Consider the following 144,179-nt stretch of genomic DNA (forward strand, 5'->3'; position numbering starts at 1 on the left):
CATTGCGTTGACTATAAGCACACTGTGGCATCACTCAGAATAATGGGAATTGAGCATACACAAAGAGCGACTGTAGGAATTGACAAAGGTACCTCTCTATTACAAAGAGAAGCATTTTGGACATACACATTAGAAACAGTATATCCAAAAGGTTTAAATGATTATTTGTCACTTAATTCCTTCCTCATAAGCAGATGAATTGGTACATTGCTGTTGTTGTTGCTGACATCTCAAAATTATGGCTGAAAAGGTTAGTACATACACTCTAAGTGCTTTTATCTTGTTTTAATATATAAACATATTTTTACACCATCTCTTTGTGTAACTACCCATATTTGTGGGGTACCTACTACAACACACCTGGGAAGGATTGCCATCCTATCACCACGTGAGGGGGCCACACACACTCATACTACCTCCATAAGACCCAGGGGAGACAGAGACGAATGGAGAGATATCCATAAGAAATATCTTTCAGTGCCTTTTGACCTTACTGGGCCATGTGAGTTGTGGCATTGCCCACTTGCAGAAACTTATACCATCTTACCATTTTGGATAACAGTCAATTTTGCACTATGTACTTTTTTATATATTACTCATATGATTCTTTGCTCCCTGAACAACACCATTGTAAAGGGAGGAATACATGCCAAATGAAGTCCAAGGGACCCTCACATCTTGCAGCTCAAATATCAACCTCCCTTTAAGGAATCGGGGAATACGTCCTTTGCGACGTGTTCCCTCCTTACCTGCCTTATCTCTGACCTCCGCTCTGGCACCAGCACGTGCACGCACCCCCGCTCTGCTTGAGCGCGCGCGCACGTGCATCTCTTCTAGTGTGCTACAGAGCTTAGCTCTGCCCCCTCAGACGCGATGTGCTTCCCTCGCACGCAGCGCACACACGTGCACCGCTCCCCAGCTGCGTGGCAAGTATTCTATTTAGCCCACTTGTCTCCTGCAGCCAATCCTTGCCTCCGTGGAGGCCATGCCTCTGCTCCGCCTCCCTTGCTACTGGTTCCTGTGTGCTACATAAACCTTGCAGTTCCTCCCATACCTTGCTGAGCATAACCTGTTGTAGCCTTGAGCTCCTACATCTGTTGTGTCTTGCTCCTTGTGCTGTATTTACCTTGCAGTTTAATCCTTCATATACCGACCCGGCTTCACCTTGGAACATCTCTGGCTGCTTACACCAGCTTACCCTCGACCTTGCGGATATCTCCAACCCAGACCACGGCTATACGGACCTCCACGATTCTAACCTCTCCAACCACAGACAACGGCTATACGGACTTCCACGATTCTGACCTCTCCAACCCCAGACCACGGCTAACGGACTTGACTATTCTCTCCATTCCAGGACCTTGACAAGTATCCACAAATCCAATCTCTCCAACCCAGACCCGGCTACGTTTGAGAATCCACCTGCCAGGCACGTTTGAGAATCCACCTGCCAGGCACGCTTCCGCTGCTGTGGGTGCGTGGTTTACTACTTCCCCACCTCAGTACAGGGGTCTTTTCTTGCTCGTGGGCAGCGCAAGCGTTATACTCCCATACGCAGTATCACATAGATAGATTTAGAGGTGCAAATACCGTGAAGACTAATGCTGTTACTTGTTGTACACCCTCTCTGAGTGTATCAATGCTCGTCTCAAGAAGGAGCAGACCTGCAGAGCTGAGGTAGGATGGTGAAAGAACTGACCTGAGCTGCGGGACAGAGTCCTGATAGAGTAGTGCGCTGTAGGCCGAAGGTCAGGACTTGCAGCAAAGTTGTGTAGTCGGTGTGGATATATAGGTCGAGGCAGGCTGAAGACAAGGAAAGTTGAGGTACAGTGGCGGCCGCCTTTAGTCTCCTGCGGCCGCCACCGCGGGATTTTTAAAAACGCGGGCAGATGCGGCGTTTTTTTCTCCAGTTTCAGCGCCGCGGGCACTTTCAATGTTAAGCGCCATAAGCGCTGAACGTGAAGTGCGGCTGACGTGTGGCCAAGTCCATTAGAAACGGAAAACATCCCCGAATTTTAAGGGGATGTTGGAGGTTTAAGGGGGCCGTGACAGTACATGCAGTGGTCAGGGTGGATTGAAAATAAGGATTGTTGAGGTACAGTACGTGAGCTGGGTCTGGTAATGTGGAAGACAATAGGTATAAGCGTGTTGCATGAACTGGAACTTTGCTCTGCAACTTCCTGCTATGAGGGCTGTCCTTTTAAAGGAAGTTGCCTGAGACAAAGATGAACAATTCGGCCACAGTGACCGAGCAAGAGCAAAATCCCGAACTGGAACCTGAAAACCTGGAAAGGATTTTGCCAAACCTCATACTAAAGTCTGGCAAATGCAAGATATGAGAGGGGTGGTGGGTCACAGAGGTGGCCTAAAAGACTCCTATTTGCACTCGCTAGACCAGTTGATTTAGGCTAGGAAAAATTCAATCCTTGGAGATAACTCCATAGCCATACATGTACAGTTATAAAATCACATTAATTAAACATATATACAAGAGACCTAATGTCTAAAATGCCACTATGTGGCTCCAGGAAACACAGAGAGAGCACAGGGGTAGGGGAATATTTGCTGTTAGAGTTATTCAATTATTGGGAGACTGCTATTGAGTATACTGTCGTATTGGTTTTGCTAGTACTTTCCTAGGGGGAATTCCCATCATAATCCTCTGTTAGTATCATTGAGGTATATAGCCTGTGTAATAGGCTGGGATCCCAGCGTGGGAAGGTTACTAGGTAGTTATGGCTTATAACCGTGTTAGATGGGGCTATGTAAATGGGGCAGGGTAAAGTCCCTATATGTCATATGATGTAATATCTTGACAGAATAGTTTAGGGACCCCTATATACTGTCCCTCTACCTTCCTTCAGTAAGGTGCACGGAGCGCCTAATGGAAGCGCCCCGCTATGCAAAACCGTTAGCAGTCTGGGCGTCACTACGTGTAGCGTGGCGCCGCTATTAATTATGAAGCAAGACAGTCAGTTATGCCGCTTTAAGTGCTGTCATTGGTGCTGTCTAAAAGCATGCACCAGTATGTATATAGCGCGCTCCCTTCAGCTGTTCATACGACCTGTCAGTCTCACAAAAACTCTCAGCTTCCCGCTTCGTGTTCCTCCGCGACTCCGGATGACGTCACCGAAAGTGCGTCATCACTTACCAACGCACGTTTCACGCTCGTAGGCGCTTCGTCAGGGTAATGGGAGTCCCATTATGCTAATCATACATCATGCCTGGGCATCATCTCCATTGAGATCCATAACTATAAAACATCAGTAGGAGGAGACTTGAAATTTACTCACGGATCGCCCTCAAAGTGTGTCGCGATTGACGTGCTCCTGCTGGTATCCTTTATAGAGGTTGAAGAGGAAAAAATGGTGGTGCACAGTCAGAAGGATATCCTTCAGACTGTGAACCACCATTTTTTCTCTATTCAACCTCTAATGGGAGTGTAGGGAACTTAAAACTCTTTCAAATACCTGGGGCTCTGATCATGTAGTGCTTTGAATGCCAACAAGACAATCTTGAAATAAATTTGCCCTTTTACTGGCAGCCAGTACAGACAATTGAGAACAGGTGTCATGTGGCAAGAACTAGTCTGGTTAGTTCACAACTTTGCTGCACATTCTGCACCACCTCCTGGCGGTGGAGCAATTTTTCTGGAAGACCCAGATAGAGTGCATTGCAGTAGTCCTGGTGTGAGGACACAATGGCATGGGCGAGCATAATAAGATCCTCTTACTGTCCCTATGGCTGCATTTGGGCTGCAATCAGGATGCTGGTATCCGCATTTTTCTCTGCGGCCACAATGACAGTAAGTCTTGCTACTTTTGTAGACCAAATAGCGAAAGAAAGGCTTCCGCTCTGCTAATATATGTATGTTATAATAGACTAACTATGGTTAGGGAAGGCTTAGGGAATGTACACACAAGTGTAAGTCAAAAAGAATAGAATCCCTAGTGTTAGCACAATTGTTTTCTTTTTTCGACTTACATTTGTAGACACCTTAATGCAGATGCTGTATTGTGGTGGTAAATTAACCTCTGTTGCATTATGATGGGATATTCTGGGATATTCTGCATTATCACTGCCATTGTATCATATTAAAACTCTGTATTATTCTGCATTATAGCACACATTGTTATAGCAGGTATAGTTACCCTGGCTGCAAGTGTATTTTGACAAGTGATAATAATAAACTTAGGGGACACTTGAAGGCTTAGAAAAAGAAAAAGGAAAAAAATAAGTACCATTGACCAGCAAATGTTTAATAACCCATCACTAATTGTAATTCCAATATATTTCATGCAGAGTAGCACCTGACCTGTAACAATAAATAACTAGATAAAGTATATTGCAGATATGCATAAGAAATAGCATCAAGAAGACCATATAAATCGTATCGTACAACTTTTTGCTATAGTTCTGTAAAAATGACTGTGCAAAGCAAAAAAAGAACTCTGTTACTTTTATTCATAATATAGTATTACCTTTCTGTTGAACCTAGCCCAATGACTGCTCCACATGCAGCAACTGAGCTGTCACTCCGTTCATTAAGATCCAGAATCTCAATTTGCACATTGCTTATCTCTACTGGCCAGAACACGGTGTTAGTAACTATTTGTAGCAGTTCATAGACATGCTTCCTTTATTTTTGTTGATTTTTGTTCAACGTAAATAGAATTAGAAAGGGCAAGCAGTTTGGATTAGCATTTAAAATGCTGTCAAATTTGAATGAAAGTGTAACCTCCGACCATTAACTTCTCACAAAGTGGAGAAAAGGCTGTAAAATAAATGTCAATATACTTAGCACACTTTCACGGTCATACTCTTTAGTGAACTCTGACAGATCCATTCATCTTCTACTGCCATAAGCACAGGCGAAGCGTGTGCAAAACTGTGAAAAGCTTGGTGCAAACATTCTGCATGTTTTGCCTTATTTTATTAGAAATTCATTTGCATATATCCTTCTGGCAAAATGCTTATTCCTAGTATGCAGTATTTTTTTAAAGTTGAAACCCCTCACAGAACTAGCGAGAGACACCTGTGCTCAAAAAGTAGCACACCTGATGTACATGGGAGATATGCTATTGAAATATTAAACGTATATTTAAATGACTCACATCCCACATTCCCTTAAAGAATTTCCATGAGAACATTATTGACAAATCTATGGCACCTTGTGAGGAATGGGGTATTGGTGTCAAGCCCAAAAGGTAAGGATGTGAAACATTGACCGTAAGTGTGGAGATAATTCAGAAGTTTCAGACAACACAAAGAAGCCTAAGGCACAGGACATAGTGCACTCAGCGTCGCTGAGCCATGCTGAACAGATGCACAAAGCCCCTGCATCTGTTATCAGCGCAGCTATAGTTTCTCCCTCCGCATGCGCGCTGATGCGTGCGGAGGAGGAGAAACTTCCCTGAGAGTGCTCCCATCCAATGGGTCTGCAGCCGGCCCGGCAAGGCAGCACAGAGATGTGTGTGTTGATGTGCAGTGATGTGCCCCCTTCTGCCCGATCCCTGTGGCTGTCAGCCTGCGGGAGATGGAGGGGGCTTGCGCTGCCGGGGGGGGGGGGGGAGCTGGTGATGTGTCCCCCTTCTGCCCCGATCCTTGTGGCTGCCTCCCTGCCCACGCGGAAGATGGAGGGGGGTTGCGCGGCTGCCGGGGGGGGGGAGTGGGTGATGTGTCCCCCTTCTGCCCCAATCACCGTAGCTGCCTCCCTGCCCACGTGGGAGATGGAAGGGAGTTGCGCGACCGCTGGGGGGGGGAGGGGTTGTGTCCCGGAGCAGTGGTGGCAGCAAGGTGGTGTGTGCGTGTGTGATTATATATATATGTGTGTGTGTGTGTGTGTGTGTGTGTGTGTGTGTGTGTGTCTGTATATGTGTGTGTGTGTGTGTGTGTGTGTGTGTGTGTGTGTGTGTGTGTGTGTGTGTGTGTGTGTGTGTGTGTGTGTGTGTGTGTGTGTGTGTGTGTGTGTGTGTGTATGTATGTATGTGTGCATGTGTGTGTGTGTGTACCAGTGTGTGTGTGTGTGTGTGTGTGTGTGTGTGTGTGTGTGTGTGTGTATGTGTCTGTGTGGTGTGTGATGTGTATGTGTGTGTGTGTGTGTGTGTGTGTGTGTGTATCTGTGTGTGTGTATGTATGTGTATGTGAGTGTGTGTGCATGTGTGTGTATGTGTGCATATGTGCATGTGTGTGTGTGTACCAGTGTGTGTGTGTGTGTGTGTGTGTGTGTGTGTGTGTGTGTGTGTGTGTGTGTGTGTGTATGTGTATGTGTCTGTGTGGTGTGTGATGTGTAGGTGTGTGTGTGTACCAGTGTGTGTGTGTGTGCGCGCATGCGTGTGTGTGTGTGCGCGTGTGTGTGTGTGTGTGAATATATTTATCAAAGTTGCACAATGTTAATAATAATTTATTCTCACATGTCTTTTTTAAAAAATTTTAAAATATTATATAATACACACACACACACACACACACACACACACACACACACACACACACACACACACACACACACACACACACACACGTTCCCCAGTGACACACAAACACACAGACCACTTCAAAGTGACACACACACACACACACTGACGGCTACCAAGTGACACACACACAGTGATACCAGCCTCCAAAGTGCGCTTGCTGTCTCCTCTGCCAGGACAGCAAAAAGCTCCTGGTAGAGCGAGCGGCAGCAAGCAAGAGCGAGCAGCAGCACCTAAGCGCTTACTATGTCCCAGGCCTAAGAGATGTATTCTTGGTGTTGTCCAAAGAAAAGGTTAATAGAAATGTTATCACTTTAAGAATGTGATCAATGACATCACAGAACAAAAATATTTGGTGCGAAAATGTTGAATTGCATTGTGCGATATATACATGTATTTAAACACAGATTTTGGCATTTTGTACTTTATACACCTGAGAAAGGGTTAACATTGTGCCACTGGTCTCCTTTGAATGCAAATAAATGATTTGAGAAACATTTGAACACGAAAAGTGTGGTTATTTCTCTTCCTCCTTTCCTTGTATTATCCAAAGAGACAGGAAAAAGAACTAAACCAAGAAAATGTCAGTGATTAAATCACAAAGGTAAAGAAATTAAATAAACATTGGGCGGTAATAACAGCAAAAGAAATTACCATTGTTGGGCATTAACAATACTGATCTGAACTGAATTGCACGGGATATCAAAAGACCAAGATGATCTAAAAAAAAGGGGAAATAAATCAGAAGAAGAGCATATTCAACTTCCTGGAAGCATTCTGTACACATGCAGTTGGCAAAGACTAGGGGCAGGGATGTGGTATATTTTTCCATAATGTAAGGCCAGATAAAGTTATATTTTTAAGGTGGTGCTTACGTGTATGACATTCATGCATTAGAACATGGGATGAGCAGATTATTCAGTAGCATGCTATATGCTGCAGATATTTAGGATTTAAAAAAATGCAAATGGACAGTAGTTTTAGCTCTAGAAATCTGAGCAAATATATTTGGTAGTAATGTCCGATAATATTTGCAAAACATTGTTTATTAATTTATAGAATACATAGATATGTACAGATGTAGCACAATGGTTGTTTGCGCAGTCGGCACGGAATGTGCCATGTGTACGATCTTGGTACATGCTTGCGGAATCCCCACGACTAGATAAATGGCCAATGAGAATTAACAATCCGGGGTTCCCTCCTTCTGAATGGGACTCCCGCTGTGTGAATCCTACCAGGCTGCATCAGTCTCTAAAAGACAAACATTGAGAGTAGATAGAATCAATCCCTCTCTCTGCGCATCTTTAACAGGTGATTGTGCGGCTTTTATTTTTATAACATATTATTGAAACAGGGGGTTTCAGAGCTGAACCACATAAATTTTAGCCTCATGGACCCCCGCTTCTCTAGTTTCAGGGCCCGGTATGGGGTGCCGGAATCTCCTGTGCATTTAATTGTCTTGGTCACGTGATGCAGGAGAATTAAACATCTAGGGAGATACTGGCACCCCATTACAGGGCCTATAACGCAGGAAACAGGTTGTCCCCGGGATTGAAATTAATGTGATGCAGCTCCGGAGACCCCTTGCTACAGTATGTCATTAAAATAAAAGCAGCTTCATTATCTTAGCGACTAGCCTTGGTAGTCTTTGAACTTGACAGGAGATTCAAATATTTCCACCCAATATTAATAATGGGTGAGTTTTTTAGGGGTAGCAGCTAGCTCAAATTAACTAGCCTAAATTGACAAGCAGATTTCTTTGAAAGAGTTTTCATGGTTCTGTACTTTCTTAAAGCTTGTTTTGCTGCACACCATGTAAAACAGAGAAGGCAAGAAAATGTATTAGTTCAAAATAGATAGACAGCAAAGGCACACACTTCAAACCCTATTCATTAAACTGCAATAATGGCATTTCAAATTGCATTTTTGAAATGCAATTAGTGGCGATTTGATACAATATGGCCCAGAAAATCAAAGCCAGATATCTTTCTTTCTTTAAGGTAGTGAGTTTTGGGTTTTACTGGAGATGAGAGAGAGTTATATTTAAATATTCCCAAGGTTATTATTTGTCACACCATGTATAGTATTAGTTACTTTTTAAAGGGTATAGTATATACTTCAGCGGGGGTGCTCAAATGACGCCGCAGGGTTATTTGACGCCGGCTGCCATGGTGACATGGTGACGTGACGTCAAAAGACCCCGGCAAAAGAGGTAGGGGGCGTGAGCATGGGGGGAGCAGGCCAGGGGGGTGCAGCTCAAATAGTTTGGGCACCCCAGTGCTACAGTATGTGTGTATACTTTTTTTTGTATACAGCACTAACAATCTATGCTGTGTATTTCATAATTATAATACAAAGTAAATACATTACAACCAATGGGAATCCCTACACCAAAAATCTTTCAATCGAAGCAAAGAGGCCTAATATGATACAGAATGTACTGTGTCAGGAAGGTATTGTTTGTTTCTTGTGTTTTCAGTAGCAATGTTCATGTATTACATTTTTATGTTACACCACTTACTACTTTAAATGTATTTTGCATTTCAACAATTAGTTTCTTATAGCTGCAAACTATTTAATTGAAAAACATTCAATAATGCAATATAATAAAATAAAAGCCAATGCAAAAAAAGTAATCTTTTTTTGTCATTTTGCTAGACCCATTGCTTAAAACCATAGGCAACCTGATAACATTATTTAATTGGCATTTTTCTGCTTCTTTTATTATGCATTATCATTTGCTTGAAAGGAACGATCAATTGTCCCTCTATTCATAAGATTGTGCCAACAAACATCAAAACAAGATGGGACTGAAAAAGCAATATGAGAATATTAACCTGCACATAAAACTGTTCTAGGAGAGCATCTGTCAGCAATTATCTAATCAAAATGACAGACATCTATCAGAATAATAATGACTAAGATTAGATTTACAATTAGCCATGGAACATAAATAAACACTTTTTGAAAACAGGCATAAAGCGTTGTTAAAAAAAATCACACTTAAAAACCAAAGCAAACAAGTACATATTTACATAAAATTATATAGTTGTGTTATGTATAAGGATGTATTTTTTCTCTGACTTCTATCAAGTATTCGTTTTCAAAATATCTAATATATAATATCAAATTGTGACATAATGATTTAATAATGCTGATTATTTTTTAGTATTATAACACTAATACACCTGGAAGACCCTGGTGCATCCATATTGTTCTTTATTGAACTATTACATTAATATGTTAATAATTCTGATTTTAATTTTCTACACAACAGATGTAGTAAAATGTAGATTCTTTTAAATTGTCTTTATAAAGAAATGTTTTTACAGTACTTACTCCATACACCTGCAAATGTTTTCACTTAGTCCAATAAATAAAATGTTGATTCTTTTAAATTGTTTCATTGTGTCACCTTTTTTTAACAAAATACAGTGTTTTCTAGAACATACTGTACAGTACTGTACAGTAAGTAATGGTTGGTTAATTACTGTAGTAAACACAAGAAATTAGCGTTTCAACAAGGTTCCATGAGGCATACCTGTAGGCATGCACATTGAATCAAAACAGTATTAAAACAATACATACTCTACAGGTAAAGAATACACATAATGCATACTTTAGAAGAAATACATACAGTACTTTTTATTTTTGAGGTTTATTATACAGTATGTAAAAAAGTATTGCACACTTTATGAAAACAACAACATACTGTTTATTTATTTATTTGTTTTATTTATAAAATATTTTACCAGGATGTAATACATTGAGAGTTACCTCTCGTTTTCAAGTATGTCCCGGGCACAGAGTAAAAAAAATAATAAATGGTTACAAATACAGTTACATAAATGAACAGGGAATACATTATATACAAGACATTGCGTGCACAGTTAAAGAAAATATATATTATGGGCGTATGAAACAGTTACAGACCAGATTAAAATGTGAGACAGCCTTAGATTTGAAAGAACTTAAACTGGTGGTGGATGTGAGAGTCTTTGGTAGGTTGTTCCAGTTTTGGGGTGCACGGTAGGAGAAGGAGGAACGGCCGGATACTTTGTTGAGCCTTGGGACCATGAACAGTCTTTTGGAGTCTGATCTCAGGTGATAAGTGCTGCATGTGGTAGGGGTGAGGAGCTTGTTCAGGTAGCTGGATAGCTTGCCCGTGAAGAATTTAAAGGCAAGACAGGAAAGGTGAACTTTACACCTAGACTCGAGTGATGACCAATCTAGTTCTTTGAGCATATCGCAGTGATGTGTGTTGTAGTTGCATTGGAGAACAAAACGACAAATTGAATTGTAGAGGGTGTCAAGTTTGCAAAGGTGGGTTTGAGGTGCCGAGCCGTATACTATGTCTCCATAGTCAATAATTGGCATTAGCATCTGCTGTGCGATACGCTTTCTGACCAGGAGACTTAGGGAGGATTTGTTCCTGTAAAGTGCCCCTAGTTTGGCAAAGGTCTTGGTTGTCAGGATATCAATGTGCATCCCGAATGTTAAGTGGGAGTCAAACCATAAGCCCAGGTATTTAAAACTAGTGACAGGGGTTAGGGTGGTGTTAGCGTTGGTTCTAATCAGGAGCTCAGTCACTGGAAGCTTTAAAAATTTAGTCTTGGTCCCGAATACCATTGTTACAGTCTTGTCAGTGTTTAAAAACAGTTTGTTTTGGGAAATCCAGTTTTCGAGTCTCAAAAAGTCAGACTGAAGTATGTGTTGAAGGTTAGAGAGGCTAAGGCTGTGTGCATATAGGATTGTGTCGTCTGCATACATGTGTATTGAGGCTTCCTTACAAGCTGTGGGAAGATCATTAATGAACACTGAGAAGAGTAGGGGCCCCAGAACAGAGCCTTGCGGGACACCACAGGTGATATCCAGGGGGTTGGAGTTAGAGCCTGAGATGGACACATGTTGGGATCTTCCTGATAGGTAGGACTGAAACCAGTTTAAAGCAAGCTTCCCTATTCCAGAGCTCTGGAGTTTGTTGAGCAGGATAGCATGATCAACTGTGTCAAAAGCCTTTGCAAAATCTAGGAATATTGCACCAGTGAGTTGTCCCCGTTCCATTCCACACTGGATTTCATTGCAAACTTTTAGCAGGGTAGTTACGGTGGAGTGTTTGGGACGAAACCCAGATTGGAATTGGCTAGGGAAATTTGTCTTGGTATAGAAATCGCTTAATTGAGTGGACACATTTTTCCATGACTTTGGATAGAATTGGGAGAAGTGAGATTGGCCTGTAGTTTGAGACAGTGTTTGTGTCCCCACTTTTGAAGATTGGGACAACTCTGGCAGTTTTCCAGGTCTTAGGGATATGGCCTGCAGACAGGATAGAGTTGACTATGGACGCAATTGGTTTGGCAATGGCTGGGGCACCAAGTCGTAGGAAACTAGATTGTAGTAAGTCAGGTCCACATTGGCTGCTTAGTTTTAGTTTGAGGAGCGCTTGTATAAACTCCTCTTCAGATACCGGGCCAAATTGAAAATTGTGGGCAGTGTTGGGAGGGGGTGGGGCTATAGGGTACTCCCAGGATGAGATTCAGGTTTGTGGTTTGGGCTGCGTTTTGCTAATAAGTTAGTGGCGCACCCCACAAAGTAATCATTGAATGCATTTGCAATGTCAGTGGGGTTTGTCAGAGTAATATCCCCCTTAGTGATATTACTTGGTTGTTGATGGTTACGAGGCTGGAATATATTGTTGATAACCTTCCAGAAGTTAGTTGGGTTTGTTGTATTTTGGTGGAGATTGTCAGAGTAATATTGTGCTTTTGCATGCCTTGTTTGCCTTGTGCACATGTTCCGCATGCATCTGTAGTGATTGAGATCCTTGGTAGTGCCAGTTACTTTGTAGCTTTTCCACAAGGTATCCCTGAGCTGGTAGAGTGCAATAAGGTCAGTTGTAACCCATGGAAGGTGGGCCCCCCGTATCCTTATTTAGCGTAGTGGAGCATGGGTATCGCAGAGTTTTAAGAACTCTGATTGGAAATAGTCAAGCGCAGAATCAGGGTCTGGAATTAAATCGATTCTGTGCCATGGGCAGTTGGTAAGGTCATCCAGAAACTGTTGTGGGTTAAAGTTTTTAAATGTTCTAGTGAGGAGAACTTTAGGGCTTGATTGGGGCGTTTTAATTTTCCTTACACAGTACACTATTGCATGGTCACTGAAATTGTCAGGAAGGATGCCAGAGGATTGGATTCTGCTGGGGTTTGAGGAGAGAATCCAGTCTAGCAAGGAATGGTTATGCGATTTCAGGTTTATCCGTGTGGGTTGGGAAATGAGTTGCGATAGGTTAAGTGACTTCAGTTGTATCTGAATTTTGTGGTTTTTAGGGTCAAGCCAATTGAAGTTGGAATCTCCAAGAACTAGCAGCTCACTCTTCTCATTCAGAGAGGAAATGGAGCCAAGAAATTGGGTGATATCAGTCAGGGATTGTAGAGGGGCTTTAGGGAGGCGGTAGATGCCAGCAAGCAAGATTGGCTTAGAAAAGGGGAGGCAGATTTTGCCAACTAGAATTTCAAAAGAGGGTGGGCTTGGTGGGCAATTTAACAGTGTAAATTGTAAGGTGTCTGCAATATAAAATAACACCCCTCCTCCTCTCTTTGACCTATCTCTCCTAAAAATGGAGTATCCCTGAATGGCAATATTTGCATCAGGGGTTTTAGGGGATAGCCATGTTTCTGTAAGAATGATGGCTTTGGGTTTATGCATAAGGCACCATGCTCTTAGTTCGTCCAGTTTGGGAAGCAGGCTCTGGATATTTATATGGGCGACAGATAGCCCTTTTTGGGCTTTAAAGGTGGGATTCTCAGGGGCATGGGACAGAGCTGAAATGGGAGGACCTGGGTTAGGTTCAATATCACCTGCTAAAGAGAGTAACAGTACAAGAAGGAATTTGGGTAGTTGTTTGTAGGTTGTAAATTTGTGGTGTATGCTATTAGAGTGAGCAGTGGTTGGTGTGCTGCTTTTTAGAGTTCTCCACCAACATTCAGTAGATAGTGCAAGGCTTTTGAGTAGTCCAGGGTGTATGGTGATGTTGGGTGTGGGCCAGGATGGAGGAGTTTGTAGTGGATAGAGGGAGTAACATCTCCATGAGGCCAGGAGAAAGAAAAAAGTTAAAAAACATAGCAGGTTCATGATGCCAGAGGTAGGCAGTGCTGCAAGGAGCTGCGTGTGCAGACTAAACAGCATGGGTGTGCCTGTTCCTTGTCAAATGTTTTGGTGCATTGCAATGCTAGAGTCAGTTCAGGGTTTCAGTGTATTGTGCACTCAGTTTTGGGAGAGGCTGCAGTGAAATAAGTTGTAAAGGGGTGGGGGGTTAAAATATGCAGGTTAGCAAGTATGGGATCATAGTGTGATCTGAGTAGCTTACCGTTTGTTGTCGTGAGTAAAAGAGTTTGCAGAAAGATGCAGTCACCAGTCACCTCTAGTCAAACTATAGTCTAACTATTACTTTTCACTTAAAAAGCTCACTTTAAATGGCTCACTATATCATGGCAATGCAGTTCCTGCAAATGCAGGAAGGGTCTTAGTTATATACAGCTAATGCAGTCACATGACCCTCCCCCTCCCCAATAAATCAGCTTGTTCCATTTGGTCAATTAGCAGCAGAGTTAAGAGGGGAAAAAAAAAAACCACCTTTTGCTATTTGACGCCAGGTCAAGGGGTATGGTGGAAGTCACTCTAGGGCTCCGGTAGCCACATCTGGGCATCTATGGGCGGGGTATGAAGCCCCACAAGTACCTCCTCTGTTTCTCACTGCGTCATGACATCACGCGTAATCCCTCAAAAGCGCCAAACCCAGGCGTGTAGTGGGCAGCACTACGGTTCTCGGGTGGCCAAATCTATGCGTTGAATGGGCGGGGCATAAAAAAACAATTAGGTAAATAAGATCAAGGTTTATGGATCCTTAATTTGACCTAAAGCAATGGATCCTCCGTTGATTGAAGATAAATCTCCAGTGAGTACTGTAATTCTTCTTTTCTTTAAAGCTGTCTTATTTCTTGCAAAGTAGAGAGTAATGCAGCGCACCGCGATCCAAAGGAAGAACAGGTCTGGCCAAAAATATCTGATCTTTATTGAAGTGTCATAAAATCAAGGGATGCAACCCTTCTACGCGTTTCGTGCATAGCACTTTATCAAGAAGTTCTTGATAAAGTGCTATGCACGAAACGCGTAGAAGGGTTGCATACCTTGATTTTATGACACTTCAATAAAGATCAGATATTTTTGGCCAGACCTGTTCTTCCTTTGGATCGCGGTGCGCTGCATTACTCTCTACTTTGCTGGACTACACTCTCTACAGCAGCACGCGATGGAGGGGAGACTCTGGTGAAAGCAGTGGTACAGTGAGTACTCAGGGCCAACCCAATGAGGTGGAGGAGGCTGTCTCTGGACTACCTACCCCCACCTTCAGGGTATCTGGTGCCCCAACTTTTGAATACTCAAATGCATGCATTGATAATAATCAATATCCAGATTGTACTCCCCTCTTTCCTGTGTATAGGACACTTTTGAGCACCTTACCTCACCCTAACCCTGTCTTATTTCTTGTCTTCTTTCTTCCCGATTTTCACTCATCGACAACTTCCTGTAAAATGTTGAGGGGGTATTGCAGCCCGGAGACTGATGCCCACATTTCACCCCAGCTCTCCGGATCTTTGTATGGGACCTAAATCATGACAACCCCGTTAGGCTTTTCTCGGCCTCGACAGGTTGAAGAACTCAGCATGTTTCCTCTGCATGCAGAGGAAGGGGCTATACTTTCTCATGCTAAATATAATGCAGTTCCTCGCCCTTGTCACCTGCCCAAATACCATCTGGAAGCAGGTAGCTCTGGAGGGTGAGAGATCTCTTTTCAGAGTTAGTTTCCTGTCCCAACAAGGATCTGAGTTGGAGAGCCCTCCAAGGTGCACTGAACATGGGAGAGTGCTAAATGCAAACTCTCCTACCAATTGCCTCATTGTGATGAGTAGTCTGCGTATTGTATTTATTTTCCATGATCCATTTTGAAGCTCCCCTTATCCTTCTTGAGAGGCCTTCTCCTGCAGTTCTCTCAATAATTTCCCCTCACTTATTCATTTTGGGTGCCCAGTGTCCTGGGTCAATAATGTAGAAAAAATGGGGAATGAACCCCAAAGCCTGATGCTGCAACCAGAGCAAATAGTCCTTTAATCCATAGAGCACAAAGTTAACGAACCACATAGTCATGGACAGGATAGATAAGTATGCTGTAAATCTTCCAAGCACAACCGGACTAACTCAGGGTGGGGGGCTAAAATCAAAAACACTGGTAGAAGTACAGGAAGGCACGTCCAAAGATGTGGCTAAGAGTAAATCACGGCATCCAGTTAATGTTATCCTCACCTACACCTCGAGTCCCACGATGCATAAATCAGCTGGCAAGTACTCACAGAATGCTGATGGTGATGCTGAGAAGAAGACAGCATTGTTCCAAGCTGCAATTGTGTCGGCGTGCTCCTGCCAGTAACTTGGTATAGAAAAGGGATTCTTGGCGGTCACAGCTCTCCGTAATCAAACCAAGCGCAATGGATAAAAAAGAAAAACTTTATTTAATCAAAAATCGACATCAGCAAGGAGTGAAGGAAAAATTCTGATGCGTTTCATCCTGACGGAAGTACTTTATCAAAGAGTACAGTACAAAACCCTCACACACAGCTATCCCTAAAAGGCAGTGACATAATCTGATTGGATGAAAACAGCAAGTATGTATACAACCCACGTGTGAATTAATGAACTAATCACAGAAAAAACTATTGCTGTAAACTGTAACGTCATACAGTACATGCCCACACAAAGACTTGATGTGTGTAACAAAAACATACAATGTTACATGAAAGTATACAGTATAATACAAAAATGATGAACAGTTATAATAAAAAATAAAAATTGAAATGAAAAAACTAGATAATGAAAAAATAAAATTAAAAACATCCTGCATGATGTCTAAATGAAAACATTATTAATTATGAAAATAAATATATTAACCATAAATATGAAACAATGATAATGATGTAAACCATTTACCTAAATATAAATGACTAATATGATAAATAATACATATCATAATTAAATATAAATGGATGAAGTAGTCACAGAAACCGAAATCATATATATAAAAGGTGCAATATACTCTGAATACTCCTCATGGGCAAACTCATGCTGATGGAAAATGCTTGAGCTCCCTATCTGTATTGATGCTTGATGGATGAAGAGTATCAAGAGTATATATCCAGTACATTTCTTGTTTATTTAATGTATTTTCCCTATCACCACCCCTAGGATTACACCTTTTATGATTTCGGTTGCTGAAAATTTTGGTTTAAAAAAAATACAAAGAAAACTTACTGAGAGATGGTATATATATATATATATATATATATATATATATATATATATATATATATATATATATATATATATAGCTAGGTCACCTGATGGCTACTTTTCTGCCCCTGTACTGGCAGTAAGCCCTGGTGCAATCAGGTTGCCAGTAGTTGATATGGGGTTTTCCACCCTCTGAGGAGCTGCACTTGAGTGACAAGGGAGGTGGTGACATCCGGCCTGGGCATGACCAATAATGAGACAGACTTGGTGCCCTCCTCCTGGCTGTACTTAAGGGCAGTGCAGCCCCAAATTCAGGAGTGCCTCTACCTAATTAAGAGGGGTAGGTCACACAGCCAAGAGCCTGATTATTGGGCCTTCTCTGGTCCTCTTCCCCTTGGGGGAGAGTGAGTGTGTACCATACTTCTACCCCAGGGAAGAGCTGGGACTGCTGCGGGTACCCTTGGCCTGTTGTGAAGATCAAGGGACCATCCTTCAGTTAGTAGCTGACAGTTGCTGTATTGGGCAGAACCCTGCCGTGTACTGTGCTACTCAGAGAAAGAGAGAGAGAGACAATAAACCGTTCCTCTTATTATACCTCCAGCCTTGTGTGTGATCATACTAGGGGGGGAGGTAATCGGTTCTACCATGGGAGATCATCTTCAGTTCCATGGAGCCTATGGCAGATGGAGGCGCTACACTGCTAAAGATATGTGGGTAATGTACCCCAGAAACCTGATCCTGTATCCCCACTACCAATGGCGGATGACCCAGCCCTCCTGTTTACAAGCAGGTATCATGCACCACATCAGTATGTAGTAATGGCCAAATCTCCCACCGGGTGGGGGAAACACTGTTGCATATACATACATACATGCATACATGCATACATACATACACATATACATACATACATACTGTACATGCGTACATACATACATACATACATACAGTATATATAGACACACAATACACTCAGGACATATTGTTAAATTTCAAAGCACACAAATATAAAGAAATACTGTGGTGCAACAAATTCATAGTTATTCAACATAATTTGATAGTTTCCTACCATACCACAATTAATACTGTATACCAAAAACTTATTGCCTATGGTGAAAGTCAATGAAACAGTGTGATGCCAGACTGAATGATCATTCCTTATTTTTAGTGTTCTAGGCTATATGTAGATAAATGGTAAATATGGTAATATATTGTATCTTTAAGGTGAATAACTTGTGATGTGTGTGCTATTTGACTGATGATCAATGTACAGTACATTTAAAAAACGCCTTGTGTGGAAATTGTTTACTCACAAACAACCAGCATTAATCAAATGAGGTTAAAACTCCTCCTTTTCTCCAATGCGGCCTCAATGACCTTTCACTTGTCAGTGTACCAGTGATGATGGGGGCTGCCCCAGCCCCCTTCCGGACCCCAGCCCCTCTCTCCAGACCCCAGCACCCCAGCAGACTCCTTGATAAAGTGCACAGACAAGCGAAACGCATAGGAGTTTTATACCCTCCGTTTTATTTATGTTTTTTCAATAAATTCATTTATTTATTCCTCTTACCCTGCTCTCTGTCTGCTGTGCGCTGTACTACCACTTTGGACATTCCTGGACATTACAGCGGCTGCACACCTAAGGAGACATTACGAGGGGAAAAACAGTGAGTAATTTCAAGATTGTCTTGAGGACTATCCAATGAGAAGGGGAAGGAAATAGGTTATATACTTGTAACGGGTATTCCCCCACCCAATCACAGATATAGTGTGGGTGCGGAGAACATACAGTGTTACCAGGTGTGGTGCTTTACCTGTTGGCTCGCAGGAGGGCTGAGCTTCCGCCACGGGAAACCTGGGGCAATTATATTAGGAGAAAGAGTAACCTTGTACTCGGTGCAGCGCCTCCACCTGCGATGGTTCCTAGCAGAGCAGGAATGGTTCCTTGCAGGACACATACAATAACTCACACACCGTAATGTATAATAACTAATACTTTTACTTGGGAACATAAGAAACAGCATACAACACAAATAGAATATCTACGGGTGTCCCTCTCTAGAGGCGACACTGACTACGGTGTCACGCACGACGCTTCCCCAACACAGGATGATCCCACCCCGTGTCCATAGGATCCCCACCCAATGTCCCGCACTCTTGCAGAGAGAGGATATGGGTGACTGCGCAGTCACTTTAAAGCTAATGGCCAGTTGGTGCACTTGTGGCTGTAAAGTACCTGCCCGAGCACTCCAGTGCTCGGATCCGAAACACTTCGCAAAGGATCTGTCGCTCGGCGATTCCGTCTGATCCCAAGCTGGAGATAGTCTCTGTGGGCCCTGACTTGAGCCCAAACCTCTTCAAGGGAAACGCAGCGTCCGCTGTGTCCCTATCTAACTCTAGCGCTACTGTGACAGGATCCCTAACCTAAGACCTGTCCTTGTAGCACCACAAACTGGGGAGTGAGGACCTCTCCGGGACCTAAGGGGTTAATAGCCTGCTCCGCTCCCCTAACTCTTCCCAGTCCTGACTAACTGATAACTAGCAGCGCCTGCAGCAACACACTGCAACTTAACACTAGGCCCTCTTGTCCGCTCTCACAGCACTGACCGCTGTGACCGGACAATAAGGCACCTCACAACACTTCGGGCAGCGTCCCTAACCTAGGGCCGTCCCTGGTCAATTACCCACTAACCTGAGAGTGAGTTGGGGCCTACCTGGGATAGAGGGGACCTTACGCGGTGCAGGAACTTCACTCGCTCCTTGCACCCTTCCTTCCCCTTCTGCTCCCCAGCTCCAACTGATGCAAGTGACAACCTGAGGGCTGTCCCTGGCAACAATCACTCTATTGGGTGAGTCAGGGCTATCTCGGGCCTTGGGGGTGGCTGGCCTAGTACAGAGAGTCACTGACTCCTGTACCCCCACCTCCTTCCCTTGGCTGCTCCTGGCTCTGACTGACTGCGTAGCTGCAAACCCAAACAATATATCTAGTGGATCCTGCAGAGTCATCCTCCAGCCCTATTGGCTCCCTGGGGTCATGTGGCTCTGCCCCTATGCACCCTGGGGGCTGACTACCTTTCACTGCGCATGCGCGAGCTGTTTGGGGGCCTCCCTCGCTAGCTGGTTCCTGCGCATGTACAACAGCATTCACAATGGCGGTGCCCTGCTTCCCAAGCCACAGCAACGCGATCGTGGCCTTAGCAACGGCCCAATCGCGTCCCCGGCAACCGGCCTGCTCGCGAAGATAGCGCGCTAATCCCTGCTCCAGCCCCCACCTTTGGAAGCAGCTGCCGGGTCCGTCGCTGGCTCCGGCGGCACCCGCGACCACACTGCTCCAAGGGAGGGGGGTCTCTAGGAGCTGCTGGAGACCAGGGCTACATACTGTTCACCACCTTCAGTGTACATTTGTTCTGCATCAATAAATCTCAATTGATATATCACTGACTTTATTATACCATGGATTCATATGCCCCACATGTCTATGTTCTCCTATTAATCCTGAAAGAGCATTATCAAGATTGGGACCTAGTACTAGAGCACCAGGACCACTGACACACATACCCAGGACCTCCCTTACCTCCTCCCTCCCCCCCACCTTTCCTATGCAGGGGCTGGGTTTTTGTGCCAGGGAGGGAGTTCTTGTTTGTGAATCTGGCTCTTCTGATTTGCCTGCTACAAGCCCCACCTCCTGTCCTTCCGATTGGCTCGCTACAAGCCCCGCCCCCTCCCAAATGATTGGCCCTTGAGCAGGGCTATGAGGTAAGTCTGTCAGTTGATACTCACTTGGGGAAGACATTTTAGATGCTGTGAGCTCTCTGTGGAACATGGTGGCCTGCACAGTAACCTCACTGCCCTTCACAATCAAAAGGACTGTATTCCTGCTCCCCCAAGTTAAACTGACTCTTTGAAGTTTCAAAGTAAAACTCAGTCATTTATAATTACCTCCACTTTCATTTACAGGGGATTCTGAGGAAGTGACGTTATCACAAAAGGCATAGGGTCAGAGGTCACTGCGCCTTTGGAGAAAGCTGGATCCGTGTTGCGTTTCAGACCACCCCCACAGGAAGTGACGTCATTGCGAGAGAGGTCCCCTTCCACTCGGCTGTGCAGCTCCACATCCCCGCATCCATTCTGGGAATCCCCTGGACATTGGAGGGAGTTTGAAGCACCGTTCCACACACCAGAGTGTTCACGGAGGACTTGCTCTGCACCTGGCATCCGTCCCTGTTTGGTCTCACACGCTCAATGTATCCGGCCCTGTTGTAAGTAGGGTTTTGGGTTTTAACCCCTTGATGATCCACTGCAGCAGGCTCCTTTGTTTTTATAAATAGTTTATATTTTCAGCTTCTGTGTTACAAGTTGTTTTATGTTGTTTGTCTTTTTTGTTTCATGTAGTTCATTATATGTAAGTGCGAAATAAATTGCTAACTTATTGTATATTTTTGCAGCATGATATTTTCTTTTGTATTTGTCCACATGTCACGGACCTACTGATTGGAATTTCCACATTCTTTTGGACCCACTGGACTTTTCCCCCTTTGGACTTATTGGACAATATCATTCACTGTGGGCGCTGGTTTGTATTTGTTTTTAACTTGTGACCTACACAATGTATTTTGATATTTGCTCAGACGCTACCCACTAGTGACTTCAGGCTGGGGCTGTTACTGTGGGTGCCTTGTGATTTAGTAACTTGCTGGGTGCTCTCTGGGAGTTCTGGAATTCTCTAGGATAAGTGGAAGTTCCAGTTGCCCCCAGAGACCACAATGGTAATGGAGGTTGGGTTAGGATCATTATGATCTGGGTGCAGGGATTGTGGAATTATTTTGCGTGTTCTGGTAACCCTGGGGACCCTCTGCATTCATTGAAGTCTGCTTGTCCCCAGAATCCATACAAGTATCAGGGTAAGGTTGTGTAATCTGGATCCCAGGCATAGGAGTGTGGCTCTTAGGGTGGTGCCCCTAGTTTTTCTGGGTGGTAGCTACCCACCTAACAAAGTCAGGCTAGGATTCCCAGGGTGTAGTCTGGGTCAGTGTTCCTAGGATTGGGTGTGGGGTATCTCTGGAATAGGAGCGTGGCTCTTGTAGTGGGCCCTCTAATAGTTCTGTGGGGTGAGGCTACCATCCTGGCAAAATGAGGCTAGGGATGTTAGTGGATGTTTTTTGGCACCTTTTTGCCTTCACCCGAGTGAGATACCTCGCGGTCAGTAGGACCGGGGCAAGTGCCCAGCGGGAAGATTCTGGTTAGACTCAGTATACGAGTGACCCCGTGTTTTGGGTACCAAACGTCTGGCGCTCCGGCGTGATCAGACTTCTCTGTGACGGCCGTCTGTCACAGTCCCACATATGCTTTAAGTAACCAACCATTTCTGCACCTTTGGTGTCAGCAGTAAGAATGTTTCCTGTGTGACTCGTGCCCTATAGAGGATACATACTGTAGTTAATCCACCAAACACGAGAGATGTGCACAACTACAGTATGCAAATGCAGGTTTTTTTGACAACATTTGATTAATTGCAAAACGTTTTGTCGATCCTCGATTGGCTAATAATTGTTGCCAAATTAGTAAGAATACTGCAAAAATGTCACCACACCGTGAGAGGAACAAGGCGTGCACGCCGTATTACACAGTCTCAGAATAAGAGAATCTAGTGACTTTAAGGAATTTTGCAAGCAAATCTCAGAATTTTGAAAACTAACATATTAATCTAAACTGCGAAGCAAACTCTGACAAGGTCGTCATTTTTTTGTTTGTAACTGAAAAGGGTACTTTTTGCCTGGTTTGCAACCTTGGACGAGGGTTATGCACATCTCTACCAAACATTCCATGCCCAGTCATGAAATGATATGCTCAGCAAGGGGCTGTAAATAGCAGAACATCCCTTATCTGTAATCACATTTCTACTCTTTTTACAGTCTTTTCAGAAATCACTATGAATCATACAGTTTCTCAGTGGCAGGGTGCTCCATGTCAGCAGTGACACACCTTCGGCTTTCACAGAGACTGCTTCCTCAAGGTGACATAGTTAGACTTAACACAAACTCCAATAACTTGAAACTTACCTTTGAAATTGGTCCAACTGAGATTTCCTTTTTGGACCTGAAAATATCACTGTCATAACACACCTTGGCAGATATCACTTACCTGCCAATTTGTCGGACTCGCAGCACTGGATATACTGTACACAGTTTATATATATGGATCATGTTTTGAGCTGCTCTAATGGTACATATTGAGCTATTTGCACATCTCTATTGCTTAATATGTTTACGTCACACACTGTATCCACCATTTGAGTATATTCACCTACCCGATTACTAAACTGTGTACACACTTACCTGCCCAGTTGAAGTGTATAGAGAAAGCCTTAAATTCAAGAGGAACATATATCCCTTTTGTTTTCTCCTCACCTCCACCTTTATTTTAATTCGCCATTAACATAGGATTATTCCACATTGAGGACCATTTATTTTATTTGAGGATTTCTCCAATTAAGATTGTTTTTAACCCAACTCCATTTTACAAATTATAAGACTACTGTCTCCATCAGGTTCTATATAGGATAATTCACATCAGTATCACAAGCCACCGAGTGCTCCCAACATAGGGGTTCTTCATCTCTGTGTTTCTGTTCCGTATTTCCCTTGGTCACAGCACCTGTGTCATTGGCAGTAGCGAGTGTCCCCTCCACCCCTTCCCCCATCCCCTTCCCTTACCCTGGTTATATGCTAAGGTTTGGTAAGTAATATTTCTAAGGGCCTGATGTAATATAATACATGTAGAGATGAAATGTCTGAAATTTTCATAACAAATCGTCCATTTATCTATTAACAAAGATTCTTTGTAAATTTCTCTAGCTCATCATTGCTCCCAATGCCCACACATATATCAAAAGAATTGTCCTGTCTCTTCACCTCCACAGCAGAAGGGTATATACTGTATATCGCTTGCATCGGCCAGGCCAGATCCTTATTGTGCTGCACAGTGCAGTTGGACATTTGTGTTACAGGTTAAGGCCTCGGACAGGGTGGCGCTGAGCAGGTGGGCGCGCTCACACTGGCCGCTGTGAAACACATTGAGGCTATGTGTGTGTGGCCAGAGTGAGCAAACGCCTGCTCATGCTCGGCGCTTAGATGCTTGCAGAGCAAGCAAATTAAATTTTTCCACTCGCAAGTGCGTCACGTGAGCGGTTTGCCCAATGAAGGCGAACCAGCTCTGTGACATCATGGCCGCGCCCCCAGATGAGCAAGCACCTAGCCGGCCACGAATCGCCTGACCGAGTAAGGCGCAGAGCACAAGCGCGAGCGCGCTCACTCGCTGACTGGCCGCAGCCTAACTTTATTGTAGCGTGCTGAACTTAACTTGAGCATTCACTTGTTCAGGGTATCAGCACACTGATATGCTGGAACAGGGGGGTCTTTTAGTACCCCATCTCGTTAAAAAAACAAAACCAATTCCATCAAGTATCTCTTTAGATTAACAAATGAATTGCACTTGACACTCCATAAAATCAATAACACTAAAAGTATATACAATGCATACATTTAGCATGAACTGATAATGGAATAAATTAATTGATAAATCAAATTTATTTAAATTTTCTAATTTCTTTCTACCAAAGAATCTCTGGGACATAACACCTGAGTCATACCATCTCCTTAATAGAGACTCCCCAATATGCCTTCACTGCCCCTGTCTACTTAGCCAGCATGGAAGGGGTTAACAGCATGAGGAAAACAGAGGCTTAAAAAACAAGTAAAACTCATCAGTACCTCCCTGTGCCATGAGGTCCAGTACTGCCATTTCATTCTACCAAAGAATCTCTGGGACATAACACAGTTGCCCGAAAAGTTGTCAGCCTTTGGCAGTAGTTGATGGACAGTAAAAGGGTGTCACCGTTTGCTGCCGTACGCTGATTTTTGGTAATGCTACAGCCACTCTATTGCACTTTGAAATATAACACCCCTTTTATTCCCTGTAACCAGGGCCGGTGTAAGGCTATTTGATACTCTAGGCGAACCTTTAGCCCTGCCCTCCTACCCCCAAACTTCTAAATTATTTTATTTATTATTATTGTCCCATTTACCTCCCCTCCTCATCCTCTCATCTCACAACCCTCCCACTCCTCCTCTCTCACCCCACTCCTCCTCTTAAATCACCCCCTCCTTCTTCTCAACACCCCTTCCTCCTCAAATATACCCCATCCTCCTTCTCAATCATCCCAACCGCCTCCTCAATCACTCAACCTCCTCATTTTCACCCTATCCTCCTTCTCAATCACCCCCTCCTCCTCCTCAATTACCCCCATCCTCCACATCCTCCTAAATTGCCCCCTCAACTTCAATCACCTCTACCCCTTCTCCTCTTCCTCTCTCACCCCCTCATTCTTCTATTCTAATTTGAAAAGAATTTAGGAGTGCTTGTAGACAGCAGGCTTACCAATAATGTCCAAAGTCATGCAGAAGATGCAAAGGCAAACAATATACTTTCTTGAATTAAACGGGCAATGGATGAAAGGGAAGTAAACATGAGTATGCCCCTTTTTAAAGCATTAGTAAGATCACACCTTGAATATGGAGTACAATTTTGGGCACCACTCCTTAGAAAAGACATTATGGAACTAGAGAGAGTGCAGAGAAGAGCCACCAATTTAATAAAGGGGATGGCAATCTAACTTATGAGGAGAGGCTAGCTAAATTAGATTTATTTACATTAGAAAATAAGCATCTGAGAGGGGATATAATAACTATATACAAACATATTCATGGACAGTACTAGGAGCTTTTAAAATAACTATGTATCCCCTGGACAGTACAAAAGACTTGGTGTCATCCCATAAGGTTGGAAGAAAGAAGATGTTGTCAGCAACAAAGGAAAGGGTGCTTTACAGTAAGGGCAATTAAAATGTGCAATTCTTTACCAAGGGAGACAGTGATGGCAGATACAATAGATTTGTTCTAAAAAAGGCTGGACATCTTTTTAGAAAGGAAAGGTGTACAGGGATATACCAATAAGTAAACATGGGAAGGATGTTGATCCAGGGAGTAATCCGATTGCCAATTCTTGGAGTCAAACAGGAATTCATTTTCCCCTTATGAGATATCATTGGATGATTTTTCACTGGGGATTTTTGTTTGCCTTCCTCTGGATCAATAAGTAAGTATAGATGTAGGATAAAGTATCTGTTGTCTAAATTTAGCATAGGTTGAACTTGATGGACACATGTTTTTTCAACCTCATCTACTATGTAACTGTGTATGTAACTATGTATTCCTCTCACGCACTCCTTTACCTCTTCCTTTCACCCCCTCCTTCTCTTCTTCCTCTCTTACCGCCCACCTTTACTTTTCTTCTCTCACCTCCTTCCTTCTCCTCTCTCACCCCTCCTGCTCTTCTTCCTCATTCAACCTGTCCTCTTTCACCCCCTCCTCCACCTCTCATCCTTTAGAACACCTACCTTGATTTGGTGGTCTGAGGTGTAGCAAGGCAGAGGAGGAGGAGGATGGTGGATGGCAGAAGGAGAAGAGGACAGAGGAGGTGCACAGTGGGAAAAGAGAATAGTGAACAGCAGGAGAAAAAGATGAAGAACGGTGGGAGAAGAGGACAGAGACCAGCAAGAACTGAGTAGGTCGGCAGAGGAGTAGGACGTTGGGCAGTGGTGGGAGAAGAGGACTGAGGTACACGGGAGCAGAGCAGGATGGCTGGGGAGGGGCTGAGCTGTAGTTGTGGCAGACACCTCGGCCACCCTGCTCCGCTCCAGCGAGCGCTCTTCCGTCCTCCTCTCCCACCACCTCCTGGCTTACTCCTCCTCTGAGCTGCCGCCACCACCCTGTGTTTACCGCCCTCTTCGGCCACCCCCCAAAATGTGCTGCCACAGGCAACCCCCTAAATCACCTAGTGGTTTTATTGGCTCTGCTTTAAACCTATGTTTCAACCTACCCTGCCTTATAGATTGTAAGCTCCTTGTGGCAGGGCTTCTTCTAACAACACATTGCAGACCTATCCAACCTCTCCTAACACAAGTTTAATCCTGTCTATAAATGTTACCTATGCCCATACTCATATCCCTAACTGTACATGAAATGCAACCATGTATTATTATAATTCTGTCTTTTTCCTGTCTGTTTCGTGTAACACAATCATTATATTTAATTGTAGTTGTTCTCAAACTGACTGTAAAGGTTGTGATGCCTCTTAAGTGGAGACCTGAATTTACACTATGATGATGATGTGATGACTTTGAACAAATTACTGTACACTACGCAGCATATTGAGGATCGGAACTGGCTGGTGCAACTGACTATCAGGGAGGCGGGAGACCGGGAGATTCCTTTGGGGATACAGTAAGTTTGGGGCCCTGCTGATTTTTTTAAATTTTTACTGAGATATAAGATGCTATTATTGTAAGTTCATATATAAAGATTTCAAAAACTTACATTTTCTGTCTGACGTGCTTTATTCTTTGAATATTTACATCATCACAGACACAATTATGTAACTATGAAAGTGCAGATTGGTCACTTGCTGACCCCAGGCAATCGTTCAAAAAAATAAATACTACATTCTTGTTGTGTACACATGATCAGCAACTCTGTAAATTCAAGGCTTTTAAAGAATACAGTATGCAGCTAATGTAGATTTTTTTCCCCCAACATATCCGAATTGCAGAAAATAAGTAAGTAATGGCTTCTTATACGAACTGCAATGACTTGCATTATCTTTTAAGAAACAATGATTCTCATTACATTGATGGCACAGAACAATCACTTTCAGTCAAGTACTTAAAAAAATACTATTACGTTTCTATTACTTGAAAATAATTTTGTAATTGTTTTTAAAACCAAATACCAACTCTGGATATGATTTAGCAGATCAATAGTGGTCCTGAAAGTTATCAGAAGGTGCAAGCGCCTTAAATAATGTATACAAATATGTTTTTCTCAAAACAACTCACTCTTAAAAAAAAAATGAAAAAATGAAACAAGACAGTTGTATTGTCTTTTCCTTTTTAAGATTGATACTAAAAGTAGCTCCGTTTGTTTATCATGTCACATTCATCCTGTATGGGCTAGTGCCCTGTTTTATGAACAATCTGTCACAGAGTCCTAAAGCTTTTAACTCAGTTTTCCTTGAGCAACTCTCAATCTACGTTTTGTTAGTTCCACTTTCCTTTTAGGTAGCTCTCAATGTCATTGTAAAGTTACAGCATTTCTCTAAGACCTTTCTCAAGACACAGTTCTGAAATTCTTAATGTCATCTCACAGACACCGTCTCTTAAGACTTTTCCTCAAGGCAACTCTAAATCCTGCAATCAGGCACCTCAACCCAGTATTTTCATGTGCCTTTTTCAAGGTATCTCTCTGTTTCATACTTTGACAGAAGACCAATGGCAAAATGCTTGCTGCAGCTCTTTGCTAAAAATATGAGCCTGTCTCAAAGGAAAGTATATTTTAGTTTGCACACCCCTCATGCAGTTTGATGTGGTGGAAAACATTTTTAATACTATTGCCTGCTTCAAAATTACACTATGAGGTTTTTTGAGATAACTTTTTTCAATCGTATGCATTTTGCAATGTTGCCACTATCTTCTAGCATGAATGCCTATTATCATTATTATTATTATGTTTTTATACATTTATTTTGTTATTTATATGGATGAAATTAGAGATTTGCATAATTTTTTCTAAGATTCTGCAAAAATGGCACGCTTCACAAACTTTTTTTGTGAAGCATTGATTCAATATTTAAGGTCAAGTGACCGCAAAAATGTTAGCCAATGTGAACTTTTGCAAAAATATAGCAGAAATGCAAGACCTCAGAGAAGCCCGCAAAACAAACTGCAAAGTACATACTGCTGCGGCCAGCTTTAATCTAAAGCTTACCCGTCTTGTCCCACGGCTTGGCGCCGAACTTGGCCGAGCGCCAGCCACATCTTGCTGCATATTCCATGCATCCTTCCCCTCCTTCCCGACCTCTGGCTCCGCTCTGCCCCTCTTCTCCAGGTCCCCCCGGGTCCCCCTCTGCTCCCACATCCCCCCTTACCCCGCCACCACCTTCGGGTGAACCCTGGGCACGCGCGCCATGTGCGCACGCTCCCTGGCACGCGTGACCGCGCATCAGTGACGTGCGGCACGCGGCGGGACCCAGCCACGTCTGGACGCGGATTGCGGTGGCGGCCGCTGTAGACTCAGCTCGGCCGCCACTGTACAGCATGAAGACATTCTCCTTTCTCTAGAGGGAAAATATTCTTCAATGAAGCACAATGGGGTTGAGACAAAATGATATAATATAACATAAAAACTATGACCATACCAAGCTTTCATAGGTTAATACTGTATAAGAGGAAAGGATATCTCCCGTTTCTTATAATTAAAAATGAACATATCGGTCAGCTTTAGGAAACAACTTTTAAGAATCAATCATGGTAAATAACACACAAGGAAAACATGAGGGGAAGAGGGAAAAAATCCGTAGATCCGTCTCTCTGTCTCTGTCGTAACCCCTGCTGCTGCTCCTGATGAGTGCAGCTCCCCATCAGCAGCCGCACGTATTACGATAGAGAGACGGATCGAAGGATTTTTGCGGTTTACTCATCCAGATACACGTGCAGTATTGACATCTCCTGTTGATAGTCTTTCGGACTTTGCACTTTATGCTGGTGTATTTTGTGTTCAATATTTAGTATTGCTAGCTGTTTGAGTTTAGGTTTATTTACTATTTGCTAGTGGGTAACAGGACACAGGGAAGTACCTTTGTGTTACGCCGATGCTCGCCACAAACCGGGACCGGACCGCAAGGCTGAGGTGGGGTTATATAATCACCGACCTTAGTCCGCGCAGACTGATCCGGAGTGCGCAGTTCGTAGTCGTACATCGCAGGGTCAGGATTGGAGAAGGCAGCATCATCTTTATTTTAATTCGCCATTAACATAGGATTATTCCACATTGAGGACCATTTATTTTATTTGAGGATTTCTCCAATTAAGATTGTTTTTAACCCAACTCCATTTTACAAATTATAAGACCTACTGTCTCCATCAGGTTCTATATAGGATAATTCACATCAGTATCACAAGCCGCCGAGTGCTCCCAACATAGGGGTTCTTCATCTCTGTATTTCTGTTCCGTATTTCCCCTGGTCGCAGCACCTGTGTCATTGGCAGTAGCGAGTGTCCCCTCCACCCCTTCCCCCATCCCCTTCCCTTACCCTGGTTATATGCTAAGGTTTGGTAAGTAATATTTCTAAGGGCCTGATGTAATATAATACATGTAGAGATGAAATGTCTGAAATTTTCATAACAAATCGTCCATTTATCTATTAACAAAGATTCTTTGTAAATTTCTCTAGCTCATCATTGCTCCCAATGCCCACACATATATCAAAAGAATTGTCCTGTCTCTTCACCTCCACAGCAGAAGGGTATATACTGTACAGTATATCGCTTGCATCGGCCAGGCCAGATCTTTATTGTGCTGCACAGTGCAGTTGGACATTTGTGTTACAGCTTAAGGCCTCGGACAGGGTGGCGCTGAGCAGGTGGGCGCGCTCACACTGGCCGCTGTGAAACACATTGAGGCTATGTGTGTGGCCAGAGTGAGCAAACGCCTGCTCATGCTCGGCGCTTAGATGCTTGCAGAGCAAGCAAATTAAATTTTCCACTCGCAAGTGCGTCACGTGAGCGGTTCGCCCAATGAAGGCGAACCAGCTCTGTGACATCATGGCCGCGCCCCCAGATGAGCAAGCACCCAGCCGGCCACGAATCGCCTGACCGAGTAAGGCGCAGAGCACAAGCGCGAGCGCGCTCACTCGCTGACTGGCCGCAGCCTAACTTTATTGTAGCGTGCTGAACTTAACTTGAGCATTCACTTGTTCAGGGTATCAGCACACTGATATGCTGGAACAGGGGGGTCTTTTAGTACCCCATCTCGTTAAAAAAACAAAACCAATTCCATCAAATATCTGTTTACATTAACAAATTAATTGCACTTGACACACCATAAAATCAATAACACTAAAAGTATATACAATGCATACATTTAGCATGAACTGATAATGGAATAAATTAATTGATAAATCAAATTTATTTCAATTTTCTAATTTCTTTCTACCAAAGAATCTCTGGGACATAACACCTGAGTCATACCATCTCCTTAATAGAGACTCCCCAATATGCCTTCACTGCCCCTGTCTACTTAGCCAGCATGGAAGGGGTTAACAGCATGAGGAAAACAGAGGCTTAAAAAACAAGTAAAACTCATCAGTACCTCCCTGTGCCATGAGGTCCAGTACTGCCATTTCATTCTACCAAAGAATCTCTGGGACATAACACAGTTGCCCGAAAACACACCTTCGGGTGAACCCTGGGCACGCGCGCACGCTCCCTGGCACGCGTGACCACGCATCAGTGACGTGCGGCACGCGGCGGGACCCAGCCACGTCTGGACGCGGATTGCGGTGGCAGCCGCTGTAGACTCAGCTCGGCCGCCACTGTACAGCATGAAGACATTCTCCTTTCTCTAGAGGGAAAATATTCTTCAATGAAGCACAATGGGGTTGAGACAAAATGATATAATATAACATAAAAACTATGACCATACCAAGCTTTCATAGGTTAATACTGTATAAGAGGAAAGGATATCTCCCGTTTCTTATAATTAAAAATGAACATATCGGTCAGCTTTAGGAAACAACTTTTAAGAATCAATCATGGTAAATAACACACAAGGAAAACATGAGGGGAAGAGGGAAAAAATCCGTAGATCCGTCTCTCTGTCTCGGTCGTAACACCTGCTGCTGCTCCTGATGCGTGCAGCTCCCCATCAGCAGCCGCACGTATTACGATAGAGAGACGGATCGAAGGATTTTTGCGATTTACTCATCCAGATACACGTGCAGTATTGACATCTCCTGTTGATAGTCTTTCGGACTTTGCACTTTATGCTGGTGTATTTTGTGTTCAATATTTAGTATTGCTAGCTGTTTGAGTTTAGGTTTATTTACTATTTGCTAGTGGGTAACAGGACACAGGGAAGTACCTTTGTGTTACGCCGATGCTCGCCACAAACCGGGACCGGACCGCAGGGCTGAGGTGGGGTTATATAATCACCGACCTTAGTCCGCGCAGACTGATCCGGAGTGCGCAGTTCGTAGTCGTACATCGCAGGGTCAGGATTGGAGAAGGCAGCATCATCGTTATTGAAGCCAAAGTCGGGGTAGGAGAAGACAGGACAATCGATGGCCGAAGCAGGGTCAGGATAGAAGACATCCGGGTGGTCGTAGTCATAGCAATGAATCGGCAACAGGCAGACAGGAGTTCCCTGCTTCAGCTTAGGAGCGTGAGCGTGGGAGTGGCCTCTGCGCGAGGAGCGGCCTCGCCCCATGATGCAGGTCTCAGCAGGGGGAGACAGCAGGCTGGCTGAAGTACACCGCAGGGCAGCGTCGGGGAAACCAACGCTTCAGCGCAGAAGTCCAAGGCAGGCCACTGCATAGAGAAATCAGCAGGCCGTAGGAAACTAGGGGTAGCCACTGCTAGGAGTGAATGCAGCAGGTACCAGGAAATAGGGGTAACCACTGCTAGGAGCGAATGCAGGAGGTACCAGTGCTGGCAACAACGCTTCAGCACAGGAGGCAGGAACAGGCTTCTGGATACTCAGGTACTTGGAAGGTAAGAACGCTAGGAGAGAGGCCTGGGGTGGTTTGTGGCAGAGGCAGTAGCGTCCCAGGTAGGAGTTATGCTCGGCACTGGTTCAGTGCCAACGCCCAGGATATAAAGGGCGGAGATCCAATCACAGGAGGAGGGTGTGTGAGTATTCCTCCAATGCTGAAGCACAGGGCAGAAGCTGCAATGAGAAGCAGCACATGTGCCATAGATTGCCAGAGGAAGCTTGCAACTGCATAGGTCTGCAAGGCTATAGTCAAAGCCAGTAGTGGATTCCTTACACTTTGATCCTACTGACCTTAGGAATCGGGCCTGAGGAAGGGGTCATCACCCATGAAACCATGCCCTCCTATCTTTTTCCCTAATTTTTCCTGATGTGTTATTCCCTTGTCCTTTCCTCCCTCTGTTTTGTATTTAGAGAGTATAGTTTCATTTTGGTTACCTTTTGCTGCTGTAGTGTTTGACAACTGTTCCATATATTTGTTCTTGTGCTTTCTATATTACATTTATATTTTTTGGCATATTCCTAGATTTTTTTTATTCTTATACGGCCATTGAGTGCTGGGAACACCCCCCCCCCCACTTTTTTTGCTTCATATGTATTACTATTTACAAATAATACAGTGGCCCTATTTTACAAATAGTACATACCTGTACCTTTGAAAAATTTACATTTTGTTAATTTGGCAGTGTTAAGATGCTAGTACTATACATGCTACATTTTTGTTGTGATAAGGGCACAGATGCAAATTGAAAAATTATGAGCATGAGATATAAAAAATAAGATGGATATCTGACCGCGCCGTGCAGGTTTCTGTTGGCCAGATAACAGCAGGCAAAGACCAGACCTAAAGATAAGGGTTGACAGGGTAATCAGAGGCAGACAGCGAACATTCCTGCTGGGTTACCAGAAACATAGCATGGAAATTTATCCTCAACGTTCACCAGGGAAAAATCTATTTGTTACAATGATAACCAAAGGGGAAAATCACGTTTAGTTTATAAAGCACTGCAGTAAAGCATGTATCTGGAAACTTAGCATTAAGTCGCTGCGGCATTCTGTACAGGCAGTCCTTGGTTATCCAACGGAATCCGTTCTGGAAGTAGCGTTGGATAGTGATACCATTGTAAAGTGAGTCCCATGTTAATCAGTAGTGGTGAGCGTCAGATAACGCATTCAGGCATCGGATAACACATTCCGGCATAAAAAAAAGGCCCATAGGGTTGCGTTGGATATGCCATTCATTGTAAAGTGAAACGTTGGATGGCGAGAACTTCCTGTAAACTTTTTATAACATGACATTCCTAATGCAGACGACTTAAAAAAACAATGGAGGCCATTATCTTTTGACACCACATGCAGTACCTAACTTTCCATGATAGGGCACTCTGGATCACGGTTACAAAAGTTAAACGAATGGTAAAGGGAATGGGCCTTTTTAGACAGTTGAGCAGCGATACACTATTTACATACTGTACTTTCTCTTGCCTTCCGTTTCCATACTTCATCTATATTCTGAATAGGTCTTAGAGACATCAAATTGTCCACCTATTCAAGAGTCATTATGACTCACCCAGAACACCTACAGTATTTAGTGTTTATACATAGGATCGTTCTTGCGTTTAATTATCATTTTAAAACCCATTATTTTAATTTGGATACTGATTAATAAAGTTATTTTCAATTACTTTTTAATCATCCAGTAGGTGGTAGAGTACCCTTACTGGGTTGCTTTTTCTTCCCTAGTTTATGCCTATACCCTACCCAGGGAGCACCACCACTAATTACATATACCAGCTGATGCGGGTACCCATCCAGTACATTTTCAGGTTCCATTCCCCAGCCTTTTTAACTACAAGTGAATTACTTGTCCAGGGAAGTGGGCTAGAAGGAAGAAGCAGTAAGTAGAACAGCTATATAACATAGCTGCAGCACATGATATTTAGGAGACTTTCTGCTGCAAAATATTTGGTAAACATCAACAGTTAGGTGAGCTTGTATAGAGGAAAACTAGGGTGGGGGTTGCTAGATGCGGGAGTCTGTTGAAGATCTGACATATCTCCAGGCTGTGCTTGGTAGTTTGCAGTCAGGGAGAGGGTAGGGGGGAGGGGTGTTCTAGTTTCATGCGGAAATCAGGTTGTCTGTAGTTAAGTGGCAGTCATGGCAGGTTCTGGGAGTCACCACCAGGTGTTGCATGGCTGGGATATACTTTTTTTTATAACTATGTTAGGACGGAAGGATGTTACATAACATATTTTGGTAAAAAAGTTGTAACTTAGTTCGAGGAAACAGAATAGGAGGGGAAATCAGAGGCAGCCTAACACACCTTGTATTTAAGCCGGCATTTTGAGTCAAATGGGTTGGGTATGTTTTGCTGTTTTGAAAGAATTTTTTTTCATGAGGATAGAGTCAATCTCTCAGAGATTGTTCTGAATAAATGTAACACATTTGAGGGGTCAAATAGCCTCGGCTTTGGCAAAGTGGACTGGTTAGCTAGATGTTACTGTTAATTATTGGAGAAGGTTTTCTCGGATCTGGCCCACGAGCAGTGGGTCTAAGGACTTCCTCCCTGGTTGCTACGGTTTTGAGATCACTGTACTGTAGCTCACTATGTCAGATTCAGGTAGTGAGAAAGAATAATTTAAGTAATCAGGTGTGACTATAAGCTGCACAGGTTTAGCCTAATCAGTCTATTATATTTTCTGTTTAATAATAGCTGTGCCCACATATACCCATAATATGGCGTTTGGTGTATTCTGGGGTTTTTCAATCAGTTGTTCAGAGTGGGGGTTTTGTGCGAAGAAAGGGGGGACTTGTAGGACTTTGGGGAGATGACTGTAGGTTAGAGTCTCTAACTGTCAGTCACTGATGACTTTGGGAAATTCAAGCCCAATATTTAATTAATTCACTTTGCAACTCCCTGACATTGCACTCTCTAGTGTCAGTGAAGGACTGCATGCAGTGGAATGATTGGCTACTGTTGATTACATTTATTGGGATTTTTCCTAATCAGGCCTGGCCTAAGCTACATGACTAGTAAAGAGTTAAAATATCCAATATGTTTTTCTTGCATATTTTACTCTATTTAACATTTCTTGCTTTAGAGTACCCATTTTAGATATTCTAAAGTAAAAAAAGTACAACTAAATTTTTTTTAGGACTTTAGTAAAAAAAAAAACCAGATCTGGTATCTATTAAACAATCTTGGATATTAGTTTGTTCAAATGAAGACAGACTTACTGTCCCCAAAGCTGCCTGGAAGAAAAGCAAAATGCTGCGGCTTCCAGGAAAATAAAACCGCCACTGCCTACCTGAGGTAATTCTGCCGAATATGACCTCCACAGACATTTTCTCGATAATGGGGAAAGCGTCAGGCTCTGGATCGCGGGTTCCACGGGGAGCAAGAACACAGGCTGGCTACATCTGTAAAACCTTATAATGGTTTGAGCTTTGAACATATTTTTGTGTACTGCAAAAAAGGAAAACCTATATAACTTTACAAAACATTTACTTGCACACTTACGGGGGAATGAATTATAATCTGAAATTACTTCAATTGGGGTTTTTGGATGATCACGGTACAAGTGGCCTCTGCAGACTATTTTAAATGACCCCATTGATCTGCAAAAATTGGTCATTCAGAAAGGTCACAAACTTTCATTTAATTTTTAATTCACATTCAAAGCTTCTGTTGTATTTTATGACATTATTCGAAAATCATAAATTACTATCAGCAGAAACCAATAGATACAAGTGTGAGTGCAGTCTCCTTTTATGTAGCCCCTCACGAATAATGCTCACCTGGCATATATTTATGTAGCAGTTAATTGTTTATATACAGATTATGCCATACAATATTGTTCTTAGGTATTCACTGATAAAATTATATAAAGGTACTGTTTGTTCTGAAGGTGTTTATGGGAATACATTACATTTTAGAATTGTGATATTTGTGGGTCTCCCCAAGTGTGGCCATTTTTGTTCTAGGAAAAAAGTGGAGAAATGTGGATATCCTTGGTCCTAATCATGATACTCTAATGTTGTCAATACAGAATTACCTAAAGACGGCATGCAATTTGTCATGATAAAAAATCTGGTGTTTTTCATCAAATTCATTAGAAATTATATATTTTATTTATTTTATTTATCAAATGTTTTACCAGGATACATTACCAGGATACACCAGTAATACATTAAGAGTTCCTTCTTGTTTTCAAGTATGTCCTGGACATAGAGTTATGATGACAATACATGGTTACAAATACAGTTACATAAGTGAACAGAGTTATACATTAAATACAAGACATTGCATGTACAGTTAAAGATAATATATGTTATAGGCGTATGTAACAGTTACAGACCAGATTAAAATGTTAGACAGCTTTAGTTTTGAAAGAACTTAAACTGGTGGTGTATGTGAGAGTCTCCAGTAAATTGTTCCAGTTTTGGGGTGCACGGTAAGAGAAGGAAGAATGGCTGGATACTTTTTTGAGCCTTGGGACCATGAACAGTCTTTTGGAGTCTGATCTCAGATGATAAATGCTGCATGTAGTAGGGGTGAGGAGCTTGTTCAGATAGATGGGTAGCTTGCCCAGAAAGTATTGGAAGACAAGACAGGAGAGCTAAACTTTGCGTCTAGACTCAAGTGATGACCAATCTAGTTCTTTGAGCATTTCACAGTGATGTGTTTTGTAGTTGTATTGGAGGACAAAGTGGCATATTGTATTGTATAGGGTATCAAGTTTGCTAAGGTGAGTTTAGGGTGCTGTGCCATATCCTATATCGACATAGTCTATAATTGGCATCAGCATCTGCTGTGCAATGCACTTTCTGACCAGCAGACTTAGGGAGGATTTGTTCCTATAAAGTATACCCAGTTTGGCATAGGTTTTGGATGTCCGGGTAACAATATGCAACCAAAATGTTAAATGGGAATCAAACCATACAGTATGCCCAAATATTTGGAACTAGTAACAGAGGCTAGGATGGTAGACGAATTGCTTCTGATCTGGAGCTCATTCATTGGAAGCTTTAGTAATTTAGCCTTGGTCCCAAATACTATTGTTATAGTCTTGTCAGTGTTTAAAAACAGTTTGTTTTGGGAAATTCAATTTTCCAATATCCATAAAAATATCACGGTTTGACATCTCATTTGCCTTGATATCATTTAATCAATGAAACATGGAAAACAACTTTCAGAAACAGGGCTTTTGCAGGATAGGGGATGGGAAAGGAGAGATAATAAGGTTTGGGCACTTCAACTTGTGTTTTAGATTATATTTTGGATCCAAAAATGACTGTATTAGTGTTTTGGTTTTTGATGTAGTTTGGGTTTGTGCTCAAATGGGATGTGTTTGGTTTTTGATTTTTACGAAATTATGGAAAAACTAAAAAAAGCTGTGTACTAATAAATGTTAAATAGCATAATAATGATGACAAAAAGTTTACAACTGCACTGTAGATATTGGCAATTCACTTGGTATTCTGGTTTTAGTTCTAAATAATCCCTGTGTTTTTGTCTTTGTTTCTGGGCTAAACATCTTAAGGGTTTTGGTCTTAATTACTGTATGTATTTCATTATGGAATATAAGGATCTGATTTTACACCAACTGTAGTTTTGCCCATTTCTCACAGAGAAACACAAGGGTCTTTGGGGCAGATGCACCGTATTAACTGCTTTGTAGCTCAAGTCGCAAGCCAGCCTGGTTCTGTGGTTGCAATAACTTTGGCTACACCTGTAGCTCAAACTATACGGAATATACCACTTGCATACCAAAGACAAAGAAGCTATCAAAGCATTAGCCCATTGAGAGCCAGTGATGCTACCTAGACCCTTTCATAGAGAGCCCAGGTAGCATAATTGGCATAAAAAAGGTTAAACAAATAAAAATCACTTAGCCCATCAATGTAGATATGCCCCATCCTCTTCAAGATCTAGGATCCCAATGAGCTAATCCACACAGGGCGGAATGTGGCCAAACCATAAAAAAAACCAATCCAAACAAGAAAAGTTTAATTAATACAAATGTTGACGATTTACTAATCATTGAAATAAAGATAATCAATACAAAAAAAGCATAATTAAAACAAATATGGCCTCGAATCTTTAGCCAGATTGTCTAAATCCAATCTGGTGGTTTCTGTCCTCAAATTCAATCTTCATTGAAGCCGTGACTCTTTCTTTTCTTCCTATGGGACACCCAGTCCTCACTATCCTCCCTCTACTGTTCATTACTGCTTTATGTTATGGTTCAGCGCCACATTATAAACATTTTTTAATGGCCTTTACATTTAAATGTCTTTTTCTTGTTTGGACTATCTTGTGGCCACATTTTGATTAATGTAACAGGTTTTTTTTACTGTTACTTTTTTATCTTCCCTGTGTAGATTAGAGCTATGGCCTCTTTGTTTTTCCTGCTTTCCTCAACAAAATTGTGAACATCTCTCGTTTTGTTTGGAAGATAAAATCACTATACACCCCATGTAACTCTCGGCAATTCTTCGCGTTGTTATTCACACCTTTATTTAACAGGGATATATCAGACGTAATTAGGATTAATTTGTATGTTTTTCTTCGCCTGTCCAGCATATGGCAAAATGAAAAAAAATGTTCCTATAGTGGGGAGGGATGGTTCTGCTCTACAATTTACAATTCGCAGAACAGGTGCCTGTCTGCTGATGCTATAGCATCTTACAAGAACCCATTGATTTTTAGCCTTGCGCTTTCTAAGCGTTATCAAATTTGAGTTGTAGCTTTTTTGTTGCCCTATTCTTGTACAAAATCTAAAAAATGTACACTTTTTTTCACTTTGTTTTTCGTGCACAGAGAGACAGAGAAAGTTTACAGGGGAGAGAGAGAAAGAGGGGGGAGGGGCACTTTTTGCAATATGTCAGGTGCTTCAAAAAGACCAAAAAGAAAGTTTTGCATATCTGATCTTTTTAGCAATTAATGATCGAGCAACTAAGAAAGCCACTGAATTAGAAATACAGTGTGTGGCTATATAATTTGCAATTATAAATAGTACAAAAATTCATTACAAGATTTTAATAGGAATTAAACTATGTATGTGATGAACTTGACATGTATTGATTTGTAAATGGCTCTACTACAGTTTCTACAGTATGTCCATGTATTTAATTGTGAATGTCTGCAAGTACTATACAGTGTGAGCACTGTATTAACATGAATAAATAATAATACATAAAGGCATATACTCAGTAGTTTTTAAGTTTGTATTACAAATGTAAACTACAGTACAGAGCACTTTATAATCTGGTCTTGCAAAATTATGTACATATGTTCATCTTCCAATCAATTCCATTCCTTCTAATGTAAGTTACTCTAACTACAGCAAAGTTGAACTATAAATAATGCATACATCCCTCAAACGTTTTGACCTTAGCATTGCAATATACATTGCTGTATATGTAATCATTTGACCTTGCTGGAAGCACTAGACCTAATGTAAAACAACTTACTGTATGTCTTCTCCCTGTTTATTTTATATTTACATTGGATCCATATACATTTTCTACTGGCAAAGAAATGTTTTATATTAAATGTCTCCTTTGGAAGATTGATCTTTGTTAACTTCTAAGGGCCAATTTTGTTGGTTAGCAGGAAACATAATTCTTTATGATTATATCATAGAAATGAAGCTAAAAATGCAGAGTTTGCCTATTAGAGCAATTGCACGGTTAATCCATGTGACGATAAAACAGCATGCTAACAAATGTGACATGATAAATGCTTTGTAATAAGCGTACATAACTTTACACTCTTCCACAGGCAGATGCTTAAGTTGTCAATGGTTGAGCTTCACTTGGTGACAATAAAACAACATTTCAAAGAGGAACTAACCACTTTTATTATGATGTTTGACAAATGTATTCACCAGGCTGCTTTTAAGTTGATTTGCATTCACCTCTTGGCAAGATACAGAACCAGACAGATTGATAGGAATACAGGTTTCCCAGATGATTGCTTAAGATGTTGCTTTGATTTTTTTTTTGTGCAGAACAGCATGTGGCTGCCAGTGGATAAGTAATGCAACAACTGGGGAATGAAAGGACACTCTCAAGGTTCTTTCAAAGCGCGCTTGTGCATTACATTGTTCAGGGATAAGTAAAAACATGTTTCTGCTCTTTATAAAAAATAATAATAAAAATGTTTGCTTTATACACATTAATTGTAATGCTCAAATTAGTTTTGGTCAATGGCAAATTCATAAAGGTTTGGAGATTGAATGAATTCAACCTGTTGCCTTACCTGAAGTAAACACTTCAAGTTTCTTTAGTTATTCATAACACATCGATAGTACCAATTGCTACACAATCACATGGGGAACTCTGGTTGACTTCAATGGGGATTTCTGTGAGATTGTTTCCCGATTGACAATATCATCGTTTATTTAGCAACCCTTTATATCGATTCACGGGAAATGGTGAGTTATCATCACTTCAAAGTTTGTTCTTATTTTACATCTGTGTGTAATACATATTTAAAATCTTTCTACAACTTTTTTTTTCCTTTGACACATCTCTAGTGAGGTATATAAAATAAATGACTTGTGCTCCACACTATACCTTCTTGTATTGTCCCTCAGACTAAAATTACAATGAAAGTGATCCTTGGGTTCATTAGGAGTAAGGGTATATTTAAGTTGATGGTCTTGACTGGAAAATGTTTCCTCTTTAAATAAATACACAATAAAAATTGTATTTATTTGCTACAGATTTGCTGGTCTATAGCAGTAAATGAACTGAATAAAATGTTATGGATTTTTAACATGCTGAGCATTTCCAATGTCGTCGATCCTGTAGCCTAACATCATTTCAAAGACGGCAATCAGTGAAACTAATAGTGCGAATACATTTTTTTTTTAATGAAAAATGGGAAATCTACATTTGGCTTAGATTATGTCAATGAAACGAATAAAAATCATTGTCAGGAATTATTGGCTGATGGAAGGAAAAGAAGGAAAAGGTACTTTATTTTCAGCATTTGAATTGATGTTTGGAAAAGAGCTGTAATTATGAAATTTGAATGTCATTATCATTAGGCTGATGAATCATTTAGGAAGTAGGTGAACAAGGAAAGGTGTTCTTTGGTGTTTTTATGCATTGCAGTTTTATTCGGAAAGGGAAAGCTTTTGCCAACTTGCAATATTAATCACATTGTTGCAGTCTGTTATTATCTTTCTTTGCAAGGTCAATGTTTTAAACTAACACAGCATACTAGAAAGAGAAATATCTTAAAAAGTATTAATCATCTTGTGAGTACTGATAACAAAAGGTTCCCTGCTAGTTGAAATGGATTACTGAATATCTCTTTTATAGATGTGTAATTACAGCATCTATATCAAACTTCTCTTTTACTGTATTGATAAGAAAAATAATAAAGTATTCATACTGAAAATAGATGAAACAGCTCAAGTTAAAATGTAAATTACAGTAGTCCTACTGATTGGGTACTGTATATCATATGGATCATCAGACATTAATGTAATGTAACAAAAATATTGATCATGCCATCAAATGGTTTACATTCATGCATGACTCTTTATTAAATACTCAATTTTTGAAATTTGCTAGAGTAAATAAAAGATATGTAAAAAAATTATTTCGGCATGCTGTAAAGCTAAGATTGACTATAACACACTGAATATGAATTCAGTTAGGCCTATTCTGCTAGCTGTGAGAAGTGCATATTCCTGCAGAAAGTGTCATTTTCCCTCAGATTTATTTATTTATAAAATATTTTAACAGGGGAAAATAAATACATCGAGAGTTACTGTACCTCTCGCTTTCAAGTATATCATGGGCACAAAGTAAAGTTGACAACATTACAATATACAGTTACAAACTACCAATGGCTTTAAGGAACTCAGAAAGGTTTTGAGATTTGAGGGATTCAGGTAAATTGTTCAAGCAGAAGAATGATCGTTACGAGAAGGAAGAGTGATCAGATTACTTATTAAACCAAGTATAAGCAGGGTAGTTCTGGAGGTGAATACAATTATATAAGTGCAATGTACAGAACAGTAGGTATTGTATGAGAAACCTGCTCAGATACTGAAATTCTGTAACTTTTCCAGAAAGTATTTTTAGGTAAGATGTACTTTGCGTTTGATCTCAAGGGATAGCAAACCTAGTTCAGTTAACATATCATCATTGGCGGATGTTGAAGTTACAGATTATGACAAAATGGTACTGTACATTGAGTTGTACTTTATTGTAGTGTATATCTTTATTTACTGTATATAGTGCCTAAAGTGTACTCAGCTCTTCACAAAGAATACAGTACAGGGAATTTTAATAATACAATAAGTGCAGCAAAATCAGACAATAAGAAAGGAAATCCCTGCCCTGAAGAGCTTGCAATCTAAGAGGTTTGATGGGGAACTTACAGAGACAGCAGGTGAGTGAATAAGTATTGTAGATGGCAGTGTTTGGTCATAGTGGGTGGAAGGAGTGACTGAGTGTGGGACAGTAACCATGAGTGCAGGCTATTGGGATGCTTGATTTGTGGGGTAAGTTTTAAGGTTAGACAGTAATAAAATGAGAGGGTTAACACATGTTGTGAAAAATGTCAAGCTTGCTGAGTTGGATTCGGAGTGCTGTACCATACACTATATCTCCAAAGTTGATATTAAGCATTATAATCTACTGTGCAATGTACTTTCTGATCAATGGGCAGGATATATTTCTATAAAATGCACCCAGTTTGGGAAAGAGTTTGGATGTCAGTTTTTCAAGATGCAAACCAAATGTTAAATTGGAGCCACATACCCAAATATTTAAACCTAGTAACTGAGGCAAAATTAGTGTTAGATCAGGTTGTAATCAGTAACTTTATCATGGAAGCTTACGAAATGTAGCCTTAGTCCCAAACACCATACAGTGTCCCAACACTATATAGTGTGTATAGTGTGTATAGTACAGTAGTCACTACTTTGTCAGTGTTTAAAAACAGTTTGTTTGGTGATTTTCAAGGGATGAGAGGCTGAGACTACATGCATATAGGATAGTATCATCAGTATACATATGTTGAGAAGTGGTCTTAAAAATTGTAGGCAGGTAATTTAAAAGACAGAAAAAGGAAGGGTCCCAGAAGAGAGCCTTGGGGGACCACACAGGTAATTTCCAAGTGGTTAGAGATAAAGCCTGAGATAGACACTTTTTGGGATCTTCCTGATAGATAATAGTTAAACTAGTTTATAACATGAGGTTCAAAAGAAGGTACAGGAGTTTGTTTAACATAATAGTGTGGTCAGCAGTGTTAAAAGCCTTTGCAAAACTAGGAATATTGTACCAGTCAACTATCCATGATTAAGATGGTTACTGTAGAGGGATTTGGTTGGAAGCAAGTTTGGAATTGACCTTAGTCGTGAATTAAGAAATGTTTCCATGACTTTGGATAATAGAGGCAGAATAAATTTATGTCTGCAGTTGGAGACAATTGGGAATATTCTAGTAGCTGCGAGTTTGCAAGAATAAACAGGTGATTTACAAATTAACGAAAAGGAATATGCAAACAGTGCACCAGGGATTAGCATAAATGGAATATTTATTCAGATCTCACAGAATCTAACAGGTTAAAATACCAGCATCAAATATAAAGAATAACAAAAATTATAATTCAGCTATAATTATTCTTATAAAGTGAAACAATACCACCTACATGCAAAATTGAAAATGGAACAATAGCCCTATAAAGTGACTACAGCTTACTGCAAGCGTATAATATGCAGTACAGGCATAAAAAGTGCATAGAAAGTGCAATATAAATGCTATAAATGATCACCTATACTGAAACAAAATCCCCTTACATGCAAAAAGTTGCACAGAGGCTGCAACTCACTATAAGCATATAGAGTGCAATTCTAACATGAAAGTGCATGTACAGTGCATTAGAAGTGCAATATGAGTGGCCCAAAGTAACTTCCAATGAATTTGATATTTATGTAGATTTGAATTTTTTTTAAAGAAAATTGACACTACACAGGCACTTTAGGTGATCAAAAAACATAAACACCCTTACGAACTTATCAACAACTGGTCAGATTGATCCCATTACTAATTCAACGGATCTTGGAGATATACAAAATCTTGAAGATCTACACAGGGAAAGTGAGCCTGAGTTTATTAACAGTAATTATTTACACACTGGTTACAAACCAAAATCCATATTTTCCCCCTATTTTGCAAGGGGGCAATAAATGGGGCAAAATTAGGTCAATACTTGATGGATAAGGATTTAGGTGTGTTTGTAGACTGCAGGTTTTAGCAATAGTGTCCAAAGGTATTTAGTAGCTGCTAAGACAAATAAGATATTATCTGGCATTAACTGGTAATATAAAAGGAAACTTATCAAAATGTGGCGCTCTAGATTATCAGTTGATACACAGTGATACTAGTGCAAAAAATATAACCAAAAATATATAAACAGTGATACTTATACAAATGTTTATGAAGATGCAGCTGTAACCCGGTGGAGATTGCTCGGTCAATCCTCGTGATGTGAAGTATGAAGAAGTGTCCGGGAAGCGCAATATGTGAATAAAGATAAATAAATCGTAATAGTGCAATATTGTTATGATTATGATCAGAATGAGATGTCTTGGCTCAATATTTAATACTCACAAACGTGAGAGGATATAAGGCACGTAAAGGTATCTTTAGGGATGTAGTTTTCACTCAGTAGACAAGGGATGCAGAACTCAGTGTTCACCCAAATATCTGGACTCCCAAGGACCTTAAGAAATACAACTGGACATAGTGCAGACCGTCTATACAATTTATAATTGGTAAGTAGAAAAGGGAGTTACACTCACATGATATCAGTTAAAAACAAGCATTTAGATCTCTCTGGATCTCGCCAGCCAAACGAATGATGTCTCCTAGCCCCTCTCTCGTGGCGTGCGTTCCAGCGGTGCGTTCCACTCAACCGGAAGTGATGTCATCCGCTCCGTCCACTTCCTGGGGTTTCGGCCGGCTCAGAAGAAAAACGTCACTCTACGCGTTTCACCACATAGGTTTCATCAGGAGTGACGTTTCAATGCATAGGGGAGGTGTTTATACCCTAATTTTGGGTCTCATTAGTCAATAATACACCTGATACTACCTGGGCTAATAGTATACATCTGTGGTTATAATGAGCTTACAAATCGCTGTTTCTATATGGCACATATATGAAATTTTATAAATTAGCCCATATATATTGTGCAAGTCATAAATACAGATACTTTATACAATCATCATAAAATGCATTAGGTTAATTAAAATATACTCTTTAATCTGCTGTGCAAAAGTTAACAATAAAATTATATATATGTAAAAAATATATATATAAACTGCAAATGTAAAATACACTGCATAAAGATACTTTAAAATATTAAAAACAGGTATTTACAAAGGAAGATTATCTCTAAGCTGGAGGTATATATATGGAAAGTACATAGTAATGAACATCTGGGCAAGAGGCATATTTCTAAAAAATGAAGAGATAAAATATTAGTACATTATAAAATCACAGAAAAGGTTTAACGTCAAATTCTAAATTCAAACCGGATGGGAATATAGTTTTTAATTCGAACATCCAAAAGGATTCCCTTTTAATCAATGCAATATTCCTGTTTCCTCCTCTCCAATGGGGCATAACTTGTTCGATTGCTTTAAATTTTAACCCCTTAGGGTCCGCATTATGTACCATCAAGAAGTGGTTAGGAACACTGTGTGTGGTCATTTTTCGTTTAATATTTCCTATATGTTCCAAGATGCGTGTTTTTAGGGGTCTTATTGTTTTCCCTATATACTGTAGACCACAATCACATTCGATCAAATATATAACAAAATTGGACCTACAGTTTAGATGTTGTTTTATACTATATACCTTTTCTGTAGTGTTGGATTTAAAGGTATTAGTATTCTTACAACTGTAATGGCAGGCAGTACAGAATTTGCAATCAAAGAACCCTTTCGGTGGTTCTAACCATGTAGGGTTTTTGTTTATAGCGGAACCTCTCAAGGCACTTGGTGCTACAAATTTCTTTACATTTGGTGCTTTTTTGTACACCATCTGAACTTTATTGGGCAGTGCAGTTCCTATAATGGGATCATTTTTTAATATAGACCAATGGGTATTTAATATGTCATTTATTTTGTGTGCATCCCTATTATACTGGGTAATAAAGGGTACCTTTAGCTTGTCATCCTCCCTACAATTTTCTCTGGGGATCAACATAGACTCTCTGGATATTTGTCTTGTTTTATCCAACGCTTTTTGGATGACCTTTGGTTTGTAATTCCGTTCTGCAAACTTCCTGGACAGTGTAATAGATTGTTCTTCGTATACGTTATTATCGGTGCAATTTCGTTTGAGTCTACAGTATTGGCCATATGGGATGTTATTAATCCATTTGTTGAGATGGCAACTGGACTGCAGGATGTAATTATTTGCATCCACATCTTTGAAGAAATTTTTTGTTTTAATAACATTGTTTTCTATATAGATTGTTAAGTCCAGGAAGTTTACAGTGGTTTTACTTACAGTGGAGGTAAATCTCAGATTCAGCTCGTTATTATTGAGATACAGAAGAAATGCATCTAAATCCTCCAATGTACCCTTCCACACAAAGACAATATCATCAATGAACCTTCGCCATGTGACCAGATTTGCCCCCAGACCTATCCAAGACCATATATACTGATCTTCCCACATGGCCATCAATAGATTGGCATAGCTGGGGGCAAATTTGGTCCCCATGGCGGCTCCACATAGCTGCAGGAAAAACTCGTCACAAAACCAAAAGAAATTTTTTGTTAGGACAAATTCTATACATCTAATAAGAAAATCTATTTGTATCTCTGGGATTTTTCCATCTTTCTCTAGAAACATTCTAACAGCTCGGCACCCATCTCCATGTTTTATAGATGTATATAAAGCGGTTACATCGGTGGTTACCAATACATAGTTTTCCTGCCATTCTATGTTCCTAAGGGCCCTGATTATATCGCTAGTGTCTTTCAAATAGGATCTTTGTTGTTTTACAATGTCCTGCAGATAGCTGTCAATAAATTCTGACAAATTCGCAGTTAGTGACCCAATGCCAGAAATTATTGGTCTCCCGGGGGGGTGAGTAAGATTTTTATGTATCTTTGGTAGGAAGTAGAAGACCGGGAACACTGGATCCTCAACATATAGGAACTTGAATTCATGTTCCTCCAGAATCCCCAGTCCTCTCCCTTCCTCCAATAATGACAAAAGTTCCTTTTTATACATAGTTGTAGGATTGGATTTCAGTTTCTTATATGTAACTATGTCACCCAGTATTTTATTGGATTCTAACATATAATACTCGTGATCCATGATGACAACACCACCCCCTTTGTCCGCTGGTTTAATCACAATTGTTTTATCGGCTGAGAGTTCTTCTAAAGCTATTCTTTCTTCCCTTGTTAGGTTATTATTCTGCCTGCCTTTGTTATTACACAAATTTTCCAAATCTTTTGTTACTAGTTGAAAAAATACCTCAAGATGGTTTCCCTTTGCGAATTTGGGGAAAAATTGTGATCGAGGTTTAAATTTAGAATGGGTGAAGTTTGGGACGCCTGGATCGGGGATTATTTGATTTTTATTTTCCCAATTCCTAGTTTCTGCATCCCTACTCATAAAAAATCTTTTCAATGTTAGTGATCGTAGAAATTTTTGTGTATCTACATAAAGACCAAATTTATTCGGTCCAATAGAGGGAGCAAAAGTAAGTCCCTTGCTTATCACTTTATTCTCACAATCTGTTAAAAAAATTTTGCTTAAGTTAAAAATGTTTCTTGAATTTACTGTATTTTTCTTGCCTTTCCGTAGTCTCCCCCCTCGTCTCCCTCTGACATGCGTCTTTTGTTTCTTTGGACGACACCTGGATTTGGTGCTGTCAGGGGGTGAAATGGGTTCCTGGTTTCCCATGAACTCATACACCCCCCTTGTGCCAAAAAAGAGGGAGAGGGTGACTCAACTGCTTGACCCAATTTCAGTTTTTCCTTTCCAGAGGACTCAATAATGTCCCTGATCTCTAGATGTTTAGTTTTTTCTTTGGATTTTCCTCCAGTGGGTGGATGTTTAATCTCAGTTTTCTTAACTATTACCTGTGGTAAAAAACCAGCATGATTTTTAGGATAATATTCTATGAATCTCCCTCTATATGAGGTATCCATAGTGGAAGTTGTGATAGATTTTTTATCTCCAGGGGGGTCAGGACTGGATGGTGTTTTTTTGCCATTTTTTGAACCTTTGTTCCAGGTCCTTTCAATTCCCTTAGCATAATCGTCCTGATCCCTTCTGAATTTTTGTAGTTTAATTTCAATAACTTCCTTCTTATAATTGTCAATATTTTTTTGAATTTTTTGATCTCGCTCATTATAATCCTTAATATTTTCTAGAGATCCTAGTTCTAAACGCAGGTCTTCTATTTCCTTATCCAATTTTTTTAAGTGTTTTTCTTGTTGTGACATAATAATTTTTATTAAGTTAAAAGAACACTCATCTTGTGCACTATTCCATTTTGTTAGGAAATCCTCATCACTTAAGTCCATTGACGGATTTTTTTGGACCCTCAGTCCTCTAGGGATAATTTTGTATTCCACATATTTTTTAAGGAACAGTAAATCTATCCACTTTTTTGTGTCTTTAATCATCGTGCGTTCTAATTTAATGCAGGTAGCATTAATCTGCTCTTGGTCCTCTTTAAATGACAAATTAGCATCCCTAAAATAAGTGTCTAAATTCAGATGTCTATTGGTTCTATTTTGAAAAATATTTGAACTAGCCATCTAATCTACTGATTAGGTGTAGAAAATATTCCTGAATATTCTAGGTGCAGCCTTGATAATAGAGATAGTGCATATAAAAGGAAACTTATCAAAATGTGGCGCTCTAGATTATCAGTTGATACACAGTGATACTAGTGCAAAAAATATAAGCAAAAATATATAAACAGTGATACTTATACAAATGTTTATGAAGATGCAGCTGTAACCCGGTGGAGATTGCTCGGTCAATCCTCGTGATGTGAAGTATGAAGAAGTGTCCGGGAAGCGCAATATGTGAATAAAGATAAATAAATCGTAATAGTGCAATATTGTTATGATTATGATCAGAATGAGATGTCTTGGCTCAATATTTAATACTCACAAACGTGAGAGGATATAAGGCACGTAAAGGTATCTTTAGGGATGTAGTTTTCACTCAGTAGACAAGGGATGCAGAACTCAGTGTTCACCCAAATATCTGGACTCCCAAGGACCTTAAGAAATACAACTGGACATAGTGCAGACCGTCTATACAATTTATAATTGGTAAGTAGAAAAGGGAGTTACACTCACATGATATCAGTTAAAAACAAGCATTTAGATCTCTCTGGATCTCGCCAGCCGAACGAATGATGTCTCCTAGCCCCTCTCTCGTGGCGTGCGTTCCAGCAGTGCGTTCCACTCAACCGGAAGTGATGTCATCCGCTCCGTCCACTTCCTGGGGTTTCGGCCGGCTCAGAAGAAAAACGTCACTCTACGCGTTTCACCACATAGGTTTCATCAGGAGTGACGTTTCAATGCATAGGGGAGGTGTTTATACCCTAATTTTGGGTCTCATTAGTCAATAATACACCTGATACTACCTGGGCTAATAGTATACATCTGTGGTTATAATGAGCTTACAAATCGCTGTTTCTATATGGCACATATATGAAATTTTATAAATTAGCCCATATATATTGTGCAAGTCATAAATACAGATACTTTATACAATCATCATAAAATGCATTAGGTTAATTAAAATATACTCTTTAATCTGCTGTGCAAAAGTTAACAATAAAATTATATATATGTAAAAAATATATATATAAACTGCAAATGTAAAATACACTGCATAAAGATACTTTAAAATATTAAAAACAGGTATTTACAAAGGAAGATTATCTCTAAGCTGGAGGTATATATATGGAAAGTACATAGTAATGAACATCTGGGCAAGAGGCATATTTCTAAAAAATGAAGAGATAAAATATTAGTACATTATAAAATCACAGAAAAGGTTTAACGTCAAATTCTAAATTCAAACCGGATGGGAATATAGTTTTTAATTCGAACATCCAAAAGGATTCCCTTTTAATCAATGCAATATTCCTGTTTCCTCCTCTCCAATGGGGCATAACTTGTTCGATTGCTTTAAATTTTAACCCCTTAGGGTCCGTATTATGTACCATCAAGAAGTGGTTAGGAACACTGTGTGTGGTCATTTTTCGTTTAATATTTCCTATATGTTCCGAGATGCGTGTTTTTAGGGGTCTTATTGTTTTCCCTATATACTGGAGACCACAATCACATTCGATCAAATATATAACAAAATTGGACCTACAGTTTAGATGTTGTTTTATACTATATACCTTTTCTGTAGTGTTGGATTTAAAGGTATTAGTATTCTTACAACTGTAATGGCAGGCAGTACAGAATTTGCAATCAAAGAACCCTTTCGGTGGTTCTAACCATGTAGGGTTTTTGTTTATAGCGGAACCTCTCAAGGCACTTGGTGCTACAAATTTCTTTACATTTGGTGCTTTTTTGTACACCATCTGAACTTTATTGGGCAGTGCAGTTCCTATAATGGGATCATTTTTTAATATAGACCAATGGGTATTTAATATGTCATTTATTTTGTGTGCATCCCTATTATACTGGGTAATAAAGGGTACCTTTAGCTTGTCATCCTCCCTACAATTTTCTCTGGGGATCAACATAGACTCTCTGGATATTTGTCTTGTTTTATCCAACGCTTTTTGGATGACCTTTGGTTTGTAATTCCGTTCTGCAAACTTCCTGGACAGTGTAATAGATTGTTCTTCGTATACGTTATTATCGGTGCAATTTCGTTTGAGTCTACAGTATTGGCCATATGGGATGTTATTAATCCATTTGTTGAGATGGCAACTGGACTGCAGGATGTAATTATTTGCATCCACATCTTTGAAGAAATTTTTTGTTTTAATAACATTGTTTTCTATATAGATTGTTAAGTCCAGGAAGTTTACAGTGGTTTTACTTACAGTGGAGGTAAATCTCAGATTCAGCTCGTTATTATTGAGATACAGAAGAAATGCATCTAAATCCTCCAATGTACCCTTCCACACAAAGACAATATCATCAATGAACCTTCGCCATGTGACCAGATTTGCCCCCAGACCTATCCAAGACCATATATACTGATCTTCCCACATGGCCATCAATAGATTGGCATAGCTGGGGGCAAATTTGGTCCCCATGGCGGTTCCACATAGCTGCAGGAAAAACTCGTCACAAAACCAAAAGAAATTTTTTGTTAGGACAAATTCTATACATCTAATAAGAAAATCTATTTGTATCTCTGGGATTTTTCCATCTTTCTCTAGAAACATTCTAACAGCTCGGCACCCATCTCCATGTTTTATAGATGTATATAAAGCGGTTACATCGGTGGTTACCAATACATAGTTTTCCTGCCATTCTATGTTCCTAAGGGCCCTGATTATATCGCTAGTGTCTTTCAAATAGGATCTTTGTTGTTTTACAATGTCCTGCAGATAGCTGTCAATAAATTCTGACAAATTCGCAGTTAGTGACCCAATGCCAGAAATTATTGGTCTCCCGGGGGGGTGAGTAAGATTTTTATGTATCTTTGGTAGGAAGTAGAAGACCGGGAACACTGGATCCTCAACATATAGGAACTTGAATTCATGTTCCTCCAGAATCCCCAGTCCTCTCCCTTCCTCCAATAATGACAAAAGTTCCTTTTTATACATAGTTGTAGGATTGGATTTCAGTTTCTTATATGTAACTATGTCACCCAGTATTTTATTGGATTCTAACATATAATACTCGTGATCCATGATGACAACACCACCCCCTTTGTCCGCTGGTTTAATCACAATTGTTTTATCGGCTGAGAGTTCTTCTAAAGCTATTCTTTCTTCCCTTGTTAGGTTATTATTCTGCCTGCCTTTGTTATTACACAAATTTTCCAAATCTTTTGTTACTAGTTGAAAAAATACCTCAAGATGGTTTCCCTTTGCGAATTTGGGGAAAAATTGTGATCGAGGTTTAAATTTAGAATGGGTGAAGTTTGGGACGCCTGGATCGGGGATTATTTGATTTTTATTTTCCCAATTCCTAGTTTCTGCATCCCTACTCATAAAAAATCTTTTCAATGTTAGTGATCGTAGAAATTTTTGTGTATCTACATAAAGACCAAATTTATTCGGTCCAATAGAGGGAGCAAAAGTAAGTCCCTTGCTTATCACTTTATTCTCACAATCTGTTAAAAAAATTTTGCTTAAGTTAAAAATGTTTCTTGAATTTACTGTATTTTTCTTGCCTTTCCGTAGTCTCCCCCCTCGTCTCCCTCTGACATGCGTCTTTTGTTTCTTTGGACGACACCTGGATTTGGTGCTGTCAGGGGGTGAAATGGGTTCCTGGTTTCCCATGAACTCATACACCCCCCTTGTGCCAAAAAAGAGGGAGAGGGTGACTCAACTGCTTGACCCAATTTCAATTTTTCCTTTCCAGAGGACTCAATAATGTCCCTGATCTCTAGATGTTTAGTTTTTTCTTTGGATTTTCCTCCAGTGGGTGGATGTTTAATCTCAGTTTTCTTAACTATTACCTGTGGTAAAAAACCAGCATGATTTTTAGGATAATATTCTATGAATCTCCCTCTATATGAGGTATCCATAGTGGAAGTTGTGATAGATTTTTTATCTCCAGGGGGGTCAGGACTGGATGGTGTTTTTTTGCCATTTTTTGAACCTTTGTTCCAGGTCCTTTCAATTCCCTTAGCATTATCGTCCTAATCCCTTCTGAATTTTTGTAGTTTAATTTCAATAACTTCCTTCTTATAATTGTCAATATTTTTTTGAATTTTTTGATCTCGCTCATTATAATCCTTAATATTTTCTAGAGATCCTAGTTCTAAACGCAGGTCTTCTATTTCCTTATCCAATTTTTTTAAGTGTTTTTCTTGTTGTGACATAATAATTTTTATTAAGTTAAAAGAACACTCATCTTGTGCACTATTCCATTTTGTTAGGAAATCCTCATCACTTAAGTCCATTGACGGATTTTTTTTGGACCCTCAGTCCTCTAGGGATAATTTTGTATTCCACATATTTTTTAAGGAACAGTAAATCTATCCACTTTTTTGTGTCTTTAATCATCGTGCGTTCTAATTTAATGCAGGTAGCATTAATATGCTCTTGGTCCTCTTTAAATGACAAATTAGCATCCCTAAAATAAGTGTCTAAATTCAGATGTCTATTGGTTCTATTTTGAAAAATATTTGAACTAGCCATCTAATCTACTGATTAGGTGTAGAAAATATTCCTGAATATTCTAGGTGCAGCCTTGATAATAGAGATAGTGCATATAAAAGGAAACTTATCAAAATGTGGCGCTCTAGATTATCAGTTGATACACAGTGATACTAGTGCAAAAAATATAAGCAAAAATATATAAACAGTGATACTTATACAAATGTTTATGAAGATGCAGCTGTAACCCGGTGGAGATTGCTCGGTCAATCCTCGTGATGTGAAGTATGAAGAAGTGTCCGGGAAGCGCAATATGTGAATAAAGATAAATAAATCGTAATAGTGCAATATTGTTATGATTATGATCAGAATGAGATGTCTTGGCTCAATATTTAATACTCACAAACGTGAGAGGATATAAGGCACGTAAAGGTATCTTTAGGGATGTAGTTTTCACTCAGTAGACAAGGGATGCAGAACTCAGTGTTCACCCAAATATCTGGACTCCCAAGGACCTTAAGAAATACAACTGGACATAGTGCAGACCGTCTATACAATTTATAATTGGTAAGTAGAAAAGGGAGTTACACTCACATGATATCAGTTAAAAACAAGCATTTAGATCTCTCTGGATCTCGCCAGCCAAACGAATGATGTCTCCTAGCCCCTCTCTCGTGGCGTGCGTTCCAGCGGTGCGTTCCACTCAACCGGAAGTGATGTCATCCGCTCCGTCCACTTCCTGGGGTTTCGGCCGGCTCAGAAGAAAAACGTCACTCTACGCGTTTCACCACATAGGTTTCATCAGGAGTGACGTTTCAATGCATAGGGGAGGTGTTTATACCCTAATTTTGGGTCTCATTAGTCAATAATACACCTGATACTACCTGGGCTAATAGTATACATCTGTGGTTATAATGAGCTTACAAATCGCTGTTTCTATATGGCACATATATGAAATTTTATAAATTAGCCCATATATATTGTGCAAGTCATAAATACAGATACTTTATACAATCATCATAAAATGCATTAGGTTAATTAAAATATACTCTTTAATCTGCTGTGCAAAAGTTAACAATAAAATTATATATATGTAAAAAATATATATATAAACTGCAAATGTAAAATACACTGCATAAAGATACTTTAAAATATTAAAAACAGGTATTTACAAAGGAAGATTATCTCTAAGCTGGAGGTATATATATGGAAAGTACATAGTAATGAACATCTGGGCAGGATTTAGGTGTGTTTGTAGACTGCAGGTTTTAGCAATAGTGTCCAAAGGTATTTAGTAGCTGCTAAGACAAATAAGATATTATCTGGCATTAACTGGTAATAGATGGAAGGAAATTAACCATAAGTGTTACCTCTATAAAGCATTAGTACGAACACACCTTGAATATGTTGTATAGTTTGGGGGACCACTCCATAAAAAAATACATTATGTAACTATAAAAAGTGCACAGAAGAGACACCAAACGAATAAATGGGATGGAAACTTGATTTATGAGAGGAGGCTAGATAATTTAGATGTGTTTACATTAGAAAAGAGGTGTGGAAGAGGAGATATTTTAGCTACTGTATATACAAATATATTCAGGGTCAATACAAGGAGCTTTCAAAAGGACTATTTATCCCAAGAGCAGTAGAAATATATGTATGTATGTCTATATTTATATAGCGCCATTTATGTACATAGCACTTCACAGTAGTAATACATGTGACAATCATATAAATACAAATAATTCAAATAACAGGTCACAACATTAAGTGCTTCAGACATAAAAGTAACATTTCAAAAGAGTAGTCCATGCTCTGAGGAGCTTGAAATCTAATTGGTAGGTGACACAAGGTCATCCCATAAGTTTGGAAAAAAGGAGATTTCGCTAGTAACCCATAGAGACTGTAATGAAAGATACAATAAATATCTTTTAAAAAAAAAAGTTGGCCATTTTTTGGGGAAAGGAAAGGTATACAGAGATATACCAAATATGTAAACATGGGAAGGATGTTGATCCAGGGAGAAATATGATTACAATTATTTAGAGAAGGAGTAGGAATTCTATTTTCACTGGCTTTTAACTGATTGGCCAACAAAGCTGGTCAATCAGAGAAACAACATTCTCATGTATTTACTGTATAAATAAGAAAAGAGAGCCAGACAAATAAAGAAGGCAAAGAGACAAGGAAGCTGGACTTGTGCTGTCTGGTGATGTAAGTTGTGGGGTTGACCCCCTTACAGCTGAATGCATGGAGAAACTTTGTTTTAGTTCCTCTTTGGACTTTATGCAGATTGTTGCCATATATTATTGACCCCAGGTGCGCTGTGTGCATCCTTCTTTTTGTTTTTTTTGGTGAGATTGCCCTTGGGAGATCTTACATTGGAGCATTTTGGGTGTTTCTCCATGCGTTCAGCTGCAAGGGGGTCTAACCCCACAACTTACATCAACAGACAGCACAGTACTGTGTTTTTTTTTTTTACAAATCTTTTGAAATGTTGTTATTGTTTAATCATTTTTACCAATAATTACCAGTACTTGTTTCTTTCTACCGTATTTTCAGAGCTGCAGCCCCTCTATCCCCCCCATCTCGCAATGCCATAACGAAGAGAAAGAACACAGCAACTGTTTTTTTTTGTATTACTGTATGCATTAAAAAATAAAAGTATTTTTTGACCAACACCGTATTGCAGACCTGAAATTCTTATGAACACTTCAACAAAGCATCGCACTTCACATACAGTACAGTACGGAAAGAAAGGCGGAAAGAAAGGGCATTTATCTTAACGGTTATTTAAAAAAAATGTCCAAATGAGACGTACAGTACAGTACCAGTAAAAGAAAACAGTATTTACTGTTGCACAAGTAGAAAGCATTCAATAATAATTAATACATACAGTATGGAATAAAAGATATACATTTTTATATTTTTGGTGTTTATAAGAACAGTTGTGCAATGCAACGTACTGTAAAACAGTAGTGGTGATGACAGTACTGTACAATGTAAAAAAAGAATTTAATATTAAAACAGCAGCATACAGTACTGTACAGTATAAGGTTTTCTATAAAGCTCACAATTGTTCTATAGATAGATAAAAATGGCACTGTCACTAAATGTTTGCCCACTTGGCAAACAATGCGAAAGCAACTTTTAAAATAAGCGATATTAGAGGTCTAACCAAACTCCTTCTTTTGTCTTTTTGCGCTGGATGTCAAAGTTTCGTTTCTGGGGAAAAACAAAAAAATATGCTATTATTATTGGTATTGCGCATGCGTCAAGTCGCTTCATTGGGAATTAAAGCAGCCGTTGTGGACGATGAGAACAAACTTCTGATTGGCTCTGACGCTTGAGCCCCACCCTCTCCCTACATTTATAAACTGCAGCAGCGTCACGTACAGTACTTCAGAGCCAATCAAATCATTCTTCAAAGAGCACTCAACAGAGAAACATCCCCTCAACTCGCATACAGTAAAGTACTGTATTGTATTGATGCACATAAGTACAGTAGTACTAGTACAGTAATGTACTGTAAAATACATACAGTACTACTGTCTTGTTTTAAAAATAATTTCGTTTTTGACACACAGCAGTTTGAACTGCAGTTAAAAACTTAAGACTATCATGTACATTATACTGTAGTACAGTGTAATACAGTGTAGTACATTACTGTATACTGTACCTTCTTTATAAGCTTTGCCAAATGGGAGGTGATGACTCTCTGTGACTCCTCAAGTCTGCATTATAGTTGACAGGTGATAGCTGGCCTGCTACACTTGTAGTTGACAGCTGATGATGCTGGAAAACATTTTGGTACTAGTACATGCAAGCTTGCTGGTACCTAGCCACAAAATCATGCTCAGGCTGGAAATTTTCCAGGTATTCTGGCAGAGACAGGTACAAAGGATTGCCGTTCACAAGGTTATTACTGACGGTCGGACCGGACACTGGTGCTGGTGGTGCTGTTGCCGACACATTGCTGGATTGGGATTGACGAATCTTGTCTGGGTTAAAAACCACCTTCCTTCTTTTGAGATTGCCATGATAAAACATACTGTGGAATTCTGTCATGACACCCCTATAGCCGCAAATCTCTCCGGCAGGAGGGGCAATACGAAAAAAACACTAATCGTTACTTATGGTTTTTCTTATCGCACGCTTCCACCCATGAACGTCAGGTGAAACTTGTAAAAAACGTAGTTCGATATTAAATATTCATATATTTCAGATACAGTCGCCATCTTTTCTGCTGCAGCATTAATCGCTGAATATATTAAAAACGCATAACTACAGTCAGGTTTTTTTATACGTCTGTGGTGTAGCATAATGTCCACTCAATTGTGCGGGGAAAGAATGTTAAAAAAAAAGGCACACATTTAGTATTGTAATGCTTTTTATTAAGAACGCCTAATTTGATAACGTCTTCGAAAAAACAAGGTCAATTCACAATTGTATCTGTTTTAAAAACCTGCACCCTTACAAAGTAGCAAAGCAATGTAGCAAATACACATTCCAATTCAATCCAATTCATTAATTGCATACATTTCTGCCACCTGGCGGATATGCAAAGAATAGCACCCAAATTATAATTCATTAACTCTGCCACATGGCGGATACGAGAAGAATTGCATCCAAAGAAACAATAAACCATTACATTAAACAGATCTACCGCGTCCGGTTGCCCGGTGCCGGATTGCGCGAACGCGGCATGAATAGTGATAAAATGAGAAATTGACGAATGGAATACAGCGGTCAACACGAAAACTGATTCGAGGCGCGTTCGAATAATGGCCGCTGCATCAGTATCTGGATGTCTGTAGTTGGTTGTTGTTTATAGTAATGGTGATGTCTAGGAAATGTACTTCGTCCAGGGAATGGGTGCGTTTGAGTTTGATGGTCGAGGGAACGTATTGAAGTTCTCATGGAACTGTATGAGGTCCTGTTCACCAGAGGTCCAAATCAGGAGGATGTCATCGATGTACCAAAGGTATGTAAAGGGTTTCAAGTGACAGGTGGAAAGAAAATCACTATCCAGTTTTGCGCAGAACAGATTGGTATACTGTGGCCCATCCAAGTGCCCATAAAAGTCCCGGTTGTCAGGAGGTATGTGTCATTTCCAAATGTGAAGTAGTTATGGGTCAGAATAAATTCGATGCATTTAGTCACTGTCTGTGAGTGGATCCTGCTGTCCCAGAAAGTATCTGCAGGCTGAAATCCCGTCTTCATTTGGGGATCTTTGGTTGCTAGTAGTATTCCTGTTGGGAGCATACTGCATGTGCAAATTTCTCTTCTCGTCTGTTTGGTTTTAATGGTATTAAGTTTGTTTAGCAGGTTGGTGGTTTCCTGTATATAGCTGTGTGTGTTCCTGACAAGTGGTTTTAGTATGGCTTGCACCAAGCCAGAAATGTTCGCACTCAGTGTGCCAGATCCAGAGATAATAGAGTGCCCAGGGTTACTCTCTTTGTGAATTTTTGGGAGCATGTAGAATGTGCCAGGTTTTGGGTTAGTTGGTATCAGGTCCAAAATTTGTTCTCTTGTGTGAATCTGGAGTGTTTTAATGATCCTATTGAGTTCTCTCATGTATTTTTTTGTTGGATCCTTCTGCAGTTTGGCGTAACTGTAAGTTTAATAACATTTTCAACATTTTCCAACTAACTTCTCTTACTTGCACGTTATATCCAACTATATATATATATATATATATATCGTATGTAAACTTACTGTACATTTACCTTGATTATCCATGGACAGAGGCTAAAAATTGTCTGGCAGCCACCCATTGCAAATGTTGTATGAGTTGATTATGAAAGGTGTGTGCTGCCCTATGTTGTTCGACTCAAATATGTAGTTGTGATGTAGGTTCATCTCGTTTTCAGATTTGGTTCATCCATACAAGGCAGGTACTTGGGTGGGGCAGGTCTGAATGATCAGTTCAAGAAGGTTTTTTCAACATCTTTCTCCTTCCAAAGTTATGATTATAGAACATAACCATCCATGACATGTGTAGTGCCCAGTACCCGCCCCTCTTGCCAGGATGCGCTATTCTAATAAAGCAATCATTAATGCTTAAGTTGTGTTGAATATAATTTTATCATAGATTGGTTACTTCGTAGTAATATACTCATTGATGTCAGATAGAGTTGCAATTTTATCTATATTTTCATGAATGGCAGAATATTTCATATAAGCATAAGTGCAGGCAGCTTTTGTGTCACATATTGTATAGTAAGTGCCATCTTCCGTGCCATGTACAACCAGAATGAGACAAGTTTGCTTACTAAACAAAGAAAGGCAGTGTTTCAAGTGAGACATTTCTACATTGTATCTTGTATTGAAACACGCATGAAGATGTTCCTGTGTGCAAGGACACATCTGCCATATGCAGTAAATAAACAAACTTATCCTAACAGCAGCCAAAAAGTAGGGGAGCCCCTGCTGCTGCCTCATGTAAGTAATAAATGAACGGTGCTTTGGGTATACATACAATGGAGAATGAAGATAGAGATAGAACCCAAATATAGCACTCAAGTTCAAGATCTGGATGTGTAGTGAATGATTTAAAACAAACTTTATTATATCACATGAAATAAAATAATGGGTGTTAAAAAACTGACTGGGTTCTATCTCTATCTTCATTCTTCTTTATCCTAACAGCATCAGGTTTAAAAACAGTACAGAAATAGCAAGACTTACTTCACTCAGTCCCGCAAAACACCAACTGTAAATCCCTGCATTTATTTGCAATGTGCGGTTTCCCGCGGCCACCAAGTATCACAGGTGAAGATATTCAGTGCGCCACCTGACGGCCACACATACTGAACTGCACTAACATAATATAATTATTTCAGCTGGCTGTAGCTGAGCTGTAGACAAGCCTAGGCTCACCTGTGGAAGAAGCAAGGACAACAAAGTTTTCATGTGGAAGTCATCTCCCACCTTCTTGTGGTCATGAGAAGTGTAAGGCCTCGGCCATGCTCCCTGCTGGCGTGCTGAGGCGTGCTGAGGCGCAGGGAAAGCGGGTGCTTTCCCTGGCCTTGCGGTTGCTTACTGCACGCGCAGTCAGCGTGCCGTCAGGGGGTGTGCCGTCAGGGGGCGGGCCGGGGGCGGGCCGGGGGCGGGCCGGGGGCGGGCGCATCACTGGCCGGGGGCGGGCCAGTGATGTCACGGAGCTGGTTCGCCCTCATTGGGCGAACCGCTCACGTGACTGGCCTGTCGCGCCGGCAAGCGGAATCGCAGGTGAGCCCCTACTAAAGCCGCTCTAATTACGGCTGTAGGGGCTCAGTGCTGAGCGGGAGCGCGCATCAGCACGCTTCCACCAGCAAGCGCTAAACATGGCCAAGGCCTAAGCCTTGCTACATCTGTATGTGCCTATGTAAGAATAAAATCTGTCAAATTAATTATTATTATCCTTTTGGGTTGATATATGGGATTGTCCCTAATTGGTTGTGTACAATTTTTGTAACTCCGTCGACTTCTGTCTCTGAGCTCTTGGCTTTCCCCATTTGGATTAAGATATTTTATTTTTTATCTTCTTTTTACTAAGAAAATATGTTCTCCATCCGAGAATACTGTGCTAGAGGCAGAAGTAACGTTCATATTACAATCATGAGGACATATATCAGGAATGAGCACCAGTTATAAACTATTAGTAACCTTTATTAAACTTGAGCAGACAATTTTTTTTTTTTATAATAGACCAGTACTAAAATAAATAATCAGAAAGATCAAATAGTCATTTGAATGTTGAATAAAGAATTCAAGATTTAAGCCCATATTCGATATACTCAAAAGAATACGATTCAGATTTTTTTTTGGGGGGGGAGAGACTTAGAGACTGGGTGGGGGGGGAACGACTGGGTGGGTGGTGGGGGGGGGTGAAACTGGGTTGCCAGTGACTGTGGGTTGCCAGTGACTGTGGGTTGCCAGTGACTGTGGGTGCAACCCCCCCATTCAATAAATGGTCCCTGCGGAGCGCGTGCCCTTCAGCCAGCTCACCCGGTCGGCAGCGGATGTTCCCCCCTCCCCCCGGTCCCGCGGGGTGTGGAGGAGAACAGTGGCGCCGAGGGGGAAGGTAGCGGGGAGGTGAGCTGTGGGTGAGGGGAGGTGAGCTGTGGGTGAGGGGGGGTGATGGTGGGGGGGAGCCAGTGGGGAGGTGAGCTGTGGGTGAGGGTGTTGGAAAGTGGGTTACACTTACCAAGGTCGGTGTGTGAGTCCACAGGGGGGTGACAGTCTCAGGAGGTATGGTGAGTCTGCAGGGGTGAGAGGCTGTGGCAGTATGTGTGTGTGTGTGTGTGTGTGTCACAGTGGAGAAGGTGTGTCTGTGATGTCAGCGTACCTCTTGGCCAATGAGAGTCGTGGGGGAGGTGGGCCATGGGCGGGCGGACCGACGAACCAATGAGAATCCCCACATCTACTAACAATCAAATTACTTTCAATTTTATATATATAGATCTCTAACTGTCCATGGAATATCTGTAAATTAAATGTATAACCTCTGATCATTTAATTTAACCCTGTATTATCATTAAAATTCTGTGCCCAGGACATACTTGAAAATGTGAGGTAACTCTCATTGTACGACTTCCTGGTAAAATATTTTATAAAAAAAATTACAAATCTCTTAGATATCATATGGAAAGCCAAGAAATAAATAAAGAAGTTATCAACCTTAGTGTATAAAGCTCCCTAATAAAAATTAAAATATGTAAAACATATATCTCCCAAGGAAATCTGGTGTACAGTATAAAAATATTCTCTATCACGTACTGTAGGTAGTATATACTGTAGTATACATAACATACTCCATAACTCTTTCCATTAGTTCCCTTAATCAAAACTAAGAAAATTCATAGAACATATACTTAGCTCCACACAAGACAAAATGCTTTTTAATACAGTTACAATTACCAATACTGTACATATTTTATAGAGTAGCCCAATATAAAGGGCGTCTAACCTAAATATATAGGTCTTGGCCTAATTAGGATAATGCATGTGTAACGGGTATTCCCCCCCCAATCGCAGATATAGTGTGGGGTGAAAGGGAACATACTGTACAATGTTACCAGGTATGTGGTGAGTTACCTGTTGGCTCACAGGAGGGCTGAGCTTCCGCCACGGGGAACCTGGGGCACTATATACTAAGAGTAACCACTTACTCAATTCAGCGCCTCCACCTGCGATGGCTCCCACCATAGGGGGTGTGATTCCTCGCAGGACACATACAAATAATCAATACTCACACACAGTGATATATATAATAACTAATAGCATTTACTGAGAACAGCATATAACACATATCACGGCAATAACATCATAACATATCAGAACAGGTGTCCCTCTCTCGAGGAGACACTTACTGCGACGTCCGCAGGACGCTTCCCCAACACCAGGTGATCCCACCCAGTGTCCAAAGAACCCCACCCAATGTCCCGCACTCTTGCAGAGAGAGGCAATGGGTGACTGCGCAGCCACAATTACACTAAGGGCCCGTTGGTGCACTTAGAACTGTATAGTACCTGCCGAGCACTCCGGTACTCGGATCAGCAACAACTTCACAAAGTATCAGTCATAGGATGACGTCATCTGATCCCCAACCGGACTCTTTGCACGCGGAATGCTGAGGGCGATCCCACCCTGGAAACAGTCTCTGAGGACCCCAACTTGGATCTGAACCTCTTAGCAGGAACCGCAGAGTCCGCTGTGTCCCTATCTAATCTACCCTACTGTGACAGGATCCCTAACATAGGACCCGTCCCTACAGCACTAAGTGACACGCGCTATACTATAGGCCGTCCCTACAGCACAGCAACCTGTAATGGCTTTGGGGGAAACTCCTAGGGGTCTACAGGGGTTAATAACCTGCCCTACTCCCCTAACTCTTCCCAGTCCTGACTGTTACTAAACTAATCCCAGCGCCTGCAGCAACAAGCTCTGACCCACTGGATGTGTGCAGCCAACGTGCTACACAACACTGTGCCTGCCTGTCAGCCCTCACAGCACTGACAGCAGTGACTCTGACAAGGCAGCACTACACTAAGGGCAGCATCCCTATCTTGGGCCTCCCTCAGCACATACCCACTAACCTAGTGGGGAGTTGGGGCCTACCTGGGGTGTGGGTACCTATATAGGTGCAGGAGCTGCACTCGCTCCCCGCACCCTTCCTTCCCTCACAGCTCCCTGACTCCAACTGACAAACCTGAGTGACAGGGTCCCTTAACCTAGGGCAGTCCCTGGCAACACTCACTATAATGGGGTACTTAGCTATCTCGGGCCCTGGGGGTGCTGGCCTAGTACAGGGAGTCCCTGACTCCCGTACCCTACCTCCTTCCCTGGGCTGCTCCTGTCTCAGACTGACTAGCGTGGGCTCAGCGCGCGAAATGTATCTCTTTACCTTCTGAGACTTCCTAAGCCCTATTGGCTCCCTGGCATTACGTGGGGCGCGCAGAGGCTCCTAGGATCTGTATTCCCTGCTCAGAGCCTTCCCTGAATGGCTAGGGTTTCGCAGGCTTTTTCCTCCCTCTCCTGCGCCTGCGCAAGCTGCCTGGGGATGCCTCAACCTTTCCTGGGCTGTTCTCCCCCTCGCGCTAATTCTCCCTGGCTCTCGGGCCTTCCTTGCGCATGCGCGACCACTGCGCATGCGCGAGTATCCGGGCAATGGCGGTGCCCTTACCGCCCGGCTCCGGGAGCGCCGGGAGCCCTGTGATGCGCGTGCTGCCTTGGCAACCGGCCGCACGCGTTCCCGGCAACCCCCGAGCCGGGACCTAACCGCCCTCACCCCTGCGATCAGCGCGCGGGGCCGCCCTGGGACTCGGCGGTACCTGCGATCGCGCTCAAGGTGAGGGGGGTGCTGACACCTAAGGGAGACCTGGCTACACATGTATAGTATCATCTTCTTACCTATCATGACTTTCACCATCTAAGGGGGGTATAAATGTGTAGAAAGTACTTAAACTGATGGATAATGCTAATTCCGTAAACTATATTTCTCTGAGAATGATAGTTTATGGAATGATCATACTGTAGCACTTACAGTAGGCTGCAAGATTGATAGTTTTTGGAGTTTGCGTAGCTCTAAACTAACTTCTTAAACTAATATTCTCAATAGAGACTCCGTAAGCAGTCACAGCTATGCAAATGGAATATGGTGACTCAATTCCTGAACGATAGTTATTAAAAAATATATGTAAATTGAGTAACTTTGGCAGGCATTTAAAAAATAAATGCAGTGTGGAGTTATGGCACAATTTATCATGGAGAAAACACAATGAGTTGACCAGAATGAAGAGCCTGGGTTTAAAATAACTTTTATTACACAAAGTTGCTTTAATGACACGTCTGAAATGGCATTATAATAGACCCATATTCCTGTTTTTTTCTGTTACTAAAATCTAAGTTGTCTCAGGGTTCACATCTTTTAGTAAAATAAAGCATACATTCAACCACAGCAGGTGGAAGTTAACTGCAGACCTTAATTTAGTCGTACAGATTAAAGTACAAATCTTTAAAAAAAAATGTTCAATAATAACAAGATAATGACACATTACACAGCATGGAAGAGTCACTAGATATATAAAATGTTAGCTATAATAGGAGCATAACTCCTAGTTACAAAAAGAGAACATTTAATTTAACTCTTGATAGGATTATTCTTAGAAAATCGTGTAACAGCATCTCCTTTTTAAATCTGGAGACTGCAAAGAGGGAGATCTCAGTAATTTCAACCTGATGTGACCAAGAGTAACTTTGGCTACTACAGTATATATCATATTCATATTCAATTTTTTACTGTTTAGTTAAGTCTCAGTGACACACTAGAGTCATTTTTACCTTTTTTGGCAATATCTCTATATTGCTTTTTAATTTTTATTTTTATGTTATGCACATTTCTTTTTGCTTTTATGTTTTCATTTAGATAGTCATTTTTTTGTTATTCATGTCAGAATACATCTAGTATTATTCACACACATTGGGCCTCATGCAGAGAGCAGCGCTAATTATAATTGGAGAGGGGAATAAAATTTACCTTTATTGGAGAGTTTTTTTCTCCATATGCAGAAAGGGCATAAAACTGCATTTACAATCCTTTCTGCATATGTAGAGTTTCAACCAGCGCTATGAGCGCTGTTGAAACTAGTGGGGAAAAAAATCGATTTTTTTTTTTCCCCTCCACCGGCCGCGGAGCGCCAGCTGCTTGGTGGAGGGGAAAAATGTTGAAAATCGCGCCATTTTTTTGGCGCGAACAGCCACTAGATGGCGTTCGCGGCTCTCTGCATACGGCAGAAAAAAACACTGGAGAGATTAGGATCTCTCCAGCCGCGCGGCGAATTTCAAGAAAAAAAAAATGGCGCTTTTTTTAAAACTTGCCTTTTTCTGCTGCTTTCAGCTCGATTTTTGCCGGAAAATGGCGAGATTGCTATTAGCGCTGTTCTCTGCATAGGTCCCATTGTCTTTGGACTTGTCCGCCTGGTGCAATCATTTGCCACATCTGATAGAGCTGCAGCAATTTAGGTGTAGTGTGTGAAGGACGCTGTCTATATTTTCTGTCACATATATATATATATATATAAATATATATATATATAGTAAATACAGTACAGCTCAACCCCCGTTACAGTATAACGGGATCCGTTACAACGCGAATCCACTTATAACACGATCCAAGCGTGGCTCCCAATTTTCATATTTATGAACACTTAACAACACGATTTGTATCTCAAATACTTTATTGTACAATGCATACAATTGTAAATTATTTCTAACGCGATCCGCTTATAATGCAATGTGATTATTTGGACCCGAAGCACAGCGTTATAAGGGGGGTTGAGCTGTACTTATCTTTAATTTTAATCCATTCCGAGGCCACAGAACTTAGTACTGGAAATTCAAAAGCAACACAAATAAATGTAAAATATAAGTATTGATCTCAGGGCAATCCTACAATTCCACAACCTTCAAATTGGTGTTTATTTGAAAGTGCAAATATTCTGGGATACATTTAAAAAAATGGCATTCGCCTGCTTTAGAAAAAAAGGATTTAAATATTTGTGCAAGTGAGTATGCAATTCTATCAGTGATCAATTGTAACACTTTTAATTCGGCCTGACATTCAATTCACCCAGAAAATGAAAGAGGGGTTTTGGAGGAGAGGGAGAGCATATTCTTAGTTAGAGTCCCAAGTGCTATATACCCTCTCAAGCACACCTTCAAACAACACGTTAAGATGCACCTATGCCCCAAAAAAGGGCACCCCTGAGATAACGGGGGGAAAAATCATCATTAGCATATTCTATTAGTATATTTTGAGAGTATATATATATATATATACTATATACATGGTACTTGGGACACTAATTAAAAATAATTTCTCTCTCCCTCTTTCTCCAGTCTTTGTAGCCTCTTATCTTCAATGTCTTCATCTTTCAACGCAAATATTACACACCCTCTCCTTGACCTGATTGATCAAGAGAAGGTCCCATATAGTTATTTTGTCTACACTGTACACACCAATGTATGAGATGTTATTATAGATGTAGACAGATTTGTTGCCTCTGGATACATGGCTGAAAACGCAAAAAGTCACAGCTCCAGAAGTGGTGTGGTGGAGGCGGTCTATGCTTCCAGATCGGACACCCTGAAACGTTTTCAGCCATGTATACAGAGGCAAAAAAGCTTTAATTCTCAGGCACCACGGCAGCTGTGGAATTCTTCCTGTAGCTTTTCCCAGAGCCAGAGACCATTAGTCTGGCCATATCTGTATGGTATTAACCTAGAAAATCTCAAGAAATATGAAGGCATGTGTTAAGAAGATAACAAATAGAGATGGGTGAAATTTTCACAGAAATTTGAATCTATTGCAAATTTTGAGTTCCTTTCATCCGCAGAAAGACAGATTCATTTGCAGCCAATCAGTGTCTGGAGGCAGGTATATAAAAGTGGATGTCACTGGATCAAACCCTGATGAAGTGGCTTTGTGTGTAGCCATGAAATGCATTGGAACTTTTAATTGGTTCTTTGAAATTTTCCTTGTCTCCACCACCATTATAAGAACTTTTGTTCATTCAGCTAACTTTGGAGCGCTCTCAAGATACCCTTCAACTCCTCTCTGACCCGTGGACGGCCATCAATTGCCTGTAGGAAGAACCAGTATGTGTTCAGTGGTCAGACATACCCTGGGAAGCTTACGGTAACCATCACAGACACTAGTAACTATCAGTCTTACATATTTGTGAGTTTGGAGGCTGTTAGGCTGCCCCAGAAAATATTATTTCCCTGAGTCTCTTATAATAAGCTCACATTTTACATACCAATTTTATGCACAATACTTATCATTGTATTTTAAAATAATCTTTCATTAAATACTTCACAATCAGTGCTTGTGAACTCTTCTTTCTATGTTTTTTTTATTTAGATCCATCATTTGGAGAATAGCAGAATCCTTAATGACTGTTTATATCCTAAACAAGCAGGAAGAATATCACTATTTTATTGTTATAGTCATTTGCCTCTTCACTTTGTAAGATGGTGTTGTGTTCAGTCCCTCTTTGAGAACTTTTTCTGATTGTATTACCATTGAATCAATATAGATTTTCTAGTTCTAGTATTATAGCTATTGATCTCTTTTGAGTTTTATTCAATTGTTATTTATTCACACTGTTCCACATGTTTTTATAATTTTTTTGCACTATTTTTTTTTTTTTTTTTTTTTTTTTTACACTCCTGGCTGGTAACCCAGAAAAGTTTTTCTATACACATTTATATACATCTATTTCTTTGATACAAATGTTCTCCTTTTTCACTTGGTGCGTTACATTTTCAAATTTCTGTGAAGTAAGAACAAAAGATCAAGACCTCATTGAGATTAAAAGCATAAACTTTTTATATTACAGAAAATGGAAAAATCAGTGGCGTAGGTTTCATCATTAAAAAGAGATGGAGAAACAGCATAGTAGAGTATGAAAGCTCATCGGAAAAATAAGCCTAAATCGTTAGTCAGTTGACAAAGAGATACAGGCATTAAATAATCCAAGTGCACGCCCGAACATCAAGTCACACAGACAATGAAGTGGAAGACTTCTACCATGAAATCAACCAATTAAACAACAAAGGAAATTGTCACCTCAAATCATTATGAGAGATTTCAAAGCAATGATTGGATCACAATAGAAAGATGAAGCATCAGTTGGCAATTATGAAAATGGCAACTGGAATTTAAGTATATAGAGATTGTTAGAATTTGCAGAATGTAAAAAGGTTATCATTAATATATTCTTCAAAAGGAATTCAAATAGGAAAAGGACACGGTGTGCACCCATTGGAATGTATAATAAAATTGACAATATCCTAGCTAACATGAAACACATGATTGAAGGCTGAAAGGTGAATATTGGTATTTCTCTCCTTGTGGATGGTCCATTCAAGTGAAAGATTCATGCTACAGTGTGCCATTCAAAGCATGGAACCCTGCAGCGTTAATACTTCAGAGATTCTGGTCTTTGCTGTCCTTGTGGCCGGAGCGGGGCTGAAGGATGCACCTTATTTTTCAAGGTCACAAGGATATTAAGTCTGGCTTCAACTGTACTTATGAGTAAAAAACAGATGTAACTAACTATATAGTTTGTCACATTGGGTGGAACATTGAGGTTTTTTTTAAATGTTTGATGAAATATTACTAATAAAGCTGCTAATAATGAAATGTAAAAGTTCATTTAAAATAACAAAATTTTTGTCAGAAATGTACAAACTTAACAGTAATATGAGCTTAATTAATATAACAGTAATTAACATAAATTAAACAGTTATTGACATAAATGTGATAATTTAGTTCGAAGTCTGTTCACTTCTGTCTCCTCAATTCTTTGAGCAACATATCTTTTGTTGAATCTGGGAACCTTCTACGATGGTCTTCTACAGCTTGAAGTCCAAACTGTTTTTGTTCCTCATCCTTTGTCAAAATCTCAATATACTCTTGAATAAGAGCTACACCACGCTATGCAACATCATTCACTACTCTCCTTTTTATTAGAAACGCCCTATTTATGATGTAATCTTCATTGGTTGTCCAATCTTCTGGATTCTTATGCAGTAAGTCATGGGAGATACAGAGCAAAGTAAAGAAACTAAGAGCCTTCTCAAAGATGAAGTCCTCCAGGCTTCTGCCTTGAATGTTAATTTGTAGAAGTGCAGGTCGCTTTTGTGCTTCTTCAGGACTTTTCTTCTCCAATGCTCTGACCATTTGACGTTTTGTAGTTACAGGCACTTCCAGTTGGTCAGCGAAGAAACTCAGTCCTACATTGTACTCACTAAGGTACCAGAAGTGATGAAGTAACTTGTTTGTGGCAGCATCTGCAATTTTCTTTGTTGATGACAGAGTAGGAATTTGGTTCTTCAACAGTTGTACAGTAGGTCATTATTTGGTGCTTAAACTGCAAGAGGTGCGGTAAACCATGCCCTTGTGTAGACTAGTGCAGTAAAGATGTTCACATCATGCGGACGTCTAGTTTCATTAGCTGTCAAATCAAACTGGCTTCTGAAAGTCCATATTTTTAGGGAATAGATGATTCTGGGCATCCATCATGCTCTATGATACGCACCAGGTGCAATAAATCTTATGCCACAAATAGATGTTTCAACCAATAATATAATTACAAGCTGCACAAACTCTTTATAGGCATCCCTTGGTTGTAATTCTGTCAAAGCATTGCTAGCAAACTGCAGTATTTTACGTATGGCGTAATTCCATTTGCAGAGATTTCAGAAGTTTCCTTATCATGAATACTGAACTGGAATTTGGTAGTGTCAATTGTAATCCAATTGTCCTGAAAACGCGTGAACAACAAAATGTCTGGACCAGCTGATGGACCAAGACATTTGTCGAAAAACAGCTCCTGCTACATTTCATATATCTGGTGGTGACGTGGAAAATAGAGAAGTCCTTTCCCCAGTTTCTGCTGAAGCAAATGGCAAGCTCCATTCTGTGCACCAGTCTTGCTTGCTGTAGTATCAAAAGTCATGGCTTGGATTCAATCTTGCAATGTCCAATCAATAACAGCATTAAAGACAGCAGCGGCAATTTCTTCCCCAGTTTCTCGAGAAAATTTTTGAACATCCAAAAGCTTCTCTATTCTTTCACTGGAAACTATAATAGGAAGTCTGTGATATTGGGGAAAAAAATTCCTATCCCAGTGGATGACGAGAGGCACATTGGGAATGATTTGGAAGTCCAACTTAACAGTGTTTGACAGTTTTTTTCTGTGTGCAAGGTGGGCTTTTTGGATTGATGTTCTATTGGCTGCAATGGTTGCAAAATCATCCTAGACACGGAGTTTGCACAAACTTTTTTGTTTCTACCCCCCTCCCTGTTCTCCACCCCCCCCTGCTAGTGCAACCCCACCCCCCTTACCTTTTCTCCGGCATCGGCTGAGTCATTAGATGTCACAATATCACGTGACATCGAGTTGCTATGACAACACATTGCCATCTGACGCTTTGGTTAGCCGCTAAGGTAATGAAGTGGCTGTAAATGCCTTTTTCCTGCCTTGGATGCATGCCGGGGGTCTCTGGTGCTGGTATTAATGTGTATCAGCTCCGGAGACCCCCAGCAACAATCCCATGCAGGAAAAAGGCCAACATTTTTCAAAGTCCCGACTTGTCGCTGCTCATCGACGCATCTCCCCACCAATCTGCCAAAATTTTGTGGCATATTGAATTGGGGATAAAATTGCCATTTTAGGGCCGTGATAGGCGGCGATAGGCGAATCACGGCTACTAGAATCGTTGATCATTCTCAAAATTGTTGATAAGTGGCTTATCGTCGCTCAGTCGCCGATTTGATTTTGGTCATAAGATTTTTCGGCGATATCAGCTGGCATGGTTTTTTTCTTACAGGCATACATAAATGAGTTCATTAGATATAGCTAAACTGTACTGAGAGTAGATATACTAATCAACAATAATCAACCAACAAACATTATATTACCAGCTCACACGATCTGATCTTCTAACAATGTTTGAAAGGCGTATCTACTTAACAACAAACTCAAAGTATAATTGTTATATTGTATGCATTATTGTGGAAATGTACATCATTTAAATCTGCACACTATATACAGTAGTTTGACATAATCACTTTTTGCCTGTTAGTCTGTGTGTGAAGTGCATAGATCATGGATATGTGATCAAATTACATGTATATTTTTTCTATTTTTCATGGATATTACCACCAAGAGATTGCTGCTGGCTGGCCTGTTGTGGCTGATTGTAAAAATCCAAGGTAATATGGTGAGAAACGACTGCAGATGGAGCCCTACTACTGAGATAGATCCACATTGTTTAGCTAAGGGCACTTTATGGATTGGATTTTTATTTTACGCTTTTGTTTTGCTGTATTATAAATAGTGAATAATTGGCAAGCACTGGAGCAGAACCCTATTTACAGCACTGTATGTGCCTTCTTTTTCTCACTAAAGAAAACAAACATTCATCTGAATCTACAGTAAGTTTCCTCAATGATTATGCTATTGTAGTGTCACTACCTTTCTCTCTGTACACTAGAAGTGTATTTAGACACATGCAATGCTTATCAAGGCTTGCAACTGCAGAATAAACTATCTGGAATTCAAACATGCATTAGTAATGGCATTATAAGTTAGATCTTTGGATAAAATATTAAATGTATCTATGTTTTATATCTTAATTTTGTTATAGCTGTCCTAACTAACTAATCTCTTATCATTAAAACATAACACTTACTTTTCTTGCTGATCGTTGTAAGTGCAATAAACTCATTGGTATAATTAGTCCCTAAGCATGCAAATTGATCTGACATATATCACATTGTACTAAAAAACAAATCTGTTTGGGGAAAGAAATTGAAAACCAATAAGTTTGAAAAAGTGCTGGATGCAAGAAATAATATAATATAACTCTCCTAATTAGAACACTGTTTCTTGTCACATATGCTGGTCAATTGCTTAGCGTCTTAAATTGTATGAAAAAAAGATAAATATGCTGATTATATTGATCAAGTAGACATAAACCTCTGGCTTATGAAAAGAGTCACGATTCACCAATATTTATTGTCCCAAATGTGCTATTCATTTGTGGTTGTGCATAATAGCATTGCTAATTGTAATAACCGGAGACACAATCAAACCACAGAAAAGAAGCACAATACATGTATCAAGTTGGCACCGGAATACAAAGTATAGACCATGTTATGTTAATCCCAAACCCCTAGGGAATACATGTAAAGCCATTTCCCCATCCCACAGAAATCTGTTACAAAGTGTACTTTAAACAACTATATTTTAAAATGTATTAATGACATACCAGTAACCACACCCTACTTGTGTTGAAAGTTTAACCCTCTGATTGTCATCTGTAAGGTCAAATATTTTCACATTCTGATGATTAAAAAAAAGGTTTCAATTGTTTTTGTTGCCATGTCAATATTGAGAATATTGCAAATCTGAGGAAAATCAGGTATGCAGACAGCACCAAAGTTCTTAGAGAAAACAAAATCACGTGGACAGTGGGCCGCTTTTTTGATAAATACTGTCGCGGCCCCTTTTATTCTCCTACATCCCTGAATTTTTTCGGGGATGTTTTCTGACTGTCACGCACTTTGCCGCGTTCATGCCGCATTCATGGCGAGACAGTGCTAATAGCGCTAATACAATGAAACCGCCCGCTGCGCCTAAAAATACCGGAACATGCCACATCAAACACTGCATCTGCCCGCGGTTTTAAAAGTCGCGCTGAAACGGCCGCACGAGGATGAAGGCGGCCGCCACTGTATGTTTACAGGCACGTTTTTGCATGTTCAGAACTCACCATATGAAATGTGTGAAAAAATGATATACTGTATTGCAAATCAAATTTTCTAAACCGCATGTTTAAAAATTGACAAATCACCCGATTTTGTATTTACTTTACAAGAGAAATAGCGTGAAGGTATAATTTCCATCCATAGCCCAATATAGGGGTTTTTTGCATTGTGGAGGTGATGGTGTTGGAGGAGGACTAGAGAATTTGGAATTACCCAGTATACCGAGGCTGCTAACAGGTAGTGCACACACTTTATGGCAACTTGATTGAAGAGAGACCCAGCAATGATTAATGAAACAATAAGCCTCCGGTATTGAAAACAGGGAGTTGGGTAATAGTAAGCCGGATAGAGGTACAGGGGGACACCTCCCTAAGGGGCGCCCCCAAGTAAATCACAGCCAGGCACTAACCGCCTCAATAATCTCACTGAAATACCGCGTGGAGGTTAGGAGTACTCACGAAAAAGCCGTCCCTGTTGGTGCAGGGAATTCTGCAGCGGCTTCCTCCTCTGGTGTAGCTGGCGTCAGCGTGCTCCTCCGGAAATGATGACACAGGAAGAAGGGGGTAGGATGGTCCGTGGTTCACAGCAACTTCAGCAGCAAACGCATGGATGTCTAAAAAAACTTTATTGATCGCTAGCAGCAAACATCAGGCAACCACTCTAACATGTTTCGTCCAGGCTATGGACTTTTTCAAAGAGTGCTGATAGTGTATGGCAGCCAAATAGATATAGGGAGTGGTGAGTGTATGCCACCAATAGAAACAGGGAACGTATTTAAACCTCACCTGTGGTAGATTAATCATTAAAGTGGATAACTATCTCCACAACAATCCCCATAGCAATGGCTGCACAACAAGGTATTTATAACATACACATGAAAAATCTTAAAAACAAAACAGAACATATAATGGATAAATTTAAAAACACAACTACTGATGTTTTAAGTTACCAGCATCATTATTATTATATAAAGCTGTATCAATTAATGGAAGTATACAGATGTATAACAAAGGATTTCATATATCTAGTACTTATAAGATCTTTTCAGTACTTATAAAGCATTTTCAGTATCAAGATTCACCTTAAAGGGATATAAACATTTTATCAATTTATTCACATAATTCATATCCATGAATACAGTGGCAACCGCATGACAGACAGTAACTTAATATGTCACCTCCCAGATCACAATGTAATTGGGTGAACACTGTGAACACACCCCAAAACTTAGCCATTACCCCATCAGGAAGTGTTTCAGTTCCCACTCCTGATTGATGCCGGCCGGATGGAGTGTGTTCAGAGTGTACAGTAGCGACATTGTTTATTGCAGCAAAAGCCGCCGGCTCCATGCGGCTGGGAAGTGGGTAGCCGCGGCGCGTGGCGGCGCACTGTGACGTCACAGTAACATGCGCGCCCGGCTTCCCCGTCTTCCCCGGCTTCCCCAGGCTTCCCCGACACCCCTGGAGATCAAATGAAGGTAAGCGGGGGTGCGGGGAAGCAGAGGAGCAGAGCAGGAGCCGGGTACGGGGTCGGGAAGGGAGGTAAATTGCGCACGAAGTGGAGGGGGGGTGCGTGGGGGAAACGCGGCGGCGCGCGGTTGTTACTGGCAGCAGCTGGGGTAGATCTCGGCGTGCCGTCGTGATTTAGTGCAATAAACAATGTCGGTGCTGTACACCCAATACATTTCCTGTTTATTTAATACCCCCTCTCTATGGCCTCCTCTAGCGTTACAAGGGATATGTTCAATTGCCATATAGGAAAAGTTGGCTATTCCCCCTTTAGGGCATCTGGAGAAGTGTCTGGGAACTGGATGAGATACATCATTCTTTTTAATAAGCCTGACATGCTCAGCAATGCGGGTCTTGACTGGCCGAATGGTTCGTCCCACATACAATTTTTTGCAACCACATCTCAAAAGATAAATGGTGTAGGATGTATTACAATTCAAAAATTCTTTAATAAAATATTTTTTTCCATTGATGTCAGTTTGGACAAATTTTGTACTATGAACATATTTACACATGGAACAATTTCCACATGCATAAAAACCTTTAGGAATACTACCAATTCTTCTAAGATCAGTTTTAGTTTGAAAGTGACTTGGCGAGAGGTGTGATGCTAGTGTCTTAGCCCTACGGAATGAAAATTTTGGTCCCTTCAAGGTAAACTCAGCAATATCCTTATCAAGGCACAGGGTGTGCCAATGTTTATGCACAATGTCGCATATAAGCTTGGATTGGCGACTATAAGTCGTGATGAATAATGGACTCATATCACTATACTTGCTCTTAGATTGTATGTACCCCTTATGATGTTTGTCTTTTTTCTTTTTATCGAGGATTCCAGGGCGATCCAAAGTCATAGCGTACTCGTATGCTGTCTGGATATCTGTATATTTGTAACCCCTGGCTTGGAATCTCTCAAATAGTGCTTGTGACTGCAAAGAGAAATTCTCGTCATCAGAACATATCCGTCTCAACCTTACAAATTGGGCCCTTCATTTGATCTCCAGGGGTGTCGGGGAAGCCTGGGGAAGCCGGGGAAGACGGGGAAGCCGGGCGCGCATGTTACTGTGACGTCACAGTGCGCCGCCACGCGCCGCGGCTACCCACTTCCCAGCCGCATGGAGCCGGCGGCTTTTGCTGCAATAAACAATGTCGCTACTGTACACTCTGAACACACTCCATCCGGCCGGCATCAATCAGGAGTGGGAACTGAAACACTTCCTGATGGGGTAATGGCTAAGTTTTGGGGTGTGTTCACAGTGTTCACCCAATTACATTGTGATCTGGGAGGTGACATATTAAGTTACTGTCTGTCATGCGGTTGCCACTGTATTCATGGATATGAATTATGTGAATAAATTGATAAAATGTTTATATCCCTTTAAGGTGAATCTTGATACTGAAAATGCTTTATAAGTACTGAAAAGATCTTATAAGTACTAGATATATGAAATCCTTTGTTATACATCTGTATACTTCCATTAATTGATACAGCTTTATATAATAATAATGATGCTGGTAACTTAAAACATCAGTAGTTGTATTTTTAAATTTATCCATTATATGTTCTGTTTTGTTTTTAAGATTTTTCATGTGTATGTTGTAAATACCTTGTTGTGCAGCCATTGCTATGGGGATTGTTGTGGAGATAGTTATCCACTTTAATGATTAATCTACCACAGGTGAGGTTTAAATACGTTCCTTGTTTCTATTGGTGGCATACACTCACCACTCCCTATATCTATTTGGCTGCCATACACTATCAGCACTCTTTGAAAAAGTCCATAGCCTGGACGAAACATGTTAGAGTGGTTGCCTGATGTTTGCTGCTAGCGATCAATAAAGTTTTTTTAGACATCCATGTGTTGGCTGCTGAAGTTGCTGTGAACCACGGACCATCCTACCCCCTTCTTCTTGGAGGAGGACTAATTTCACCAGCTTTTAACTGATTGGCTGGCAAAGCAAGATTTGGCAAAAATCCCCCTTCTTCGGCAGCAGATACAGTACTTCCCACTGACATGAAAGGACAATCTCCTTGGTCTCAAAGACTTCTGCCATGACTACTGTATAGTGAAAATAGGTACAAGCATCCGCAGTCAACCCATCTAGTCCTGGTGCCTTTCCGCAGGACATGAGATGGAGGGCATCAGAGAGCTCAGCCAGAGCCAATAATAACTCAAGCCACTCCCTTTCACCCTCGCTGACTGTGGGAAGACCCTCTCATGAGACCCTGCATGCATTTAACGCGATGGATTCCAGAGAGAAAAGGTCAACATAAAACCTTCGGGCTCTGTCCTGGAAGCTCTCCAGGTCAATTAGAGGAGGACCGCCTTCTGCAGTAAGCAGGTGACATATTTACTGTTTCCCCTATTTCTCTCCAGTGCATAAAAGAGGCTCGACCCATCACCTGAAGGAACTTGATGCGGGAATGCACATATGCCCCTTGAGCTTGCCGATCTTCAGAGGTCTCAGAGAGTGCACTTCCTTTCTACCTACAGTATGCACTATACAGGTATTTATACACTGAAACAAACTGCCACTACTCGAGATCAAGCCCTTCCCCCTAAGTGCCTCAATCCCAGCATCTCACCATCTGCTAGCACCATTGGCATACTCCTGAAGCACAACGCGCATTCAAACATTGCCCACGTCCCACCACTGCTCTAATAAGGAAAAGTCCACCCAGCAACCTTTCCAATCCATCCAAAACTCTGGATCATCATCGCGAGTCTCAGATGAAGCCACCAGTATTAGAACTTTTGCCTGGGAAAATCTGTGCCAGTCTCACAGTAAATGCCTCAACATTGCCTCAACATTTCCTCAACATTTCTGTGAGATTCTTAATGGCCCATCGGATTAACACAGCAGGGGTCACTGCAGTCCCATTCAGTTTGAATGGGACTGCAGTGACCCCCCGCTGTGTTTATCCGATGGGCCATTAAGATTCTCACAGAAATGTTGAGGCAATGTTGAGGAATGTTGAGGCATTTACTGTGAGACTGCCCCAGAATCTCCCAACATTTTCCAGTTATGTGTTCTAATACTGCTGGCTGCATCTGTAGCACCATTGGCATACTCCTGAAGCACGAGCTGCATTAAAACATTGCCCATGTCCCAGGCAGGGCAAGGAAAAGTCCACCTGGCAACCTTTCCAATCCATCCAAAACTCTGGACTGTCGTTGCGAACCTCACGTCATCCAACAACGCATTGTTGACATGCCCATAGGTGGCCGAGGGTGCTGCTGGTAGTAGCACCACTATCACGGATGCACAATTGTGGTCTGAGAACAACACCAGCCTAATGGCACTTGACTTGGCTCACAACAGGCTGTGGATGGATAGATATAGCCTGTCAATCTGATTGGATTTTAAGAGCAAGAGTGAAAACACATCTAAAAAAGCCATTTAAAGTCAATTTGGACATGCGATAATGGCTTACAGAATTGCAAAACATACTAAATTTCTTGTAAAAATTTTTGGTGATATTTTTAGTCATGCAGTATTTTGAAGATAGTAGAATAAGCCCCAACCTATCCACAAGCTGCATATGAGTTGAAATTGGTAATCTAGCATCTGCAACAAAAAGCTCAATTAGAGTATCTTGTGTGTCATATATTTATTAGCCTCTCTGCAGCTACAGCCTACTGTATGGTCTCCTAGCCACCATAATGATGTACGGATTGTACAGAAGATATTATAGTCATGGCTACTCACTAACAGCCACGTGTGATCTTTCTCTGATTATGTTGGCTTTAAGTCAGAATTTCCATGCTATTGCTGTTAGACCCATCAGCTCAAACTAAAATGTGGTCCTCCCCAGATCTACTGGATTAAATTGCCAAATTGCTGGATTTCTGGATGCTCTAGATTTATCTAGTATTTTTTAGCATTCAGATGTAATTTGCAGAAAACAAATCAGTGATCATACGTATCAAAATTCTAGCTAGTATATAGTCAATATCATTCTGGATTCTATGGCCATTCCATGCCCATTTTCTATTTGGATTTTTAATGAAGAATTAATTTATGATATAGAAGTTTTGATATTCTGCAAATTCTACAGTACCAATCTTTATTCACGTTCATTCCTATTACCGTAAAAATACTTACCAACTCATTCTTCATCTTTCTGCTGAGCAACAATCTCTGCATTGAAATCTCCCATAATTATCTGGCAATTTCCTTTGTTGTTTAGTTAGTTGATTAAATGGTAGAATTCTTGCACTTCACTGTTCGTGTGACTTGATGTTGGGGCATACACTTGGCTTATTTAATGCCTGTATGTCTTTGTCAACTGAATGATGATTCTGTCTTATCTTTCCAATGAACTTTCACACTCTACTATGCTGTTTCTCCATCTATTGTTAATGGTGAAGCCTACTCCACTGAATCTTCAGTTTTTGAATAGCTCTGTAATAGAATAGGTGTTGGCAAATGAGTTCAATGTGGCCTTCATCTTTCTTCTTACGTCCCCAAGACCAAAAATATCTAATTTAATTATTTTGAAGTTTGTCTTTCAGATCTTGCAGTGCTGTTTCACTGGAAAGATTCTGGCAGTTGTAGGTAGCAAGGTTTAATTAGATTTGAATGACAGCTTTTGTTTAACCTCCGAGGATTCTTAGCACACTCTGCCTTCATTCCCCCTTCCAGTGTTGTTAAGACCAGTAATAATCCTGGCTCCAGAGATGGAGGGCCAATGATTTTTGGTGTGTTCCATATATTGGGTTTAGTTCTTACTTTGTCATGCCATTTACATCACATTTACCTTTCCCACCTTATCCCCCCCAAAAATACATTGCTGATCCCACTCCAGTATCAAGGATTATTATGGCTATGGTCATTGTCATAGTATGGATAATTCTACAAGCACAAGTACACATATAGTGTGTATGTATATATATATGGACAAAAAAACAAACAAAAGCGCAAGCTCCATAGCACGTAACTGAATAAAAAATAAGGATAAGGATAGCCCCTGACGACGTCGCCGCAGTGTGACGAAACGCGTAGGGCTGTGATGTCATCGTGTTCGTGTTGGTGTATTTGGAGTCTCTGGCTTCCCTGCGCTCCGGCTGGCAGCAAATTTGAGTGCTGGCAACCACCATATGAGGGAGAAAAGGACGCGCAGGCATCGGATGCCTCTCTACCTTGCTGCCAACTCGAGGTAGGAGTTTGTGGTGATCCTGGGCTGTTTACATCCACCCTGCTAATCCGGGACTTCCCCTACCATCGCAGATTACCTCAAGAGATTTTTCTTCCACGAATGGTTCTATTTTAAATCCTGTAAGTGCACATTCTTATGGGTTTCTGATTTTTTAAATAAATGTACCTTATTTTTTATTCAGTTACGTGCTATGGAGCTTGCGCTTTTGTTTGTGTTTTGTCCATAGATTGCAAAAGTGGTTGGCTATACCACTCTCTTTAAAGCTGCAAACACGCTTCCTGGATCTTCAATTGGGACTATTTTACTCTCTGGATTTTTGTTTGAGTGGAACATTTATTTTGGGACTTTTTCCCTTGTTCACACATCACGTAATGATTTGTAGATATTATTAGGTTAAATTGTGGTTAATAATTCAATTTTACATTTTTTAATTTTATTAATGTAATTCAATATTAGTGTTATTTTATATCCTCTTTAGCGCTACTTAATTTTTGTGTTGTTTATATATATATATATATATATATATATATATATATATATATATATATATATTTATATATATATATATATATATATATATATATATATATATATATATATATATATAAGAAAAAGAGAGGAGAGAGTGCACGCCCCATAGCGTAAAATTGTAAATTTAATGAGGGGAAGGGGGAGAGGGGGGGGTAAAAATGCACTTACAAAAGTACAAATAAAATAGGCATTGTGTGATATAATCACCACCATCCGGTTGCTGCTTCCTGTCCTTGGGGTAGTATGGTGGTATGATCACTATTAATATCCATTTAACAAAACTCTTATATGGTTTATGTAGGTTCCACTTTCACTCCCCTCCAGACACCTTGCTTTGTTCGTGGCATAATCATCCCTATTTCACACTTAGTGTGAATATATGTATACTCATCATATCCTTTTTTGACATATTTATTATTTGATATAGAATATTCGCTATACCATTGAAAATATAATTTTTAGCATTATATTCCTTTTTAGATCTTTTTAGGTTCTAATTTAACTGTTATTGTATTTGTTATATATGATGTATATTTTTGTTTTAATTTACATTGTACTATATGTGATGCATTAGGGGTTAATGAGTTCGTTTATATTCATGTATTTTGGGATATATTATTATTTATTTATTGATTTTTAGTTTTTATATGCACAGTTATAATAATTGTAAGACATATGTCTCAAGATTATATATTTTTCCCCTAGATTGAGCACCTTCAGTATTCATGGTTTTATATTTCAAGTCAATCTCCTCCGATTCGAGTAGTTATTATCTTAATTAGGCATATTCTATGTTATATTTAATTGCCATTATTATTAGAATCAGCGCTTAGCACCTTCCAGCTGAGGAAGGGCGTTCTACTCAATTAACAGCATTAGATTGTGTATTTAAATGTCAGCCGTACACCTTCTCTATACTGCCCTTTGAGAAAGTTACCCGTGAGTGACGAAACGCGTCAGGGAGCGTCATCACGTTGGACGCTGACACTACGTCATCACAGAGCGCTGGAGCGGACCGATCCACGCGCTGGTGTTACAGAGGCCTGGTAATTCGGAGCCACCTTCTTGGACTCTTGAATAACATCTTATATCTACTGGCCCTGAAAATCTGCTGGGACATCTGCTGGGACGTTTGCCCATCCTGCTTTAAGATCGGGTACTACGCCAAGGACAGGAAGCAGCAACCGGATGGTGGTGATTATATCACGCAATGCCTATTTTATTTGTACTTTTGTAAGTGCATTTTTACCCCCCCCCCCCTCTCCCCCTACCCTCATTAAATTTACTATTTTACGCTATGGGGCGTGCGCTCTCTCCTCTCTTTTTCTTTTAGATTCCCTGTGGATGTGGTTAGTCCACTTTGAGAGCAGCCGGAGACCCCCTGCACCAGCATCCATTTTATATTGGACTTTATATTGAGGACTGGTTTTCACCCTCTTCCTTTGTTCATTTATTTGGTTATATTTTTAAGCACGTTATTGTCACATTGTTTGTCTATGTATAGTTTTCCTTAGAATAGAGCACAGGTATAGATTTAGGTGTTACTATATTAATAGATCATTCAATAGATTTACATTTTTATTCATTTATTATTTTTGTTTTATTCATATTTTTTATAGATATATGATTATTTATTCACTTGTAACACATTATCTTGAGATGAATCTAATACCCAAAATTAGAGGCGCTGCCTTTTTTCCTTTGTTTGTTTTTTATATATATATAAAAATATGTATGTGTAAAAAGCAGCAAGCACTCCAATGTAGATATCCAGAAAGGCCTGGTGCTTAGTCCCATAAATAATGTAAAGAGTATGTTACCATCAAGCAGGGCAGCAGAACAGCAAAGGGAGACAGAACTCAGAGGTAAATCAGCAAAATAATGTATTGAAACAGACACAAAAATCCGACATTTCGATCCCCAAAGGGATTTTCTTCCTGGGGGCCTCTTCTCTCTATAAAGAACATGGCAGCACAGCTTAGGTTTGCAAAGTTGCATCTGAACAGACCACAAGACTTCTGGAACAATGTCCTTGGACAGAAGAGACCAGAGTGGAGATTTTTGGCCATAATGCACAGCGCCACATTTGGCGAAAACCAAACACAGCATAATAGCACAAACAGCTCATACCAACTGTCAAGCACGGTGCTGGAGGGTTGATGATTTGGGATTGTTTTGCAGCCACAGGACCAGGGAACCTTGCAGTCATTGAGTCGACCATGAACTCTTCTGTATACCAAAGTATTCTAGAGTCAAATGTGAGGCCAACTGTCCGACAGCTAAGGCTTGGCCGAAATTGGGTCATGCAACAGGACAATGATCCCAAGCACACCAGCAAATCTACAACAGAATGGCTGAAAAAGAAAAGAATCAAGGTGTTGCAATCGCCCAGTCAAAGTCAGACTTCAACCCAATTGTGGCAGGATCTTAAGAGAGCTGCACATAAACAAATGTCCGCAAACCTCAATGAACTGAAGCAACGTTGTAAAGAAGAGTGGGCCAAAATTCCTCCACAACGATGTGAGAGACTGATAAAGTCATACAGAAAACGATTACTTCAAGTTATTGATGCTAAAGGTGGTTCTACAAGCTATTGAATCATAAGGTATACTTAGTTTTTCACACATGGCTTCTCCATTTTGACTTTATTTTTGTTAAATAAATCATGACATATGTCATGTGTTTTTGTTCATCTGAGGTTGTATTTACCTAATTTTAAGACCTGCTAAGGAACAGATGATTGTTATTATGTCCTGATATGTAAAACCATAGAATTCAAAGAGGCTGTACTTTCTTTTTCACATAACTGTACATAAATAAAACATACTAAAATAGCAAATGCATAAAAAAATAATAATAAAACATGTTAAGTCAACAGGTGTCAGTAACACATAGGAAAAGGAGTAGTGTGTTACTGTAGGTCCAGCAGCTGTTATGATTAAGTTTTAGGCAGTCACGGCTCTAACCGAGTGGGTAGCATCTGTCTTGCAGTTCAACTGTCAGAGGTCTTAGGGGGAATGTTACTCTGTGTAGGTATAGGAAAGTGGTCTGTGACAACAATGTACTATTTTGTAACTCTGCTAAGGAACCAGGTCAGTTTGAGCCAGTGCCATAAATAGCCCTGGCATCTTTTCCTAAGTCTCCGTCTCTCTCAGTTCCTTTGTCTGGCCACCGTGGGTGCTGCTGTTTTCTGCCTGCTGTGGGTTTTCCTCTGTTTGTCTACTCTTGGGTGCTTATGTCTTCTGTCTCTGCCTGCTTTATAGTTTCCTGTTTCTTGCACCTCCTTGCTTTTGTTCCTGACTCCTTCTTTTTCTGCCGTGACCTGATCTGACCTGACCTGTTCCTTGTAGTCCTGATTACATATTAAAGGCCTTTGCCTATTTACTGAAAGTAACCAAGGATTGGTTGAGCAGTAACCCAGTGAAAAAGCACGATCAATTCACTGCGTAATACAAAAATAAAAAAAGTTTATTGGGTCACTTATTATAAAACAAAAAACATACTCCTTGAGAAAGCGCTGTTAGCGTAAAACGCGTGGGAGGAAATCTTTCCCTGTTTTGTCCTTAGTATGTTTTTTTGTTTTTTAATATGTGACCCAATAAACTTTTTTTATTTTTGTATTTCCCAGTGAGTTGATCATGCTTTTTCACTGGGTTGCTACTCAACTAATCTTTGATTACTTTCTGTATGCTGATTCCTCGATTGGAGTGACGCTCTGCAGTGTAGCAGGCTCCGTTACACAGGACACTCATCATGTTCCAGAGGAGAGGGTATCATAAGCAGCTGGGCTGAACCATGAGGACACAGAGACGGAGGCATAACTTCAAAATGGAACGGGGGCTACGGAGGTAATTCACCTATCCTCCGCAGTGCAGACACCCCCACCAGTCGTTCATCATACACTCTGTGACTTACTCTGTTTGTCCTGTTCTCCTCCATGTGACCGTCATGAGTATAACGGACATTGCTTATACCTGCCTTTTCACTGTTGACTATACCTAGCCTTAACTACACTTTAAAACAATATATTGTGGAACTTTGACAGCTCTGGAATATTTTTTAGGTTAGTTTTGGAGCTATGAGTGGTTTATATATATCCATATCTTTGCCTATTTACTGGCTTGTCCCTGTCTGTTTCCTGCTTGTGAGTCCCAGTCCTGTTCCCAAGTCCCAGTCATGTTCCCTAGTCCCAGTCATATTCCTAAATTCCCATCCTGTTCCTGAGTTCCATTCCTGTTTCTGCTTCCCTGCCCTTTTCCTGCCTTCCTGCTGTCGACCTCTGCTTGTGACCCTGACCACTCTATCTGTCGCCTACTTCCAACCTTTGCCTGTGACCACGACTATGCCACTGCCGCCTGCCTCTGATCTCAGCCTGTGATCCCGACCATGCCGTCTGCCGCCTGCCTGCGACCCTGACGAGTCTTGTCTGCTTCCTGCTGTTCTGGCCACTGAGGTCTTACCCGCTCTTGCAGTCTCCCTCGTGACAGACAGTCATGCTATTCAGGGGATATCAGCAAGTGTGCCCCCTGTGGTGATCTTTTCTTATCAATAGTGCAAGGAACAGAATTGTTCAAGCCAGTCACGGCTCCAACCGGTTGGGTAGTGTCTATTTTATACTGTAGCTCCTGGATTGTCAGAGGATGTAGAGGAACATTGCTTTGTGTAGAACACTACTCAATTTTACAAATTTGCTCAAGAGTGCAATAACCAAGGAATGCTAACAGCACTTTGGCCCATTCAAATAATCATTAGAGTGCACTACAATAAAAAGTACATTACTATAAAAAACACATTACTATAAAAAAAAAATACTTTAGCCATTTAATCCATTGATTGTCACTTTGGAAATCTATGTCACACATGCCAAAAATGGCCACCCGACAACCCCACTGTCATCTACTCCCTTCCCAACACACACTGTAGTGCTCAAAATGCCTATTATCCATATCTTGACAACTGCGAATTACACACATTAAAAATAAAACAGTAGCCAGCCAACAAATAGTAAATAAAAGTTGTACTTACCCGTGCTAGGATGAAGACCATCCTAGTCCTCATCTTTGGCCTTCTGGTCCTCTGCATCCACCGGGTCTTCCGCAGAAGCAACATTCTAATTAAAAAATGAACCCCTTATTTACCTTAGCGGTTATTACCGCAATAGTAATTAAGGGGTTAACACACACACCCAGGAGGCCTAACTAACCTCCCCGGGGCAACTACTCCCACCCCGCACCTCCTCTACCCCCATCACCAAGCATAAAAAAGGGCAAAAACTTTAATGGCCGAATATGTCTAATACACGTTCACCCGTTTGTTTTAATAAATAAGAAAAGACACAATAAATTCACATTGACATAACAGTACAGTACATTACACAGTATCCAGTAAACCCATTTATTGTCTCTGTGATAATCTATGCTCACCATAGGGGCACAGATAGCCACAATGCAACCTAAAAAAAAAACCATCCAAAATATAAAATACTGTATATTATAATTTAAAAAATAATTAAATAAAAATAAACATTACCCAAAAAAGCATTGATTGTTACTGTGGTTATGTATACCCTCAGGGGCATAGATAAACAAATATCCGGTCAATGGACATCCAAAAAATCCCCCACAAATAAAATACAATCAATGTTTTTCTTACCTTTGCTGGAATGAAGATTCATGCTCCTCATCTAACTGCAGCACCAACTCTTGCCCCAAGATGAAATGATCTTCAACGGCAATGATGCAAAGAAGCTCATGACCCTCAAAGGTCCCAGTGAGTAGTTCTTCTTTCTTCTTTTTTTTCTGCTTCTCTTCTTTCTACTCTTATTTCTTGACTTTGACAGGTCCAGGAGATGTTGATCCATGCCTTCTTGTGTTAAATGAGACGTGACAGACCTTACAGTTTATAAGGCCTGTGATGTCACATTTGGCCTTTTGTCAATTACAATTGGGTATTTGGGAGGGTGGGGGGTAGAGGAGAGGGGTTGTTGGGTGACCGTAACTTGCCAATGTGGCTATCTGTGATGGGCATAGATGACCACAGTGACAATCAATGGATGAAATGGCAGGAGTTTTGTTTTATAGTAATGTGTTTTTAAAGTAATGTTTTTTATTGTATTGCACTGTAATGATTATTTCAATGCTCGAAATCGCTATTAACCATCTTTGGCTAATAGCATGTTTGTCCATTCCTGTGTGATGTTGGTGATAGTGGGTGTGGGTGAAGAGGGTAGTTGCTCCAGGGAGGGTATTTAGGGGTTAACCCCCTCATTACCTTAGTGGTGGCAACCATCCACCATTTGGCAACTTGGTGGTGGCCGCTATAGTAATGAAGGAGTTAACTCCTCCCACAACCATCCCAGTAGGTCTAGACACCCGCCATGGGGCAACTACAAACTTCACTCACCCCCTCTTCCACCACCAAACTGGACACTGATATTTTACCCTTTCATTACCTTAGTGGTTAGCCGCTAAGATAATGAAGCTGGGTGTACTGTAAATGTATTTTTATTACATAGGTTTGAAGTAGGGGGTCTTTGGAGTGAATATTAATGCAGGTCAGCTCCGGAGATCCCCGGCATCAATACGATGCAGTAAGAATACATTTTCTCCATAAGATGCACATTGCAGATCCCATCTTGTCACCCTTCAGGTGGCGTGATCAGAATGTGCAAATTGCAGCCGCGATATTCATCTCGGAGCTACCTGAATAGCTAGATTTCACAAAAAATGCTAGTTTGATCATTTTTTATTCTACAGCTTGGTCTATCATTGTGAGAGTGCTATCTATTGGGAAGAAGCAATTTGAGTGAGTTTGCCCTGTTATCGGAGCTCTCTGAATAGCTACACATTGAAGCTCTCTCGAAAAGTGCTCAAAACTCTCCATTAGTCACTTATCGAAGCTATCTGATTAGGCCCCTGTGTACTGTACAGTATCCAAATGCTCTCTGTTTAAGTAGCATCTTGTCCACATTGCCCCAATGGGTAGGTATTGTGACCTGGTCAAATGGCATTGCATAGATGCTAGTTTGTGCCCACAGATCAGAAAATGCTTGGCTGCTGGTTGGTCAGATATACCAGTCCAGATGGTTGCCCTAATTCTAGATCTATGTGACACCATGCGTTCCTTAAATTATTTTTGGATCTTACCCATATAATAGAGTCGACACAGATTAAATGCCTTGAGTGGCATCTGGCATATCTGAACCTTTCCGCAATTGAGTGATCTCATTAGATTAGAAGTTGACACAAAACTATGCTCACTGAGGCACCTTGAAGATCACCTTCAGACAGTGTAGGACCATGACCTTTCATCCAGATCTAGTCTTGTGGCGAGAAGTAAGAGAACTGTGCTAGTTTGATGCTTGATGTACTTTAAAGCTAGACACTTCATTTTGAGTCCATAGTAGTTTTTTATACTTCTGTTACTGAGTAAACAATACCTACAATACACTATTCGAAGTGTTTTTGTTTTTAAGGTTTTATAGATAATGGTGTTAACTTGTAAGCTCATTGGAACTAATTGACTGGTAACTGAAATATATATATATATATATATATATATATATATATATATATATATATATATATATATATATATGGAACACACAATAGATGCCGCAATCAAATCACCCTTGTGTGATTAAATAATCAGTTAACCAGAAGTCAAGGTAAAAGGTAACCCTCTGGTGGTGCTACCGACCCAAGGGAATAATATGACTAAAAAGGAGGGAGAGTAGGGTCAAAAAGGTGCACTCAAATGCTGAATTATGAAAAATAGAAATGGACTTTATTAACTCCCGGAAGAAGCCTTTTTGGCGAAACGGCCGTAGGAGCAGAGCTGTGACAGCACCCCTCCATCCTGTGACCCGTGTGCCTTACCATACTGCGTGAGACTTTCCTCCGTTTTACTGTTGATGTCCCACTGCAAGACTTTGGTCTTTATCATCTGATTCTCCTGCTGCCTGACTGAGTAACGCTGGTATTTATCACTGGATTTCCCCAGTGCCTTGTGCACACCACACACAGCAGTGCTCTATGTCCCTGTGTTATTCACACACCACCACTGCTCATTATTTTTGAGCTCTGTATCTCAGGGGACTTTATACTGTATGAGCGCTACCAGTGCACTTTATAGATCTACCACTGCTGCTACTTATTTTACATGTGCAGCTCAATTTGGGCATCACTTTATTCAGCTGATTTACAGCATATTTAAGGGTCACAACTGTATGTATTTCTAGCGATGTGTCTAATTATCTTTCATCATCATTAAGAGGTTTATGTACATTTACTACAATATATATCCAATTTTTCTCTTGTGGTCTTTATCTACTTACCATTTATATTCATTGCTACTCTTGTTCTGGATCGGCCGATCTCAGTAAACATTACTTGGGGAGAAATATTTTTCCCCTAGTTCTGTTATGTTATATTTGTAATGATATATTGTTACCCTGCTTTGGCTCTTATCAGACCAATTGTACCTCTTTGATGTTTTTACGCTGTGTCGCATAGCGATCTGACATGTGAATTGTGTGGGTCTGTCTTTTGTGTTTTTTATACTCTTTGTTAATAAAGTCCATTTCTATTTTTCATAATTCAGCATTTGAGTGCACCTTTTTGACCCTACTCTCCCTCCTTTTTAGTCATATATATATATATATATATATATATATATATATATATTCTTAATTATGCTCAGATCGCCAAATTCTAGGCGGTTCAAATTTAAAGAATCTGTACTTGCTCATCTCTACTAGGTCCTAATTATTTAATTTAATACTCTGAATAATTGTACGATTCATTATTATTCTGTAATATGTATTCTTCTCAGAAGTTCTAGAATTTAGTCACACTACAAAGACTGACCTGTTTTGCTCTTAAAGATAGTGTAGCATTTTTATGTAGAACAAATTTAAACCACATGTGTTGAAAGCTTTGTTGTACTCAAAAAAAATACTTTGGAATCTGGTTTGATATTTGATTAGTACCAACTCAGGGGTCAAATACTGTAGGAGATTGACTTTGATAATGTTACTTTTGGACATACTCACAAAATTGGTCATGATAAACTTTCTTTCTTTGTTGATCCCCTATTCCAAATAAATATTGAAAAATGAAATAGAACATTTAAAAATCAAGTAGCATTCTTTTTGTATCTTTGTGTTCTATAGGAGAGTTTTTATTGATGCCATAAAACTTGATCTTTTATGCTCAGGAAAACAATGCAATATTTTGTCTCGCGCAATTTCAAATTATGTAAAGACATAAAAAATGTCATAATATATGCTATGATACATCTATCACCAAAATATATTATTTCTTCTAATTAGCTCATGTTGATGGTAACTGGAAATAATGAGCATTGTTTCTTTTACTACGGTATGTTGAATATGAATAATGAAAAACAAATGTTAACGTAGGTAGATTCAATTAAATCACAATGTAACATTATGTAATGTGTGTGTGTGGAAGTGTGTATATACATTGATTATTTGTGACATTTTTAGATGGACAATGTTTTAGTGCTTTATGTTACAAAAAAACATGGCCGCTGACAGGGGGGTCATGAGGAAAGGTGTACTCATGAATAACAGCAAGCTGCCATGAGTGCTCAGTCACAGCAGACGATGCTTAGCACAAACACCGCTGAAGTCCATATGTGTATACTGACAAGGGGGGACAGGAGGTACAGCTTCCCCAGAGTCAGTGTGTTTAGGGGCCTAGCCCCCTGTCAGTACATCAATTCTCTGCATGGGGCCCATTAAGAGGTAGGAAGCAGGCAAAGGAGGAAATTCGTTCTTCTCTGCTCAGCTTACATCGGTAGGCGGGGCCTCCATCAGTGGGCAAAGCTTTGACGAGAGCAGTGCAGGGTTGAAGCTGCAGCATGCGGCTGACACTGAAAATGGTGAGAGGGAAGGGCTAAATCAGGGACAGAAAAAGAGACATGAAATGAAAGAAGACAGAATAGGAAGAAAGAAAAACAAAAATAAAGGAGAAAAGAGATGCACGAGGGAAAAGAAACTCATAAAAAGGGAGAAGATAGATAAAGACAAGAAGAGGAAAGAGTGAGAAAGGTAAGGAAAAAAGAAAAGATGAGATTGTTAAAGAGAATGACGAAGAGCAAAATAAGAAAAGAATATGCTGGAGAGAAAGAGAAACAGAATTAAAGAAAGATAATGGTATAACTGGGAAAGAAAATAGATTGAGAAATGGGAGCATTAAAATAGAATAGAACTAAAGCATGGGTGAGAAAAGAGATGAGGAAGGAACAAAGAGACATAAGAGAAATACATTAGGGGAGAACAGAGAGAAAGACCTACTGAGGGGGAGAAGAATTGAAAATATAGGTTTGGGAGAGAGGAGAGAGAAAGAGAGACATGCTGGAGGGACAAGAAAGAGAAAGACATGCTGGGGGAGGCGAGATAAAGACATGCTGGGGAGAGGAAAGAGAAAGATATGCTGGGAGGAGGCGAGAGAAAGATATGCTGTAGGGAGGAAAAAGAAAGACGTGCTGTGGAAAAGAGAGAGAAAGATATGCTGTGGTAGGAGAGAGGAAGGTATGATGGGGTAGAGAGCAAGACATGCTGGGAGGAGAGGAGAGATAAAGATGCTATGGAAGGCGTGAGAAAGGTATGATGGGGTAGAGAGAAAGACATGCTGGGGGAGGAGAGGGAAAGGTATGATAGAGTAGAGAGCAAATACACCTCACACAGTGCAACTAGATGGCGCTTTTACACGCCATACACAAAAAAACATGGACCAAAGTGATTTAGCTGTGAACTAAGTAAAAATAGGGTAAATAATGCTCAAAACCTCTGGTAAGGACTTGTTTCCAAAGTCCAATCTTACATGCAACTCTCCACAAAATCCAGAAGGAGCAAATACCCCAAGAAAGAGAAAAAAGAATATATAGTGTACACTGTGTATGAATAGCTATATTGATCCAATCTTGGCTCTTTATCAGCCCATTTACAATGCTTAAGTTGGTAAAATGCTTTTCCCAACTGTGGCAATCTGTTGGTCTTTTTATCAAGGATGAAAAGTATACGTACGTAATCCCTCAAATATGGAGAGAAAGAAGAGACATGGTGCAACTCAGTGAAAAACAAATATGTATTAAAAGAGTCATATACTACAGATGCAGCCACGAGTATTAGAACTTTTGCCTTGGAAATTCTGGGGCAGTCTCACAGTAAATGACGCAAAATTGCTGCAACATTGCCTCAACATTTCTGTGAGATTCTTAATGGCCCATTGGATTAACAAAGCAGGGGTCCCTGCAGTCCCATTCAGTTTGAATGGGACTGCAGGGACCCCAAGCTGTGTTAATCCAATGGGCCATTAAGAATCTCACAGAAATGTTGAGACATGTTGAGGCATTTACTGTGACACTGCCCCAGAATATCCCAGAATTTCCCAGGTTCTTATACTTGTGGTTGCATCTGTAGGTACTCACACTTTGTACATGAATAATAAAGCCAAGATTGGAGCAATATAACAATTCACACACAGGGCCTTATTCAGAGAGGGTTGATAAAAAAAATAGCCAGGGAATATAAAATTACTGTTTTTTGGGCGTTGCTATCACGGTATTCAGAAAGGCTCGATTACCAGTCATAGCAAAATTCCCAAAACGGGCGAGTTGCTGCCAGCGACAGCATCGAGCCTCTGAAAAGGCCTAAACTGGTGATTCATTTCTACTGCAGAGAGAGAGGCTCTGAGAGAGCCACCTCTTCCAGCTGAAATGTCGCCCGAAAATTATTTATTTAAATATACATTTCTTTCATAGTGTAGAGGTGCAGGGGGTCTCCGGAGCTGAACCACATTGGTTTTATGTCCGGGGACCCCCTGCTTCCCGAGATACAGGCCTCTTTATGGGGTGCCGGTATCTCCTATGCAAGGAAATGTCCCGGTCACGTGACGCGGGACATTTCAATGCAGAGGTATACCGGCACCCCATAATGGGGCCTGTATCTCGGGAAGCAGGGGGTCCCCGGACATAAAACCAACGTGGTTCAGCTCCGGAGATCCCCTGCACCTCTACACTATGAAAGAAATGTATATTGTAATAAACATTAATACACGCCCCCCTCCCCCCTCCGCCCAAACCCATACAGTACAGTAATGGGCAAAATAACTATTATCCAGATATGGATAATAGATTATTTGCCCATTATTAAACACTGCATTAGCATACATAAATAAAATGAATAAATAAAGTTATACTTACCACAACAGCAGGTCCCTCTGTCCTCCGTAGCAAGAAAGCATATATACATAATAAAGACATTGTAATGGCCCCTAAACCCTTAATCACCTTAGCGGTTACTAACCGCTATAGTCATTAAGGGGTTAACCCACCCTGACCCGATACCAACCCGAGAGGCCTAAGCACCCACCCTGACTGACTATACCCACCCTGTTCCCATTGAGTAGTATAGTGGTACATCATACCCATATAATAATAATATGGGCATGATAAGCCTCTATAGCACTCAATGGGCACCCTAATGACAATAAATTAATACACAAGACACACAGTAATAAAACGTAACTAAACTCCAAAAAAACACACTTCACTAAATAAAAACAGTAGCCAGCTAATCCTATCAATAGAAGCAATTACAACAACAACAATTAATTAATTCAACCATTACCCAATCAAGCCAATTAATCCCTAAACCAACTCAAAATGAATAGTAACACTAACCAATCCAAACAATGAATTACTCCAACATTAATGAATGTAACCATTAAAACTCAAAGAAATAAATTAAAACCATCTCTGAAGTAACCATAAAACATATTAGCTAACATAATATAACATTAAGTACAAGCGAACACCAATCGCAAACCTTTTATTACATTAAGCATGAACAAGCAAACAATCACATCCACATAATAAAATGCAATGAAAAGAAGTAATAACAAGCGAGAAATGCCCCCCAAATATTGTCATAATAATGTATTAATCTGTACCCTAAAGAGTTACTGATTAATATATTATCAGTTAAAACCAGAGACATAACATAAAACACAGACAAAGCTCAGTTTTTAGCACATCTAGTGAGACTCATACAGTACACGGTACAGTGCCTAAATATATATGGATAAATATCTAATAAGTAAATGGTCTTTTAGTTTGACATTTTTGGCCAAAATTGTTGTAAGCCCCTGAGCCAACGCCAAGGCAGACCACATATCAGGGGTCCCTAACGCTAATATAAATTCTTAATAACCTGTTTAATAACAGGAAGAATGATTTATAGTAAATCTGTCAATATTAGCTGCAAAGTTCTGTCTGACTGAAGCTTTTATTAACCTGTACATTACCAGGAAAAGCACTCTGTATTAGAGATGTCACAGCCAAACTGCAAGCAGGCAAGTTCCCCTGAGTGGAAGATGCTATGGAGTGAGCCCATAACCATTTAAATGTGGGAGGGGGTGAGCTTAAATTAAGTAGGAGGTTGCCAACCTCCAATCAGCCATGACTAGCTGGACAAGAATTGTAAAACATACTGGACACCTAACAAGCTCCTATTAAACCCCCAAAATACCCACAACATATATATAAGCATATGAGTGTCAGAGGAGTGCTACTGAGCATGGCAATATGCATTAAAACCAGAGACATAACATTGTTATTACTTCTTTTCATTGCATTTTATTATGTGGATGTGATTGTTTGCTTGTTCATGCTTAATGTAATAAAAGGTTTGCGATTGGTGTTCGCTTGTACTTAATGTTATATTATGTTAGCTAATATGTTTTAAGGTTACTTCAGAGATGGTTTTAATTTATTTCTTTGAGTTTTAATGTTTACATTCATTAATGTTGGAGTAATTCATTGTTTGTATTGGTTAGTGTTACTATTCATTTTGAGTTGGTTTAGGGATTAATTGGTTTGATTGGGTAATGGTTGAATTAATTAATTGTTGATGTTGTAATTGCTTCTATTGATTGGATTAGCCGGCTACTGTTTTTATTTAGTGAAGTGTGTTTTTTTGGAGTTCAGTTTGTTTTATTACTGTGTGTCTTCTGTATTAATTTATTGTCATTAGGGTGCCCATTGAGTGCTATAGAGGCTTATCATGCCCATATTATTATTATATGGGTATGATGTACCACTGTACTACTCAATGGGTATAGGGTGAGTATAGTCAGTCAGGGGTGTGTGCTTAGGCCTCACGGATGGGTGAAGGGGGTATTAGCCCTAAGGATGGGTGTTTAAACCTTGCGGTTGCGTAGCAGTTGGGCTAACCCCTTTATTACCTTAGCGGTATTAACCGCTAAGGTAATGAAGGGGTTAACTCCCCCCACAACCCCCCCCCGCAAGGCCTAAACAGCCACTATGGGCCAAATTCCCCCTTCACCCACCCCCGCTAGCCACTGTATTGTGTTGTATATTTCTTACAGTAAGCCTGGCACGGGTGTTTAACCCTTTCATTGCCTTAGCGGTTAGCCGCTAAGGTAATGAAGTTGCTGTACATGCATGTTTCCTGCCTCGGATGCATGCCAGGGGGGTCCGGAGCTGCTATTAATGGCTATCAGCTCCGGAGACCCCCGGCATCAAACCAAGACAGGAAAAGGGACTGATTTTTTCTAAGTTCCGACACATCGCTGCTCATCGAGGCATCTCCCACCAATTGAGCAAAAAATTTGTGGTGAATTGGATTTGGGGAGAAGAATGCCTTTTGGGCTGCGATGGGCTGCGATAGGCCGTGACAGCCGACTTGCGGGTATCTGAACCGCGCGAGTTTATCAACCCTCCGAAAATGGTCGATAAGCGGCTGATCGCTGCTCAGTCGGCTAATTTCGGATAGCGATAAAATTTTGCATCGATACAGGCCGTTATCGAGCACTTATCAAGGCTATCTAACAATATATTCCAGCCTCCTAACCATCAACAACCAAGTAATATCACTAAGGGGGATATTACTCTGACAAACCCCACTGACATTGCAAATGCATTCAATGATTACTTTGTGGGGTGTGCCACTAACTTATTAGCGAAACGCAGCCCAAACCACAAACCTGAATCTCATCCTGGGAGTACCCCTACAGTCCCACCCCCTCCCAACACTGCCCACAATTTTCAATTTGGCCAAGTACCTGAAAAGGAGATTATACAAGCGCTTCTCAAACTAAAACTAAGCAGCCAATGTGGACCCGACTTACTACAATCTAGGTTCCTACGACTTGGTGCCCCAGCCATTGCCAAACCAATTGCGTCCATAGTCAACTCTATCCTGTCTGCAGGCCATATCCTTAAGATCTGGAAAACTGCCAGAGCTGTCCCAATCTTCAAAAGTGGATCAAAAACACTGTCTCAAACTACAGGCCAATCTCACTTCTCCCAATTCTATCCAAAGTCATGGAAAAATGTGCCCACTCCCAATTAAGCGATTTCTATACCAAGACAAATTTCCCTAGCCAATTCCAATCTGGGTTTCGTCCCAAACACTCCACCGTAACTACTCTGCTAAAAGTTTGCAATGAAATCCAGTGTGAAATGGAACGGGACAACTCACTGGTGCAGTATTCCTAGATTTTGCTAAGGCTTTTGACACAGTTGATCATGCTATCCTGCTTAACAAACTCCAGAGCTCTGGAATAGGGAAACATGCTTTAAACTGGTTTCAGTCCTACCTATCAGGAAGATCCCAACATGTGTCCATCTCAGGCTGTTACTCCAACCCCCTGGATATCACCTGTGGTGTCCCGCAAAGCTCTGTTCTGGGGCCCCTACTCTTCTCAGTGTTCATTAATGATCTTCCCACAGCTTGTAAGGAAGCCTCAATACACATGTATGCAGATGACACAATCCTATATGCACACAGCCATAGCCTCTCTGACCTTCAACACATACTTCAGTCTGACTTTTTGGGGCTCGAAAACTGGATTTCCCAAAACAAACTGTTTTTAAACACTGACAAGACTGTAACAATGGTATTTGGGACCAAGCCTAAATTTGTAAAGCTTCCAGTGACTGAGCTCCAGATTAGAACCAACGCTAACACCACCCTAACACCTGTCACTAGTTTTAAATACCTGGGCTTATGGTTTGACTCCCACTTACATTCGTGATGCAAATTGATACCCTGACAACCAAGACCTATGCCAAACTAGGGGTACTTTACAGGAACAAATCCTCCCTAAGTCTCCTGGTCAGAAAGCGTATCGCACAGCAGATGCTAATGCCAATTATTGACTATGGAGACATAGTATATGGCTCGGCTCCTCAAACCCACCTTAGCAAACTTGACACCCTCTACAATTCAATTTGTCATTTTGTTCTCCAATGCAACTACAACACACATCACTGCGAAATGCTCAAAGAACTAGATTGGTCAACACTAGAGTCTAGGCGCAAAGTTCACCTTTCCTGTCTTGCCTTTAAATTCTTCATGGGCAAGCTACCCAGCTACCTGAACAAGCTTCTCACCCCTACCACTTGCAGCACTTATCATCTGAGATCAGACTCCAAAATACTATTCATGGTCCCAAGGCTCAACAAAGTATCCGGACATTCCTCCTTCTCCTTCCGTGCACCCCAAAACTGGAACAACCTACCAGAGACTCTCACATCCACCACCAGTTTAAGTTCTTTCAAATATCTTGCTGTCTCACATTTTAATCTGGTCTGTAACTGTTTCATACGCTCATAATATATATTTTCTTTAACTGTGCACGCAATGTCTTGTATATAATGTATACCCTGTTCATTTATGTAACTGTACTTGTAACCATGTTTTATTTGTTTTACTCTGTGCCCAGGACATACTTGAAAACGAGAGGTAACTCTCAATGTATTACTTCCTGGTAAAATATTTTATAAATAAATAAATAATATCTGAATACGAGTACCCATTTTGGCCGATAAGTGCTCGATAAGGGCCTTATCGAGGCTTTCTGAATAAGGCCCACAGTGTAAACTATATATTCTTTTTTCTCTTTCTTGGGGTATTTCTTCCTTCTGGATTTTGTCTAGAGGAGTAGAGAGCAAGACATGTTGGGAGGAGAGGAGAGAGAAAGATGCAAGGGGAGGCAAGAGAAAGGTATGATGGGGTAAAGAGAAAGACATGGCTGGGGCATAGAGGAGTGAGAATGCTGGGGGGAAGAAGAGAGTAACTCATGCCGGAGGGAGAGGAGAGAGAAAGACGTACTGGGGAGAAGACAAAGAAAGACCTGAGGGGAGTGGCAGAGAAATCTACAAAGGGGAATAAGAAAGAGAGTGAAAGTGGGGGTGAGAAAAATGAAAGACATACTGTAGGAGTTAAGAGATATAGATAAGGGGGAAAAGAAATTGAGAAAACCATTAGGAAAAGGAAAGAAGAAAAAGACAATGAAGAATTCACTAGAGGATAAAGGAGAGAGACATTATTTACATTTGTCATGATCAACAAAATGATTGGCTTCCCTGACAAAAATCATTTAAACCAATTAAAATAAAGCTCTGTAGAAATCCATCTGTACTATGTACATCTCTGATGAGTCTGATTAAGAAGCAAAAAGTTATCATTGTTGCTTGTTGTATACTGCAGAACATAGACATGAATTCCCACTTACCAGGTGCCGAGTGCCGAGGGGAGTGAATATGTTCTTGTAAAAAAAATATGCAAAGGTTATCTGACAGAATAGATGGAATAGGTCATTTCAAATTCGAAGGAAATAGGCAATATTGTAGCTGTTTTTTTCTTCTATTTTTAGTTCTAGATTGTTACAGAAGAAAGCACCTTTTTTCCATTCTTACCAAAATATAATCATGAGATTTTAGAATTATTATTTTTTTTACATTTTTATAAATTATTAAGTTTTTTCTGTTTTGGCTTCTGGTCAGGACAGGACAGGTGCCTGTTTATTTCTCTAAATGGACCGGCTCGGTCAGGTTTTCAAACAGCAGAAACGTATTTCACTGCAAATGGGGAAATGATTAATTACGATTAGTAAGATTAGGTATGGTTAGGTAAATTAGGAAGGTATTTTTACCATTTTAAAGAAATTTAGCAATACATTTGTTACTGTAAAAACTTTGTAGCACATAATTCAAGAGTTCAAATAATGTGGAAACAGTCACTCTCAAGCATTGTAAATATAGATTAAATGATACACAGGATAGGCAGATTAATATGAGCAAATAAACAGATTAAACTGCTAAGAACTGATAATGTGTAACATCTATCCCCCCAGGTGATTAAAGGGTTTGGGTACCTGGAGAAGATTTGTTTTTTTAACATGAAATACTGAATACATTTTTCAGATAGGAAATATGATGAGCAGGTAGTTAATAAGGCAGTGGAAAAAAAGCTCATAAATTAGACAGAATAAATCTCATTAAGCCTACTAGTAGAAGAAAGAATCATATATCAAATATAGATGCATAAACTGCATTAATTACCCAATATAATAGATAGGTCTCTAAAAATTAAAATATAATTACTAAGCATTGGCATATCTTGAAGAATGATTCCGTACTTAGAGATGCAATTCCAGATTGACCAAACTAATATTTTTCATACAGCTCCAAATCGGAAAAAAGGTATTCTTCAGTAGCTCCAAGTACTTTTAGGGATTAAAAAAAGTACCAATCAGAATTGGTTACCCAAAGGTTTATTTGGGTGTGGGGTATCTAAGGCTTGTTCATTCTGCTCTAAAGATACATTTAAATTAAGATCTAATAAACCAGTCACATTTTTTCAAATAGGGATTGACCTTTATTCACTGTACTTCTCGAGGTATGGCCATTAACATCTAATAATGTCTATTCTAAGTGATAGCTTTTAGATGAATATAGAATGTTTTTATATGTATTTTCTATATGTAATCTTTAATTCCATATGGGGTTCAACTTGGTGTGTTCATCTTTTTTACATTGCGTTCTACTGATAATTTTTAAAAGAAGGATTATACTAATACCTGCTTTCTTCTTTCATTTTGTGCCATTCATATCTATGTACTTTTGTGATATGTAATTTCCTGTGGAGATTGGTGTTGCAGCTGTTATTTAGCTATGTATTTATATTTATGATTTTAGTATATCCTTATGCTAGACTACAGTACAGTGGGATATATAGATTTTTCTGGGGATAAGGTATGTTAGGTTATCTGCAAATGCCTAACAATGTTTCTTAGATCATTCATCTAGATATACACTTAGATGTGCAGATTATTTATCTAAACATTAGGGTATATGTGTAATATAGTTTTTTTCCCCTAAATGTGGGATTTTTTTATTTGCAATAGTACAGTATGTATTTAAAACAGAATTCTGTATCACTGATTTTGTGTAACTGCATTCCGTTTTGTAAGAAACGTTTTTATGTACACAGAAATATTGCCTACGTATAATGTAGCGATGGCAATGGCAAGACGGAGACACAAACTTAATGTAACGGATCGGAGGACACGCGCCTCTCAGTGTCACCTCAGGCCCCACGGCGGCTCTCTACCCCAGTTCCCCGCTCCCTCGGCCTCTCACCTGTCCCGCCCCCACGCCGAGCCATTCCTCCGCGGCGCACGCTGCATCTTCACGCACGCGACCGGGGCGCTCTCACGGCAGCCTTACAGAGGGCGCGCGCACCTGATCTTCTTTTCAGCCCTCCCATGCCGCTGGTGCCGGCCTCCATCGGCTGCAGGCGATTGCCATGAATCACACCCCTGTCTCCCTCCCTGCTCACGTGGACCTATCCCTGCGTTCACCCAGACAGGCCTCCGCTCCACCCCTTCCTACCATTGGCCCTCCTTCCTTTATAACCCCAGTCTGCCCTCTCCTTCCTCGCTCTACATAGCTTCTCTGTTAATCCAGTGTGACTCCAGTGTGCAGTGTCTATGCCAAGCTCTGTTCTCTGTTACAGCTCTTGTTCCTGTCCCTGCCCCTGTTTGGATACCTTTGGATTGATCGCGGCTCTGTTTGACTACGTGTACCTCGCTACCCCTGGACTCTGCTTTGGACCTCACTACGCTGCTTTCTCCTACCCCTGACCAACGGCTCTTGGACAATTACCCTCCGACTTCTGGCACCCCGAACTCAGCAAGTATATCGTTAATCCTTTCTCACCAGGCCCGGCAACGCATCTTACCACACTCCGGGCAAGCCCTCACTGCTGTGGGTGCGTGTTATACCCTTACCCACCTCAGTGCTGGGGACTGGTAAGGTCTGCGGGCATACAGGCGTTACATTATGCAGATCCCAACAAATGCAGACCCCCCTGAGGTGGGCCAAGGTGTCACTATTGATCACTGAAGAATTGAAGATCATCGGGAAGCGCAAACCATGTAAATCAGAAGGAATATTCTGATTGTGCAATAAATGTGATAAACGTGTGAATAAATATTCAAGGCGCAGTGTGCTAAATACTCACAAGTATAGAGTGAGTCATGTTCCCATAAAAGGTATCTTTGAATGGCAGCCCATCAGATAGGTTATTCTCAATGGAAAGGTAAATGTTGGAGACCTTAAGTGAATAACAGAAGAACGGACATAGTGCAGACTGTATGGAGAATTTTATAAAAAGGTAAGTGTAACAAGATGCACTCACATGGTTTTAAAAGAATAAAAGCATTTAGATCACACAAATCGGATCTCAGCAGTGCAACAGGTGATCGCTCTGCCCCCCCTCCGCCTCAGTGTGCGTGTCACTGGTGCATCTCACCCAACCCGGAAACCGGAAGTGATGTCATCCGCTCTCGGGGGCTCCTGTCGTTTGTGAATCTTTACTGGTCAGCATCACTCTACGCGTTTCACCGCATTCGGTTTCTTCAGGAGTGTTGGTTGACTGGTTCTTGATGACTAATATACGCTAAGCTGAGGTCCCATTGGTTAGAATTTAATTATGGTAATCGCATACCGTAATTGTAAATTGGCTTGAATTAAAAATGGTTTATAACATATATTTAGTCTCACATCAAACATATGTGAGTCTCCAAAGAGTATTTATTCAAACATACAGACTTATTAATGATGTTTAAAAAATATAAAATTTAAAAAAATAAGTAAAATAATCAACTATTACAGCAAGAGATATAATTGACACCTAAATTGATTTAATTAGTCAATTTAGGTGTCAATTATATCTCTTGCTGTAAAAGTTGATATTTTACTTATTTTTTTAACTTTTATATATTTTTTAAACATCATTAATAAGTCTGTATGTTTGAATAAATACTCTTTGGAGACTCACATATGTTTGATGTGAGACTAAATATATGTTATAAACCAATTTTTAATTCAAGCCAATTTACAATTACGTTATGCGATTACCATAATTAAATTCTAACCAATGGGACCTCAGCTTAGCGTATATTAGTCATCAAGAACCAGTCAGCCAACACTCCTGAAGAAACCAAATGCGGTGAAACGCGTAGAGTGACGCTGACCAGTAAAGATTCACAAACGACAGGAGCCCCCGAGAGCGGATGACATCACTTCCGGTTTCCGGTTTGGGTGAGACGCACCAGTGACACGCACGCTGAGGTGGAGGGGGGGCAGAGCGATCACCCGTTGCACTGCTGAGATCCGATTTGTGTGATCTAAATGTTTTTATTCTTTTAAAACCATGTGAGTGCATCTTGTTACACTTACCTTTTTATAAAATTCTCCATACAGTCTGCACTATGTCCGTTCTTCTGTTATTCACTTAAGGTCTCCAACATTTACCTTTCCATTGAGAATAACCTATCTGATGGGCTGCCATTCAAAGATACCTTTTATGGGAACATGACTCACTCTATACTTGTGAGTATTTAGCACACTGCGCCTTGAATATTTATTCACACGTTTATCACATTTATTGCACAATCAGAATATTCCTTCTGTTTTACATGGTTTGCGCTTCCCGATGATCTTCAATTCTTCACTCTTCACGGGATCGAGAGAACGACCCCACACTGGGTTACAGCGGCATCCATTATATGTTTATATTGGTATCACAAAATTTTTTTATATACATTTATTCACATTAATATTTTGTGTTTAATAGGTTGTATTTGATTTATCTTGAGCGCCACGATTGATAAGTCTGTTTTTTCACTATGGATCACTGGCAATTTTTAAGTGACCAAGTCACCGCCGTGGTGCAAGAACTTTCTAAACTCTCCCTGCGGGAATCTCCTGCTGCACCGTCCCCTCCTGCCCCAGCACCTATGGGCAACTCTGAGCCACGTATTCCACCTCCCAACTGGTATGCCGGTGACCCCTTTACTTGCCGGGTATTCTTGAACCAATGTGACGTCCAGTTCGAGATGTCCCCATCTCGATTTCTCACAGGTCGTACTAAAGTGGCCCATGACTATGCCCTGCTTACTGGCGACGCTCTCCCTTGGGCTTCTCCCCTCAGGGAACACAGACCCGACATAACCCAAGACTACCCCAAATTCCGGTGAGAGTTCCAGCAGGTCTTTGACACACCAGCGCATAGGGAGACTGCCGCTTCTTCCTTGTTTCATCTCCCCCAGGGTCGCAGGTCGGCTGCAAGATACGCAGTGGAGTTCCGCACCATCGCTGCAGAGACCCAGTGGAATGATGAAGCTCTCGCCACGACATACTGGCAGGGTTTGTCCAAATCCCTCAAGGACGACATCGCAGCTAATGTTCGTTCCTCATCTCTAGAGGATCTCATTGCCCTCAGCATCCGGATGGATCAGCGCATTCAAGAGCGACGCCACGAGCGCCAGCGCCCTTGTTTACTGTCGCCTTTGCCTATTTATCCTAGGTCTCCTCCCTTGGCTCTCCCTGCATTGGACACTCCCAAACCAATGCAAATCGGTAGCCAACATCTTCGGACCGCTGAGAGAACACGCCGCCGAGAAGAGGGTCTCTGCTACTACTGCGGCTCCCCGGAACACCAACTACGTCACTGTCGCCTGAAACCGGGAAACGAGAATGTCCAGAAAAGGTAGAGGGGCTTCTACTGGGTACCATTTCTCCTTGCTCCTCTTCCCCCAAAGAGCTACTGAAGAGAATCCTTCTCCCCATAACTCTTGAGGGTCCTAATGTTAAGGTAGAGGTTGAAGCCTTCATCGACTCCAGGTCTGGTGTTAACTTTTTGGATCACGACTATGCCTGCAACAACCAAATCCCGTTAGTCAAGAAGAAGTCACCCATCGGCCTGGAGGCTATCGACGGCCGACCGCTCCAATCAGCCTTCATTATTTGGGAATCTATTCCCCTCACCCTGACCACTGCGGATGGTCATACTGAAGTCATCATCTTCGATGTCTTCCACTCTCCTACATTCCAGGTCATTTTGGGATTGCCGTGGCTCCAGCTTCACAACCCGTGTGAAGCATGGCCCCCTGAAGCCATCAAAGACTTCGAGTTCCTCAAAAGAGCTTTCAACTCTGCCCCCATCCTTCGGCATCTGGATACATCCCTTCCTTTCACCCTGGAGGCAGACGCTTCTGATGTGGGAGCTGGGGCAGTACTCTCACAAAGATGTTCTCCACAAGAAAAACTCTATCCGTGTGGATTCTTTTCCAGGAAATTCTCTTCGGCCTAGAGAAATTATGATGTCAGGAACCTCAAACTTTTGGCTACCAAATTAGCCCTACAAGAATGGAGACATCTCCTCGAGGGTACCAAGGAGCCAGTAGCTATTCTCACCGACCACAAAAACTTATTATACATTGATGGGGCTCGTCGTCTGGGATCCCGTCAAGCACGTTGGGCACTGTTTTTCTCTCATTTCAATTACACGATTTCATATATTCCAGGTAAAAAGAATATCAAGGCCGATGCTTTTTCTCGCCAATTCTCTATGGAGGAAGGATCTAACGAATCTTCAGAGACGATTCTTTCCGCAAAGTATATTATTTCTGCCAATAAATTTGATATCCTGGATGAGATCATTAAAGCCCAGGCTCATATCCCTCGGAGATTTAAGGGGCCAGAAGGACATCTGTACGCCTCTCCACGTTTTCGCCACAAGATCCTAGAGTGGGGGCATTCTTCTAGATCTGCTGGTCATCCAGGCTTCAAGAGGACAGTGGATCTTATCAAACGAACCTTTTGGTGGCCTAAAATGAACAATGACATTTTTGATTTCACCAGAGCTTGTCCAGTCTGTGCTCAGAGCATGTCCGCCCGACACAAACCTTCTGGTCTCCTCCTCCCTCTTCCTATTCCGGAATGGCCTTGGAAGCATTTTTCCATGGACTTTATTGTGGAACTTCCAAATTCTAAGGGGATGCATACGATCCTTGTGGTAGTGGATAGGTTTTCCAAGCACACACACTTTATACCCCTCAAGGGTCTCCCCAATTCAGCCACCTTGGCTGACATTTTTTCTAAAGAAATTTTCAGTTTACACGGCGTGCCACTTTCCATTGTTTCAGACAGAGGTACTCAATTTATCTCTAAGTTTTGGCGAGCGTTCTCTCAGAGACTTGGCATTTTCCTCCTTTTCTCCTCGGGTTACCACCCGCAGACCAATGGCCAGACGGAGAGAATGAATCAGACCTTAGAGCAGTATCTCAAATACTTTGTGTCAGAATCTCAAGACAATTGCATGGACATATTACCCTGGGCGGAGTTCGCTATTAACTCGCTGAAGAATGAGTCCACGCAAAGAGTCGCCTTTCTTCATTAACTATGGGTTCCATCCCAGCAGCCTTCCCCTCTCCTCCCTCCCCTCTGGTGTTCCTGCAGCAGATACTCACGTCTCCAATCTACAAAACTCTTGGGAAAAGATACAAAAAGCCTTTCAAGCGTCCGTCCAAAAACAAAAAACGCAAGCAGATCGGCGACGTCAGGTGGGCCCAGAATACAAACCTGGAGACAGAGTTTGGCTATCTTCAAAAAATATCACGCTCAAAACTCCTTCCCAGAAGCTGGCTCCTAGATTCTTGGGTCCCTTCAAGGTCCTCGAACGGATCAACCCGGTAGTATATCGACTTTCGCTCCCACCATGAAGATACCCTCTGGGTTTCACGCGTCCCTTCTGAAGCTCTTTGTCCAAAATGTTCATTTTCCGGACCATTCTCGGAGACCCAATCCCATCGTAATACAAGGACAACAGGAATTCGAAGTCCATTCCATTCTTGATTCCCGTTGGTCCAGGGGCAGACTTCAGTTCCTTGTTCATTGGAAGGGATATGGCCCGGTGGCACGCTCCTGGGTACCTTGTCATCATATTCATGCTCCAGCTCTTCTCAAACAATTTCATTGGAAATTTCCTCACAAACCTTGGGAGGATCGTCCGAAGTCTGATCCTCAAGGGGGGGGGGGGTACTGTAACGGGTCGGTGAACATGCGCCTCTCAGCGGGTCCCCATCACCTCAGGCCCCACGGTGGCTTTCTACACCGGTTCCCAGCTCCCTCGGCCTCTCACCTGTCCCGCCCCCACGCCAAGCCATTCCTCCGTGGCGCACGCCGCATCTTCATGCACACGACCGGGACACGCGCACGGCAGCCTTACAGAGGGCGCGTTCACCCGATCTTCTTATCAGCCATCCCGTGCCGCTGGCGCCGCCCCCCATCGGCTGCAGGAGATTGCCATGAATCACACCCCTGTCTCCATCCCTGTTCACCAGGACCTACCCCTGCATTCACCCAGACAGGCCTCTGCCCCTTCCTACCATTGGCGCTCCTTCCTTTATAACCCCAGTCTGCCCTCTCCTTCCTCGCTCTGCATAGCTTCTCTGTGACTCCAGTGTGCAGTGTCTATGCCAAGCTCTGTTCTCTGTTACAGCTCTTGTTCCTGTCCCTGCCCCTGTTTGGATACCTTTAGATTGATCTCGGCTCTGTTTGACTACGTGTACCTCGCTACCCCTGGACTCTGCTTTGGACCTCACTACGCTGCTTTCTCCTGCCCCTGACCCACGGCTCTTGGACAATTACCCTCCAACTTCTGGCACCACGGACTCAGCAAGTATATCATTAACTCTTTCTCACCAGGCCCGGCAACGCATCTTACCACACTCCAAGCACACCCTCAATGCTGTGGGTGCGTGTTATACCCTTACCCACCTCAGTACTGGGGACTGGCCAGATCTGCGGGCATACAGGCATTACACTTAGGTTACTTTATAAGAAAAGTATTTATTTTTAGTTATAGAGCTCCCTTTTGTAATATTTTATAGTATAGTAATGACACACAATTGTGATACCCTGTATTGTAGCTTTTGTACGGACCCGCAAGCATGGATTGCATAATTCTATACAGGCCCTCAATTGACTGCCATACTGTCTACACAACCTGGCTTCCCGTAGTCTATAAAAAGGCACAGGTCGACGGCGCATGCGCGATGGCAGAGAGAATGGATGCGTGATCCCATTGCTCTGTGCCCCGCTCAGAATCCAATGACATAAAACAACCTTTATTTTTCGAGAAAAAACGGGACATTATCTTCTAACACTCTGCTAACCCACCGAGATGGCGAAGCGACAAGCCAAAACCCCGAAATCAAAGGGGCTCCCGCAGTATTTCCCCAGCACCAGAAACAGCGCGGCTGAGGCAGTAATGGCGCCAAGCTCGAATCAGGGCTCTGATTCAGAACGGGAGGGAGAGATGGAGGTCGGAGCAAATCCAGAACACCAGCCAGTTCGGCTCTGCGATTTCAATCGCCTCTATACAGATCTCAAAAACCTCCTTCAGGCAGAAATAAAAGAGATGGGGAGGGAGATTGGGAGCCTGGGGGAGCGCACAGGACAATTGGAGACCCAGCTAGATGTAACATCCACGGCCGCCAAACGTAACACTAAAAAAGTAACGGAGATGCTGACTCAAATCACCGACCTGCAGGAAAAACAAGAGGACGCTGAGAACCGCGAGAGGCGGAATAATATCAGGATCCGGGGGGTCCCCGAAGATGCAGGGGAATGTGAGGAATTCGTGTTGAGATGGCTGGGAGAACTGCTGCCAGACGTCCCCAAAGAGCGGCTAGAAATGGACCGCTGCCACAGGGCCCTGAGAACGAGGCCCATGCAGTCTGAGCAGCCGCGCGACATTATTGCACGTCTGCATTATTATAAGACCAGGGAGGCTATCTTACGGAGAGCCCGGGAGACACCGTCGGTGGAATTCGAGGGGGTAAAGCTACTTATCTTCCAAGACCTGTCCCCCCTGACCTTGCTGCGCCGAAGGGCCCTTACACCAATCACTAAGGTGTTGAGAGACCACAATGTTCGCTACAGATGGACATTTCCATTCGGGCTGTCCGTCAGTAAAAATGGAAGAGCCCACTACATGAAAGAGTTGAGAGAGGGAGAGGCTTTCCTCCAAAAGTTGGGGCTCAAAGGGGCACCAGCGGCACCGGAGGAGGCGGAGGAAACCCCAGGTCCCAGCTGGGCAATGGCGGGTCAGTCTCCCCGACCTCCACGTTCCAGAAGTTGAACCTCACCAAAGATATGGTTCAGTTTATCCCAAGTTGTTAGGGTACCAAGTTTATCAGTTCCCAGTTAAATTCACCTGGTTCTATATTCCAGGCATGTGTCCCCGTTACTGATCAGGTATTCGCATCAAGACTCCCTCCGGTAGGAGAAAAACAAAAAAAGCCTCGTTTGCCCACCTGAGAGAGACTCTGCACTTACCTGGGCAAGGACGGTTGAAGGCCCAAAGATGGCGACGTACACGAGGCAGGAGAAGCATCCAGCCTGGAACGCAGGAGCAGGAAACTACCATTAGCCAGGAAGAGAGATCACACACATCCGTCCAGTCGAGCGACGATTCCAAAATGGCGGCGGCCGGATGTTCGGGCGCTGAAACCGGAAAGGAGCGAGCGGCCATCTTGCAGGTGGCAAAGGAACGATCTGGATATCGCGAGGAAGTGACAAGCGTCACACGAGAGGCCCAGAGCAGCGGGATATTCAAACATACTTACGCGCCGCGGCTATAGACAGAAAGGCAGCAGAGCACGGCAGCGGAGAGAACGTGACCCTATCCCCACTCCTCAGAAAGAAAAGAGGATGTAGAGGCTGTAGGAGGCGGGTAGGGGGCAAGTAGTTAGTAAAAGACAGAGGGCCTATAAGGTTGAGGATGGTGACAAGGGCAGAGTATAGGAGGAGGGGGGGTAACCCCTAAGACTGGGGCAAAAGGAGGCAAGCTGAAGGGCTAGAGCAGTAGGTATAAGTAAGTAATGAGAAGGCGAAAGGGAAGTGATAATAGTTGGAGGACAAAGGGAAGTTGCAGGAAAGAGAGAGGTAAGGTGTAGGAGGATAAGGGGAGTAGAGGAGGTAAGAGACGAAGGCAAAAGCGAGGGTACAAAGAGGAGTGTGTATGTTACGGAAAGTAAAGAGTAAGTAATAGAAAGTAGAAGTGAGTTGAGCAGGTTAAGCGGGTCAAGCAAGTTAGAAGAGGGGAAGGCATAATGAATAGACAGAGAGCACACTATAGAAGGTATACTAGGATGAGGGTAAGGGGATGAGGCCACCCAAGTGAATATGGAAGCATAGAATGGGGACTAGTACAGCGGAAACAGGTGCCCGGGATAGCATCAAACATAGGTGTTAGTAGATATAGGATATAAAGGTTAAGGTTAGACCGTTGATATAGGAGCGGGGTGGGAGCTGAGGGATCTCAGCCTGCTCTGCGGTCCACATGGGCCAGGGGCTGGGAGGGGGTAGTCCCAGCGAAGTCCTTTGGGAGGGAGGGGGATTAAGAGGCGAAGTGTCATCAGACGGAGTCCCGGGGCAGGGGCCCAATCCCCAAAGGCATTGGACTCTGAGCCAAGTTGGTAGGGCCACAGCTCGGAGGTCATTAAATGTTTATTGTTATATGTGTGTCACCCCCCATGTTTTCCTGCTGTCTCCCCCCAACCCACAGGACCCATCATTCGAGGATCAGCGCGAGCGCCACAGGAAGGAGACTGTCGTACTTCGGTCAAGGCTATCGGCGAAGCACACAACACTACTGTCCCATGTTGCAGGTTCTATTCAACCCCGAGATGAGTAACGATCTGACCCTCATTTCCCATAATGTCAAGGGATTTAATAACCCAATAAAGCGTAGAATTGCCTTCCGGGACTATATACGTAGAAGGGCGGATATAGTGTTTGTCCAGGAAACTCATTTCTCTAAATCTAACCATCCCAAATACCTGGACAGACACTATAGGACCATTTTTATGTCCTCGGCGACAGTAAAGAAAAGGGGGGTAGCTATATTAGTGCATCGAAGAGTGCCCTTCCAAGTGGTTAAATCATATAAAGATTCAGACGGAAGATATGTTATAGTCACAGGCACAATTAATAACAAGGAGGTCACATTAAGCTCAATATACGCCCCCTGCGAACAGGCCCCGCAATTCTTTACGGCATTTTTCAATAAACTACACAAAGTGGCAATAGGTTGTATATTCCTCGCTGGCGACATGAACCGCACCCTAGACCCAGACCTGGACAGATGCACGGGGACTAACTTACCACAGAAACAGGACGCACTAACCATACTTCAAGGGCTACACGATTGTCACTTACTTGACATTTGGAGGGAAAAACATCCCACGGAGAGAACATACACTTTTTACTCACACCCCCACAACAGATACAGTAGGATAGATTACTTCCTGGTATCTAAGAAAGCGGTCCCCATGGTCACCCATACTGGGATCCATGATATTTCATGGTCGGACCATGCACCGATTGAGCTGCGGTGTGCTCTGCAGCCTCTGGACAGACCGGGGGCGAACTGGAAATTAAACGAGCTGCTGTTAAAAAACCCAATATCGGAGCGGGCGAAAGGAGATAAAATCAAGGAATATTTTGATATCAACACGGGGAGTGTATCTTCCCACTCTACACTCTGGGAAGCCCATAAGGCAACCATGAGGGGTCTCCTAATGAATTTAGCAGCACAATCCAAACGAGCTAAGGAGTCCCAGATAAAAGACCTGTGAGGGAGACTAGCACACCTCTCCGCATGTCATAGTCTAAATAAACAGAGCGCTACCCTAAAGGAACTCTCTGACACCAAAACTAAACTCAATTTGTTGCTAAACTCCAGAGCCGAGAGGGAGTTGGCCTGGTCCAAGCGTAAGTTTTACGACAAAGCCAACAAACCAGATACCTTACTTGCCAATAAATTACGTAACAAACGCCCTAATTATAGTATTTCCTCTATCCGCACCAAGGGGGGGGACCTTACCTCCGATCCCAGAAGAATTGTTGAGGAATTTAAAAAATTCTACGAAGTTCTCTATGATGGAGATAAGGTCAGCCACACACAGAAAATAGAGGAAAAAACCCAGAAATTCCTAAAAGAGGCGCACCTTCCCAAATTGAGCAGGGCAGAAAAGGAGGCACTACAGGGTGACTTTACGTTCGAAGAACTATCAGAGGTTATAAAGGCCCTTAAGCCAGCTAAAGCTCCGGGACCAGATGGTTTTTCAAATTTATATTACAAAAAATACCTTAAAATATTAGCGCCACAACTATTAAAACTATTTAACGAGATCTTAGCGGGGGGCGCCTTTCCATCCCAGATGCTCCAGGCCTCAATCTCCCTGATCCATAAGCCTGGCAAGGACCCGGTAGACTGTAAGAGCTACCGGCCCATATCCCTGATCAATTCCGATGTGAAAATATTTTCTAAACTCATAGCTAACAGGGTGGGCATTGTCCTGCCTGGGCTAATCCATCCGGATCAGGTGGGATTTATTGGAGGAAGGCAGGCGGCAGACAACACCAGACGGATCATTGATTTGATCGATCTGGCCAATAGAAAGAATATCCCGTCTATGCTGTTGAGTCTGGATGCCGAGAAGGCCTTCGATAGGATTGACTGGTCCTATCTGAGGGCAGTACTAGGAGCGTTTGGGTTCGAGGGACGCCTCCTAGAAGCCATCTTAGCCCTGTATAAAGGCCCCACAGCTAGGGTGCGCCACCAGGGCTTCCCATCGGAGCAATTCAACATCTGTAGCGGGACGCGACAGGGGTGCCCCCTGTCCCCTTTGCTATTTGCATTATGTATAGAACCCCTGGCGGCCAATATTCGCCTAAGCCCAGATATAACAGGGATAGACGTAGGGGACCAACCCCACAAAGTGGCATTATACGCTGATGACGTTATACTGACCCTGTCGAGACCGCTCACTTCCCTGCCCAATGTCTTTGAGATTCTGGGTGCGTTTAGCCTCATCTCCGGGTTTAAAATTAACCAGACAAAGTCTGAAGCCCTAAATATTAGTCTCCCGCGCCCAATGGAGAAATTAATCGAACTAAATTTTAACTTTAAATGGCAAGCCTCCTCAATCAAATACTTAGGTATCCAAATTACCAAGACATATGACTCATTATACAAAGCTAATTATCCCAAATTATTTCAAGCTTTAAGGGAGGATATGAGGGTGTGGGCGGGGTTTGGAATTTCTTGGTTTGGAAGAATTCATAGCATTAAGATGAATCTTCTGCCAAGGGTGCTTTACCTGTTCCAGGCCCTGCCAATACCATTGGTGCGGGCAGATATCCTCGCCTTACAGTCAAAGATCATGAAATTCATTTGGCACAAGAAGAGTCCAAGAATTGCTAAGAGTATATTAACTAGACCCACGATTAGAGGAGGACTAGCGGTACCTTGTTTGGTGGCATATTACAAAGCAGCTAGATTGGGTCAGATCGTCCAGTGGCACCTGGACCCGTCCCTGCGGAGATGGGTGGCACTGGAGAAAACCTGCTGTGCTCCAATTGAGCTGTATAATTTAATTTGGCTGCCAAAACGCTGCGACAACACGGTGGGGATGCTGCTACGGACCATGGTGAACTCTCTGGCGGTGTGGAGGAGTTCCAAATTTAAACATAAACTAACGACAAAACACTCCTTGATGACCCCGCTATTCGATAACCCAGATTTCGCCCCGGGGATGGCCGGAGAGCGGCACTTTAAAATTTGGATACAGTCGGGATATAAGCGATTAATGAATCTGAAGGGGCCTCAGTATATTAAAACATTCGAACACGTCAAATCAGAAAAAGGCCTTCCAAACACTGAATTATTCCGCTACCTTCAGATAAGAGCATTCTATAATGAATTTCCAATTAGACCAGCCAGGACCAATTTCGAGCAGCTGTGTTCTAGAGCCACGGACACACGGGGACTCACCTCTAGATTATAAAGGGAAGTGATCTGTCCAAGTGGACCTGACGCCGACAAACTGAACTATATGACTAAATGGGAGACAGACCTAGGGGAGACTTTAGAGGACAAGGACTGGGAGTGGATCCTACAGGCGGCAGCCAAAAGCTCCATATGCTCTACGTTAAAAGAGAACGCATATAAGGTCATGATGCGCTGGTATCATACCCCATTACGTTTATCTAAATTTGTCGGCGGTTATTCCCCGCTCTGCCCAAAACAGTGCGGGGAAACAGCAGACCTAGTCCACATGCTGTGGTCCTGCCCGAAGGTACTTCCGATTTGGGAGAGCATTAGAGCTTGGACACAAAGTATCCTCGATTTAGAGGTCCCCCTGGACCCGTGGCTGTTCTTACTGGGCAGGCGGGCTCAGGGGCTGTTGAAAACGGCACACAAACTGGTGGCACATATGGCCACAGCCACACGGTGCGAGATCGCAGCATTGTGGATACAGCAAGATCTTCCAGTCATTTCTAAAATTCGAAACAGATTGTGGCAAGTCTGCCAGATGAAACAGTTGACTAGCTGGGTCAATGACTCTGGCCGAAATTTTTTAAAAGTATGGGAGCCATGGCTCACCCAATCCGACATCCCCGGGGTAGATGCCAGCACGATTTTGCTATAATACACACAAGTGCGTTCTCTGGTGACGGAGCGGAACATACTATAACATAGGCACATGACAGGTAGGATCCCCCCCCGACTATTCGAATTGGAACCAAGAGGTGGAGTCGTCAGGAGCCACGGAGAAGGACGCCTTACGGACCGACAGCAGATCGTCCACTACCAAAGAACAGGGTGGCAGTCCATTCCCTTCCCCCATCCCCCCTCCTCTCCTTTTCCCCCCTTTGGTGTTTTTTCCTCTGTTGTCTAGTCTCTGGTCCAGTAAGTCAGGTTTGTCTAGTCTTGTGAGTGTATGTTGTTAGTCCCTCGTTGCTCTTGAGTGACTTTACCCTCGATATTGAGAAGGAAAAGGGTAAACCTCGGGGGGTTTCAAATCGTTTACAATGGGATGTGGCATAATGTTTTTGATGTGAAACCCAATAAAAATTTTGAAGTTGAAAAAAAAAAAAAAGGCACAGGTCTTGTCCTCCAATGCTTTACAACAAGCTTTCTACCCTGGAGGTAGATTCTCGCTGCTGCTCGGAAGTTGTGAGACTTGCTTCTGGCTTTTGCAATAGCTGGTATCGACTCTGGCCTTTCCTATGATTCTGCTACTTGCTCCCTGCTTTGATGTTTGGCTTGATCAACAACTCTTCTGTCTACCTCCTGCCCTGACCTAGGATCATCTGACTACCCCATGTGCCTGCTCTTTCCGTAGCTTTCTGCCTACATCATGGATCTTGACTTCTGGTTTAAGCTACCAATCAGCATCCCTAATTATCCAGTATTACATACCCTGCTCGTTGATTCTCCTTCGCACTCTGAAAGCTTTGTATCAAGACATTTTAAACATTTAAGCATATTTTCTCATTTGTATGCAATATTTACAAATATTGCAAGAGTTAATTGTTTAACAATTGAAGGGCATTGAAGGGCATATATACTATAGTTGCATGATGATATAAAGAGGACATTATTCCTGAAGAAGCTATTCCAGTGAGATGCATTAAGTCTAGCGACAGAGGTGGAAACACGATCCAGTGCCTCTATTTCCAGAAGTGAACCAACCGGTAGTGAAAGAGAGAGGGCACGAGAGACACAGTACTTGTGCTGGTACCGATGATCGTGAGATCCCTTTTATTGTTTTTATTACATACAGTACAGTACGCATTTTCCTTTAACACAGTGTGTGTACATTTGGATGGGGTTTTTTTATAACATAAAATTCAGATAATTTGCACTATTGTTTTTTATTTTCTGTTTCCTTGAGAACAATCTGCACTATCAATGCTATCAAGACTGCGGACTCATTGCATCTCAGTCCATGCAGAAACTAAAAACTGCATCCTATTCCACTCCAGAGTTGCCAATGTTATCATATGCAGTTTTCCCTTCTGGAAAATGTGTGTGTATGATTTTCCTCATTCCCCACATACATATCTCTATGGGAACGTATTACACTACATTTGTTTTTTCATCTCTCTCCTTTAAGTTGGAAATGTGTGCTCCCCTTTCCTCAAAGATTCTCTCTATCTTCTATCTTCACTCTGAACTATTGTTTATCCTTTGGGGGAACTCTGCCCTAAACAGTGAGTTTTTGTGCGATGTGGTATATCTGTCAGGTGGCGGTAAACTAGAACTGTCACTGGAATAAAAAGGAAGGAGCCGTCAGTTTTAAAATTATACAGATAGATTTTCTGATTCTCTGCAGTCATGACAAGGAGAGAAACATTAGCACATTAGCACACTAAGGCCTAGATACATCAAATTGCGATATACCAAAATAGTGATATCGGAAATAAAATGTGTTATTTTTATCAAGCAATCTTTCAATGTGTTATCTCTAAAAATAGCACATTGTTTACTGCAACCACTAAAAATAATGTGCCCAGAACAAAAATGGTTAATTACTGCAATTTTACAAGTCAATATAAAAAAAATAACTAATTGGTTGTCAGTGGGGCTGCCTAGGCCCTATCAATAAGAGCCAAGGCAGACACATTTTCATTCAATGGAAGCCTATAATAAAAAATATGTAAACTTACCCCATCCGTACTGAAGTCCATCCCCTCATCTTCAGGTTCTGAGCCCCCCCCCCCCATCCCGTAACCAATTACCAATTTAAAAGTGTGTCAATGCCCAATTATCCAAAAGCCTGATGGTCTATCCCCTTCCCCCTCTCCAAACTGATAGCCTACAGTATTTGTAATCCAAAAGCCAAATGGTTCTAATCTGCATAGAAAGAGGATTATTCAGACACTCTGCTAAAGTTCACATACTAAGTAATGTAACAGCAGGTGATTAATGCTTGGAAAGGCTATCCTGTATGACCTAAAAATATACAGATACCCAGTGGTTGACAAATCACCAAAAAATCTACTCGCCACACAAAAAAATCTACTCGCCACCTAGTACCAAACGTGTGCTGCTTGAGCCAATATTTACTCGTCCGGGGGTTAAATCCACTCGCCCGGGGCGAGCAAATGTATAGGTTTGTCGAACACTGCAGATACCAAAGGAGAGGGTTAAACTGACTATCTCCCCCAAAATCTATTTGAGCCAAAAATGAAAATGATATGTTGGCAGCCGAGGTGAGGGCTAGCTATTTATAATTAAAAGCAGCATTTATATCACAAACATACTTACCACAATCCGCCCGCATATCCCTGAACTGCAACTACAAACGGAGTATCTCCAACATGATGAAGCAGGAACACAGATACGTTATTATGTGACATGGAGATGTACAGGTTCTCCGCAGCAACCATGGGAATGACAGACAACACCACAAAAAAGTGTGTGTATCCCTCTAAGGGAGTGAAGGAGTTAATTCACTCTTTCTGCAAGGATCAGAAAACTACAATGGTGTCAGGTTTCCTGCCTGAGATGTGTAAAATTAACTCTTGATTATACTGTACATGGTTTAAAAGCCAGAAAGTAACTGCTTGTCAGGGTCCCTGTTAGAGATCCTGTTCTGCAAGAGAGAAGGGTCCAAATGATTACTTGTGGCCCTGCTGGAATTCACACCCAGCAACAACCGAACTCCAGCCTGGGTTGCAGGGACCCAGGCTTCTTGTTCACCAGAGGGATTTGCCTGGGAACAGCGGAGACCTCAAACCCCACACCATGGAAAAGCCTGCAAAGAAATAGGGCAAGAGTAGACATTTGAGCAACAGCACTGCAATGCCTGACTCTGATGTTTGCCTGGATAAACCGGAGATGCTGGACCAGCATACACAGATAACGACTTTTAATATTGTTGTCTAATATTGTATTGTATGTTTTGGGGCTGGTAACTTTCTTAGCTGGCCAGCCAGGTAGCTAGAGTCGGTACTGCTTAGTAAGTCTCCCAAGGTTGAGTAGGGTTTCTTTGTATGGTTTTGTTTTCCTTAAAGAAACAGGGTGCCCAATGTGTTGTATTTGTGAAGAAATAAACCATCCAATGTTTTGGTACAGTCTAAAATGTACTATGTGGACTCTTAACTGACCTCACCTACAGGGCCGCTCCGTCACACTCCCATTGCCATTTCAATGGAAAAAGGGTACGGTAATCGGCACCCATCCTTTGGCCTTTAATGATGGATTCTCACTGAGACAGATATCCTTGCTGGCTCCTTATTTGTATTTCTGTTCTTTATCTCTTCCTTCAATTTTTCTTTGTCTTTTAGATGTCTTCTTTCTTGAATCCTTAGTCACTGGGTGTGGCCTCTCCCTCAACTTTTGGAGATCTGTGGGGGTCCTGGAATTAAATAGTCGCTAGGGCTATTGCAGTAAAGATATCACAGAGTAACATTGTACATCAACACATTTTATTGGTTGCTGTAACATGTGATTTCCTCCATTTGTGATGATCACAGATCTTACCAATCACAGAAATCTTTTTTGGCAAGTCATGATTTTGTAACTAAGCCAAAATACCCCATTGACTTCAATGGGGAATTTTGGTTGAAAACAGCCCGATCGGCAATTTTGGCTTACTGTATATAGAATCAGTCCCTAAGGGAAAATGTGTGCTTTTCACAAGATTTTTGTAAAAGGTCAGTTTGCCTAAATTCTTGATAAAGAATTGCCAAGATGCTGACCCAGTTTTACAGCCCAGAGATTTTGGTAAATCGCTTTTATGGTTTAGTCGGCATAGTCTGCACAAAGATTAAAGTATTTTTTACTATGGAATCTTCTATTCAAATTAATGATCTGTAATTTGTCCTCCAGGTCCACAAGTTATCTAATGGCAGATTACTGATTAGTAAATATAGGTGTACAGATGTAAAGGACTTTATTACTCTTCCCCCCCTCATACCACAATATACCTAGGCAAGGTAATGATACAGCAGTATACTGCAGTATGCAGTATACTAGTATAGCCATGCATAATAATGGTATATTGCTTTCCTCTCTGTTGGCAGTAAGTCCTGGTAAGAACAGGTATGCCAGCAGTAGTTATGGAGGTTTTCCCTCATCCAATGGTGAGGTGCCCTATGTATGGAGGGGAGTGGCTGTATGCTCTGAGTCCCTGGATAGTGACATCAGGGATGCGCCTGCCTCCTGAAGTATATAAGGCACAACACAGTTAGTTATTGTGAAAAAGCTGTGTGTTCTACAAGTGTTCTAGCAGTGTTCTGGCAGCTGTGGAAAGCTGGTAGGAAATTGTATGGCCTGCATAAGGGATTGTGGGAACACTTTGTGACCCTAGTGAAGTAACTAGCGGTCCAGGTTGACCAATCAGCCTGTCTAAGCCACTCTGTGTCCAGGGACCTGGCACAGAGAGGGTCTCCCTAGGAGAAGAGGGAACCCCACTTCAATTCAGGAGGGCGTACCTGGCGAAGGGACAGCACGGAGAGATGTGCGGCTAGAGCCGGCAGCTGCATGTGGCAGTCTGCCACATCACCGTCAACAATAAAGATGCCCTGTTTAAAGATATCCCCACTGTGTGAGTGTGAAATTACTCGCAAGTGAATGGCACCACCGAGAAGGAGTTCCTCACCAGGACCATCTCCCTGCGGAAGCATAGATCCTGATGAGGTGGAGGCGCTGCACATGATGTAAGTTGAACTCGCACCCACTACCTCAGCCACCTGACTGTTGATAATCCCCTACTACCATCAAGCGGGAGACTCAGGAATTCTGTTGCCTACAGGTGCACCATCACACACACGTAATGGGAGTTGGTTATCAAGAGTACCCGGGCCAATGTGAGATTGGGGGGGGGGGGATAAACCCGTTACACTAGAAAAAAGGATGGTGTAAATAGCGCTAAAGTACTAATGACAGTGCATGAAACTTACAACAAATATACAGTGATATTAATACGTGATGATTCACCTAAAAACTATAAGGCAAGGCTGCCAGATGGAAACTAACCCAAACACAGTTAGTGAAAAGACAGAAATGAACAATACAGACCGGCACCTCAAAGTCCAAATGGGGGAACAATAGTGTAGTCCAAAGAATGACGACAATGTCCAATGGAGGAAAATCCAATCTTTAGACTGCAGGCTCCACAGCAGCGAATTACATATATGATGCAAGGGAGAAAAGAGGAAAAATCATAGTGCAACAGAGTAATGACTAAACATGAAACACATAAGACAAGACAAACATACGACAATGACAGGTAGGCTGACAAATGGTAAAAGAGTAATTTAATAAACACAATAAAATTGCCTAGAGCAGATATCGGATCCGGTGTGTAAAACCGGAGTCCTACTTACAAGACGTCCAAACAATACATTCAGGGATGAACAGTGTCTGTAATCCGGCGGCGGCTGCTGATGGACACGTGGCGATCGAGGGAGACTCCAGGCACTTTCTTAGTTCTGCATCATCAAGTGCGTCACCGTGGGCTGGTTCTCCTGATGCCGTCTGTCGATCCGTAACCGGAAACACGTCACTGAGGGCGGGACAAGTCACCGGAACTCCCTTCTCCTATTCCTGTACTCCGTTGCGCTCTTGTATTGTTCTGCTCTGTTCAAGGCAAACACTCTCACAAACTGCCCAATGCGTTTCGTGCGCATGCGCACTTCTTCAGGGGAATTTAGACACAGTCCATGTATTCTTTAAATACTGACAAGAAGAACACCATTGGCTAAAGAATATACCAATTGAATTAACCTGTATTAATCTTAATTGGTTGGAGCCCCTGTCAGTCATGTCCTGTATAAGTACAGCCTAACTAACATATAAAAACGAGCACAAAAATACAAACACTAACACATACTATCCTAATTGCAATTGGATAACAAATATAATCATATATCAACACTTGTTGCTCTCATACCTGTGATTATCATAAAACGTTTCGCCTTGAGCAGAGCGCAACGGAGTACAGGAATAGGAGAAGGGAGTTCCGGTGACTTGTCCCGCCCTCAGTGACGTGTTTCTGGTAACGGAGCGACAGACGGCATCAGGAGAACCAGCCCACGGTGACGCACAAGATGATGCAGAACTAAGGAAGTGCCTGGAGTCTCCCTCGATCGCCACGTGTCCCTCAGCAGCCGCCGCCGGACTACACACACTGTTCATCCCTGCCTGTATTGTTTGGACGTCTTGTAAGTAGGACTCCGGTTTTACACACCGGATCCGATATCTGCTCTAGGCAATTTTATTGTGTTTATAAATTACTCTTTTACCATTTGTCAGCCTACCTGTCATTGTCGTATGTTTGTCTTGTCTTATGTGTTTCATGTTTAGTCATTACTCTGTTGCACTATGATTTTTCCTCTTTTCTCCCTTGCATCATATATGTAATTCGCTGCTGTGGAGCCTGCAGTCTAAAGATTGGATTTTCCTCCATGGACATTGTCGTCATTCTTTGGACTACACTATTGTTCCCCCATTTGGACTTTGAGGTGCCGGTCTGTATTGTTCTTTGCAGTTTGCTGTATGCCAGCTGTAAGAGATGTGTGCAGAGGTTTTAAGCAGGACGCGGTTATACAGAGAAAATCATATAGGCTTTACTGGGCGTAGGTTTGACAATCATAAAAATCTGTTGTGATAAGCATAACAGGAGTAACAAAAACAAACAGGTCTAGATCCTATAGGGAGCACTCACAATACCACAGAATACAACCTACAGGTATCTATGGTTTGGGGGGCTAAGCCCCTTACCAACAATAACACAAAAAGATAGTGCGGAGTCCCGCTGCTAAACCCGTAAAAGAAAAATAACATACATTCCATATTTTTACTTACCTTTAGATGTATTCACTCTCCCGGGATGCCGCATGTTCTCGAACAAATCCACGAACAGAAACCAGGTAAAAAAAAAGTATTTTTCTTCTTTCTTTTTCTTCATCTGTTATTTTTAATCCATTTTCTGAGTCTTCTGGGGTCTTCATCTGTATATTCTTACTTCATCTGTAGACTCGCCCCTGAGGTCTACTTGCTGGAGGAGGTCCTTCCTCCTCGGCTTCTTGGTGTAAAATGAGGCGACATAGGCTTTTATAGGCCTATGACATCACATTTTCTGTAAAAGGTTCCCACGGGCCTGATTGGCCAGTGAAAACCATGTGCTTTTTCTTTTTTTTCTGGTGACGTCATGTAAGGGAAGTTAAGCCAGCCTATCAGAATGACTGTGCATCCTTTCCCTTTAAAATGATGTCACTAAAAGCAAGATGGCCAGCGTCACATGGTACTAGAGCCAATCAGATTGTGGGAACTATATACCCAATCTGATTGGCTGTTGTGGAACATGTTACAAAGTTTTTTGGGGAAAGGATGTGACGTCATCCAAAGGGAGTCACATGGTCTACTACAGCCAATCAGATTGAGGATATAGTTCCCTCCAGATGTTAGTCAGTTGATTATCCCACAACCATCTGCCTTCATTGTCATTTTATGTTTGTTCCCGTGTTGTGGAATAAAATCGCTACACCTCTTTATTTTTTTAAACTTTCTTTTTATTTCAGTATTCTACACCTTTCTTTTTGACGGTGGCTGAGGAAAGAAAACATTGTCAAAATTGTTTGTCAAAAAACTTAGGAAAGCTGTTGTTGCTAAAATGTGTTTCCTATAGTAACGTGATGTCAGCCTTCTTCCGTTTGTAATCTGCTAAAGCTAACCGTCTTTTGCTTGGGCTATTAAAGCCCTTAAAGTTATGTGAGATAATGTTAACAGACATCTAAACACACAGTGTCTTTGGCTTACCAACTCTGCGACATGGTGTGGACCACACAGGAGAGTCCCGAACCGACGTGATGCTGCAACCGCCTTCTGAGAACTCTGACCTTCCATTTGGACCAGAGGGGGTGGGAAGAAGTAACTTATGGGTAAGGAGGGGTGAAAAAAAATCTGGATTGAGCCATATATGGTCAAGTACGACCATGACTCCTCTGCCCTTGGGAAGAGAGAATCTACTGGTCCTAAAGAAGATAGGAACAAGTGACCTACGCAACAAAAGCATGCAAGGTCCCACGGGTCTTGTTTGGTAATGTGGGTGAGACCCACACCAATCTTACACAGGAACATGTGAACGACTGGGGCCGTACCTCTCCTCCTCTGACCCAGGCTCAACTATTTCAAAAACTTGCATTAATAAAACAGCATATACTTCTGTCTCAACTTGTCCTTGACATTCAACTTTCAACTTTGAAACCAAACCCCAAATATGCTAATGTCAAGCATGTAGAATAAAAAAAACTCATTAGAGGTCCCGTGTATCCTCAATGGCTTGTGGTGAGATAACCTACTGTCCACTATAGTTGGCATCTATTACCAGGCCGTGTAACATAGGTGACTTTCCCCCTTTAATATTTTAACCCTCTAATATTGTAACCTATCCTGAACCTGGGTTATATATAACAGTTACTGTTGAACTACAGATGCAGCGGCCATTATTGAAACACTTCACGCGGTGTATTCCTCAGAATACCGATGTCATGGCGCGGGATTTCTTCCAACCATACTGCCTTTAGACGCGAGTGCAGGCGAGTGCAGAAAATGGCATTTTAGTGTTCTGGTTTTAAACAACTGAAATTGACACAGTAGCACAGTAGCATAGTACTGTACACATTACAATTTATTAATTTATTGCATTTAATTGCACACAATCCATGAAATAGAAACAAAGCAACCGCGATAAACACATGTGCCAGGGGCGATTGGTGGCATTAATGGCACGTGGAGAACAGCAGCGCACACAAAAACAGCACCGTGATTTCTTCAAATAACGTCCGCTGCATCTGTAAGTGTATTTAACGTGAGATTTTTAGGCAAAACCAAACTAAGCCTATAGGGTCCATGTTGCACACAACCTCAGACAGCTCCTTTAAAATTAGTTGAAGATTTTTGTGTGAAGCTGTAAATGCAACTACGCCTCCGTAAAGTGTTAATTGTCTTTAGTTGGTCACCATTTCTTTATTCTTTCATGCAGAATTCCTCATTTCAGACCAGGACGGGTCGGGTGAGGCACCTACTTCATTCTGGTGAATGAAGTTCGATTTTATTCCTATCATTCTAGTGTGTGAAGTCAAAGGGAAACAGCCATCTATATCTGACCTCCTTCTCTCTCAAACGTTTGGTGACCTTTTGTAGCTGCCTGCTCCTGCTTAGCATAGTAGGTGACAAATCCTGAAAGATTTGCAACTTGATTCCATCAAATGTATTGGATGGGGCGTTTCTTGTGATTTGGCATAGTTCTTCTTTGGTTCTAAAATAATGGAGTCACATAATTATGTCCCTTGGTGGCTCCTCAGGCTGCGGGTTGGATCTCAGAGCCCTGTAACATCTATCTAATTGTAGTTCAGCTTCGGTTTTGGCGGGAAACAGGGAGGTATGCCATCTTGAGATGAATTCCTCAATATCTGAATCAGTTTCTGGAATGCCTCTGAATCTTATATTATTTCACCTGTCCCTATATATATATATACACATACATACACATACATACACATTCATACATATATACACAACTGGCGAAAACTAATAATATTTCCCTTTTGCAGAAGGATCCGCAGAAAGCCATGGGTCAGAATTCACCCATCTCAAACTATTATCCATAGTTTCATGATTTCCCTCACAGGCATTTTGCTACAAATATATATATATATATATATATATATATATATATATATATATATATATATACAGGAGAGAAATAACACAGGCGCAAATAGTGATATATATATATATGTAAAACAGTCAATTGAATACTGTATGTACTTGTTTAAATTCTCAATTAAATGTCAGACTTATACATTCTATATGTCATTATGTTCATTAAAGTCTTTTTTTCCTGGATCTAACCAACACTTGTGGCTGCTTTCCAATTTATTAAGCAATAAATTAATAAGGGTACTTTAAAGGTTAAGCTTTATGGTCCAAAAAAGTACATTAGCAAAATGTCATCCTGCTAATTATATTGAGTGACCAACATGACAAATATATTTACAATACTCAGAATAATATAAAACTAAATGCTCTACAATGTAAGTTTGTTAAAGAAGACGGTACATTTAAAGCCCAGGCTTCAAGCTGATTTATTTACTGGCTGAAAGTGTATTTGACACACAATGCTTATCGCTCTCCTAATTATTCTAATTAAAATATTCTTATCTCATGGTGCATAGGATAGAGTTAGTATGGACACAAAAATCCAAGTGGGGTAGAGACCCTCAATTGGACAAGAAACCCAAAATTGCACTCTATGAGAATAAAACACTTAATGGGACTAAACAATATATCCCAGGCTGATAGCCAAAAGTGCTACACGACACAAAACAAAAAAGAATTTATTAAATACATGAGGGAGCAATATCAGGGAGTGTGGGGTATAAATAAGGGTGTGTTTAAAAATACGGTAAATGGTGGCCAGAATAGAGAGTGTTCTCTCTCACTAATCAGGTATAATTCACATATAGGGAAAGCCAGTGCTAAAGCTTATAAGGTATGTCCCTTCAGAGAGTACCTGGTGGTGGGCAATGAGGTATAGTCAGCCAAAGTCCTGACAAGGTATAGAATAGAAAATTGTACCAACAGCAGGAGATACTAAACACAGAGCAACGTTTAAGGTGTAAAGAAATGTATCCCTGGTTCATCCGAATCACTTGAAAAATTGTAACATATGCAGACTAATGTAACATGCGTCGAATGGGTAAGTGTATCATAACACTAAAGTAGAACAGAGGATTGGTGTTTCAGCATATAAACACATGTATATCCATCATCCCCTGAATAAATTATTCCCTGATATTGCTCCCTCATGTATTTAATAAATTCTTTTTTGTCTTGCGTCGTGTAGCACTTTTGGCTATCAGCCTGGGATATATTGTTTAGTCCCATTAAGTGTTTTATTCTCATAGAGTGCAATTTTGGGTTTCTTGTCCAATTGAGGGTCTCTACTCCACTTGGATTTTTGTGTAAAAGTGTATTCGTACATTTCATTTTGAATGTATTGAAAGGTAATAGGAAATGTTTTTTTTTTTTTTTTTTTTAAATAGTTTACTGGGCTATCATACCTTTTGTTTAGTGAAGTAAATCAGCATGCCTCTTCAGCATGACTCTTTCTCATCTTTGCCACAGGAGAAATCCTTCCAATTCTGGCCCTAACTATAGTATATCCCTACTTGGTTTCTCCTTCGATGACCATCTCTCCTGTCTAATATCTGTAAGCACTAAACTTTCTAACCATCAATTTATACCCAATTTCTCCCTGCATCTCCCCTGTAAATGGAAATCCAGTGATTCTGAATCCATTTTGTTTCCCCATAGACAAACAACTGTTGTTCTTTAACTGCTCCTATCTTTTTGTCTTATCCTTCAGTCACTAAACTTTTGGCCGTTGCTGATATATCTGATGCTCCCGCAGCCATAACCCTTGTAGCTTCATCAAATCCTGGCATTTTTTGAAGGAACTCAATGACTTTGTTTGTTAACCTTCTCAGATAGCCTTTTTTGTTCCTTTCCCATAATCTCCAAGCATTTTACCAACTAGTAGCTCTAGCTTCTAAATCATCTATTGGATAGATTTGGAAAGAAGGACAAGCTGTGTTTCTTAAATGGGCACACCTGTTACTGCTTTAACTACTATTCTTAGTCTCTGTCCCCGTGTCATATAAGTATGGGACATGTCATCAAGGGGTTGAGTCATATCTTCTATTGTATTGGCTATATGTGGTGTTAGCCATAAAAGTTGTGCTTGACACGCTACATCATTCATTTCAAACCTTCGCATCCAACTTTCAAATACTTCCATATTTTGAAAGGGACCTTTTGTAACATCCCATGTTTGACAGGAGACCAGGAATTTACACCTTTTTACCGGGATAATTAATTGAGCAAAACATGATAGTAAAACAAATTGTCATTTATTCCATTGAAACAGACGTACACACAGTGGATTACAAAATATAGAAGAAAACACACTTAATAGGGTCTGGGCTACAAAACTAGACTTTAATAGGTAATGTAGAACAGAAAACAAAGTCTTTAGGTTGACCGGGACTTGGCCCGAAATGTCCAGGAACTCAAATCGGCATGAAGTTCCTGGTGCACTGCTCTCTTTCATCCGGAGATGCCAAAATCCCTTGACTGGGAGTTAGTAGCAAACATCCTGGAACTGTTTTCGGTTTTCAATCCCTGCCGTGACCGCTACGTTCTATTCTTAGAAGTTGGCCCCGAAAAATGGGAAATTTCTGAAGCCGGCTTGCTGCTATTTCTCCAAGAGCATCTTTTGGTCGTTTCAAATTTACCGCTGCTGTTTTCGCACATACTGTAGAATCTCTCGTCCGGATTGGTTGAGGCATCCTTATAGTATTTCAGAGTTCATTTATGAAATACGGCAGCCAATCTGAGTGCGGGAGTAATATTACCAGCCAATCAGAGTCTATTTAAGCCGGGCAAGCATGGATTCAAATTATGACAAGGGCATGCACCAACCTGGCACCTCTGCCACTTTCCAGTTAGAAGCCACCCGCTTAGTTTGGCTCCTCACAGTCTGGGCTGGTGGTCCAATGACTTCAATTCATCCCAGGGCATGAGTACTTGAGCCTAACTCCGGTACCCAAATGGCTTTCACACCTTGGCAACCTCTGAGGCTTTCATGTCCGGGACCCGAGCAGACTTGATGGCACCAAGCGTGGTTGACACATGTCTGTCGGAACCGTGGACCTGGAATTCCCCAGCTCATATACTGTGCACAAGCATTATACACTTTAAACATACCCGTTTAATAAAATATGCTTTACACTGTTATAACTGTCTAAGGGGCTTATGTAGTAAGTGTTCATAAAAAAATCAAGGGTGGGTTTTGCGGAGAAAATCTTTACCGATTGTGGCTATGTAGCGGGGTTCCAGAGTTACTGGATAGCGCAAAAATGTAGCTGGGAATCAGGTAAGATCCTCGTATACATTGAAGCACAATTCTCCGGTCAAAATCCTACACTGAAAAAGTTCTTGCAGCTTACCGCCAGGACCCTGCTTCAGCACAGACCGGAAAGGTAAAAGGGGCATAGAGTATCAAGGTATCACCAGAATGGTACAGGGGTCCCTTGTATAAGGGGGGATGCCAAGTTCATGCCCAAGGCACCCTGAACCTGGTATAGGGGTTCAGGGGGTGCTCCAGCTATCTGATAAAGCTGCAAGGTTTATTTTGTGTAAAAGTGTAAAGTCAGGTCTTTGCAGTGTGGCAGGGATATGGCTTGTGAGAATAGAGAGTATACATTTTTTATTCTATCTCTGACACCAATAAAATGACTTAGACGTTTTTAGCAAGACACAGTGTAAAAGTATATTTTATTAAATGGGTCTGTTTAAAATGTATTATGCTTTGTGCACTGTAACATGAGCAGGGAATTTTCAAGCCCGGGAACCTGAGAGAGCAAATGGCTTCCAAGTTGGTTGCCAGCAGGTCTGTCTAGGTCCGGACTTGAAAGCAACACTTTCCCCCAAGAAGAATGAAAGCCATTAGAGCAGGAGGGTTGTGTGAAGTACTGTATCAACGTCCTGGGACGAACACAAGCCATTCTGGCAAGTAGTCACCTTATTAGATGTAGAGGCACCTAGCCCCGCGGATGGCTTCTGAATAATATGTGGCTATGGTGACAAACTCACGCTAGCCCTTATTCCATTCTGAAGAACCCACTGCCCGATTTTGGAAAACTGGCAGGCAGCTGATTGGCTGATTATAAAATTCCCACACTTGGATTGGCTGTAGTATTTCATGAATGAATCTGAAATACTATAAGAAACCCAGCAGCCAATCCGGACCTCAGATTCTAAGCGTCAGAATAGCAGCGGCAAATTTGAAACCACCAAAAGATGCTCTGTGAGAAATAGCAGCGACCGGCTTCAGAGATTTTCAAGTCAAGAAATTTTTAAGTCCAGTTTTCTGCGGACAAGTTCTCAGAATAGAACGTAGGGGTCGCGGCTGGAACTACAAGCAAAAAAGATTACCAGGGCATTTGGTACTATCTCCTGGTCAAGAGATTTCAGCAGCTCCAGGACAGATACAGCGGTGGCGTCTGGAAATTCATGCCGAATTGATTTCCAGGACTTTTGCGGGTACATGCTGGTAACCTAAAGACTTGTTTTAAGGACTATCTGAGTTAGGAAAGGTTAGTTTTTTAACCCAGATCCCCCAGTAAGTTTGTTTCCTCTTGTTATTTGTAATTCACTCTGTATACGTCTGTTTCAATGGAATAAATGACACTTTGTTTACTTCTTAGTTTTGCTCAATGAATGATCCCGGTATAAAGGTGTAAATGACCTGGTCTCCCGTGAAAGTGCTAACTCCTAAAGTTTGACTGTGTGGATATTTCAACACTCCTAATTATACCATTCCGTCTGACCATATTTAAGAATTTACCTGAAGTATTTGTGTCTCTTTATTATTCTAACATTAGTTTCGAAATGGAGGAAAAAAACATAGACTGGACATTTACAACAGGATATGTATTTTCATTATTGTTTTACATTTTGTAATTGATAGTTCAAATAAAAAAGTTATTTTAACTGATGAACTCATTTATTCTGCACTATCGCAACTGGACTAAAACAGCTATTTCTGTTCTATATATATAATAATTTTTTGTTCTTGTATATATGTAGCATTTTACAGAGACATTTTTGCAGACACAGTCCCTGCCCCATGGAGCTTACAATCTATATTTTTGGTGCCTGAGGCACAGGGAGATAAGGTGATTTGCCCAAGGTCACAAGGAGCCGACACTAGGAATTGAACCAGGTTCCCCTGCTACACACTCAGTGCTAGTCAGTGTCTTTACTCACTGAGCCACTCCTTCACCCTTATATGTATAGGTATATATGTATACTGTATATACTACTGACTCTAAATGCACTTGACCTCTCTGACTGCACTAAATAAATGCACTTTAACTCCTATTGTGTCTTTTAGTCTCTCGATATACCACTTAGATTGTAACCTTTTTAGGATATTTCCCCCTTTGCCTTATGTCGTCTTATGCCTTATCGCCATTGTTTGTTCTTTATTTTCCCTGTATTGTAACTGTGTATTGTGTTGGTACTATACAAATAAAGTTATATACTTAAGATATCAGCAATGTTTCTAATTCCTTTATAGGAAAGAGGTTTGATCTTTTGAAGTGCCGCTCTCAGACTATCTATTTTACTCTTGGTCACAGCTCAAGCAGATCAATGTGAAAACTGCAAGAATGATAAAACACGAGTAGAAAAATTTTAATAATGTGATTACATATGACTTGTTTGAATTGGATGTCAATAGCTTTTCTTTATCTCCGTGAACTAAAGTATTAGTGAATATATGATTTGTAATCACTACTGATACCACAACAATGAAAAGGAATTCAACTTGAAGTCATAAAAGCAATACATACTGGAGATTTTCTATTTGAGCTAAACAACAACAGTGCTATCAAACATAAGACAGTTTGTTCCATAGTTTAAACATGATAGTTCTTTTCTACTTGTTTTAAAGAGGGAATAAATTGACACTGTTCACGACCATCTGTGGCAATTTGGTATATTGAGCCATTGTACGATATTACATAGTTGGTTTCCGTACTGTCTTAAGGATTTTATCAGGCTAATCAAAACATGAAAACAACCTCAATACACATTATTAGAAGTATGGTTTATTTGCTAGGAAGAGCTTTAACTTCCCAATAAAAACTAAATGATAAACTCAGCTTGTGAAAAGAAAAAAAAACTTTTCTTTTTAAGGTTTTCCAAAAGTTTGTAGTTCGTTGTAAGTTTCTTACGGCTCCCTTTAGGTTTCTCATTCACACTGCTACTATTAAAGTAGCACAAGTACAATTTGGTATATTTAAAAAAAAAATGTGAATGATGGATTTCACGTCACCGTCCTCAAATTTGTCTATGAATAGACGTAGTAAAGATGATACTGAAAACAGATATATGGTATTAATTTTAATAATAAGCTCAAAGTATGATTTTAAAGCTGACATACTGCACAGTACACGTGGTTGGAGAGAGTACAACAATGCTTAGAAAGCATAACTACTGTAATACTATTTCTTACATTGTCAAGATTGTTCTTATATTGTCTTGTCATACAAGTCCTCAACTCAAAACGCCCAAGAAATTATCACAATTGATTAACAAATGATGTTGCATATTCGTACATATAGGTACTAAAGTCTGTCAAAAGCCCATACATATGTAGTGGTTGTTTGGTCCCTCTTGTGGGATATTGTGGGATATGATATTCTGTATTTTGTAACATCTCTGCTATTGAATAGTATGTAAAATGTGTGATATTCAGAGTAATAGAAATAGATGTGATAAACAGGGGATAATGTCACGTGCAGTATTTACAAGTAAAAGTCTACCTCTTCTATTTGAGGCATCATATCTCTTGACAGACAATAACTGCTAGACAATCTGTCACTTACTTGTGGTCGGTGCCACCTGCACCTGGACAACTAGCTACAAAAACACATTAACAAATTTGAAAAATTAGGAAGAAAATTCCCTAAGAAGGATGGAAAATAATATTTTCAAATTTTAAATTGCTCATAAACCTATTTTGTCAAATAAAAACAATTATAATACAAATTACAAGAGAGCTTATCCCTCAAGAGATGCAAAGTTAATACACGTTGGATAATATATAAGTCCCCCAGCTACATAAATGGGGCAAAAGATGAACAAAGAACCCAGCACCATATTTATCAAAGCAAAATTTCCATTGCTTCCCATGAAACCCTTTTCTCTGATACATCTTCCGTTGTTCTTTTTTTTTTGCTCCAGTTTTAACCTTGAGAGACTTCTGCAAATAAAAGTGTTATTTACAACAAAGAAAATTACTGTACATTATATCAAATATATTGAAGCCAAAAACAAGGAGAAGCTTTAATGGCAGATACTGGAGTCGTGCTTAACAAGAAATTTGGTATCTTCATAAGAAGGAAAGGTATACAGGAAAATGCTGATTGATCAAAAGAAAGGCCCATTATAGATTGAATGAGCTATCTGATTGCTATTTATGGGAGATATGAAATAGTTCACCTCCCTCTCCCCCATAGAAATAGAATGAGGTGTTGGTCTGAAGAAGGGACACTGTGTCCAGAAACGTTACCTTGTCATTGGCTCTGATGAATTTAATACATTTTGAAGTCTTTTGACACTACCATAGTCTTTTGTGTGCTCCTTCTGTGGCCATCTTATCATCTGCTGCATTAATTGCGGACCATATTAAATAAGCGTACGTTATGTCGGGCTTTCTGAACACATACAACGATGGTGTACTCATCTCGGAACTCTCTGAACAATAGAACACCAGACACTGTGCATTGAGTTTTTAATATGAAATGCCTAAATTGATACAGTATTGTAACTTCTTCAGTACCAAGGTCAATTCACAATGGACCACTGTGGTATTTTTTAAACACCTGCAAGTCGACACATTACTGAAGCCACAGTTGGTCAAATTTATCAAAATTTTATCGAAAAGTATGACTTTTCCAAATTTTCACCAGATGCTCGTGTGTGGAAGTGTGCAATAAGGAAAAAGTTATGTATCGATTCGTTTTTTTTCCGTATTGATCCTGAACACGGAGTTAGAGGAGGGTATTGGTGTGTTGCGCCAGATTTTTTCCAGTGTCTTTGATCATGTAGACTTCAAAAGGCGAAAGGTCATGGTAAAACCAACTAAGAATCGTCGGTCCAAGGCAAGCAATGCGCCAGCGCCAGCGCAAGCCCTGGCTTCCAATAACGGTCCAACCGTCAGTGAAAACCTGCTGACCGGCAACCCTTGCAATCTGTCCCCGCCTGGAAACATGCAGCCTGAGCAGGATTTCACGTACAGATAACAGCAAGCCTCCATGTACCAAAAAGATTTCCAGCTTCATCACTTTTTTTTTCTGACTTGAACTGCTACAGTAATTGAATGGGAAGTCATACACGCATGTGCAGAAATGTGACGCTTAGCTCGGGAAGATTCAAGCCAGAAAGCCATCCATTAGAAATGAATGGTTTAGGAGAGGTGTCGATAAGAAGTAGAAATCCTTGAGCCTTGTGTGTGTGCAGGGGGGGGGGGGGAGGGAGAGAGCACTGTATTATTGATTGCCTGTAGTTCAAAGAAATATTTTCAACAGATTATCATAATGTTTTGATCCCCACACCCCAAATAAAAATCACAGTACTATGCCACCCACCTCATAAAGAATGTATATGACTAGTGTAGAATTAAAAAGCAAATGTAGTGATTGATTCTCATAATATCCAGAATTGTTATGCAAGCCCATGTCGATAACCAAAAAAATATATATTTTTAAAACTTGATTCTCAGAATAACCAAAATTGTTATGCAAGCCCATGTCAATAACCGAAAAAATATATATTTTTAAAACATGATTCTCATAATATCCAGGATTGTTATGCAAGCCCATGTCGAGAACTGAAAAAAAATGCTGACCGGCAACCCTTGCAATCTTTCCCCGCCTGGAAACATGCAGCCTGAGCAGGATTTCATGTACAGATAACAGCAAGCCTCCATGTACCAAAAAGATTTCCAGCTTCATCACTTTTTTTTTCTGACTTGAACTGCTACAGTAATTGAATGGGAAGTCATACACGCATGTGCAGAAATGTGACGCTTAGCTCGGGAAGATTCAAGCCAGAAAGCCATCCATTAGAAATGAATGGTTTAGGAGAGGTGTCGATAAGAAGTAGAAATCCTTGAGCCTTGTGTGTGTGCAGGGGGGGGGAGGGAGACAGCACTGTATTATGGATTGCCTATAGTTCAAAGAAATATTTTCAACAGGTCATCATAATGTTTTGATCCCCACACCCCCAAATAAAAATCACAGTACTATGCCACCCACCTCATAAAGAACGTATATGACTAGTGTAGAATTAAAAAGCAACTGTAGTGATTGATTCTCATAATATCCAGAATTGTTATGCAAGCCCATGTCGATAACCGAAAAAATATATATTTTTAAAACTTGATTCTCAGAATAACCAGAATTGTTATGCAAGCCCATGTCAAAAACCGAAAAAATATATATTTTTAAAACTTGATTCTCATAATATCCAGAATTGTTATGCAAGCCCATGTCGAGAACTGAAAAAAAATAATAATAATAATATTTTAAAACTTGATTCTCAGAATATCCAGAATTGTTATGCAAGCCCATGTCAATAACCAAAAAAAAAAGAAATATATATTTTTAAAACTTCAACTTCTAATTGAGTGGGAAGTCATACATGCATGCGTAGGAATGTGATGCCACACTCGGGAAGATTCAAGCCAGAAAGTCATACATTCCAAATGAATGGTGTGAGAGAGGTGTACAGTAAATAAGAAGTTGAAATACTTTAGCCTCGTGTGTGCGGGGGCGAGGGGGAGAGTGCTGTATGATGGATTATCAGTTCAAAGAAATCTTTTCAAAAGGTCAGCATAATGTTTAATGCGCAGAAATGTGATACTGTAACACGCCTATGCGTTTCAACAATATTCAAATGAGACATACACGCATGCGCATAAAATAAAAACAGTATGAAAAGAAGAGAAAGCCTCGTAAAAGTTTTGATTAATAAATAATACATATACACTAGAGGCAATGCTTATTCTAACATTTGCTTTAAACTAGCCGGGTTACATACAGGGTATGTGCTGGGTATGTTCTGGGCTAGTTTGAGGCACGTTTAAGGCATTTCTGCATTGACTAACGACCCATAGGATTAACACAGCAGGGATCCTTGGCATTACAATTCAGTTTGAATGGGACTGCCAGGGACCCCCGCTGTTAATCTGATAGGCCATTAATCAATGCAAAAATGCTGGGGCTAGTTTAAGGAAATGTATTCAGAATGTACCTGGGTGTACCTGGGTCTTTTGGGGAATTGCCACTGGTTTTTGTTAGAATAATCGCTGCCTCTACTGTATAAATGTGATAATGTTATTTTCGGAAGAAGATGGGACGTTATATTTTGGAATACTGTTCTTCTTTTCCCTATGGAGGCTCATACAGTACTACTACTTTATACAGTATGAACTCAGAACGTTAATTAATCTCTGCTTCAAATATAAATCTTCCAATTTAGTGAACAATTACTGCACGCGTACATACAGGCTTGCAGAAATGTACGTCAGGTTGAATTGCTATTAGACATTTAAGACAACAGCTAGCCGGTAAGGTTATGAAGCTGCTTTAATGTAATTTCTAATACTAGTGTGCAGGAACAGGTGGTCTCCTGACGTGAACCACTTTTTCTGCCTCAGGGAGCCCCTGCTTCCCGAGTTACAGGCCTTGGTATGGGGTATCGTCGCCATTTCTAAATCATTTTCGTCACCTGACCGGGGGATTTAAATACTATTCTGGAGGATATACCGGTACCCCATACGGGGACCGGTTTCCCGGGATGCAGGGAATCCTCGAGGCTGAAATCAATGCAGTTCAGCTCAGGAGACCCCCTGCTCCTGCAAACTATTACATTAAAGCAGATTCATTGCCGTAGCAGATAGCCGCTACGGTAACACATTTTTTTGTTTATTTGTGTTTTGATACTAAAGCAGGGGGTCTTCTGAGGTGAACTGCATTGATTTCAGCCTCGGGACACCCTACTTCCCGAGATACAGGCCCCGTTGTGGGGTGCTGGTATCCCACTTCAAGATTTAGATCCAATGGTCACGTGACGCAGGAGATTTAAAAGCACAGGGGATACCGGTACCCCATAACAGGGCCTTTTTCTCAGGAAGTAGGGGGTCATTGAGGCTGAAATCAATGCAGTTCAGCTCAGGAGACCCTCTGCTCCCACACACTATTATCAAAATCAATATTTTTACTGTACGATCGCCTGTAAGAGCTACGCATGGAGACGCAGCGTCTCCATGCAGCTCTTCCAGTCTGCAATTTTTTCTATCAGTTGTCGCTGGCTAGGATTTATAACACGATAGCACTGATAAAAAAAACTGGTTAGCATTTTTTTATCGGCCTTTAAAAAATGGCCTTCATTCTTAGTGAATACCATTTTTGCCCTTATGTTTTAGTGCACGATAAATCAATGCAAAGTCGTCCACAATTCACTGATTTTATCACCGCTTTGTGAATAGGCTACTTAGTGTCTAAATTGGGTCTGAAATACCTGTACTGTATGTTTGCATTACAGGCACTAGGTGCCAAAGGCATGAACCCAGGCTGGGAAGGCAAATGCAACGGGGCTTGTCAGAGGTGAGGAGCGGCGCATTCCAGGTATCTGCCAGGTACATACTGGGTATTTGCTCGAATAAAGTGTGTCGCAGCAGTATGTACTGGATTTTAAAGATTTTTATAGTGTGCTGTATGTCAAAGATTAACAATATTTAGATACTGCACCGACACACTTTATTCGAGCAAATACCCGGTATGTACCTGGCAGATACCTGGAATGCGCCGCTCCTCACCTCTGACAAGCCCCGTTGCATTTGCCTTCCCAGCCTGGGTTCATGCCTGGCTGATGGGCGGCTGATCTGTTAAATGATAATGATTAGGATTTAATAGGCTGCAATGCTTCGCGTGTCTACCTGATGGCATAAATTCATGAATTGTAATGCAGTATATATATATATATACTGTGCAGTATTGCAGCCAACGGGAATAAAATGCTTCAATCCCTGCCGGAAAATAACTCAATGCACTCGGGCAGAAAACAGTCACAAACCTCAATACACCCGGGTATACCCGAATTCGTGGGACTAGCCGAGCTCGAATAAAGTGTGGCGCCAGTGTATACTATATTTAAACTACTGTACATCAGTATTTCATTTTTATAGTACTATTTAAGCACTAAAAGCAACTTAATTTCAAGATTGATATACTGTATATGGTACTCTATTGTATGTCAGATATTTATATATATTTAAATGCCTTTAAAACTTTATGTACAGTACGGTTTAGTACTGTACCTGTACTACTGTAAGTGTGTAAACTGTAAAACATGAACACACCAAAAAATATATGTAAAGAATGAACATTTTTATATTTCTAGATAACAAAGGAAAAATGCATAATACAAAAAAACAACGTTGCCTCTTCTTCCAAATTTACAATCGTATCTTTTTCTTTTTCTCAATGGATAGTGCTTCTTAGACATCTTGGTCTGTAAAGAAAGAGACAATATTGTATATTTACAATCGCACAGTACATTATTCAATTCAGATTTTTGGGGTGTTTGGGGAGAAAGGGCATGACATGGGGAACAGTACATTATGACTACAGTGCCTTATACTGAATCTTCTGCTTTGGGTGGGGGGGGAGGAGTCAAAGCATGCATTGCATGTGCTACTGCACTTTACAGTAGGACTAGAGGTTTTCAAGTACCTTATGTTTTGGGAACAGTACATTTTGACTAACATGGGGAATAGTACATTATGACTACAGTGCCTTGTATCTTCTGCTTTTGTTGGGGTTTGAGGAGACAAAGCATGCTACAGAGCTTTACAATACTGTAGGACTTCAGGTTTACAGTACCTTAGGTTTTGAGGGGTTTGGGGGGACGGGACATGGCATGCATGTCTCATCTGGCAGTATTACTGGGAGAGTTTCCTGCACCAATGAGGGTTGGGGGGTTGCCAGCATGTTGTCTTTGCACAGCTCCAGACATACAAAATAGAAAACAAAAATAGAAAAAGTTATTATACCATGATGCCAGTACAGTCCATTGTTAAACAGTGTCTTCTATTTTTTGAGGGGGGTTGGAGGAGACAAAGCATGCATTGCATGTGCTATTGCACTTTACAGTAGGACTAGAGGTTTTAAAAAACCTTAGGTTTTGGGGGTTTGGGGGGAAGGGACATGGCATGCATGGATTTGAGCACTGGAGTCTTACCTGGGAGTATTGCTGGGAGAGTTTCCTGCACCGGGGGGGGGGGGGGATGGAAGGGGGATTCCAGTGTGTTGTTTTTGCCCAGCTCCAGAAATGCAAAACAGAAAATAAGAATTAAACAATTAAATCATTTTTAAAAAATCAACTTTTTTTTTAAAGATTAAAAACATTTATTCTTTATTTTTAAATAAATGTATAACTGGTAGTCATCAAACAAGTCGACGGACCTCCAGGGAAGAGCCCTTGTATGCCTCAAAAGGCTTTTGATGCTGTCTCTCACAATTTTCATAAGAAGACAGGAAGCTTTAAAACTGCACTTCACTTCCTCCATAATTGTTCCCCTTAAATTTGCTGGAAGAGCCTTCTTGTATTTATTGCCTTTGTAATTGACATTTTGGGTCCACTCGCTGTACAGCTCGAAACTGACGTGGTGTTTAAAGATGAACTGGGCATATTTCTGAGGTAGACCAGCAGATCTGATCTTGTATTTCTCCCAGATGCTCTGGGGCAGGTCTCTCAGGGTGATGTCTGGGAGCTGTACAATCCTGGGTTCTGGAGCAGGTGTGCTTCTGGCAGTTGGGGGGGGTAGATGGTCGGGGTTGAAGCTTTCCTATTGTCATGGCCTAGCGCTTGCCGGGGTTGTCATCTCCTCGAACAGAAGGGTATACATGTATTCTGGAGACTTAGGGGGTGAATGTGGGGGTCCCGTGGTGTGCTTTGTGTTAGCGCCATGAAGGTTAAATCCAGGGATTGAGAGGGTGCACGGGGGAGTGGGGTATGTGGCTCCTCCATGAGAGAATATGGCGCCTCTAGGCCACCCTTCTGTGTCGGATATACAGGGGCAGGGACTCCAAGCAGAGACTAAAGCCCCGTGATATTCCTCAATCTTATCCAGACAAACACCCATGCACCTATCCATTTTCACCATGGTCTTCAAAAGACGATCCATCTTGGCCTCCACTCAGTCCCTGTATTGCTCTGTTGAGTTGTCAGTGATTTCGATACACTGAATAATCCAGCATGTGGGTGACCGAGCTGGATCTGGTGCAAGGAGTGCTGGTATCACCCGGATGAATATCTGTGTGGCTGAATGCTGGAGGAGGTGAGCTGGGGGCTTCGGGACTTATATCAGTGTGGCTGGGTGCAGGAGCCCAAGGTGAACTGGAGGTTTCTGGACAAGCATCAGTGTGGATGGTTGCTGGAGCAGGTGAGCTGGGGGTTTCCGGACGAGCATCAGTGGACAAAGGGTCAGAGCAAGTGGATGTTTTGGAATCGGTGGCAGTGGGAGATGGCAGTGAAAAGTCTGGGATGTTCGATTCTGCTTAGGTGGATGAAGGGGCACTTCTGGTGCTCATCAAAACAATTTGTTCCTTGTGGATTTTGGCCATTTTCTTCTTCACATAATAAAGGCCAGGGTTTGTTGCCTTGGGAGCCTTCAGAACCTTTGGAACCTTTTCTCTAGGCACCTTTGTCTTTGGCTTGAAAACAGCTTCCGACTTTCGCTTTCTTGTGGTCGGCACAGCAGAAGAAAGTAGGTTCCTACATCCTGTTCCTGTATTACTCTAAAAGCTTCTTGCATATCAAAAACATGTTTTCGTTTACTTGTTTTCTTTTCAATTCTTTTAGGCCCAAGCAATTACTGTACTACCGTACTTTGAGAAGAAAATATTTAAAAAAAAATTCTCTTTCTGGTTTTATTACTCAAATTTTCTCTTTTCCTTTAAACTGTAGGATGGCAGAGTGTCTGGTGGACGAAATCAGCGAGGCTAGTGCACCAAGAGTCATGACAAAGAACAGTCAAAGAAGTTACAATATCACAGCATCTGAGACCAGCATCAGGGTGATGAGACGCCAATTGGGATGGAAATATGGACGTGTCAAGTAAGTGTCTTACTGTAATAAAGGGTAGTATAATGCAATAATGTAGTATGCAAAGTGACAGAACAGAGTGACAGAACAGGGTTGATACTGTAATTACGGTGCCTTAGTAAGGACAGTACAGGTAAAGTGTTGTACTCTACATTACTGTACTGTAGGTAAAAGTGTGGTTGTACTGTACCTGTAAAATTCTTCCTTGTCTTAATAGAGATCCATTTATAAGGGATGACAACAAGATAAAAAGAGTGGACCAAGCACAAGCATGGATCGAAAGTTGTGAGACTTTTCAGGCTGTCATCTTTTCTGATGAGACAAATGTAGCTCTAGAGAGATTTGCCACTTTTGCATTCCACAAAAAATGACACCTATCTCTGAAGCCGCGGCCCAAGTACCCAGTAAACATGCATATGTGGGGTCCGATTTCTAGACGTGGACCAGGATGCCTAATCATATTTGAGGGTAAAATTATGTACAAAGTCACATGATGTAGTCTTATGCACTGTACAGTACAACTGTAGTGTATTCTCTACCCTAATATTCAGTTTTAACATAATTTTTTCTTCTCTTGTTCCAGGAATCATGGATAAAGTATTTTTCCAAGAGCAAATAGTCACCCGTATTGTTTAATACATTAGGCATGATTTCCGATCTTGTGGTCATCGTTCTTCCAGGACAATGACCCTAAACATTCCGCCTCTCTTGCCTATATTCTTGCGAGCGGTATCAACTGGGTTAAGACGCCACCGGAGTAAGTGTACATGAACTTTTTCTCATTGTTTAAACTATTTGTATCTGTTCAATTAATTCATATTTTTTCCCCCTCCCTTTCCAGATCACCAGATTTGAACCCCATCAAAATGGTATGTCATATATATACAGAATTGTATGTGTTGTATTTGTATTAGACATGTGTGTATTACCTATTTTATTTAAAAAGTCATTATAGTTCACATGTACGGCAAGTTATACTGTAGTTTATTCATTTTGTGTGTCTTTCAGTAGTGTTAACCAGTCAAGGCCTTCAATTCACTAATCCTACAGCATTTTTTTTCCTTTCACAGATGCAACATTTCTGGATGGGGGGAGGGAGAATGTCCAAGCTAATTGTACTGTGTGCATAATAACAGTTAATAGTTTGTCCTAGCCCCCCCCCCCCCCTCTCAATGACAAAAAGTTGTTTACACCTACTGAACCCCTCACTCAGCTAAACCCCATGAAATTTAAAACTGGATTAGCCAAAGCCTGAAACAATAGTACAGATGTGTCTTTACTTGTGGATGTCCTAGTGAGAGTGTGTGGTGGCGGGAAAGGTGGTGCAACCAAAATGTTTAATCTTAGTGTACATACAGTAATGCTGTGATGAGCCTTCGGGATTAAAGTTGTAATACATCATTTGAATAGTTGTAAAATACAATACAAGTTATGACTGTACCATGTGTGTGTGTGATATTTCCATAAACAGTATGATACTGTAAGCAGACCAAGCCTACCCAAAGTTGAAGGTATTGAATAGAATATCCCTCCCCAAAATATCATTAGGATTTTTTGAGGGGGAGGGTTCTTCCCGAATTAATTACACAAAAAGTTTTCATTATGATGCAAAATGCAACATCATAGAGAAATAAAAATGTAGTGATTTTATAAATGTAAAAATGAATAAAATATGAAAAAAATTCATAACAAAGTTTTCCCTAAAATCACTCATTTATTAAGGCATGCTCGAGAAAAAAAAGCTGATTTTTTTGGGGGGGGATTTGAATTTCACTTTGGCAGTGAAGTCATTTTAGATGCCTGAAACCAGGCAAAGTAAATTCTCGGCCAAGAACAAATGGCTGAAACATAATGTTACTTTCTCGTTTAAGGTCCCATGGCCCAGGGGAGTGGAGGTGTTGATAAGGAGCCAAATGCCTTTTGCTCTAGGGAGGTGTGGGGGAGGGTGCAACTCTGTAATTTTTTTCATCTTTGTGTAATTCTGGGTTGACCGTGTAAAACTTGATAAAATTTGCTTTCCCAAATAATGTACACCTGTAAAGCCCAATTATATAGTATGAAGCAACCCCATTGCTAAAATAATAATGTGATTTGAACAATGTTGAAATTGAGGAAATATAAAAAATCATTACATAAAGTGTTTCTTCAAGTCACTCATTTATGAATCCCTTCAAGAAAAAAAAAAAAATATGCCTTGTGAAGTCATTCTAGCCAAATTACAGTGCAGGTCTTCTTATCTGTCATGCAGGACCCGAAGCATACATAATGTGACTTTCTGTATGAATGTCCTGCATCGGCAAGGGAAGGCGTTGATAACAAGTCGAATGCCTTTTCCTTGGTTTTGTGGGGGGGAAGGTGCAACTAAAATGTTTCATCTTGGTGTACCTGTGCAGTACATAATGCTGTGATGAGCGTAAAGGATTACAGTTGAAAGAAATAATTTGAAATGTAAAATATAAACAACATTTTAAAGTCCCTTGAAGAGTCATAGAGAAAAAAAACGTAGTGATTTGATTTTATAAATGGTAAAATTGATTAATTATTAAATAAAAATGCATTGCATAAGGTTTTGTTTACAACTCACAATTATTTAATTATTTAAGCCTGCCACATTTCCTCCCCCCCATCCAGCTATTCCCAATGCCACCCGCTTGGCAGGCGCCCATAGGTCTGGCAGAACTAGTTGCATTCCGGAGGACGGCCATTGATCTCCAGACCTAGTACTCCACCTTTCCCCGATAACCAAATGCCATTCACACCTCTGGGCATCCTCTGGCTGTTTTGAACTCTGATGTCCAGCAGACATACCAACGCCTATGGGTTTGCACGGGCTGGCTGTTTGGACATGGGTTATGAATGTTTAAACACATTAACAATACATTGTAATAAACTCTGAGTCTCAGGTAACCAACATGCATTCAAATGCATTCAATGATTACTTTGTGGGGTGTGCTACTAACATATTAGCGAAACGTAACACAAACCACAAACCTGAATATCATCCTGGGAGTACCCAAATAGCCCCACCCCCTCCCAACACTGCCCACAATTTTCAATTTGGCCCAGTAACCGAAGGGGAGTTTACACAAGCGCTCCTGAAATTAAAACTAAGCAGCCAATGTGGACCTGACTTACTACAATCTAGGTTCCTAAGACTTTGTGCCCCAGCAATTGCCAAACCAATTGTTTCCATAGTCAACTCTATCCTGTCTGTAGGTCATATCTCTAAGACCTGGAAAACTGCCAGAGTTGTCCCAATCTTCAAAAGTGGGGACAAAAACACGGTCTCAAACTACAGGCCAATCTCCCTTCTCCCAATCCTATCCAAAGTCATGGAAAGATGTGTCCACTCCCAATTAAGCGATTACTATACTAAGACAAATTTCCCTAGCCAATTCCAATCTGGTTTTCGCCCCAAACACTCATCTGTAACTACCCTGCTTAAAGTCTTCAATGAAATCCAGTGTGGAATGGAACTGGGATAACTCACTGGTGCAATATTCCTAGATTTTGCAAAGGCTTTTGATACTGTTGATCATGCTATCCTGCTTAAAAATCTCCAGAGCTCTGGAATAGGTAGCATGCTTTAAACTGGTTTCAGTCCTACCTAGCAGGTAGATCCCAACATGTGTCCATCTCAGGCTCTAACTCCAATCCCCTGGATATCGCCTGTGGCGTCCCACAAGGCTCTGACCTGGGGCCCCTACACTTCGCAGTGTTCATCAATGATCTTCCCACAGCTTGTAAGGAAGCTTCAATACACATGTATGCAGATGACACAATCCAATATGCACACAGCCATAGCCTCTCCGACCTTCAACACATACTTCAGTCTGAGTTTTGAGACTCGAAAACTGGATTTCCCAAAACAAACTGTTTTTAAACAATGACAGGACTGTAACAATGGTATATGGGACCAAGACTAAATTTTTAAAGCTTCCAGTGACTGAGCACCAGATCAGAACACCACCCTAATTCCTGTTACTAGTTTTCAATACCTGGGCATATGGTTTGACTCCCACTTAACATTCGGAATGCACATTGATACCCTGACATCCAAAACATATGCCAAACTAGGTGTACTTTACAGGAACAAATCCTCCCTAAGCCTGCTGGTCAGAAAGCGTATCGCATAGCAGATGCTAATGCAATTAGAGACTATGGAGATATAGTATATGGCTCGGCACCCCAAACCCACCTTAGCAAACTTGACACCCTCTACAATTCAATTTGTCGTTTTGTTCTCCAATGCAACTACAATACACATCACTGCGAAATGCTCAAAGTACCAGATTGGACATCACTCGAGTCTAGGCACAAAGTTCACCTTTCCTGTCTTGCCTTCAAATACTTTCTGGGCAAGCTACCCATGTATCTGAACAAGCTCCTCACCCCTACCACATGCAGCACTTATCATCTGAGATCAGACTCCAAAAGACTGTTCATGGTCCCAAGGCTCAACAAAGTATCTGGCCGCTCCTCCTTCTCTTACCGCGCACCCCAAAACTGGAACAACCTACCGGAGACTCTCACATCCACAACCAGTTTAAGTTCTTTCAAAACTAAGGCTGTCTCACATTTTAATCTGGCCTGTAACTGTTACATAAACCTATAATATACATCCTCTCTAACTGTGCATGCAATGTATTGTATATAATGTATACCCTGTTCATTTATGTAACTGTATTTTTAACCATGTATTATTTGTCATATTAACTATGTCCAGACATACTTGAAAACGAGAGGTAACTCTCAATGTATCACTTTCTGGTAAAACATTTTATAAATAAATAAATAAAATAAATAATAATCAACATCTCCGAGTGAAATTTTATTAAAGGTTATGACATGTAATTGAATCATAATTTGTGTTGTCCAAAATAATACGGCAGCGTGGCAAAGTTTTAAAAGCGTGAAGCTGGTGATATTAACTGTATAAAAGTAAAAAAGGCAAAGTTTTAAAAAAGCGATAGTAGAGTTCCATCGAACTTCATCCTTATCTTTTGACGCTCGATTTCAAAGTATCGTTTCTGAAAAAAAAATTATGCTATAAATGTTGGAAGTGTGCATGCGTCAAGTCACGCTCTAGTGTGCATGTTTACAAGCATTGACGGACTATGGCAGGCATACAGTACACTATACCATGCTGCTATTTTCTGCGCCTCCCACCACCCCCCTCCCCTCCCAGCCTCGGCGTCAAATGACGCGCAGGGTCATATGACGTGATGTTGCCATGGTAATTTGACGCCGGGTTACCATGATGAAGCGTTGCTGGAAGGGAAGATACTGTAAGTGTATTATGGAGGCTTCTTGTGATCACCCATCATATACATTAAATGCCTGAGGGAAGAGCCCAGGACCTCTATAACTGCCGCACCCCCCAGGGGAATTAAAGTATTAATTAATTAAATGTAATTATAGAACATTATATTTACCTTCATTATAAACTTTGGCAACTGGGTGGAGATGAGCCCATGTCAGAGGTGCATTGTGCGTACAAGCTGGGGTCACTCCTGCAGTCTGCATTATATTTATCTTCATTAT

This window comes from Ascaphus truei, chromosome 1 (assembly GCF_040206685.1).
Source record: "Ascaphus truei isolate aAscTru1 chromosome 1, aAscTru1.hap1, whole genome shotgun sequence".
NCBI lineage: Eukaryota > Metazoa > Chordata > Amphibia > Anura > Ascaphidae > Ascaphus > Ascaphus truei.